Genomic DNA, 131,604 nt, shown 5'->3' on the forward strand with positions numbered 1-131,604 from the left:
GACTCCAGTTTTGCAGCATTTGCTGTGTCCACTACATGACTTTTGCAGCCACAGTGGAGGAGGATGGCGCAAGATTTACTGACATCTGCAAGATGGGTCCAGTAAGGTTCCCAGGTTCTGATATGCTCAATCAGTGCAGCTTGGGTGGGAGGAAGGTTCTCAAGGGACCTGATACTATTTGACCAACATCAGCCTTCCCTGACTATGGGAAAAGGAGTGCAGGTATCTCAAAGAAACTCTGGTCACCCTTACTTTGGAGCCTGAAAAGATGGATTTTCCAAAGATTGGAGTACTGTATATGGTTATCATCATCATATATTGTACGCCGGCAAGAGCCGTGGTTTCCACAGCAGAGTAGATGAATCCTGACAGTGGCTAGTGACTAGTACTGTATGATATCATACTAGTCAATGGTGTATAGAATAGTATACTATATAGTATTACACTTTATGCTGAGCATTGTTGAACATACTGTATTAGCTGTAGCTGTATGCCTATCATCATAGGAATTAGTTCTACTGTTAAATCATTCTTGTTTCAATAAAATTACATCGTAAGATACATTGGTTGTTTCATAACATAGTAGCCATATTTGTGATAATCAAATTAGTGTCCTCTAGATAGATTAAATCATAAAAATAAGCATTCAAACATGTTTCTAATTGTCAAAAAACAGGATTTAGACACCAAGTTTGCATTCATAGCTCAAAATGTGGTTCAAACGTATAGTGCACCGGTTATGGTCATTTAAAAAGAGGGCGAGGTCATTTTCGGGTATTTCATCCCGGATAGAGAATTAGTCACAGTTCCTAAGTTGTTCCCAGGGGTCATATTAGCCAAGAACAGTTGAGATATTCTCTCCTAAATGAAGTGCATACAATTAAGAATACATCACATGGATGCACCTGGGATGTATCATCAGTGTTGTAGCCTGGGGTCATAGGGTGTTTCGGGTCTCGCAACATACACCCTCGCCCAGGTGACCCAGCCGGGGTTGATCAAGCCCCATCTTACATCCCAGGTAGCTACCCACGGTCAGTCCTATAGGTAAAGACAGGGCCACTCAGTCCGCTTCTCCGGAACTACTCTGCCTGAACACGGGGAGGCTCTGGCACGTGGAGGGACTAGGCTCTGTGGGTGGCCTCCTGGCCGGGCTCCTCCTTCATCTCACCAGGTCCATGACCTGAGAGTCATAGGGGCTGAAACCTGGTCCAGTCGGGCAAATGACCATCACCAAGTCATCGAAGACAAGAACTTTAGAAGGATGAATTAGGTATGTAAATATGTACTACTGTTTTAGTACTACTGTACTCTAAAATGATAAACACTAACAAATATTATTATTGTGATATTGAAATTATAATGTCCCAATGTTATTACATGTTGAGTTATTAAGTATAAAACATGTGGAGTATACCAACTAGTGTCACTCATCTGTGTTACAGAATGACACTCTACAGTACAAGGCTCTTGCTGGACCTCTCCATGACCTTTCGGTGCTCAAGGTTGAAGAGGCATACAAGAACTTTGACCCCCCTGTCCAGGCCATTAGTCTGCACCATGGGAATGTCTGCATAAACCCTTGGTTGACTCCCGCTTTGGACCTGTCCAGGCTGGAAGTGTTCTGTCCTACCAAAAGCCCCCAGTGAAAGCACTGCACATACAGTACTGCATCACAAAGATGCTCCACCGTTCCCTCCACTCCCCCTGGATGATTACAGACTTGACTAGACCAGACCATACTTTGCCCTAAGTGAACAGGGCAAACTTCACATTAAGTCTCTTCAGGTCACATTTTCTACAGCTCAGAACATTTAAGAAGATACAACAGAGTGTCAGTTATGGTTGGAAATCGAATGTTTATTCAACATTTCAAACACCTAGCACTTTCTATTTAGCCCTCCGGATTCGAATCCTGCTGTGGAGAATTTATTTTTCTCTGATGAAACGCACATTTTTGTGAGGTTAGCTGAACACAGGGTTAGGCAACCTTAGGCACGGGTGCCAACATTGGCACAGGGGAGGCCAGGGTGATCACCGCTGGCACACTGGCATAAGTGTGACAGAGAGGTTTTTCTTTTAAAATAAAAAAGATGTTTAGTCTGTTAAATTAAGTTCCCTCACATATACAAATGACATCCTGACATCAGTCCCGACTTTAGTGACCTATTCGATCATAGCCTTCCCAAATGGAGATACCCATAGATGGAGACAACAAAAAGTCTGACATCTGATGGCAAACGATATCCTTTTAAAGCTTTAGTTATTACTAGTTTGTATTATAATAAGAATATGCGATTGCTTGAATTACTATTGTTTAATTGCTGTCCTAATGAAAAAATCAAAACTGTCAGATGGGCCGGCAGTTGGAGTGATGAGAGGTCATCTGTCTGTAAATGTGTTTGCATTTGTGGTTTCTGTTCATTATGTCCTTCCCTAATCTTAGAAAGATGCAGGTTGTAGAGAAATGCCCCCCCCCACATTGTTTGAAGAGAAATGCTGAGTCAGGTGGCGAAGGGCAGACGAAGGAGGTGTCTCTACCAACCTGAAGACCATCACACATTTCAGTATATAGGGGCTCTAGTGACAGATAGGAGGGCTCAGACTTTGTGAGGTGACCTCGATGCAATTTGTTGATGATAAGGAAAGCTAGTGTGAGCCCAGAGATCTCTGTTAAGTACATTTCTCTAACTTTTAACTTAATGCTTGATTAATAAATACATTTAATTTGAACTTGTCTTGTCTTGTCTGCTCTTAATTTCACCGACACACGACAAATTATTTCATTGCACAATTTGTCTGTTGTTTAAATAACTTAGATGTCAGGGCCGCTTTGCGGCCCTCACATCTAGTGTTTTTTTTAAGTCCATACTGCTATTCATAGGGCTGCACATGCGTCATGTGTTTCGCTATCCAATCACAGTCCTGAATTTGCAAAGTCAGCCAAACACATTACAGCTAGTGGTGATGACACAAGATGTAATGTGATTGGCTAACTTTGCAAAAGTATTGATTTGCATTGACTGTGGAAGGGTTAGGGTTGTAGACTGCGTTGTAGACTATTGGCCAATCACGGTGCAGGATTGGTCAGTGTCCAAACCTCACTTATAGGGGGCGGTTACACCGCCCCAAAAACACATCATTACGAAACAAAAAAATAATAATAATAACTAGAAAAAGTGCTCCTCGGAGCACAAGTCTCCGCCAGCAGACTTGTGTTGGGAATGTTGGGAATGTTCTAATTCTTATGTTCTAATTCTTTCAAAAAAAATAGAAAATGTTACTGTGTCAAAGTAACATGACACAAGTGTCCTATCCGTCTGTATAACTGTCCTATCCGTCCTGTCTGTATAAGTGTCGTGTCTGTATAAGTGTCCTATCCGTCCTGTCTGTATAAGTGTCCTATCCGTCCTGTCTATGTAAGTGTTCTATCCGTCCTGTCTGTGTAAGTGTCCTGTCTGTATAAGTGTCTTATCCGTCCTGTCTGTATAAGTGTCCTATCTGTCCTGTCTGTGTAAGTGTCCTATCCAATTGTTACAGTATCCGCCATTTCGTGATTATTCCTGTCTTACCTCACTTTGAAAGAGGCTAAGACTCTTTCAAAGTGACACATGTATTTATAGGCCGCTATACGTCACTAGCCAATCAGATCACACTATTTCACCGTATTGTCACGTGTCACGTGAGGCTTGACCAATGTTAGCTTGACATGTGGAAATTGAAAACAATGTCTCCTGGCGGAGACAATAATGACATGTGACGTGGCTCTGTAAGATGCTCTGTAAGAGATATTTATGAACCATGACGGCTAATTATAGCTCTGCACACACGTCATGCGAAGTCCGTCTCCCCTCGGCTCCCCGCTTTGCTTTGCTTTGCGGCCCTAACCTCTAGCCATGTCTGCACACACGTCAGACCTGGCCTATATGGCCTATGACCCCCTAGATCCGAGGTCCAAAACTCATCAGATGTCAGGGCCGCTTCAAACTCTCCAAACATTTCCTCTGTCATCCCTTCTAAATAGTCAATTTCCTCCTCATCCTTCAATGGTGTGGCTAACAGTCTGATACAATCATCATAGGCCTAATATATAGGCCAGGTCTGCACACACGTCATGCGAAGTCCGGCTTCTCTGGCCTCCCCTCTCCTCCCGGCTCCTCTCCTCCCCTCTCCTCCCTCCCCGATTTGCTTTGCGGCCATAGCCTCTAGTCACATCCTCCCAACCTCCCAACCTCGGTCATGTTATAAAGAGGTCAGACTTCCTGTATCTGGTTGCTATGGCAACCTGCCAGATCAGGCTGAGGGTCTGATAGGCAAATCAGATAATCAATCAAACCGAGAGTCCAATCATAGATCGAGGTAGGGTAAGTTGCCTAAAACATAGCCATAGCTCTGATCAACAGTCTGTGGCAAATCTCGGGGCAAATGGAGTGATCCTGTGCTTGCTTACCCCGCACGAACTTTCGGAGCTTTTGTCAATTATATAGTAATAAAATAAAGATGAAGACAGGTTGAAAATGGGTGAACTCGTCAATCCTGATGTGAAAGAAAAATATTAGTATAGAAGAACAAAAAGATTGTTTGGTTGACAGCACCTCAGTAAAACTATGAAGGTGCTGTGAAGTTGGGAGGCACAAGGGGAAAATGAATGACCCCTGCTGGTGGAGCTTCCTCACCACAAGTATATAATTCTAAGGGGTTTACGGTTTTATGTCCCACAAAGGTTTGATAGTCTTGCAACATACTTTTGTGAGCCGTAGCTTTGATCTAAAAAAAAGAAAAAGAAAAGGCATTAAAAACAACATCGTACAGTCATTACATGTGGTGTTAATGACTGTCTGTAGATCCTATTGCTTACATGTTAGACTACAACTTTTACTTTGAAGGACAAAGACCATGTGATTTAACACATAGTCACGTGACTTCTTTGTTTTGATGAAAAATGTAGATTTAAAGATGACTGACATTTTGAAAAACATGTTTTCCTTTGTCAGTCCCAAATCAAAATACGCCAAAATACTAATCAGAATATTAGAAAAATGGAGCATTTTCCTGATTTTTGGGTAGGCGACAAATTTGGAAAAATGAAGCCATTCTTTGATTTTTGTTCTGGGATAAAAAAATGTCAAAACCCGTTTTTAAGAGCTTTTTTTCAGTGTCAGTCCCAAATCAAAAGATGCCAAAAGACTAATCAGAATATCAGAAAAATGGAGCATTTTCCTGATTTTTGGGTAGGCTAGAAATTTGGAAAATTGAAGCCATTCTTTGATTTTTGTTCTGGGATGAAAAAATGGCAAAAGCCGTTTTTAAGAGATTTTTTCAGTGTCAGTCCCAAATCAAAAGAAGCCAAAATACTAAGCAGAATATCAGAAAAATGGAGCATTTTCCTGATTTTTGGGTAGGCTAGAAAATTGAAAAAATGAAGACATTCTTTGATTTTTATTCTGGGATGAAAGATTTGAAAAAAAAACTATTTTGAGCTTTTCTCAGTGTCAGTCCCAAATCAAAACAAGACAAAATACTAAGCAGAATATCAGAAAAATGGAGCATTTTCCTGATTTTTTGGTGGGATAGAAAATTGAAAAAATGAAGCAATGTTTTATCTAGGTTCTGAAACGAAAATCAGTAAAATAGACTTGAGAAGTGAATTCGAATTGAATCTCAGATTATACTAAGATTCCTTCACAGGCTTATGGGATTTTAGTATAATCTGAGCTTCAAATTGGAAGTGAATATTTGAAAAATTGAGCAATATCTAATTTGGGGTCTGAAAGGAAAATCAGTAAAATATTTTTTTAAAAAGTGAATTGGACTGAAATGTGAGATTATACTAAGATCCCCTGACCCTACTAGTCCTACGTACTTACACCTAGAACCCCCATTCAAACTTTAAAATGTTCATCTTAATGTGGACAAGTTTGTCTGAAAAGGAATCTTTGAAATGTTTCATAGTTTTAGAATTGTACTCCTTTAAAAGTTCAGAGATTTATAATGGAGGTCGATGGATGATTTTGGGACCTCAAAAAAACACTTTCACCTAGAAACTCCATTCACAGTTCACAAATTCCACCTTACTGTGGACATGGGTCAGGGGATCTTAGTATAATCTTACATTTCAGTCCAATTCACTTTTTAAACAATTATTTTACTGATTTTCCTTTCAGACCCCAAATTAGATATTACTCAATTTTTCAAATATTCACTTCCAATTTGAAGCTCAGATTATACTAAAATCCCATAGGCCTGTGGAGGTGTCTTAGTATAATCTGAGATTCAATTCGAATTCACTTCTCAAGTCTATTTTACTGATTTTCGTTTCAGAACCTAAATAAAACATTGCTTCATTTTTCCAATTTTCTAGCCCACCAAAAAATCTGGAAAATGGTCCATTTTTCTGATATTCTGCTTAGTATTTTGGCTTGTTTTGATTTGGGACTGACACTGAGAAAAGCTCAAAATAGGGTATTTTTCAAATTTTTCATCCCAGAATAAAAATCAAAGAATGTCTTCATTTTTCCAATTTTCTAGCCCACCAAAAAAATCAGGAAAGTGCTCAATTTTTCTGTTATTCTGATTAGTATTTTGGCATCTTTTGATTTGGGACTGACACTGAAAAACGCTCTTAAAAACGGCTTTTGCCATTTTTTCATCCCAGAACAAAAATCAAAGAATGGCTTCAATTTTCCAAATATCTAGCCTACCCAAAAATCAGGAAAATGTTCAATTTTTCTGATATTCTGATTAGTATTTTGGCATCTTTTGATTTGAGACTGACACTGAAAAAAGCTCTTAAAAACGGGGTTTGCCATTTTTTTATCCCAGAACAAAAATCAAAGAATGGCTTAATTTTTCCAAATTTCTCGCCTACCCAAAAATCAGGAAAATGCTCAATTTTTCTGATATTCTGATTAGTATTTTGGCGTATTTTGATTTGGGACTGACATAGGAAAACATTTTTTTTTGTCTTTGTTTTTCAAAATGTCAGTCATCTTTAAATCTACCTTTTTCATCAAAACAAAGAAGTCACGTGACTATGTGTTAAATCACATGGTCTTTGTCCTTCAAAGTAAAAGTTGTAGTCTAACATGTAAGCAATAGGATCTACAGACAGTCATTAACACCACATGTAATGACTGTACGATGTTGTTTTTAATGCCTTTTCTGTCTATTTTTTTTTAGATCAAAGCTACGGCTCACAAAAGTATGTTGCAAGACTATCAAACCTTTGTGGGACATAAAACCGTAAACCCCTTAGAATTATATACTTGTGGTGTGGAAGCTCCACCAGCAGGGGTCATTCATTTTCCCCTTGTGCCTCCCAACTTCACAGCACCTTCATAGTTTTACTGAGGTGCTGTCAACCAAACAATCTTTTTGTTCTTCTATACAAATATTTTCTTTCACATCAGGATTGACGAGTTCACCCATTTTCAACCTGTCTTCATCTTACTACTATATAATTGACAAAAGCTCCGAAAGTTCGTGTGGGGTAAGCAAGGATCACTCCATTTGCCCCGAGATTTGCCACAGACTGTTGATCAGAGCTATGGCTATGTTTTAGGCATCTTACCCTACCTCGATCTATGATTGGACTCTCGGTTTGATTGATTCTCTGATTTGCCTATCAGACCCTCAGCCTGATCTGGCAGGTTGCCATAGCAACCAGATACAGGAAGTCTGACCTCTTTATCACATGACCGAGGTTGGGAGGTTGGGAGGATGTGACTAGAGGCTATGGCCGCAAAGCAAATCGGGGAGGGAGGAGAGGGGAGGAGAGGAGCCGAGAGGAGAGGGGAGGCCAGAGAGGCCGGACTTCGCATGACGTGTGTGCAGACCTGGCCTATATATTAGGCCTATGATGATTGTATCAGACTGTTAGCCACACCATTGAAGGATGAGGAGGAAATTGACTATTTAGAAGGGATGACAGAGGAAATGTTTGGAGAGTTTGAAGCGGCCCTGACATCTGATGAGTTTTGGACCTCGGATCTAGGGGGTCATAGGCCATATAGGCCAGGTCTGACTTGTATGCAGACCTGGCTAGAGGTTTCTCTCCAACCTGCATCTTTCTAAGATTAGGGAAGGACATAAATGAACAGAAACCACAAATGCAAACACATTTACAGACAGATGACCTCTCATCACTCCAACTGCCGGTCCATCTGACAGTTTTGAGTTCTTCATTAGGACAGCAATTAAACAATAGTAATTCAAGCAATCGCATATTCTTATTATAATACAAACTAGTAATAACTAAAGCTTTAAAAGGATATGGGTACAATGTGGCTGTTATACTTAGTTTGTTTCAGCCAATCAGAAGAAGGTATGTGCGGTCCTTGGTACGACAATGTTCAGAACTCGACCTGCATGCCAGTCTTTAAATGAAACTCAGTTTACACTATTACCACCGATTTGTGTTTAAGAATCCAATGTACTGTTAATGTAAAGATTCTTGCCTTCATAGTTTTTCTGTGAGATTAATTTGATATACAGCCTGTTTGTGATGTGTGTCCTCCCCAAATGTCCCCATAACCATGGACATAGGTTGGCACATCAATGCAAAATACTGTACTTTTTGCATTTTTCATTCAACAGTTCAACGGTGTCATTGGCCCACATCAACAATTATGTCATGGCTCCCACAACATGTTTGCTGGCTTGCAGCTCCTGGTCTCTTCATTCCACTGCAAGTCATCTTGTCACTCACTTTTTGTTGCCCCCATGGACTGGAACTGTGCCCAAGGGGCCTTGATAACCAGGGTCCCTGGGCAATGAGCCGTATGTTCCCCACCCAAAAAATGTATGTAGTTAAAACACTCACATTTAGGGCCCCTGAGACTGAGCAAAAAACAAGTGAATCAATGTTGAACCCTGGACCTTGAAATTAAATAGAAAGTGCTAGGTGTTTGAAATGTTGAATAAACATTCAATTTCCACTCAGAACTGACACTCTGTTGTATCTTCTTAAATGTTCTGAGCTGTAGAAAATGTGACCTGAAGAGACTTAATGTGAAGTTTGCCCTGTTTACGTAGGGTAAAGTCTGGTCTAGGCAAGTCTGTAATCATCCAGGGGGAGTGGATGGAACGGTGGAGCATCTTTGTGATGCAGTACTGTATGTGCAGTGCTTTCACTGGGGGCTGTTGGTAGGACAGAACACTTCCAGCCTGGACAGGTCCAAAGCGGGAGTCAAGGGTTTATGCAGACATTCCCATGGTGCAGACTAATGGCCTGGACAGGGGGGTCAAAGTTCTTGTACAGTGTGTATATATATATATATATATATATATATATATATATATATATATATATATATATATATATATATATATATATATATATATATATATATATATATATATATATATATGTATTATATATATATATATATATATATATATATATATATATATATATATATATATATATATATATATATATATATATATATATATACACAAATCTGGTACTTTCAGATGGGGGTTAGGGACAAATACATATTAATTTGAGGGTCCATGACATAAACATAATTAAGAACCACTGGTTAAAATAATTTTAAAATTGTGAAGCCCAAGTCCAAATAATCAACTACACTTTAGAAAAAAGCCCATAAAACCGCAACCCGCAATTACCAATATTTACAAGCAACTTCACAGAAAAATAAGCCCAAAGTCGCTTATAATAAGTGGACATGGCAACACTGGTTTCTGTCCCGGCAGTATCGCCTACTTTGTGCTCTTTAGACAGCTCAATACACTTATACAGTGGACACATCGAAAAGCAACACAGCAGAAAACAATGTGTGATATGTCTTCTTTTATTTTCCAGAAGCAATTACTTTACAAAGGTCTCAGTCATTCATAAATATATTTTGTTCATGAGCTGATCCACCGGGCTCTCATTAACTCCAATGCATTCCACTGAACTCACGGCTGCAGTCTGGCTCCCATGGTGCGACGAATCTGCTGGCAGGAATTGCATGATAGCGAAAATGACGTAGATGACCCTACCTTCTTTAAATATATCTTGACACTCCCTAGGAAGCAGGGGGGGAGGGGAGGGGAGGGGCGGGGCTATTTGAACCACAAATTATCGGGCCCGCCCCCTCTCTCACAAATACACCGACCGACAAACACACTCACAGCTCTGCAATGTTTCGAAGTAAAAAGAGTGAACTAAACAACTCATAATGTTTACCAGGGTGGTAAAAAAAAAAGCTGCTAAAACCAGACCGTGGTAACACAATGAATTATCTCCAACCGACAAAAACTAAGGTGAGTTTCTACAGTAGCCCTGAAACATGACTCGAGTCATACCATGACAGTCATGGAACCACTTGTTCCTGGTTTGCGATTTTTTTTTTACATTTACAACAATCACATCTACATTAACGTTCCGATTTCAAATATAAAGTGCTGACCCTCAAGCTACTGATGTAACAAGTTGGGGCGCACTGTACTCGTATCTTCCGTATTGTTCAATAAAACGCATTCTTAATCCGATCGGCGGCCATTTTATTTTTTATTTGTAATATATCAGAGTGCAATACACCTCCCAACCGATAGGGGCGCGTAGTTGAAAGCATTGGAGAAAATGGCTGGTGATCGGATTAAAAAGCTTTTTATTGAACAATACGGACGATACGGATACTTAAACCAGTGCACTTTAACTGGTTACATCCATGGCTTGGGGGTCAGCACTTTATATTTGAAATGTGAACGTTTATGTAGATGTACGGCTTGTAAATGTCAAAAATTCGCAAACCAGGAACAAGTTGTTCCATGACGCTTGTGACAGACGAGCGTCATGTGAAACATGGCCATTTCTACAGGTGTGATAGCTTAGCTAATTAGCTGTTCAGCATTAAGGAATTGATGGAATTGTGTGTAATTTCACTTTGATGTTCCTTTGGAAAAGCAACAACTAGTAAGGATGAAGAGCTATGTTGTGTGATGTTTGTGAAGGGAATATGTTGTATTATTGAGCTGTGTTTGTTTGTGATGCTGAGACACTGAGTGCCGCGCTATGAGCTTGTAGATCTGCTATTTTTGAAAATTTGTGAAAACCTCTGAATATATGTATTTTTTTTAAAACAAACATTTTTTACTCATATCTTTGCTTCTGGAGGTACAAAACATTTTCAGATCGGGGTCCGTGGCCAAATATATATCAAATTTGGGGTCCTTGACATGAAAAAGTTTGAGAACTACTGGTGTAGTTTGTAATGTTTAGAGGTAGTATGTTTGTAGGTTAGTGGTGTAGTTTGTGGTGTTTAGAGGTAGTGAGGAAGACGTGTGCTGGCAGTGATGATGAGATACATTATGGATGTTTCAATGGGCTCTATGAACAGAAGCCATACTGGAAATAAATCCTTACTTCCTTTTGGTGTTACCAATGATAATAATTAAGGCTCTTTTCCATTCTGGTCAAACAGAGTCAGGGTGCTGATAGTGTGTTTGATGGCTCACTGGAGACACTCTGCTACACCATTGGGTCTCAAAGTGTTCTTGAGGGGGGTTCCAGATGGCCCCGATATCTGTAACTCTGAGAGTGTACACATACAACCAAATGGACCCTCACTGGTTCATTTGAACACTCAGAGTTATGGGAGTCCTTGAAATTAAAAGAACCACTGTGCTACACTGAATGAAACAGAGCCTTCATTAGAATCATTGGTAACACCTGTCAAGAAAGTAAGTCAGGGGCCCAATTAATATGGATACTATGCCGTGGTGGAAAAAGTACTCCATGTGTTTACTTAAGTAAAAGTCTCTATACTGAAATGTAGAACTACTCTTGTTACAAGTAAAAGTCTGGAATTCAAAATGTACTTGAGTAAATGCACTTAGTTACTTTACACCACTGCTACTGTGCATAGAGCCTATTTGTATCCAGGTGGACTGTTCAGCGTTGTTTTGTTGATGCCGCCAGTATGTCATGTTTCTAATGTAATGTAGTTGTGTATTTGGTAGTGCAAGACCGCCAAGGTTCTTTGATCTCTAAGAATGCTTTACATCATTGGTTCTCAAAGTGGGGTCCGGGGACCCCCAGGGGTACTTGAGGGGATACCAGGGGGTCCCCAGCTAAATAATTTATAGGAACCAAATGGACCCTTATGGGTCTGTAACTCTGAGACCCTAACGGGTCCATTTGGTTCCATTTGTACACTCTCAGAGTTACATTAACATTGATTTTACAATATAAATTGGGGTCCCAGAGATAGAAATAGCATTAATTGGGGGTCTGTAGCCTAATGCATGTCAAACGGGGGGCTTCTTAAATTACACTGATTGAGAATCACTGCTAGAGCCGTAAAAATCTTCTCTTATGGGGGTCCCTGGCTTATCTTTTCAAATGGGGGTCCGTGGGCTAATGAGTGTCAATTTGGGGGTCCTTGACAGGAAAAAGTTTGAGAACCACTGCTTTACATAACCGTGGGGACTTTTATTTTGTTCCAAATAAAATAAGTAATAAATTGATCTAGCATATTGAAATAGGATTTTGGTATGCAAACTGGAATAGACTGGAATAAGTGAATGCATTTTGCATATATATATATACTTAAACCGTCAACACTTTGTAAACTTGACCTTTGGCTCTGTACTTGATTTACTCCTTTTTCCCAAAACCACTTTGCCATCTGCTATTTTCGACTAATGTTCCCCTCAGCATAGGGATGCTATATAAGTTTGATTAGATAAGATAAACTATGCTGTGTACAGGATACAGTATACGTATATATCTGGTATTTATCTGGCTCTCGGTCACTTGAATTAATGTTTGTTTGTTTGTTTGTTTGTTTCTCAGAGTGGAGACGGACTGTGCCGAGGTTGCGCCATAAATGCCCAGAAGACTGAGGTTCTCACCTGCAGTATAACACCGTCCCAGAACATCCACCTCTAATGACGACGCAGAGGTGATCTGGTGAAGCTAGCCAGATGTACGTAGGCCTGTCACAATTCTTACATAATCGTCTGATTGCAATTATTTGAGATAATCGCAATTATTTTGCATAATCGTTGAAGTATTATTATTTGTATGACAATTAATCGTCAACTTAAATTTGTAATCATGACAGCCCTGGACGGACGGACGGAGGATGGAGATGACGGGATATGCCGCTGGAAGGCTGAACCCGAGGATGCCCTAGAGATCGAGAGCTTGGAGATCTCTCTCTATCCACGGATTTGTCTGCATGGGGCGGGGGGGATTCCTCTGCGGCGCTGGCCCTGGTCTGCCTGCGGTGGTCTCCATCCGGTGTATCGATCGCTGATTTATCACATAATTCCACTTCAGTGTGTTTTGTGCACACGACAGTGTGTCACGACAGTGTGTATGTGTCTTCGTTGATGCATAAATCCACGACAGTGCGTTCTGTGCTTTTGTATCCACCTCGATGTTAAACACCGGTTGGTTTCCGCCGCCGAAAGACCCAGGTCGGCCGGGGGTTTCCTCTGAAGACGGCTCAAAGTAAGGAACCTCTTTAGGGCTGTCACCATTATGACGTTGAACTTGGCGATAAATTGTCGCTCAAATAATTGCGATTTAACTATTTAATTGCGTCTTACTGACATTTTGAATAAAACTTTGTCTGGCTTTTTTTAGGCTTCGTAAACAAAAGGCGAGCTACACGCTCAAAACGCATCACGTCGTGATGCGTTTTGAGCGTGTAGTTCGGCTATTTCCACAATTTTTTGAAAATGTTTAAAAAATATATGAACATTTTTCAACATGGAAACGATTATGACTATGATCCCCAAAAAAGTATTGCGGTTATCTCAAATACTTGCGATTATGTAATAATAATTGTGACGGTCCTACCTGGTCATTTTTCCTTTTCCTTTGCTGGATGCTGCAGTTGCTTTATGCTGCAGTTTGTTGGATGATGCTTGTGGTGAATACAGCTATGCTGTTCGTGTTGGATGCCGTTTGGGTCGTACGTGTGATGATGTGGTTAAAGATTTTTGCTCTTTTTTTCAGGTTTGAAGGCCGACGTTGAATCTATGACTATGTTGGTAGTGTAGTTTTTGTTTTCATCTGCCTCTGCAAATCCAGGCTGTACCTGGTCATTTTGAAAAGGTCCATAAGACCTTGTTCATTTGTAAGGTCACTGTTTGGTAGGTACCAAAAGGACACTGTTTGGTAGGTCCCAAAAGTCACTTTTTGGTAGGTACCAAAGGTCACTTTTTTTTGGCTGGGTTGGGGGGGAACTGTGTAAATCCAGGCCTGGGCCTGGTCATCTTAAAGGTGTGTGTGTGGGGGGGGGGGGGTCACACGATCATCAATTTCAAACCAATGGAGCAACTATTTTTTGTTTCTCGCCCACCTGAGTTACATCACGGCAAGGTAACTATACAATGCAAACATCTAGCAAAGTTATTTCATGATATTTTATGAACAATCTAATAATGAGCATTTTTCTTTTTTTTGTTTGGTAGCTTTATTTTTTTCAGAAGGAGAAGCCATTCCGGTACACTTCGGTGAAAAAGAGAAGGCACGTCCCCCGATGTATTCGCTATGGGGTCGGGTGAAGGCCAACGGGAAGCCCGACCCCAGATGACCCCGATCTTCAACGCGGAGCAGCTCTGTTGTGCACAGCGGCCACTCGATCCTGTAGGTTTACACTCTATAACACTCGAAGGATCAGACCCTTCCTCACCCAGGAGTCAGCCCAGCTCCTTATCCAGCCATCAGTCATATCAAAACTTGACTATTGTAACTCTCTCCTTGCTGGCCTCCTGGCATGTGCACTTAAGCCTCTCCAAATGATCCAGAATGGAACTTTTGGTCTTCAACCAGCCAAAAAGGGTCACATGTCTTCATCTTCTCCGCTCCCTCTATTGGCTCCCAGTTACTGCCTCGCACAGAGTACAAAACACTGACATTGGCCTACAAAGCAACCAAAGGTATGGCACCCCATATCTTCAAAGCCTGATCCAACCCTACAACCCCCCCCCCCCCCGCTCTCTCAGATCAGCTAACACAGGGAAGCGGTCAGAACCTTCGCTAAAACATCCAGGACAACGCTCCACACGTCCCATACTCTTCTCCCTTCTGGCTCCCAAACTATGGAATGAACTCCCCATTGCAATTAGAACTGCAGACTCACTCTCAACCTTCTGCCATAATCTGAAGACTCACCTCTTCAGACTCCACCTAAGCCTGTAGCACTTGCCCTAGCCTTGACGACCTTGCAGGCTTATGCAAAGGCTAAAATGTAACTTCGATAGGATGTTATGTAATCAGATGGTAATTGTTGACCTGGCATCCTATAGAGTGTATACTGTAGTTTCAATGTACATGCTGATGATAGGTCCTTGGTTTACGTATGTATTAATTACGTTTATGTATTAATCGCTCTGGATTAAGCATCTGCAAAATGCCTACATTTTAAAGCTCCTTCCTCCACCACCTCCTTCCACCACCACCACCTTTTACCACCCTCCTTCCACCACCTCCTTCCACCACCTTCTACCACAATTTACAATCTAGACATTTAGCAGACGCTCTTAATCCAGAGTGATTTACAGTAAGCAAGGACAACACAAGATAATGCATCAAATGCATCGAAATGGTAATCTAATAATAAAGTAATAAATAAGTAAACTAATAATCTAATAATAAAGTAATACATAAGTAAACCAATAAACTAATACATAAGTAAACCAAGAACCTATCATCAGCCTGTACATTGAACCTATACACACTATAGGATGCCAGTCTACATAACATGCTATCTAACATTTTAAGCTTTGCATAATCCTGCAAGGTTGTCAAGGCTAGGGCAAGTGCTACGGGCTGAGGTGGAGTCTGAAGATGTGAGTCTTCAGATTAGGGCAGAAGATTGGGAGTGAGTCTGCAGTTCTAACTGCAATGGGGAGTTCATTCCGTAGGTTGGGAGCCAGAAGGGAGAAGAGTCTGGGACGTGTGGAGTGTTGTCCTGGATGTTTTAGAGAAGGTTCTGACAGCTTCCCTGTGTTAGCTGATCTGACAGAGTGGGAGGGGTTGTAGGGTTGGATCAGGCTTTGAAGATATGGGGGTGCCATACCTTTGGTTGCTTTGTAGGCCAATGTCAGTGTTTTGTACTCTGTGCGGGCAGTAACTGGGAGCCAATGCAGGGAGCAGAGAAGGGGGAGACATGTGCTAAGTTTGGCTGGTTGAAGACCAAGCGTGCTGTGGCATTCTGGATCATTTGGAGAGACTAAAGTGCACATGCCGGGAGGCCGGTAAGGACAGAGTTACCATAGTCCAGTTTTGATATGACTGATGTCCGGATAAGGAGCTGGGCTGACTCCTGGGTGAGGAAGGGTCTGATCCTTCGAATGTTATAGAGTGTAAACCTACAGGATTGAGTGGCCGCTGTGATAGTGGCTCTTGAATGAGAGCTGACTGTCCAGGACAACACCAAGGTTCTTGGCTGTTGGAACCAAAGTTACCAGGGCGTTGTCTATAGAAATGGTTAGATCTTGCATGGGGCAGGACTTAGCTAGGAAGAAGTGAAGTTCAGTCTTGTCTGGGTTCAGCTTGAGGTGGTGTGAAGACATCCACTGTGAGAAGTCAGCCAGACATGCAGTGATGCACTCTTCCACCTGTTTGGCAGACGTGGGGGAAGGATGGAAACATTTGAGTGTTATCGGCATAGCAGTGATAAGATAGATTGTGCACAGAGATAACAGCGCCAAGAGATTTAGTGTACAAGGAGAAAATGAGGGGGGCCAAGTACAGATAGCTGGGGGACCCCGGTTCGGAGGGCGCGGGGAGAGGAGAGCAAATCTTTCCAAGAAACCTGGTAGGTCCGGCCAGTTAGGTAGGAGGAGAACCCAGCTGGTGGTTCACTGTGTCAAATGCTGCTGATGGGTCTAGAAGAATCAGGACTGCAGAGTGGGAGGCAGCCTGGGCAAGCATGTAGTGCTTCTGTGACTACAAGGAGTGCAGTTTCCGTAGAGTGGGCCGGTTTGAATCCTGACTGGTTGGGATCAACAGGTTGTTCTCTGAGAGATGGAGAGAAAGCTGGTTGGAAACGACACGTTGAGAGAGAATGGAGGGGTTTAGGGACCTCAGGTTACGTCAAGTGGTGACGGTCTGCGGGTGAGTAGGTTTAGAAAGAGAGAGGGAGAAGATTATGAAGTGATGGTCAGAGTTATTTAGGGAGGTAACAGAGAGGTTAGAGGGAGAGCAAGCTCTGGAGAACACAAGGTCCTACACACCCTCCTTCCACCACCACCTACCACCCTCCTTCCACCACCACCTCCTTCTACCAATCTCCTTCTACCACCCTCCTTCCACCACCCTCCTTCTACCACCACCTACCTCTATCACCCTCCTTCTACCACCTACCTCTATCACCCTCCTTCTACCACCTACCTCTATCACCCTCCTACCACCTACCTCTATCACCCTCCTTCTACCACCACCACCACCACCTCCTTCATCCACCTCCTTCCAGGTCTCACTTCTGTTTGTAATACATGTTTCCTGTTTGTTTGTAATTCATGTTTGTTTGTAATACATGTTTCCTGTTTGTTTGTAATTCATGTTTGTTTGTAATACATGTTTCATGTTCGTTGTTTGTAATGCATGTTTCATGTTTGTTTGTAATGCATGTTTCATGTTTGTTTGTAATACATGTTTCATATCTGTTTGTAAGTCATGTTTGTTTGTAATACATGTTTCATGTTGTTTGTAATGCATGTTTCATGTTTTTTTGTAATGCATGTTTCATGTTTGTTTGTAATACATGTTTCATATCTGTTTGTAATTCATGTTTGTTTGTAATATATGTTTCATGTTTGTTTGTTTGTAATGTATGTTTCATGTTGTCTCGTCAAGAGTTAGTCTTGTCCTGTCCCCACTCTCGGCCTGCACCTTGTCGTGGTGAGTGGGCTTTGAACCAAGACAGGCCATTTAACCCATTAAAACCTAGTGGTGTAAAGTAAGTACAAATCTGAGGAATTCTTACTTTACCGGAGTATTTCCAATTTTCAATACTTCTACTCCACTACATCTCAGAGGCAAATATTATACTTTTACTCCATTACATTTATTTGAAGACTTGAGTTACTAGTTGTAGCCCTATGTATACATTTCGGCCATTTGAAAATCGATCTACGAGCTACGAGCTTGTAGATTTGCTATTTTAAAGTTATTTTTTTACATTTGAAAAATTGTGAAATGGAACATTCTACATGAGTACTTTCTACTTGGTACTTTAGGTAAATTTGTATACCAATACTTTTGTACTTTTACTCAAGTAAATTCTGAATTTCTGACTTTTACTTGTAACAGAGTATATCTACATTGCAGTATTGGTACTTTTACTAAAAGGGATATTTCACTTTCAAAAAAACTTTTGGTCATTTTATCGTCTACTCAGGCCTTTGTGAGTCCCCCAGACAGTTTTTAAGTTGCTCGATTCAGTATTTAGATATTTGATATTCATTTTATCAGACATGCCCCCCTTCCTATACAAACCCATTGTAACTTCAAACTCCATTTTAACCATGTTAGATTCATCGAAAACACCCGTCCTTGGTTCTGGGGTCTCACCCTGCCCTCCTAATGCATGAGGGGGCCGTGTTTTTCCGATTAATTTTTTCATTTATTTTATAATTTTTTTATTTTATTTTTTTTCATTTTCCAATTTTAAATAAATGAAAAAAGTAATTGTAAAAACACGGCCCTCTCATTAGGAGGGCAGGATGAGTCACCAAAACCAAGGACGGGTGTTTTTGATGAATCTAACATGATTAAAATAGAGTTTGAAGTTACAATGGTTTGTATAGGAAGGGGGCATGTCTGATAACATTTATATCAAATATCTAAATACTGAATCGAGCAACTTAAAAACTGTCTGGGGGGTTCACAAAGGCCTGAGTAGACGATAAAATGACCAAAGGTTTTTTTGAAAGTGAAATATCCCTTTAAGTAAAAAAGAGTACTTTGTCCACATTTTAGATTTTAGCTATATACTGTATGTATATAAAGGCCCAAGTTTTTCAGAAACTATTAGGATTTAGAACAGTGGTTTAGAATCATACATGTATGCATGCATGCATACACACACACTAGGGCTTTCACCAACTAGTCGACTAGTATAACCACTAGTCGACCTTGTTGGTACTAGTCGAATAGTTGATCAAATAAATTGCCATTGTTTTAATGCCATTACTACTATTATTATTATTATTATCCTCCTGCCTTTATTTTTATCAAAAGGGGGTCAAAAGTATGCCCAATAATAGGCTATTATTGGGCAATAACCCCCTTTTGAGGATCCTTGGAGACACTGCTGTGCTGCTCTGCCAGAAGGAGGATAATAACAATAGTAATGGCATTAAAACAATGGCAAAAAAAACTACCACTGGGTCAAATTAGTCGACCAGTAAAAATCTCTAGTCGTGAAAGCCCTATTTGTGGATAGCCTAAGGTTTGGTCTTGATGAGCTGGACCCACCTGTGACCTTCAAGCTAAAGTTCAAATGAAACAAACAGCGACCGCTCATCACAACGTGTACTCAAATAGTTTAGACTAATTTCCAGACGTCACACTGATAAGAACCAGTATGCGCGCTTACACGCAGGCCCGAGCACTCATTAGACGTAATGTAAAAGTGGTCACAGCACTCATGCAAATCGTGCCCATCTTAACTACATTTTAGAGGATACCTAGTATGGGTGTATTTATTTATTCTCTATTTTGCGTTTACAGGAATTAATTAAAAATCTAATTTTAGGGACCTTGATATAAAAAAAATACACAAAAGTAGATCTCATTATGACCACAGGTATACTCTAACATTCACACTCTCAGAGAGAGTGAACGTTAATATGTGGTTTCTTCAACCTGTAAATGAGTCAAAGAGGTAAAAGACACTGGTATGGCACTTCTGGTTCACTAGGATGGGGTTCAACTCCCTGCGGTGTCCTGCTGATTGCATTTACAGGTTAAAGGTGTATTTATATAAACCAGTATAATCATCACACAAGTCAAGCCATAAACCTCGTGTCAGGCTTTCCACCACGTAATGAAATGCACAGCCATTAATGTCGCTGCTAGCTAACCTGATCCTAGGTCAGCCTAAAACATCGCACAAGTTAAAGGGCAAGACCGCTTTGGTAGAGGTTTGGGTTGTGTAGTTTTTGGTCATGTACTATGGTCGGAGTTGTTCATGTACTATCTGATTTTTTACTTGGTTACTTGGTTATGCAGGACTGAAGTTACTGTACTGTATTCATTTGCTGTGATGTGTTTCACTGTGAAGCCCATGTTCTTGTGAGATCAGACAGCCTGTGCATTAGCATAACCTGTTTTGGCTTGGTACATTAGATCAATTCACTTCAAGATCCCCTCCCCCTTACCTCCCCCCTTACCTCAAATGTCTGGAAGTGTGGGGCAACACATATGAGAGTAAAACCATTCCTTTAGTTATTTACAAAGAGGATTTCAGAGCACATACTAACAGACTTTTTATTTTATCAGGTTTGTTGAAAATAATGGATTTAATTGAGCTACGAACATTATTAGTCGTGTAGAAAGCGAAATACAGAGGGTTGCCAAAACAGTTACAGAAGTTATTTAATTTGAACTCGCAGGAAGAGGCCAACAGAAGAGATGATTTTAAACATCTGTTTGCTCGAACAACATTAAAACAAATGTGTATCTCTGTTACAGGCATACAATTATGGAATTCGCAAAGCAAGGAGTTGAAGAGTTGTACAACAGTGTTTCAGTTTAAGAGAGTGTTCAAAAGGGGGAAAATGATCAAGTATGAATTGGATGGTTAATCTTCATTTTTTTGGTCATTGTTGTTGTTGTTGTTTTTAAGTTTTTTTTGTTTGTTTTTTAGTTCTGGTTAAATTTTGTGTGATTTTCTCATGCTCTTGTTCTTTGTTCTCTCATTTCTTTTCCGTTTAGTTTTCTCCTTTTAGTTTTAGTTTTTGATGAATCATGATGTACTGGTTGGTAGGATATTTGATGATTTTAATGGTAGAAAGGGGCAGGTATAAATAAGATTTATCTTCTAACTGCTCCTTTTCAGTTATGGAATATGTAAAAAAAAATATCAATGTGATCATGTAAACCATAATTGAAATAAATAAAATGAAATGAAAATCTCCCTCTCTCTCTTACCATCTACATTAGCTTTTGGTACTTTAAGTATATTTTGATGCCAATACCTTTGTACTTTTACTCAAGTAACATAGCACTGGTTCAGCTGGAAGTGAGATGCCCCATTCTGTGTGTAGTGTCTAGTGATCACATACAGCCATCTTGTCAACTGAACTGGTAGTCTAGTGGTTATTGAGATGTTTCTCAAAGGTGAGAGGACTGGGTACGAATCCCGCTTGGGTTCCATAGAACCTTGGGGAAAATGATGAAGTGTTTTCTTTTTACTGTACTGGAGTATAAGTGCACTTTTACTTCTACTCCATTACACCTGCAAAGGCAAATAGTGTATGCTCTGAGGAAGGCTCATAGCCGAAAAGCGTAAGCGTTCACTTTATTGGTGTGCCAATAAAAAAGTGGAAATGTGAGTAATTTGTCCTCCATTTAATTGACATTTTTGGATGTGCTACCTTTTTGGAATTTTTTAAAATTCCTTTTTTGATATACTGACTTTGGATCTAGCACTCCACTGAGAAAACCCATTGTTGATGTGCAACCTCTTTTTCTTATTTAGTGTACTTGTACTCCACTACTACAATTATTTGAAAACTTTAGTTACTTTGCAGATATAAATTGTTATATAATAAAACATACATATTAACCACTTTAGCCCTATTTTATACCACAGCCATTTGAAAATAGCCGATCTACAAGCTAGATCGGCTACTTTCAAACATTGTAGTACTTTAGCTTTTGGTACTTTACGTATATTTTGATGCCAATACCTTTGTACTTTTACTCAAGTAACATAGCACTGGTTCAGCTGGAAGTGAGATGCCCCATTCTGTGTGTAGTGTCTTGTCATCACATACAGCCATCATGTCAACTGAACTGGTAGTCTAGTGGTTAGTGAGATGTTTCTCAAAGGTGAGAGGACCGGGTACGAATCCCGCTTGGGTTCCATAGAACCTTGGGGAAAATGATGAAGTGTTTTCTTTTTACTGTACTGGAGTATTAGTGCACTTTTATTTCTACTCCACTACACCTGCAAAGGCAAATAGTGTACTTTTACTCCACAACTACAATTATTTGAAAACTTTAGTTACTTTGCAGATATAAATTGTTATATAATAAAACATACATATTAACCACTTTAGCCCTATTTTATACCACAGCCATTTGAAAATAGCCGATCTACAAGCTAGATCGGCTACTTTCAAACATTGTAGAACTTTAGCTTTTGGTAAGTATATTTAAAAATAAGTAAATATAAAAATAGAGTATTTTTATATTGTGGTATTGCTACTTTTACTTAAGTAAAATGTCTGTGCACTTCTTCCACCATGAAACACAGTTGTGTTTAAAGAAATAATTGCTTTTCAATTCATCCAAGGACTCATTCCCTTATTTTCTATGTTTACAAAAAATAAAAATAACATTCACTTTTAAATGCATTCACCCTTCCCCTTAGGCCGTGTGGTGACCCACCAAAAAGTGCCTAGAAAATGAATTTCGTTCCCACGTCTTGGATCTACTTTTTCAATGCATTTTTGCATAGACAATACCCTTGTGGACTTTGGGTTAAAATGTCTCCGCACAAAATCCTGCAGTATTTTTTTACAAGCCAGAAATGTATATAACAGTGAATAACCAAAAAACGAAAATGTTATGCTGCTGTTTTTGCTTGTAAAATGTGTTATATTGTTTTTGGCAACACAAAATCTTTCTCAAATGTCATAAATACATGTACCTAACACCTGAAACAAGTATTGGTGCCTTAGTATACTCATATTTGAAATGTAGAAAGAAAACGCTTCTACTGAAGTGATTGGCGCCCAGCACAATGAAACATACACATAGTACATTTAGCTAAAAGCTTATATTTCATACATAGAAAATGTCACAACTTACTGTGTACTGAAAGGTAGGAAAAAAAGCAGCACTCCTTGGCCCAAAATGGCTGAGAATCAGCCCCCTAGATTGGAATAATGCCAAAAATGGACTAGACTAAAATAAATACACTAAAGCTCCAAATTATTACAACACATGGTATAAAATATTTATTAAAATACCACAGTGTGTCACAGCATGTGTCATTTGTACATCAACCCTCCCACCCACCCACAAGATCAGGCCTTCTGTGTCACTCACAGAGAAATGTTGGTTGACAGTGCAACGGCAGCAAAATAGTATACAAATATGACAAAATATCAAAGTGCAGACTGCATCTCCTCTGGATGACCACTGATCACACCATTCATGGATTTGGGGCACCAACTTGACTCATTGAGTATGTCTTGCAGCCTTGCATCACCAAACCTTTTTCCTAAAATACCTAGGAAGGACATGTATGTATGTTCAGAGATGTTGCACTTGGTAGGGCAGTGAAAAACCAGCTGGGGGAAATCAGGGGTCAACCTCCGCTTCAATTTATCCTGCCTGCAACATAAAATGTTAGGGAAAGATGAGCACAAGTGTATAGATAAAGATGTATTCACAATGATAGCCAATTTAGTTTAAATATACTCTCATAGACTTGTTTGTGATGGAATACATCTATAATATACTTTTCAGCATAAATGTTTTTGTTTTGTTTCCCAGAACTGTCAAAGACACACATGGTATTTGAGTTACCTGTAGTTTGAAGCATCAAGGTCCTCATGCTTCTCCACTGTGTTTACGAACATCCTTCGTAGATGGTTTATTTTCAGCACCTCTTGGTCAACTATAAGCCATGGCGGATGACTCTCTCACAGAAGATCTTGTAGCGGTCAGCGAAGGGTGGTTCATTTCCCCACACACACACACACACACACACACACACACACACACACACACACACACACACACACACACACACACACACACACACAGATTTTAACCATTTATTTGTCCACATAAAGGAGAAACATACAGGGACACAAATATTATACTGTAGGTGCAGTAAGGTTACATTCACATAATCCTGGCATATGTCTTCACAATACAATAAACATGTCACTCAGTACTCTATATGGGTATAAGTAACACCGTCTCCGCCATATATGGCGGCTGCCAATTACAGACAATACTTTGCCAACCTTTTTGCCTCCTTTTTGGGTATCCCAAGTTGTTGAAACCCTCTAACAGCCAGTATGTGGGTATGTCCTATAGGCTGCCAAATATAAAAACAAAGGTCTGCACCTAATAGCCCAGCTCTGAGATGGTGTGTAGGAGTGGTTGGTATTTAATGATCTTGGTCATAAAGGCTTCCTCTAGGCTAGAGTCAAAGGTGCAGGCTATCTAATACAGACACTTCCCTGGACTCTTTATCAATCACAACATCTGGTGTATTAGCTGTTAACGATGTAAAGATGTCTGAGTTAAAACAGAGATGGAACATGGATGAAATGACACGGGAATGTTTAAAATACAGTAATAGCACCCATACAATCATAAAATGACAAATCAATATTTGACAGTCCAATATTGACACGCATGTTTTGTTTACAATCTCTTACTTGGCCATATTGCCAATTAGCTTATGGGCTTTATCAGCACTGGTGAGATGCAGTGGTGGACATTCACTTGAGTACTGTACGTTTTTTTTAGTACCTGTACTTTCAGTGGTGTAAAGTAACTAAGTACATTTACTCAAGTAGGCTACTGTACTCAAGTAGAATTTTGAGTTAGTTTTACTTTCACAACGTGACGTGTTGTGAGCTTGTAGATATGCTTTTTTCAATAGATTTTTTTCATGTGATAACATAAAAAATGATTTCAGTCTCATGTTAAAATGTGTCTCCCCCCAAATAAATCTATTGAAAATAGCAGATCTACAAGCTCACAACGCGTTGTGATGCGTTGTGAGCTTGTAGATCTGCTATTTTCAATAGATGTTTTTATCTGCACAATAAATTATTTCAGTCTCATGTTAAAATGCTTACCCATGGCCATGGATGTTACAATTATGTACGGGCCCAGAGAAGTACCTGTATCTTCCGTATTGTTCAATAAAAAGCCTGTTAATCCGATCGGTGGCCATTTTCACCATATCCTTTAACCACGCGACCCTATCGGATGGGAGGTGTATTGCACTCTGATATATTATAAATCTATGAGAAAATGGCCACCGATCGGTTAAGAATACTCTTTATTGAACAATACAGAATATACGGGTACTTCTGCGGGACCATACAGAATTGTAACATCAATGGCCATGCGGTAAGCACTTTATATTTGAAATCTGAACGTTTATGTAGATGTACGGGCTGTAAATGGAAAAGTGCAAACACCTGGTTGAAGTTCGGTCGGGACAGACGACCGTCGTGTATCCATGGCTTGTTGTACATGTATCCCATCTTGTCCGTGTAAATTCCTGAACCTCTTCTTTCTGGACAGACATGAGATTCATATAGCATCGTTTCGAGTCCTTTTGACGTGCTTTTGAAGGATATTTTCTTTGTTTTGATTTATTTTCTTCGGATGTTACCGTTGCTATGGCAGATTGGCAGTTGTTGCAGGAAATGGTGAGGCGGAAGAGGCGACCCCATTGGTTGTAACGGGAATCACGTGCCAAAAACCGCACCACCCCTTTGAAAGTATTACTGCGCTGCTAAGAAAATAGTACCGACTTTTAAACTCTGATTATAAAAATACTGCGCCAAATCAGATGTCGGTAATTTTTTTTCTTACTTACTACCAATAGATCTTTTTTAAGAAGCAGAGATTATTTAGATCCACTTGATGGGAACGAAACTGAAGGAAAAGGGGCTAGACAATACGGCCTATGTTTGAATGCTTATTTTTATGATTTAATCTATCTAGAGGACACTAATTTGATTATCACAAATATGGCTACTATGTTATGAAACAACCAATGTATCTTACGATGTAATTTTATTGAAACAAGAATGATTTAACAGTAGAACTAATTCCTATGATGATAGGCCTACAGCTACAGCTAATACAGTATGTTCAACAATGCTCAGCATAAAGTGTAATACTATATAGTATACAATTCTATACACCATTGACTAGTATGATATCATACAGTACTAGTCACTAGCCACTGTCAGGATTCATCTACTCTGCTGTGGAAACCACGGCTCTTGCCGGCGTACAATATATGATGATAATTTATAACCATATACTCCAATCTTTGGACATGGAAAATCCATCTTTTCAGGCTCCAAAGTAAGGGTGACCAGAGTTTCTTTGAGATACCTGCACTCCTTTTCCCATGCATAGTCAGGGAAGGCTGATGTTGGTCAACTAGTACCAGGTCCCTTGAGAACCTTCCTCCCCCCCAAGCTGCACTGATTGAGCATATCAGAACCTGGGAACCTTACTGGACCCATCTTGCAGATGCCAGTAAATCTTGCGCCATCCTCCTCCACTGTGGCTGCAAAGGTCATGTAGTGGACACAGCAAATGCTGCAAAACTGGAGTCTGCTGCATCTCTATATGTAGATGTTGTGTGATTAGGACATTAAAAACAGTCATCACCCGAGGAATCAAAAGGACCAAACACATGTGTGTGTGTGTGTGTGTGTGTGCGTGCGTGCGTGCGTGCGTGCGTGCGTGCGTGCGTGCGTGCGTGCGTGCGTGCGTGCGTGCGTGCGTGCGTGCGTGTGTGTGCGTGTGTGTGTGTGTGTGTGTGTGTGTGTGTGTGTGATAAAGTATGTACAGTATCAGTTATCGCAGAGCTTTTCTGTTGTAGTAACACCAAGACACATTCCTAGCAACGATTTGTTGTTTAGCAATTCACTTTTCTGATTATAATTTGAACATATTGTTCAAGTTGCATACACCTTCTTTGACTATTATGATAGTATTCACTTTATGCTGAGCATTGATGTGCATACTGTACTGGTTGTTTCTGTATCCTTTGGATTCTATAGTCATATTTTGTTGTTTTGATAAAATTACATTGTTTTCTCCGGTTTGATCTTAACTCATTCCTACAACTACTGTATACACTCAGTCTGGATGAAACTTTATGTTACATAACATGTTTGGTATAGTGGCCATATTTGTAATAAGCAAGTTAGTGTGCTCTACATGGATTCAATCATAAATTACCGCTCGGTCCTGGGTTGTACTGGATTTGAACCAGCACACTCCTACAAGTTATTCTACGGATATCAGTCAATTTATCCGTTGCCCCAAGTTACCGGGGACACTTGACTCGAGTGGGAATCGAACCCACTCAAGTCAAGTCAAGTCATCTTATTGGACAGACGCTCTACCAGTTGAGCTATGCTGTTGGCTGAGAGTTACAGGTTTCCTGGTGGTTTTAACTTGTTTTTCTAGAAGTTATTCTGCAAAGGGAAGCATCACGAAGGATATCAGTCAATTTATCCGTTGCCCCAAGTTACCGGGGACACTTGACTCGAGTGGGAATCGAACCCACTCAAGTCAAGTCAAGTCATGTTATTGGACAGACGCTCTACCAGTTGAGCTATGCTGTTGGCTGAGAGTTACAGGTTTCCTGGTGGTTTTAACTTGTTTTTCTAGAAGTTATTCTGCAAAGGGAAGCATCACGAAGGATATCAGTCAATTTATCCGTTGCCCCAAGTTACCGGGGACACTTGACTCGAGTGGGAATCGAACCCACTCAAGTCAAGTCAAGTCATGTTATTGGACAGACGCTCTACCAGTTGAGCTATGCTGTTGGCTGAGAGTTACAGGTTTCCTGGTGGTTTTAACTTGTTTTTCTAGAAGTTATTCTGCAAAGGGAAGCATCACGAAGGATATCAGTCAATTTATCCGTTGCCCCAAGTTACCGGGGACACTTGACTCGAGTGGGAATCGAACCCACTCAAGTCAAGTCAAGTCAAGTCAAGTCATGTTATTGGACAGACGCTCTACCAGTTGAGCTATGCTGTTGGCTGAGAGTTACAGGTTTCCTGGTGGTTTTAACTTGTTTTTCTAGAAGTTATTCTGCAAAGGGAAGCATCACGAAGGATATCAGTCAATTTATCCATTGCCCCAAGTTACCGGGGACACATGACTCGGAGTGGGAATCTAACCCACTCAAGTCAGGTCAAGTCATGTTATTGGACAGACGCTCTACCAGTTGAGCTAAGCTGTTGGCTGAGAGTTACAGGTTTCCTGGTGGTTTTAACTTGTTTTTCTAGAAGTTAGTCTGCAAAGGGAAGCATCACTAAGGATATCAGTCAATTTATCCGTTGCCTCAAGTTACCGGGGACACTTGACTCGAGTGGGAATCGAACCCACTCAAGTCAAGTCATGTTATTGGACAGACGCTCTACCAGTTGAGCTAAGCTGTTGGCTGAGAGTTACAGGTTTCCTGGTGGTTTTAACTTGTTTTTCTAGAAGTTAGTCTGCAAAGGAAAGCATCACAGAAAAGACACCAGTGGGATTTGAACTCATGGCCTCTGGATCATGTATACTGCGTCTCAACCCATTGAGCTAACAGATGGCTGACAAGTAAAGCCTTCCTGGTAGTTTTCAGTTGATCTTCTGGAAGCCAGTCTGCAAAGGAAAGAATCATAGGAAAGACATCAATGGGATTTGAACTCATGGCCTCTGGATCATGAATACTGCGTCTCAACCCATTGAGCTAACAGATGGCTGACAAGTACAGCCTTCCTGGTAGAGTATAATAATGCATAGTCTTAGATATTTTAGGAATGTTTTACAAAGCATGTTAAACATGAACAAACACATTAACAGACAGTTGTAAATGATGAACTGTCTTCACTTTACTATAGGGCACATAATAACATGTATTAAGGATTTATAGATACTTTAGGAATGTTTAACAAAGCATATGTTAAACATGAACAAGCTACCAATAGCTTGTATATATTATGTAACATCAGTTACAAATGATTTAATAATCATTTACAGATGTATTATACATGTCTTATTCATGAATAGTCATAAAATACCTTTATAGATGATTTGTAACCGTAGTTATAAAGGTTTTAGTAATAATTTACGAATGTCAATAAATAGGTTGTTAATGATTTGTTAAGTCTACAAACTGCTTATAAACGTTTGTAGATGCTTTAGAATGGGTCATTACAAATGATTTAATAATCTTTTACAGATGTATATAAATGGCTTATTCATGAATAGTTCACTACTTACTAATACTTTATAAATGATTTGTAACTACAATTTAAAGTTGATTGGTAGTGACTTTTTTTTGGTCCCTAACATTCATCGAGCTCTGGACTTAGTCATTTTCTTTCCGTTTCGGTAGTGACACAATGGTGTCACTACCGAAACGGAGAAAAAATTGTTCCTCCAAAAACCTGTTAGGAGTACGTTTCAGGCAATTTAAAGTTGATTGGTAGTGACTTTTTTTTTGGTTCCTAACATTCATCGAGCTCTGGACTTAGTAATTTTTTTCCGTTTCGGTAGTGACACAATGGTGTCACTACCGAAACGGAAAAAAATTATTTCCCCAAAAAACCTGTTAAGAGTACGTTTCAGGCAATTTAAAGTTGATTGGTAGTGACTTTTTTTTTGGTCCCTAACATTCATCGAGCTCTGGACTTTGTAAATTTATTTTTTCACCATTGGGTCACTACCGAAACGAAACTGAAACGAAAGTTAAATCCGAAAAAATCACTAAGTGTGGAGGCCAAAATCGTCCCCCCGAAAACCTGTTAAGAGTACGTTCCAGGCAATTTAGAGTTGATTGGTAGTACTTTGTAGTGACACTTTCTTTGGTCCCTAACATTCATCGAGCTCTGGACTTAGTAAATTTATTTTTTCACCATTGGGTCACTACCGAAACGAAAGTTGGTCACTACCGAAACGAAAGTTAAATCCGAAAAAATCACTAAGTGTGGAGGCCAAAATCGTCCCCCCAAAAACCTGTTAGGAGTACGTTTCAGGCAATTTCGAGTTGATTGGTAGTACCATTTGTAGTGACTTTTTTTGGTCCCTAACATTCATCGAGCTCTGGCCAAAATCGTCCCCCCAAAAACTGGACATTTAAAGGTAGGCTTACAACTACATACTTACGCCTAGTAACCTCATTCATACTTTAAAATGTTCATCTTACTGTGGACATGTTTGCCTGAAAAGGAATCTTTGAAATGTTGCATAGTTTTAGAATTGTACTCCTTTAAAAGTTCAGAGATTTATAATGGAGGCGGATGGAAGGTTTTGGGACCTCAAAAAAACACTTTCACCTAGAAACTCCATTCACAGTTTAAAAAATCCACCTTACTGTGGACATGCATCCTTGAGATGTTTTACTTTGAAATGATTTGTAGTTTTTGAAATATTTGACTTTAAGCACCCAATAGTTTTAGAATTGTACTCCTTTAAAAGTTCAGAGATTTATAATGGAGGCGGATGGAAGGTTAGGGTTAGGGTTAAAGGGATATTTCACTTTCAGAAAAAACTTTTGGTGATTTTATCATCTACTGAAGCCTTTGTGAGCCCCCCAGGCAGTTTCTAAGTTGCTCAATTCAGTATTTAGGTATTTGATTTTCATTTTATCAGACACGCCCCCTTCCTATACAAACCCATTGTAACTTCAAACTCAATTTTAACCATGTAAGATTCATCAAAAACACCCGTCCTTGGTTCTGGTGACTCACCCTGCCCTCCTATTACGTGAGGGGGCCGTGTTTTTCCGAGATTTTTATTTCATTTATTTTATTTTATTTTTTTATTGTATTTTATTTTTTTCATTTTCCCCCAAAAATATTAAAAATAAATGAAAAAGGTAATTGAAAAAACACGGCCCCCTCACGTATTGGGGGGGGGGGGGCGGTAGGAGACGGGTGAACCAAGGATACTTACGCCTAGTAACCTCATTCATACTTTCAAATGTTCATCTTACTGTGGACATGTTTGCCTGAAAAGGAATCTTTGAAATGTTTAATAGTTTTAGAATTGTACTCCTTTAAAAGTTCAAAGATTTATAATGGAGGTCGATGGACGATTTTGGGACCTCAAAAAAACACTTTCACCTAGAAACTCCATTCACAGTAAAAATCCTTAGCAAAAAAATCCTTAGTGTTAACATGGACTCTTATAGGTATTATGTTTACACTCTCAAGAGTAAAACCACCACTCAGGAATTTGACTGGACCAGGACATGTTGTTGCTGTAATCATTCAATGTTCACATTTATATTTATATAAAAAACACAATGTACATATATGCAAGTCATTCAATAATACAAATGAAAACTGTCTTTGGTTAAAAGAAAACGAGGTTAATATCCTCACACTGCGTATTACACAGTAAAATCCTCTCATGTATGCATGTGTAAATCTAAGAGTGAATAAAGTGTAACCAAATGGATGGTTACATTTGTACACAGAGTTAACCACTTAAACCCCATATTTGGTTTACCAGAGTCCCTCAGGGCTCTATGATGTTTCTGTTTGTGTTGTGAGCTTGTAGATCTGCTATTTTCTGCAAATGTTTTCCCCAGAATACGGTGCTGGGGTTAAATGAACAGGATAATTATCCGGATCTTACAGGTAAATACAGTCTGGTACCATTTCCCCATCCCTAGGAGAGGAGACTACTGCTGGCATTTATTTTCCAGTAAAACGTTAAGATACAATCCAGGCAATGTATGTACAGTGTAGTGAAATTTTGTGTGTGTGAGAGAGAGAGAGAGAGAGAGAGAGAGAGAAAGAGAAAGAGAAAGAGAAAGAGAGAGAGAGAGAGAGAGAGAGAGAGAGAGAGAGAGAGAGAGAGAGAGAGAATCAGCGCCTCCATTGGTTGAGGAGATCTGATGCTCAGATCAGGTCAATATTCCCTGAAAAATTGTTGTAAAACCTCCTGATTGCGTGTGTGTGTGTGTGTGTGTGTGTGTGTGTGTGTGTGTGTGTGTGTGTGTGTGTGTACAGTATATATACTGTATATTGGGTGGTATTGTGTTAATGTCCAGCAGGGGCACTGTGAAGCATGAAAGAGTCTATGTCACTGGTTCTCAACATGGGGTTCGAGGACTCCCAGGGGTCCTTGAAGGGCTTCCAGGGTCCCCAGCTGAATGATTGATAGTTAGGAACCAAATGGACCCTTACAGGTACAGAACTCTGAGAACGTACAAATGGAAACAAATGGACCCTTACCAGGAATCGTGAGGTACAGTATAGGTACAGGCAAATCTTAGTCAAAACAAGGTATGAGTCGTATGACATAACTTAGATTTAGCTTGAGATCTTAATATGTAACAAATCCGTTTCTTTTGATGAGCTTTAGTTCAGAGTGTGTACATGAATGGTAAAATGTGAACAAAACCTTTTTAACAAAAGTTCTCTTTGTGTGCAAAAATGTTGCAATCTCAGATATCATTTGAAATGAAACTCTTCTTTTATGCGTGGAGCTTGATTTGTAAAAGCCTGAGACTTTGTGATGCCAAATTACTTAGGAACTTTTTTCTCTTTTTTCATTTCAGTACGTTGCTGTTGGGCAGAAACCTCTTTTCTTCATATTTTCACTTTTTTTGTAAATGAATGCCTCATACTACAGTGTCACAAACAAGTAGCAAAAATTGCTGATCTACAAGCTCAAAGCTGAGCTTGTAGATCTGGCATTTCTTTTATTTGGATCCTGAAAAGTAACAGTTTTGGTTTCCACCCGACAGCAACTATATATGTTTTTAATGAATTGTGCAACCCTACAAAATGGTCCAGAACATGACCACGCTGTTGTGACGTTCTCAAATATAAGGGACACTGCCCACTAAACTTAACGTGTTCCATTTATGCAGGACTGTTCAGGGACTGGCAATCATGATGGTCAGCCTTAAGAGTGAATTTAACTTCAACAGGCAGTAAAATTACACCGATATAACATAATAATTTGTCCAACCTTAAGACAATAAAAGGCATATCAAAGCTAAATTAGTGACACTGTAGCGTAAACTGTGTTAGACTCTGGTAAAATAGCCCGTAGAAGAGGATACCAAATCGTATAATAGTGCTCTTAAAAAATATAAAAATTACACAATTTGTATTTGTGGTTCAGTATTGTATAGTATAGTCTGTTGAAATGCCATCCTTCTCTCGTCTTCACTTCAGCTTGCGTCGTTGTACACAGTGAATGCACACTGTGTCCATCATCCACACAGTAGGACCACAGGAAGGAGGGAAAGACCTTGTATTCAATCACACAGACAGATAAGACAGCCTCACTGTGGGATTCCTACGTACTGCACACGGAGAGGTGTGATCTCTCACAGTTCATGGCATTCTCCATGTGTCACGGGGTCTAAAGTAGTCCCTGGATGTTCTACTAGGCCAGGGGTCTTCAACGTTTTTCAGGCCAAGGACCCCTTAACTGAGAGAGACCCCCCCCCCCCCACTACATTGTTTACAATTGTGTTGCAGATTTAACTTTTTCATAGATTTCATAGATAGCTTCATTGACTATCATCAGAGTTGTGTAAATTTAGTTTTTTTGTTCATTTCAGACATTTAACCACTTAAACCTTCAATTACTAGTACTTGATTCGCTCCTCTTCCCCCCCTCCACCAAACCTCTACAAGCCCACCGATCTACAAGCTCACAACGCCTCGCAAGCTTGTAGATCTGCTATTTTTGGCTAATGATCCCCTCAGAATAGGGATTCTAGGGTTCAAGTGGTTAATGTAAAAAATAAATCCTATCACACAAAGATTTGCCTTATAGTAGCTCTGAGGATCCCCTAGGGGTCCCCGGACCCCTGTTGAAGACCGCTGTACTAGACAGAAAACCATGACACACTGGCACCCCTCTGTCTGCCAGTCTGTGCACACAAGGGAACATCGCTATCTTTACTCAAGAGTATGACCATGGGAATGGCTCTGGAGTCGCAAAACCCAACCAGAGGTAAGAACATGAGGACAGAAATGAAGGGGACAGTTTTGTTTCTTTCGTGCTTTCTGCAAGACTTGTCGGCACAAAGAGGCTCGGTGAACCCACTGGGGGAGCGAATGCACTTGGAAAAGCCTCTCTTTGTGTTCCTCGCCCCATCTAAAGAGCTGGGATATTATTCATAAACGTGTTAACAAACAGTCTTGGCCCAGCACCATCCCGACATCAACAACCTCTCAACACCTCGAGGATGTCAAACAACCGCAGGTCCATCACAAGTTCCATTTTGCTGTTCTTGCGGACAGACTCTGTTTTCGTCCTCTCCACGGGGCCTCGACGACGTGTGTCTGTCTACCCCTGTGTGTCCTCATAGCGACGTCTCGTTGGTGTGAGGTCGTGTGTTCTCCTCCTCCAACAGGGCGATGCGCTGTTTGAGCATTCGCACCTGGGTGTCATGGCGCTCCACCATGCCCATCATCTGGCCCTCCATCTTCTTTAGCTTGCTCTGGTGTTTCTTCTTGGCCTTCTCATAGGCTGCTACCAGGTTGCTGCAGAACCATCAAACCCAGACAGGAAAAAAAGAAAACATTGTTCAACATTTGCTCTGTCTCATTTGCAAGGAAGCTTCCTAGCTAGGTAGCAGTTTTGGAAATATGATTACAGTAGGATGGGAATCATCCTCGTTTGGCTTCTTGATTTGGTGAAATGACAAGGAAACGTCAAGTGGTTCTTTAGTTACTATCCTATAATTCTGTGTGGTGAGGCCAGCGAATCTTACATCAGGTTATTTCAAAATAAATTACATCTGTATAAGAGGCTTATTAGCATGAAATACACCGTGCTAAGTCACCTAGGTTATGCTATCTAATAAATTACAAACTAAGTTAAAATGTGTGACAGACTGATCATTTCAATCAACAGAAACAAATGCAGAATGGATGCAGAATAAACTTTTCCATGGTTACCTGTTGGCCCGCTTGAGGTCGTTGACAAACTCTGCGCTCTGCTGATGTCGGACTTCACTGCTTTTGGTCAGCCTCTCCAGCGCTGCCACCAGTTCCTGCACACGACACTTTAGTTTCTTCTCCCTGACAAACGCAAACACACATTACAACAACATAAAGCAATCATTTCATACCTAATATATTACTAATGAATACCAATGATACAAATGAAACCCTGATGCCTGAAATGTTTTCCTTGAAAGCCAATCATTTTAGGCAACTAGTAAATGAGCCTTACCGCTTGAGTGCATTGGTCAATTCTGCAGCCAGGTCGCTGTCATTCATGGTTCTGAAGTCTGACAAGCTGATGGCTGGAGAATCTCCTCCATCCTAGAAGACACAAAAACATCAAAATATGGCTGTGAGGTGAAAAATGTATGTTACTTGTTGATTCCTACATTGCCACATGGACCTTCTATCGTCTTACGGAGCAAATGTGTTGACAGACACTAACAGGTGACTGGTGTTGCCTGAGCAGCAGCTATGTAATGGCCAAAATCACATTCAGTCGTTTCCACCATCTGAAGAAACGTGCACAAACCCACTTTGTCCACAAGAGGGCAGCAGTGTATGTGAAAATGTTACTGCTAGCAGGCATACCCATAAACTTAACACTTAGTCACACAGCAACATACTGTAAATAACATGTGATTGGTTTTCACTATTCATATAGCTAAGTGTGATTGACTCGCCCTGTTTTCTTGTCCTTCTAAAGATGATTTCTGAGGCCTATCTACTAGGTAGAGAGACAGAAGGACAAGGAGCAATTTGAAGCCATTCCATGGATGGTGACTAGGTCACATTAATGTGACTGAGACTAAAGGATGTCCCATCTGTGGGATGTTGATGGATGGCTTGGTATATGCCAAATGGGGGATATGAGGGGAAAAGGAGAATGGATGGAATGAGGTAAAGGGGGTGGGTTGCTGATGATGGTTGATTTTATAGTGACAGTGACACTTTGGCTAAGTGCCTTTGCAGGGCGTGGACGATGGCATTAAGGTTATGTGTCTAATATGTGTTTGCGTCTGTGCGTATATGTGTGCATGGCTCCTGTGATGAATTGCTCTGATCATAGGATGTGACAGAATGGAATGATGTCACATGTACCGTTGCGTGGCCTGTGTGCGCCTGTGTGTTGTCACACGTATGTCCTTAAGAGGACCGAATGTCCCCACAAGGATAGGAAGATAAGCCAAACCCTGCAAAATGTATACTAAAAATATTTTTGTATAAATTGACTGGTGCATTATACAAAATGAAGCCATTTGCAGGGGTGGAGGTGTTACACACTTTATATACTACCATTATGATAGTAGTCGAATTTTACTTTCTTGATCAAATCAATACCTGTTAGAATGTTCTACATTCCTCCTGTCAATATGTTGTGTTGAAGTGAATAGATTTTTGGTTCACTGTGCACTGTGTATAAGATAGACTACACATTTTAATTTAATTTGGAATTGAGCTCTGACGACCAGCTAGACCATTTACTGGAATATCTCATCAAATTGCAATAACATAATATAGCCTCACTGAAGCAATGCGATAAGAATTCAATTAATCAAATAATTGAATGACGGCAGATTAAAAAGACATTTTTAGTAGTCAAATAATTGAATGACAGAAGATTAATCAGACATTTTTAGTTGTCAAATAATTGGTTTAGTGACGTATCATCTGCAACATTCTAATATGGGCTATTAGAACCTCACCAACATCAACAACGTGAATGCGTGTCTTTGTTCCAGAAGGCAGCTCTCCAATGCGGCAGACCGCAACGTTAAATCCTCAGGCAGGGCCCATCTGGCAGTCTAGACTTAAGAGTAAACGTGACCTCACCTTTGCCATTAGGGTCTCAGGGGTTTGGATCAACCTGCCTGAGGAGATTATATGCTAGCCGGATCACTGTCTTCTGTTCTTTTATATGTCTTCAAAAAACACACTTTTATAAACTTCAGTGGTGTAAAGTTACTAGGTACATATACCCAAGTACTGTACTTAAGAACAATTTTGAGGTATTTTTCCTTTACTGGAGTATTTCCAATTTTCCGTACTTTTACTTAGACTCCACTACATCTCAGAGGCAAATATAAGCTCACAACGCGTCGCATCGCGACGCGTTGTAAGCTTGTAGATTGGCTATTTTCAAATGTCTTTGTACTTTTAGTACTTTAAGTACATTTTGATACCAATACTTTTGTACTTTTACTCAAGTACATTTTTGAATTCTGGACTTTTACTTGTAACAGAGTACTTCTACAGTACATTGCAGTATTGATACTTTTACTTAAGTAAAACATTTGAGTACTTTTTCCACCACTGGTCTCAAGGGTTTGGAACAACCTGCCTGAGGAGATTGTATGCTAGACAGATCACTGTCTTCTGTTCTTTTATATGTCTTTTGAAAAAAACACACTTTTGTAAACTTCCTTCAGGCTTTTTTACTCCCCTGTTGTTTTATTGTTCTTTAGTGTGTTGATCATCTGTTGTGAGATGTTCTGTACCATTGTTCTGGCAACCGTGAAGCAATGTGTACGTTTGTTCTTGAAAGCTGCTCTAAATAAAGACTGTATTTATTTCAAAATGTAAAGTTATGACATCTGTATGCCCCAGGCTCCTATTAGATGGTGAGGTTACATAAAGGGCTGGGGCCCGGGGGCGATATGACCTCAAAACAATATTACGATTATTTAAAACGTTTGCCTTGATTACGATTAATGAACTATTATTTAAATATGTATGTGGTGAAAATAGCCGATCTACAGGCTTGTAGATCGGCTATTTTCACTATTTTTGTACACCACCATTGTACAACAAAGTATAACGCAGGGCTAAGTGGTTAATCACACTAATCGATTTAGTTATTTAGTTAAATCGACTATTTAGTTAGTCGATTTAATTATAAAATAAAATATTTTTAATATATCTTTCTTCTTAACACATCGGGTGCCGAACACGGTCTGAACCGTGTGTTTACATAGTAGCGCTTCCGCCGCTTCGGTGCCGAACACGGTCTGAACCGTGAGTTTAGTCTTTTTGTTTTTTTCGTTTTTCTCCGCGCGGGCGGGGCTAGAGCAGCTCTGGGAGCACCCATTGTAATCCTGCGAAGGAAGTGCCAGATCGCTCACCGGAAACAAAATTTGTTTTCCCATCCGCTTCCTGTCTATTTCCTACTTTGAAACGCCTATATCTCCGAATCTGTTTCCTGTGGGGAAAACCGGTCATGCGCGATGCGCGTTCCCCCCCCCGTTGTAACCCCTGAGGGAAATGTTATGGTTCCAGGCTGTAGTCAGGCTCATGGCACAACATGAATCGATGCCTTTTTTTGCGTGGATTTGCTTGTAACGCACGCGGAAGCTTTAAACAGCAAAGCGCAGTCATTGGGGAGAATGCTGGCACCCACGGTAAGTTGTTATGAAAAAATGCTGGCACCCGATGTGTTAAAACAAAAACGCATTGACTATTGATCGGTTATAACTCGGTTATTGGTTCTTAACTCATTGACTGCGATGGACGAGTTAACATGTCGAATTCTGCCAGGGCTCAAAAAAATAAATATCTCGGCTCCTGTGTAGTTATTTTTTTTTGTGATGTATTTTTGCCAAAACATGCTATTTTTAACGGCGTATAACAGGCGAACGGGAGGTCTCGATGATTTTTTTTTGATTTTTTTCGGAAGCACACTGCGTGATTAGCAACCATCAGGGGATTGATCATACTGGATATAAATATTCTGTGATTACTTGAAAAGGTAAGAAAATCGAAAAATCGCTGGCAGTCTGGGCCTTATTTAGTTGTATATGCTCTGGCAGTTTAAGAGTTAACATCGGTTTTGATATTTTCGGTTAATTACCCAGACTGTTTTGAGTGCAGAAAGAACGCTCACCTTGGCTCCAGAGGACTTGTCCTTGCTGCTGCTCCCCGTGGAGCCCAGCGAACGCCTCCGCTGCTCCTGCTGCTCCTCCACCTCTGCCTTCAGGTGCTCAATGTGCACCAGGTAGGCCTGCTCCTGCGCCTCCCTCGTGCTCAGACGCAACTCCACTGCCTTCTTCTCCTTCTCCAGGAGGTACAGTTGAGCCTTCAGCTCCGCCATCTCCTCCTGGAGAAGGAGAGGAGAATGAGAGGAGAGGAGAGGAGAGGAGAGGAGAGGAGAGGAGAGGAGAGGAGAGGAGAGGAGAGGGTGAGGCAGGGTATGAATAGCTATTTTTGCAATGTTGGTGCAGGTGGTCCTTTCAGCGTAATCACGTGGCATTCGTTGTTACACTTGCCATCTAACCTGGGCCCTTGCATCAGTCCTCAGCAGTGGTGTAAAGTAACTAAGTACATGTACTCAAGTACTGTTCTTTAGTAAAAGTTTGAGGTATTTTTTACTTTACTGGAGTATTTCCAATGTTCTTTTTCTGAGACAAATATTGTACTTTTTACTCCACTAGAATTATTTGAAAAGTTGAGTTACTAGTTACATTGAAGATTTTTTATAGGGTTTGCGACGCGTTGTGAGCTTGTTGATCTGCTATTTTCAAAAGGTTTTTTATACACAACGAACTTGTGAAATGGAACATACTGCATAAGGACTACTTTAACTTTTGGTACTTTAATATATATTTTTATGCCAATACTTTTGTACTCTTACTCAAGTACATTTTGAAAACCGGACTTTTACTTTTAACAGAGTATTTCTACAGTGTGGTATTGTGTTCAGTACTTCTTCCACCACTGGTCCTCAGTATCAGGCCCCTGACACACCACTGGTCCTCAGTATCAGGCCCCTGACACACCACTGGTCCTCAGTATCAGGCCCCTGACACACCACTGGTCCTCAGTATCAGGCCCCTGACACACCACTGGTCCTCAGTATCAGGCCCCTGACACACCACTGGTCCTCAGTATCAGGCCCCTGACACACCACTGGTCCTCAGTATCAGGCCCCTGACACACTGCTGGCCCTCAGTTGGATAACCTCACACAACAACCAATGGTGATCATCTTTCGGTATCATGATATGAATAAGTACAGTACCCATGTTTCTGTATGTACAGTGTATGAATTAGTACCAATTTGTTTTATCCCTATGTTCCTCCTACCTTCATAAAAGAACAAAATCCGCACACAGTCTTAAGAGCTCCCTAAATACTAATATTAATGGGAGTAGTACAACGTTTTGACCGTTCAAGGTCGTCAGAAGGACGTTGCGATTAATTAAGTATTTAGGGCAAGATTTTAATGGTAAAAAAAAAACATTATGTTTTTTTCCCCTATATTCCTCCAACAGTACCTTCATGGCCATCAGCTCCTGCATGAGGACGGCGTTCTCCAGGTCCAGGCGGTGTGTCTCTCCGCGGGGCTTGACCTCCAGGCTGAGCGGGTCCACGTGCACGCTCTCCAGGTCCAGCATGGTGAGCTTCACGGCCGCGCGGTCGTTCTTCAGCTGCTGGACGTAGTCCTTCAGCCGCTGCTCGTCCTCCTTGGAGAAGTCCGTGTCACACGAGCTGGCTGTGGAGCTGGTGGTGCTGGAGAAGGAAGAGAAGAACCATGTTGTCAAATATAGATCAGTGCTTCTCAACCTCCCCCCCCCCCCCCCCCCCCAAATTATCATATTTGAAATGGGGAGCCCCCCACCCTGACAAGCACTTGGAATTGTAGGCATTCACTTTTGTTTGACTCGGTTCCACAGATAAATATGGTGAAAATATCCAATCAGCGCCTCGTGTGAGTTTGTAGATCGGCTATTTTAAAATGTTTTGCCTCTTTCTTATTTTATTTACACAGATGATGGCACTGAACAACAATAATATTCATATAGCACTCATTAAAACAGAGTTACAAAGTGCTTCACGCAGCATTAAATATAAAGACAACCCTACGAGAAGAGAAGACAAGTTGGTTTACAAAGTCATTGTGGTGTTTAGCAGAGCTGTGTGTGTGTGTGTGTGTGCGTGTGTGTGTGTGTGTGTGTGTGTGTGTGTGTGTGTGTGTGTGTGTGTGTGTGTGTGTGCGCGCGCACGCGCGCATGCGTGTGTGTATGCCACTCAGGCCTCAATGACTAAATACACTGTACTTATTATCAAATCACAACACAAGGCCATGAAACATCAAATATTGGATCTCAAACTCAATATCTGACATGCATCGTCGTGGGGACCATTGCTGCACCACTTAGGATTATATCTGATCAAATAATTGAGGAAGGATGTGCTGTTTGCATTGCCGAAAATCAACTACATAATGTTCAGCGAAGAGCGAGGATACCAACGTGAAAAATACAACCTGCACAATGAGCTGCATAAGGGAAATAGAAAAAGTCCAAAAAGATGTTCATGGTGGAAAGTAATAATAAAGTAAAGAGTAAAAATAAAGAAATAAATACATAAAAAGTACACAAGTTTAATTTTAGCATTGGTGTAAAGTACAGTACTCAAGTACTGTACTTCAGTACAATTTTGAGGTACTTTTACTTTACTTGAGTATTTTCAATTTTCTTTGTACATTTTTTATTCCGGACTTTTAATTGTAACAGTACTTCTACATCGCAGTATAGATACTTTTACTTAAGTAAAACATTTGAGTACTTGTTCTACCACTGAATTTTAGTGATGAATTATTTGGATTATTGTACATGTCTCTTTTTCCTGGTATTTTGCCCATCATACAGTGAGTCAAACTGAGCTCATCAGGAGGTGTTGCTGAGCACATGAAAGAAGAGATGCCGATATCGATCCATGCACACTGAGGTACAGTATGCCTTGGGCTGTTATGCACGTCCGTGTGATAAAAAAAATATATAAAAAGGGCCAGTTCTGCACTCTGCACATTTCCAACCATATGGGAGATAGTGAAACCTCAGAGAACTGTTTTCCATAATATCACATATTTTCAGTGGTGTAAAAAGTACTTAACTAAAAGTATCAATACCACAATGTAGAAATACTCCATTACAAGTGAAAGTCCGGAATTCAAAATTTACTTGAGTAAAAGTACAAAATAATTGGCATCAAAATATACTTAAAGTACCAAAGGTAAAAGTACTCATTATGCAGAATGTCCCATTTCACAAGCCCAGAATGTAACCCTACAGAGGTCTATTCCATCTGTGAATCCCCTTCTCTCTCTCTCACCTGGTGTGGCTGTTGGAGGACAGACTCTCCCAGGGCTGGACAGTGCAGCCGCTGACAGTGAAGGCCGCTCCTCCACAGCTCCCGTCTAGACGCGTCAGCAGGTCCTTGGCTGCGTTCTCTGCCGTCTTCCTGCTGTCCTGGGCCCTCTTGAGTATCTGGCTGGTGCTCTCCTCACCACACTGATCTCCTGTGCACACGCGCGTACACACACACACACACACACACACACACACACACACACACACACACACACACACACACACACACACACACACTTAACTACTTTCAATCTGGAGTCCCTAATTTGGGCTCGTCATTTTCAATGGTGCAGAGCAGCGTTGAAGTTACAAGCAAGGGGCTAGCATCGGCTTGTAAATTTAGGCTATATAGGAAGTGTGACAGTTCGGACCGGATATCAACCGGATATAGAAAGACGACGGATTTGAAATCACTGCAAAATAGGCTTCATTCACGGTCTGTAGAAACCAATGGCGTGACGCTGTCCATATTCTTTTACGGTCTATGGTTAGAAGCCATGAGAAAGACATCCTGGCCTCTATGGAAGCCAAATGACTGAAATAAGTCATAACGATCGAGAACTTTAATCCTCGAACCCACAGACATACTTTCGCTTTCACTTATCAATTTTTTCTTCCAAAAATAGCAGACCTGTAAGCTCTCAATGTGTCGCATCGCAATGCATTGTGTGCTTGTAGATCGGCTATTTCCGGAAACTTTTGTGACGCTGCAGGATGATGAAGTAGGGCATTGATTTGATAAATAGTAAGAAATATGGAGATACAAGGATTGTGCCTGACAGCAACGATATCATTATTTGCACCTATCTGCAGAGAACAGGGCCAGTGGCAACGTGACTCAGTCAGTTCTCATTACCAGAAAAGATTTGTGCTCAGTGGAATGCAGTTGCCATTGTGTTTTATGAATAACCCCCACAGCCTCTAGTAGTCTAAAGAATAGCTGCTTCCCCAGCCACACAATCACCTAGCTGACAGCTGTGTTCAGAATTGTTCTCATTAGCTGTAGTATTGAGCTTATCCATTCATGCCTAGCTCAAGCAAAGAATGTTGTTGTGAACACACTCCATTCACTTACAAGGAGGTCTATAGCACCATTTGTAAATTTCTGTCCTTTTTTCACCATTATTGAAACATCTCACAGAGACTCATTTCATTGATTCAATTAACGACAAAAAACATATTGTGGTTAGCCAACAAACAGTGAACAGCCAATTTAGAAAGATCCCATGATAAAAGCATGGCCAAGCGAGTGTCTCTGAAGAGAAATAGATCATCAAAGATAAACCTCTGGATCAGTGGAAGCTGTGACCTTGTCCCAGAGACAAGGAAAGCCATCTTACTGCATATTTGTATCACTTTTCCACCAGCTCTCCTACTGTATGTTTCTTAGCATTTTCCTTTCTCTGTAGTGTCTCTGTCGATGTGCTTATCCACCTCGTCGGTGCCACTGTATAGAACTGTATTTATCCACCTGAGTCTACACACAACCAACATAACGCTGGTAATTATTATATGAATTTAACTTTTTGTTTTTATTATATTATCGTCACAATGTTATAGTCCCAATAAATATCGATACTGAGGTATTTGCCCGAAAATATTGTGATATTTGATTTTGTCCATATATCTCAGCCCTAGTTAGCACTGTTGCCTCACAGAAGGCGGCCCTGGGTTTGTAGTCTGGCATGGCCAGACCAATATCAATGCGTAGATATTAGTCTGGAATCTCTGTGTGGAACCTGCATTTCCAAGGGGCGGATAAGAAAAATGCCTCTGGTGATAAACCTGCCCCATATTTGCATACTGGGCCCTGATTGGGCTCCCGAAATCCAATCACAACCGAGTCTAGACTAATCTGCCATGGGCTTTTTTTTTTTGCACAGGCAGATTCGTCTGGTTTCCAGGCTACTGGGTTTGCACCCAATTAGGGTATTTCTGTGTGGTCTTTACATGTTCCCTGTTAATGTGGGTTTCCTACCACACAAAGATAAATTAAGGACATACTCCTGCCTCAGGGCTAGAGCTGCGTGGTCCCCGGGCACTGCTCCATGGCTGCCCACTGCACCTACTGCACTAGTTAGGATGGGGCAAATGCAGAGGACAAACATTTCCACTGGAATCAATGAAGTATAACTTAACTAAAAGCGTTAACTGAAATGGAGTGGTATATGTACTAGATTTTCAGGCGGCCTTCAAATCTAGTCCTATATTGTGCTGATCAGAGCAATGGTCACCGAGTTATGGCCATTTGAAGTGTTAAACACTGCTGTAACACTGCTGCAGTGCCCCATACTGGATGTTTGCAATTTGTTTCGTTTTTTTTGGTATGACTATTCTCATGCCAGACCCCTGAACAGTGTTTGGTGCCAAGTTTGGTGCGGATCGGGGCAACAGTGCGCCTGTTATGGCCCCCTGTGGGGCCCTGGCAGAGCCGGTGTGCCTATTCGCATGGCAGACCCCTGGACATCGTTTGTGCCAAGTTTGGTGCAGATCGGAGCAACGGGGCGCCTCGCAAGTCCAGATGTTACGTTTGTGGCGTCCACCATCGGTCCACCAACCCTCCCTCTAGGCAATGTTAATATAGGATACGTAAGAACAAAGTGTTTCTTTACCTACGGAGCCTACTCCAGCTGCTCTGAACTGTCCCAGGACCAGATTCTGCTCACTCTCTGCCAAAGCCAACAGCAGTTCATAAGCCTCGATGCACTGCTCACTGGAAGACACACACACACACACACACACACGTCAGATAAAAAAACACATATACACAGGAAATAGGGTTGCAGAACAGAAATGGTTCAGACAGCATCCTTCAGACAGTATTTGCAGTGCTTTGCAGATTCTCATGCCTACAAGTAAAGCTGCATGCACTCTCCCATGGCAGCACTAAACTCATCCATACCAATTTCTGAAAGGGATAATAAATGTATATACGCGGCCCGAACTTCTAGTATACCGTAAATTTCGGACTATAAGCCGCGACTTTTTTCCAATTTTTCGACCCTGCGGCTTATCTAACGGTGCGGCTTATCTATGGATTTTTATAGCTAACGGCCACTAGGGGACCTCCTAAATCTAGGGATTTTACACCCGCGGCTTATAGTCCAGTGCGGCTTATATATGTACAAATCATTCAATTTAGCTGCTGCGGCTTATATTCAGGTGCGGCTTATAGTGCGAAAATTACGGTACATACATACGCGGATATACATTTACGTATATATGTATACCATGTACACACACACAGTAAAGATAAAATAATAACCCACACAAACATGTATTTTAAATGCGCCTAAATGTTAGACAGACAGGCAGAGTCCTACACTTTATGCAGACTGGATCTGTTCATCTAATTAAAATCCTGACTGTAGGCTTGGTTAGGGACATACCTCATCAGGTACCACCATCACATAAAAAAGCAGAGGCCCGTGGCAAGCACACTGCTTAGATGAAATGCTAATGATATGCTAATAAGGGTTCATCTATACAAGCTAAGAGAAAGAATTTGAAGAGGGGTTTAACTGCATATGCGCTGTATATGCGCTTTAAAGATATTTCTGCCCATTAGCCAACTCAGTTGAAAAAATATATAGTAGGTGACACATCCATGATTTATGGGTTGGAACGTAGAATATTTTAAATCGAGTCAGAATCCTGTATTGTTGTGGGAATGTTGGCAAGTGAACGTATCATTTATCTTTTCATTGTTCAAACACTCAATGGTTCTGGCCAGACATTTCCATCATTATAATTGGACAAAGCACCTCACTTAACACATTGCCTGCCAGAGTTTTTTCAGATTTTTAGCTGTTGCCTGCCAGGGTTTTGCCATGTTTTTGGTACCTGTTCGCGTAGCCACAGATTTTTTTCCTCCAGTATGATTGATCCCCAGATGGTTTCTAATCACAGATGAGATTCAGGTGTGGTTTCACAAATGTCAACGAGGTCATTTTGACCTCGTTGACATGTTTGGTTGATGTTTCAATATAGCTCAAAAGCAGTAGTTTTAAACCAAAAAACAAAGTGAATTGTTTGTCCGTTTGAATTTTAACATTGAAGTGAATGGAGCAGCAAATCTTCGAACATTTTTAGCTCCTAATCTGTTCATAATTCGACAAGGGTTGAAATTATAAAAAAATGCAAAAAAAAAAAAAAAATTTTTTTTTTGAAAAAAAATTTTTTTTTTTCCCTTTTTTCCAAAGACGTATATATACGTCTTTGGCAGACAACAGCTGATAATTAAAAGACGTATATATACGTCTTTGGCAGCTAATGTGTTAACCACGTTGGCTTAAACCTACAGTATAACAATGAATGTTATACTGTAGGTTTATGCCCAACTTTGATGTAACTAACTCCAACATAAATAACCTCATTAATATTCTGGCAAAAACATCATGTCCATGCTTGCAAATTGAAAGGACACACTGTAGAGTATAATTTTCATATGACCAGATGTTGTATTTGTAATCAGCTAAACGCATGACAAGACTGAAAACACAAAAACTAATTCGCTGTCCCAATCTCTAGCGGTCACCTCCTTCAACTGCACAGTATCTTTTTTCCCTTTCTTGCTGCTCCTTGCAGAATGTATCCCCCTGCTGCTGTCAGGGAGAAACCCTGTATGTCCCAAAGAAACAGGGTTCCAATTGATCCAATGGAATTATGAGATTTAGTCACAAGCTCGTAATACTTTTCATTGGTTCATTGGTTAAACATTTGTAAAACCTGCAGACTGGAATAAAGGGTGACCAATAGCACTGATATATGATAAAAAAAAAAGAAAAAGATATGGACATATAGTACAAGGTTTCTGCCTGACAGCAACGTTATGCAATTCATGTACTGTAACTTCTTCCCTGACATCCTTTGTGTGTGTGTGTGTGTGTGTGTGTGTGTGTAGTACTATACTGTACCTGTACTGCAGTGCCAGTCTGAGAGCAGTAGCGTTAGACTCATATTTTCCCACCAGCATGCTCATCCTCTCAGCGTTGCCCTTACACTCCTCCAGAGTGATGGTCAGCAGGTCATTCTGAGACTTCAGATGTTCAATTCGGCTAGAGGACACACAAACACACACACACACACATTTCACAAAATATTACATATCGTTGTTGTCGGGCAGAAACCTTGTAAATTAATGATCTACTTCGTCATACTAACAGTGTCCCACAAAAGTAGCGAAAATAGCGAATCTACAAGCTCACAACACGCTGCATTGCAACACGTTGTGAGCTTGTAGATCCTCTAATTTTGGAAATATATATATAAATAAATGAAAGTGAAAGTGGTCAGGTGTGTGGGTTTTATGAATATTGAACCAATGAAGTACCGTTTTTGGACATTCGAGGTTTCCACTCAACAGCAATGATGTATAGTTCATTTAACCCATTAAGACCGGGAACGCATCTGTGTAACCAGTTAAACCATTATTTTTCAAAAATAGCAGATCTACAAGCTCATAGTGCGCCACTCTGCAATTTTTTAATATTCAAAGAAATCAAAAATGACAGAGATGAGTTCCCCGGTTTTAATGGGTTAAAACCAAAGGCTTTCCAATGTCTCTCACCGTTATCATTTAGAGACCTCAGACCTCCCCATGCTCGCTGCACTCAGCCAGAATAACTCTTCTCCTCTCATGAATATAAGAACCTAATTCAGTTTCTTTGCACTGATAAAAAACATTGAGAAGCATTTGTGTAGACTCATCAGGTTTTCTGCTTTAGCACTGATGATAGCGCTGATAACCTTAAACCTGTGCATTACTAACGCAAACACTGTCCTAACTGAATGAAGGTATTCATGGTGCTCGGCAGAGACTGCGCCCTCAAAAAAAGACCCATTCATGGAGTTGAGTGGTGGAAAGCTGGCACTTGTCAGTGGTGGTAACCACCAGTGGTGGAAAGTAACTAAGTACATGTACTCAAGTACTGTACTTGATTTAATTGTAGATGGAAAATATGATATCTGATATTTAGAACTGTTGTACTGCAAAACATATGTCTGTTTTATTCCAATGTTTACAGTACATTACCAACAGAAATAAACCTCCTTAAATAAAAGACAGAACATCTAGAGCAGAGGCAATCACCTAGAATCTAAGGGATTTGTTTATCATCTAGGTCCCAGATGATAAAAACATGGCTTCAATGCCCTTGTATTTACATCACTGATTGGGACTTTAAACAAGCTAATGCCAGTATATCAGTTGCTGCTTGCAAGCTGCATTTGTCATTGTAGCTACCCTGTAACACACTTTAAAACATGATAGAAGCTTATAGTAAAATATAGTAATGCCTTCGCAGCCGGTGAGACACTAACCACTAATCAAAGCCACCTGAGTAGTCATCATCTGGATCAAGCTGTAGAAAACATTTCCCCTCCCCTGGGGACCAGACAAATACTACCCCCCAATTGATCATTTAGAAACATGATATTGTGTTAACATGCACTTTTATCGAGTAGCGTGAATAACAGGATTTTGAAGTGCCTGTAAACATGGACAACATTTCATGGGTCATGCAAAATAAATAGAAATATTAAAAAAGTTTGTGTCTGAGCAAAAACTTGGTATAGTTGGTCACCTGTTGAGCCTCTCCGTCTCCACCTCAAACTCGCGGATTTTGCTCTCGGAGATGGCCGAGCCATGGGAGTACAGGGTCTGGAAGATCTCCTGGATGTTGGAGCAGTCCTGCAGTGAATGGGCCAGGTGCTCCGCTACGTTGCTGGACACCTGCACACAGCCACAGCACAACAATTACATCTGGTTTCACTTATTTATTGATTTTCATAGGAAAACATTTTAATCCATTTTAAAAACCCATTAACACCGGGAGAGCATCTGTAGATTTAGATTTTTGCGTTGGCTATTCAAAAATAGCAGATATACAAGCTCACATTGCGTCACTTTGTGCCGCGCTGAGAGCACATCATCTGCTTTTTTTGAACATTTTTGAAAAATCTTGAAAGTGTGAGAACTACTGATTTAGAAGGCATTCGTAGAATCGGCCTCAGGTCTTAATGGGTTAACATTGTACCTTGAACTAGCCCCATGTTTTTAAATATAATCCTCTTTTCGTTAATAAACAGGGGAAAAAAACATAAGAGACCATCTGGTCCATGCTGATCATACATGTCATATGCCAACGCCAACCTAATGGTAACTACCATAGTGGCAGCTGCACACAATGCAACACTACTACTATCTTTGCTGTCCTCGCCCAAAGTATTCCCCATAGAAAGTGCCATTACTCGTGTACATGTTACGTTTCCCATGAGGTTTAGCTTACGAGTTAGACTTTACTTAGCTTGTACGTTGGCAAAACCACGAGAAAACTTAAGCAATGTATAAGCAAACAAAAAAGTATTTTTTCTAGGATTCTAGGAGCCAGCTGTGAACCAGATATGTTAACCCATTTAGACCTGAGGCCAATTCTAAAAACCTAAACATTTTTAGAAACACTTATGATGCTATGTGTAATGTATATAGCAACACAGATGACACAGATTTTTTCCCCGGATTGAATGGGTAAAATAGTTATTTTGGTATGGCAGTTTATCCTGATTATTATTATTACTATTACTAGACCATACCCGTAGGGGAATATGAGCACCCAACACACACACACACACACACACACACACACACACACACACACACACACACACACACACACACACACACACACACACACACACACACACACACACACACACACACACACACACACACACACACACACACACACACACACACACACACACACACACAGAGATCGTCCAGCGCGTTTGTTTAGATCCAAGTGATTATCAATGATAGCGGCTACACCAGGCGCGCGGATCTCTCTCTATCTCCCCCTCTCTCTCTCTTTCTTCCCCCCCTCTCTCTCTTTCCCCTCTCCTCTCTCTCTCTCTCTCTGTGTCTCTCTCCCCCTCCCTCCCACGCTCTCTCTCTCTCTCCCTCCCTCGAGCCGTGTATGCGTTGACACGCATATAGGCCGCGGACCCCCCCACCCCCCCCCACCACACACACACACACACACACACACACACACACACACACACACACACACACACACACACACACACACACACACACACACACACACACACACACACACACACACACACACACACACACACACACAGAGAGAGACATCTGTAAGAATGTTTTCTGTGTGAACGTGCGTAAATGATGTCACCGTGTTTCTGTTGAGCAGTTGATGTGCTGCGGTGAACGGAACGCACTCGCGGTCTCGCAGTCTGAATGGAATCATGTGTCTCGGTGTTGCGGTGTTGCCATGTTCGCTTATTGTAAGCGCTTTAGTGACAATATTGGTGGTGTTGTGTTTTGGCGTTGGTTGTGAAAGTGCAGGTGGGTGTGGGGACGCGTTGTGAGCTTGTAGATCGGCTGTTTTCCAATAGGCAAGGTATATGTGTGAAGGCGCTTCGTTTGGCCTTCTTTTGATAGACCTCGTTGCTTGTAGGGTTCGTTTGGTTTGGCCTTGTTTACTGCTTGTTTCTCTCGCGAAACCTGGCAACGACGCATGCGCAGTTTGATCAAGAGTCCCCCCAACCAACGACCAACGAAGACCCCGCCGTGAGGTTACTAGAATTATAGTAGGATGAGCTACTGTGCACATCTGTATTTGAAATGTGCTGCCTAATTTATATATGACTACCATTATGAGATTATACTTGATATTTTACTTAATGAGTGAGGTTATTTTGTAGTGTGACCTGATTGTTCCACATAGGTTGGACAGCCTATTTAAGATGGCCTCTCTCGGTGGACCAAAATGTTGTAATTTCCATTAAACGTTGTATTTGCATTTGAAGACAGTATGCAGGAGTTTTTTATAACACAAACTGATGCAGCAGGCTAACAAATACATCAGTTTTACAGTAGCCTACATGCTTCGTGTTGAACAGCATTAACTGGACAATTGTGTGGATGTATGCAAGCGGATTATCCTGGCTGGGGTAAGGGGGGGCAATGGGTGAGCATGTGTGTATGTAGTTATGTGAGTGAGTATGTAAGTGGGGGAAGGGTTAGGGTGGGATACGGTACAGCGCAGAGACAGAAAAGAGAGGGTTGAGAGAGAGAGAGAGAGAGAGAGAGAGAGAGAGAGAGAGAGAGATAGAGAGAGAGAGAGAGAGAGAAGAGAGAAGGCTGCTATGCATGCAACAGTGGTCACCCGTCCAAACATTGTGTGTGTGTGTGTGTGTGTGTGTGTGTGTGTGTGTGTGTGTGTGTGTGTGTGTGTGTTTATGTATTTTTTAACCACTTAAGCCCAATTTAATACTTATTAAATAGACATACAACAGAGTTATGCGAAAATAGCCGATCTACAAGCTCTCAGTCTCTTAATTATTGCCTATAATAACACACCCCAAAATAGGGATGGCTTTTTAAAGTGGTTGAAGTTATTTCATATCGACTTTTACTTTGTGTTAATCCTTGTGCTGTGCATCTTATATCTACGTAATATTATCATAACGTACAATTATTCTGATGCTGTCTGAGATTTCCCTCGGGGATAATAAATCAGGTTTGGTCTTATCTTGATGTGTAGGATGTCATTGGCTGGGGCTCTGTCCTGACTGTCTTCATTGTACTGTGCCATAAAGCAGCAGTGCACTGCTTTACAACACAGTGGTGGAAATAGTACTCAGATATTTTACTTAAGTAAAAGTATCAATACTGCAATGTAGAATACATTGCAGTATTTACTGTTATAAGTAAAAGTCCGGAATTCAAAATGCACTAAAGTTTACTTAAAGTACAAAAGTATTGGTATCAAAATGTACGTAAAAGTACCAAAAGTAAAAGTACTAAAATGTTTGAAAATAGCAGATCCACAAGCTCACAACGTGTCGCATTATGAGCATGTAGATCGGCTATTTTCAGTTAGCCTATGTATACGATGGGGCTAAAGTGGTTAATGGATGTTCTATAATATAACAATTGATAATGGCAAAGTAACTAGTAACTTAAGTTTCAAATAATGGTAGTGAAGTAAAAGTACAATATTTGCCTCCGAGATGTAGTGGAGTAGAAGTAAAAGTACAGAAAATTGGAAACACTCCAGTAAAGAAAAAATACCTCAAAATTGTACTTAAGTACAGTACTTGAGTAAATGTACTTAGTGACTTTACACCACTGCTTCACAACACAGTGACTTAGCAAGGACTTCATCTAGAGAGGGAAGTGGAACGGTGCTCGGCGAGACGAGAAGCTTATCTGCTGCTGCTGCATTCCATCAGATAACGCGCCTGAAGCGCCATTCATACTTCGTCGAGCGGCCGTGTCGCGCTGCCGAGAATAGCCGACCTACAAGCTCACACAAGGCGACGCCGTGTGAGCTTGTAGGTCTGTTATTCTCTGACATTCTTGCCGTCGAGCGACGGCTCATAAGTTAGGCTTCAGCCTCCTCTGTCCTCTCACAGGAATCCTCCTTTCTCCTTCATTCGCTCCTCTTTCCTTCTCTGGCACCTCCTCTGTCACTGTCCTCTGGCCTCCTCACATAGCTCTCCTCTTTACCTTTCCTCCTCTTGCCTTCCTTCTTCTCCTCTCCTATCCTCTGCTCTCACTCTCTCTCTCTCTCTCTCTCTCTCTCCCTTCTCGTTTCTGTAATCTATTTTAGGAACCGTGGTTTCTACTGAAGGACTGACACGTAGTTTTGTTGGATGGAGCTTCCCGGAACAGGCAAGAAATAAGAGCCTCCGGAAAACATTAGGATTGATTTTCCATCACAAACACACATGTGCACACGGACGGTCGCGCACGCACGCATGCATGCACGCACGCACGCACGCACACACATCAAAAAGTTCTTCAAAGAAAAGCTATTTCAGGGTATTTCAACAGAATATGCTGTCTATCAGTGGCTGGCTCTCAAACATTTTCATGGCATGTGTGTGGCCGCGGACCCCTGTTTGAAAATATGAATAAGATTTGTGTTGCCTTCTCAAATGTATTCATATTCTTTCACAATTGTGTCAACTTCTCCAGCGTGATGGTCAGCAAGTCATTCTGAGACTTCCAAGTGTTCAATGTGGCTAACACACACACACACACACACACACACACACACACACACACTGCATTGGATAACCTACACACAGTGTTTGTCAGCTGAGTCACCGAGAGTTTCGAGGAATGGCTTGTGAACAGTGATATTACAACTTTGACGCTCATGTAGCTCCTCGGCTTACAGGGGACATGTGAAGGGCAACCATACAGGAAGGAGGCAACCAAACACTGATGATGTGGCTGTGTCTGTGTGCTTACACTACGCGTCCGTGTGGAGTAGACTGTGCTACCGTTTGGCTGCCTGATGCAATAAATGTGGCTTACCTATGGTATCTGCGAATGCTGCTTTCTGTCAGTGCGATTGCATTTACTGTAGACCCTGCACTCTGTGAGAGTTATACTCCCACCTGCATTGTTCCACATGTTAACCCATTAAGACCAGAAACACATCGAACGTGTCGTTTTAAGATTTCTTCGGCTATAAAAAAATAGCAGATATACAAGCTCATAGCGTGGCACAGAGTGCCACGCTATGAGCTTGTAGATCTTCGAATCTAGCAAATCTTTGAATACATATTTTTTCAAGCGAACATTTGTAACTCAAATCTTTGCTTCTGGGAGGTCCCTGGAACGAACACGATTTTTCAAAAATAGCAGATCTTCAAGCTCATAGCGCGGCACTATGAGCTTGTAGATCTGCTATTTTTGAATAGCCAAAGACATCTAAAATGACAGAGATGCGTTCCCGGATTGAATGGGTTAAGGGAGCCCTCTCAGTACAGTACAGTATGTGTGACTGGATGAGTGATTCTCTGCAGGAGAGCTGCAGCAACTGTCAGCACCACCAACTGTCACAGGAAGTCTCAATCACTCTGGCTTCCACGACTAATGCAAACACATGCATTTACCTGCACGCTAATTCTCCAGTCTTATCCCAATGAACCCATTAACTCATTCACTGCCTGAATTATTTCTGGCCGCGTTTGCCCACTGCACAAAAAAAATCCTCCAATATCCCAAAAAAATCCTCAAATATACAAGTCGTCAAGGCTGGACCTGGAGGACGCAACGCCTGCAGAGGTACACACTATTCCACACCTCGCTGAATTGGCGCCCTGACCAGCCTGTAGGAGTCACTAGTGCAGCGACAGAGATCAGCCTCCCTGCCCAGCATCCCACCTGCGAACACAGCTAAATGTGTTGGTATGGAAGCCCAGCCAAGCTGGATGCACCATGGAGGATTTAAACCCCTAGTCTCTGTGGTGGTGGGCAGCCAGGAACCACTACGCCATCCCAACGCCCCGAGAGACACATTAACTTAATGAGTAAGATCCTTTTTGCACACATGGTCAGTGCAGGTTATTTGCCGACATACACTGATTGATCACGACACTTGATTGTTCAAATGGCCTTTCCGGAGTATGTCATGCAAGGTCGCACGCACCGTGCGCGCGCACACGCACACACACACACACACACACACACACACACACACACACACACACACACGTCTTACTCTTACCCCTATACTGCTGATCTCCGAGCCCAGCACAGGCCTCTCAGTGGATGAAGACTCGCTACGTGTCTTAGACAGCTTAACTCTCTCTGCCACCTGGTGAGCACAACACAACCAATCACATAACACATCTCTTCAAAACAACACATCTCTCCAAAACAACACTGACAAATATAGCGAGGGACATGGAGAGGGCAGAGAGAGAGAGAGAAAGAAAGAGCAGGGTGAAGACAGCAAACAGCGAGAACACGACATTTTTATCCCAATGTTACATTCATCAATCTTAAATGTCTTGATATCATCAGCTTCTCTCTACTTTTCTTTTCTTACGTAATATTTGACAATTTGGCCAATTTGGTATTAAAAGGTCTTAAAAGTCATCAGTCACCCGTTTACTGTTGAGTGAGTAAACAATGTTGCACATTAAGCTAATCATCTGGGGAGCGCCCCAAAATAATTTGGGGACCCCCAGTTTGGGAACCACTGGCGTATACATACACTTAATGTAAAATGTCAGTGGTGCATAATGTGCTAGTCTTTACCTTGGCTACAGGGACGTCATTGCTGCTACTGCTGGTACTTAGTTCTCCAGTGCTTGGGTTGATGGGGCGGGAGACACCTGTCAAACGACCCGGGCTGGACGGTCCTCCAGATGTCTGGAGGCGAGTCTGCAGCTCCCGCACCTAGCCAACAAGACACACACACACTGAATTTCTGGTTTGACGTTTACATGCAGACAGTACTAGGAATACTGACTCTTAAGTCTTCTGGTGTAAAAAGTTCTGCTGTGACTGGCAGAACTTCGGCTATGCGTCCGGCGTACATACAGCCTGAGACGGGCTGTATGTACACACTGTACAATGTACACTTTACATGGGCTGAGACAGTTCTATACGACCCACCTGTCAACTACTCAGATACTCATAAATCATTACATGTAAAAAAAAAAAAAGCTCACTTTTTAAAATCTGCTCTGAGGAAGGCTGAGGCCGAAACACGTCAAGCTTTTTCCACCTCGGTGGTATTTAAACCTAGTTGTATTTATAGCTGAGCACCCACTGCCTAAACAAAAGGCAACCAGAGGAAGCGCATCTGCTTTTTTTCTTACGTGTAGGACTTTGTTGTTTGTTGAAGCACAGGACTGTGGTGGCTTATTCAAAACAAAAGACCCACAAAGACTGCAAAGACAAACAAAAACCTACACGTAGTCAATTAACTGTCATTTTGTATGACTGTCTCTGTAAAATGAAACCTAGTACCATAATTGAAATGATTGCTGTCAGTAAACATTTGTGCTTCCTTGGCATAGGTCTGTTCTCCACTGATATTAACCTTCAACCACTTGAACCCTAGCATCCCTATTCTGGGCATGTCGTAATAGGTGAACATTCGGCGAAAATAGACACTCTATAAGCTCACAAGCCTGGTTAATATAGATGGTTTAATGGGTTAATAATTCACTTTAAAAACTCTCTTCAAGTGATACTGCACGAAACAACTTTTCTTGAATAAAAATAAATGCATTTAACCTTTGAAGTAAACTAAATACATCTCTAGCTAATAGGAGTGCAAACAGCAAAGCTATTTGCCTTCATAGAGGTCTGTGCTCTACTGAGTGCTTTCCGTATATGCTTCTATTTATATGCACCTAAATAACCCACTTTCCAATATCTTCATTTCTATGTGCCCACAAATAAATAGATTTCCTGTGTTTTCTCTCCAGCTATATAGGGATATAAAGTAGTTGGTTTACTTCAGGGGTAAACTGAAGAGAAAAGAGTACACTGGAGTGAGAGGAGGCCTGGAGGAGGAAGATGAGATAAAGGGAGGAGTATTAACATACTGATCGAGTCTTAACATAGTGATCGTGTCTTAAACTAATCATCCGTAACTTCTGAATGTGAATGCTATATGCTAATGATTTGCTAGAGGAGAAGGAGAACATTTTTCCAGCACCGCTGTAGGCAGCATGTGCTAATGCTCTTGTAAATATACATGTTTTTCTTAACTTTAGCAAAGCCAGTCTGGGCATCACCGAGTGAAGACCACATACCTTCTCAGTGGGGAAAAAAATAAAACATATGCATAGACTGGGTACACATGAGTGGTTCAAACTAAGAGCTCCTCCATAGATGTATGGGGGGGGACTGCATAATGCCAATACATTTCAACATAACTCATACGGACTCATACACAGTAAAATCCTCAGTGTTAATTTATCCATTTGTAACTAGCGGGTTCCTTTTGGTTCCTTTTGTACATTTTCAGAGTTTAAGCAGTAATCCAAATCTCATTTTAACCAATCTGTATGGTAGCGTATGTTAATACAATATAACTAAAACAATTTGGTGTTTGGAGGTGGTCTCTCCCTGCACTTCTATTGAGACATTTAGATCCTGTGGTCCCGTTTTACTGTGTGTTAAATCCTGTCCTTAGATGGAGCCAAGACTGTGTCTACCATTGGCAGCCTGACAGAGGACAGTCTGTGCATGCACCTCCCTACTCCTAACTGCATTTAGTTTCAAGAGTGGAAAGAAGAGAAGGAGTGCGTTATTGGGAAAAGGAAGGAGAGGAGATGAGAGGTAACGGCGATGAGAGGACATGGGCACAGGGGCAAACGATTTAGTCTGACGGACAGTAGAAATGGAGGGAGACCGATCCAAAAATGTAAAAGCAGTGGTGGAAAAAGTACTCACATTTTTTACTTAGGTAAAAGTATCACAACTGCAATATAGAAATACTCTGTTACAAGTAAAAGTCAGGAATTCAAAATGTACTTGAGTAAAAGTACAGAAGTACTGGCATCAAAATGTACTTGAAGTACCAAAAGTAAAAGCAGTCATTATGCAGAATGTCCCATTTCAAGTTTTCAAATGTATTAAAATCTTTTGAAAATAGTAGATTGGCTATTTTCAAATGGCCGAAATGTATATAGGGCCGAAGTAGTTAATGTATGTTTTAGAATAATAATGAAAATCTACAGTAACTAGTAACTGGAGTAGAAGTAAAAGTATTGGAAATTGAAAATACTCCAGTAAAGTTACTTTCCACCACTGTGTAAAAGAGAGGGAGCGAATGCGGCCATAAAGAGGTCCTTTGAAGGAGGCACTGATTTCCCTGTGCTCTCCTGCCAAATGTATGCAGAGCCCAACCTCTGAAAAAAAAGACTGCTGCTGGCCTGTGTACTGGCCTGTCCTGTGCCCAAAGCTCACCAAATGCCTTCGGAAAAAACAGCCGGAGAAATGAAAATGATAGGTTTGTGCTTAGGCGTGGGATATATAGGCTCAGTAATTATGTAACCTGGGACTTCCTTGTAATTTCCCCCGATTTCAAAGACAAAAACTGGGACTGTGCCAGTGTTACTGAAAATATGGATGAGGTGTGTTTTGACTTGCTTGTGCACCTGCTTTATGGAGGGAGATTAACACTCTTTGCCAAGCGCATAGATCCACTCTCGCTTTTCATGACAGCGTCTTCGCTCTTAGCGTGGCGTTTATGTTGACAGTCCTGGACATTCACCAACCCACAGGGTTGTGGTGTGACTGTCTCTGGTGCCATATAAGATATAAAGCCCATACAATATCATAGACAAAAAATAGATAGAAATAATAGAGCCAAAGGTGGGATTCTTTTATGCCAATATGTCAATGTGAAGAAAAAAAAAATTATGACCCAGCCTCAGACCTTTTTTTGGGGGAGAGAGATGGGGAGTGACATGCAGCAAAGGCTGTCGGGATCGGGACTCGAACCCGCGACATGCTGTCAGGCTACATTGAGCCTAGGTGTCAGGACCGCTACGCCAGCGGTCCAGGCCAGCCTCAGCCTACTGTAGGTGTTGTTAACACATGCACTATACTGTACATGTATCGGTAGCCCTAAGGATGATTGGACAATATGAAGGCAGTTTGTGTCAGGATATAAGAATTGTAGCCTTTAATCACCCTACGGTTGGTCCCGTTTGTGCTGTTAACAAACTGCTGATTGTGCAGGAGAAACCACCCAACTGTGCAACTACAGGAAAATAGACCAAATCTTTATTTTTAACAGAGAATCTCTGCATTTCCAGGGATTAAGAAGATTAACGAGGTGTCGAGTCACAAATCAAAGCAAATCCTCCCATCGAGGAGCCTTGAGATGGGATTGTATGCGTTGTCTCAATTAAGAGAATGGTTTCATTAAAGGATTTTGTCTGTCCCCAAAGTGTTCTAGGAAGCCTCAACATTTACACTGTTGACTAAAAATCTATTTAAGTTAATAAGTCTACAGTAAAATTGTGTAATTGAACTCTGAATGTACAGAGTTGCAAGGGTCCATTTCTATACTGTCAAGAGTTCTAGAGTGAAACGCCAAGACTAGTTTTTAATGAAATCATATGAAACTCTAAAATAGCCCAAATTAAATTGTCTCATAAAACCCACATTTCTCAGATCAGATCACATTTTCCGTCGCCCCTTGACATTTTATGTTAACCTCTCATTCAGAGCTAGGCTGGCTTCAGGGACACTCCCAACTATTTGACCCAATGCATCTAGGGACATAATCACATTAGAGCCCTAACAGGCTTCCGTGGACCCTGGGAGATGGGAAGATTTGATTATGTGCCTAACAGCGCTCTCAACGTATTGATTTAGCCGGGCCCACTTGTCCGGGTTCCAACAATAGAAACTGATTACCAATGTTCAAATTCAATGGCTTCATTCTTAGCTGTGTAGATATATGGATTTGTCTGTTGCAAACTGTGGAAGAGTACGTGAATAGAATCAGAAATGCTGTGTTTGTCTGTCAGAATGCTTGCAGTGGAGAGCCTTGCTCCTGACGATATTGGGATCAGAGTTGGAACAGAGTGACACAGGTGGAACCTCTCAACCCTGTCAAATGAGGTCATGGTCCCTGAAAACTGGGATTGTATCGACAGTCTGGAGATGCACAGAAACAACACAAAATGCAAGCTGTGCAACCGATATACCACTGTATAGGGTGGAAACATGATCTGTGTTTCCCCGAAGTATGCCATACTATATGCCATATACTGTAGGCGAAGCAGAGTGCCTTCTGAGCCCCTCCCTTAATCAGAAAGGAACACATTTTTGATTGCCTGAGAAGGTAATTTACCACTTAAACCCTACTCTATATACTGATCTGTACTTTTCCCCCTCTACACCAAACCTTCTCATCAAAGTAGAAGATCTTCAAGCTCACATCTTGTAGATTTCACAGAATGTTTGCCTATGATGACATGCCCAGAAAAAGGATGCTGGCGTTCATGTGTTAAAATAGGAACAAGGTACAAAATCTGTCTAGTGAAACTCATGATTCAGTTAAAGCTGTGGCAACATCTATTCCAATCCAATCACGGACATTAATGGGCATATGGCACAAACACACCCTTGAGTTCACGCACCCGTCGTCGTAGTCGATCCCGTTCCTCCCTGACGGCGTTCATCGAGGCTTTGGTGCGGTTCAGGTCCTCCTCCTTGTTGCACAGCATGGCCGTCAGACTCTCGTTCTCCTCCTTGAGGCTGGCCAACTCCTTCTCCCATCGGAACCTTTCCTCTGACAGGCTGGGGTAGAAGTCCCGACCCAGAGCCCCCTCGATCTCCTCCACGGTCTGGACAAACAAAATGGAAATAAGGGAATGGCCATCACTATACACCCCACTAATAATGCCTTATCTTGGGCCACAAAGGCCTTGTTCAGACTGTGGCAGCCCAAATCTGGTTTCCTATCCAGATTGGAGTTGGATTGGTTTTATGCACTCGGAACAAGGCTAAGGAATGTGATTAAAATCTGATTGCAAAAATCATTTTCCATGTTTTTTTCTTTTTTCTTTTTTTTTGTCCTGATAAAAAACAATCTGATTCCAGTCTGGATTGGCCAAAAATCCGATTTGGGCCACCAATATGAACCAAAATCGTGACATACTATAGTAGTGATGTGTTGTCTGAGAGGCTTGGGCCTACCTTGATGGCCAGGTCACAGTGCTCGCTGGCCGTGGTCAACTGCTCGATGTGGCGGTCCACCTCGGCCACAGACAGGCTGCACGCGCTCTTCTTCCTTCCACACAACACGCTCTCCAGGCCCGTCAGCACCCGCTGGAGCTCCGAGTTCAGATCACTGCAGGTGTCTGTATGTGTGGGAAGATCAGGGGATGAGTGAGAACCTTCTAGGACTGTTGTCCCAACTGAATCTTCCAACTCATACCAAGGATGAGCCTGCATATGATGAAAATTGCAATGTGAATTGTGTGAAGTGAACTGATTGGTAGTTACTGTACGTCTAAACTTTTTAAAATATTAGTTTTTATCCCACTTTTTTTAGATCAGATAAACCATCCTTTATTACTAACCTTAACCAAGTACAATGTAGCAACAGTGAATATATAAATGAATATACAGTATGTACTGTCGATCAGTATGTACAGTCTCCACAATGAATACATGAGGGACAGTCTACAAAGGTTTTTTTCTTTATCACCTCTCTCTATATTTTAGGACAGGGATGAGTGATTATTAAGCCCACTGACTCCACACAAATGATTCGCCATGCAACAAAACTGTTTTAAGGCCATGTCACACCAATGCAACTCCTTGCAACTGCAATTGCGGATCATTGTTGCAAGTAGTTGCATGTTGCAAGTAGTTGCATGTTGCAAGGAGTTGCATGTTGCAAGTAGTTGCATGGCGAATCATTGGTGTGGAGTGGGTTTTAGCCGTAGTCATCCAATGATATGGTACTTATTAATATACCAGTACCCACCTTATTATTCACAAAGAGGTTTATTCTAATCCAAAAATGCATAGCACAGAGAATGAAACAGACTGGAATATTTCATTTGTGATATGTAAATATCAATCAGTTTACTAGTACTGTAGCTAAACAAGCTGCTTGCCCGTATCAAACTGCTCAAGCCGATCAAGAAAAAAGTATCCAAACATTGAACTAAATCATTCAAAATGAACCTGTGTCGCCACTTGTCATGCAGCTACATTTCCATGTCATAGTTTCAGCAAAAATCTAAATTGGTGCAAAACAAGTCTCCCACAAGTCTGCCTCTTTGCCACAACGGAGCTGGGGGGAAAAGTGGCAGCTTTTGCCAACAATGCAGAAGTACATAATTACTGCAGAGGAAGTACATGTGACAACTGACAGAAGATCAATCTCTCCTTTTGAAAGGCTGTGGTTGAGAATGTGTGCGTGCGGCTGTGTGCGCGTGTGCGTGCGTGCGTGCGTGTGTGTGTGTGTGTGTGTGTGTGTGTGTGTGTGTGTGTGTGTGTGTGTGTGTGTGTGTGTGTGTGTGTGTGTGTGTGTGTGTGTGTGTGTGCATTTGTGTACGGAGCAGCAGGGTTTGGAGTGACACATAGTGACCGTAGGGCAAGCTCACAGGGGTGGCAGGCAGCCCTGCAGGGTAATAGAGGGTTTATAAACCATGCTGGAAGTGGGGGAACAAGCAGCTGGCATACTGCTCTGAATCAGTGTCGTCCAGTGTAAGCATAACCATGTGTGCACTGTGCACACTCACTGTGCACACGCACACTGGTATGACTGCAGTGGGAGTGCTAGTCTCACACTGCCACTTCAGCTGAGTCATGAGCAAAAAAAAGAGAGAGCCAACTTGAGGAGTGCTTGAAGTCATTACTTTGCACAAGTCATTTCGCTGTGCAATAACTGAACTCCATATTCCTTCAGTACTCTGGCCATTTAGAATGACTTATGTGCAGCCATTGTTTTTTATTTTATTTTATGATTATCATCCTGCAGAGCAAGATAACCCTCCTCCGTGCTGCAGGCTGTGTGGCCGCCTTCAGAACAGAGCAGGGTAACCATAAACTCAGTGTTCATTGTCTGTGTTCAATGGCCCTGTGTCATTTACAGCAACCGTTACATAACATGTAATGCTCAGGAAAAGCCTGCAAACTGAAGTCAGCTATGACTAAAGACATTTTAATGTGCAATCATTCATCAGCAATCAAATAACATGTTTCATGATGTCCTTTTGCACGATAACACTGCACTGGACAGTGAAACTAAGTCTTACAACACACCACATCGACACTCACAAGCACTACAGTGTGTGTGATGTGATGTGTTCTGTATTTATTTCACATTTTTGCATTATGAATGATCTTATTTGTCTATTTCTATAGAACATTGTACAGAAAAATGCGAATGTACCCATGTCGGCAGTGACCACTATGGAGGTGTTTTCATGCAGAGAGAGTGATGCCCTGTCTTGGTCCAGGCTACGTCCGTCTTCAGTGGCCTCCTGCTGGCTTTGGCTGAGCTCTGAGTGCAGCTCTGAAAACTCATCCTCCTCCCTGATGTGCCACAGCCAAGAAGGGGGAAAGGATCATACATTAAAGCTGTAATCTGGGACTCATTTTGACAAATAAAAGTATGTTAGTGCAATATAACTAGTCCATCTGCAGTGATCTCCCTACTCTTAACCCATTAAGACCTGGGGCTGATAAAAAAAAAATCTTGTTGGTACAGTCAGTCAGTGGTGTGTTCAAAACCTTTTCTTGTCAAGGACCCCCATAATTATATATATTTGGCCACGGACCCCCATTTCAAAATATGTATACACACCCCATGAAGCCTTGAATTCATGGAGATTTTTTGTATTTTGTCGCATTCCTAAGCCAATAATTCGAAGATAATAATAAAGATGCTTATGTATCCGGTAGGAGACACAAAGGAGAATCTTTGTGTCTCCTACCGGAGAGACCGCCGGTAATCAAATTATTGGCTTAGGAATGCGACAAAATACAAAAAATCTCCATTAATTCAATGCTTCATGGGGTGTGTAATGGTGTGTAAAGTCATGTTTTGGGTGAACTACTCCTTTAATGGGTTAAATTGAGAACTTCAGATCTTCGTGTCAGGTAGGACACCTACTTGCTGACAATTAGCACTGGCTGAAGCTCATAAGCGCAATACCCCCCCTGGAAAAGTGGAGTTGACTCTTGGCAGCATACACCTTATAGTGCACTGTGATGTAAGCAACGCACCTGCAGCTAATCAAATTAATAATGGGTGTATTAGATTGAGGTGTGCCAGGTGTGCTTGTAAGGTGGCACACCCATGGCTCTGGGCACATCTAAATCTAGCACACCCATTAATACTTTGATTAGCTTAGTTGCAGCTGTGGAGCTCAAAACTTGAAAATCAGTTCTTTTCGGCGAGTGACACCATCGTTACAATGGACTATGAATTACCGGTAGGCTTAACGGTTGACAGCAGTAGGCATTCATAGTATACAATAGATTTCACCAAAACAAATACATAACTAGCTGCTTTATGTCATGTTCAAGTCGAGTCAAGTCACTTTTTTCGATCCTTGTGGGTAAATGTGTCCTGACTGTCCTCTGAATAGCAGCCGCTGAACAGTGGGGACCATACAGCTCCAGCTAAGGCCAGTGTCTTGGTCAAGGGCAGTAACATGTATGTCTTTTCAGCATCTGACCCAGCCAGTGCACAATGATAAATGAGTAGCCTATCGGATGCCTAATAGGCTAGTACACCATCACAAAAAGTGATTCCACCATAACCAACCAACATCATCTGCTTTGAAAATGTTTGCCTCACTGTCTTTTTATTATGGTTAATTATGAAACGTTTACTAGTAGTATCATGTTATTGCTATTGTTTTTAACAACTTAAACGCTATATCTAATCATTTCTTTCCCTCAGTCTACACCAAATGTCTTCGCCGAAAACGGCTACAAGCATGTCTATCTGCAATGATTTTGTGAAATATTCATATGACATGCCCAGAATAGGAACGACAGGATTGAAGTGGTTAACAGTGTTTTTGAGCAGGAGTATTCAGAAACTGGTTCAGAAACAGAGTATTGGAAGCCCATAAGAATTTATGGTATGCGTGCCAGCCCTAATCTCAACACATTGAAGCCGTGACATCGTTGAGTAGAACTGCACATAGTTTGTGTATCAACATGTATTCATTATGGATTTAGTGGTGGTTAATAACATGACTAATGTGAGTAAGTGTGTCTATACCTGATGGAGTTGTTCTGCAGCAGTTCTATCTTCTTGTTGAGCTCGGCGATGACTCCATGGAGCTCCGTGATGCGTTCCTCATAGCGTAGAGTGGTCCGCTCCTGTACATCCTCGTGCTCGCGCATGAGGTGGGACTGCTCACACTGCGTGTACAAGCAAAAGCACAAACACACATCCGTGAAGAACACGCAAGTATTGCGTGATTGTGGATGTTGAGCAATGAGCCGTGGTCCCCCCCCCCTTCACCATTATTACATGTAGAAGTTAATACAACTAAAGAATGCACAGGAAAGGCTATATTGATCAGTTTTATAAATAAAGTAATTTTGATTGTACCTGCTGCTACTTGCAAAACTGACAATACCAATATCATTTTTTTTTTTAAAGGAAAAAATGGTTGATATCTGTCAGGCTCTAGTCAACTTATTCCTCCCTCATCTAAACAATCCATTTCTGTATGGGGGATCATGGTGAGGATTGTAATTCTGAAACCAGAAACTGCCTTCCGCACGCTGTTGCCACATAATTGGAAGCACACAATTGTCTAGAATGTCATTGTAGCTGTAGCATTAAGATTTCCATTCACTGGAACAAAGAGCACTAATTAGAAACACTGATGGAGCCCTTTTCACAGATGTGTCAGGGTAAAGACAGCTTCAGCTAATTAAATTAATCTAGAGTCAATAGTACTGACAATGCTTGCTAACTGGTACACCTTTTTTACTATTAGCTACAGCTTATCCTGTTATGTTATGACACATCTAAAAGGTTCCATTGAACAACGCTATATACACACTATATACAGTATTTACTTCATTGTACGGACTCATATTGATATGTTATTCTTTTCAATTTCAATGTATGAAATTATAGAACGTTTCACTGTATATTACATTGTTTAACATTCATTGTTTTTTACTTTTCATTTGAGTGATGTGGGGGGGGGGGGGGGGGGGAGTAATTACAGTACAATGACACATCATACAACATAATTTGCTGAAATATTTAATATTATATTAAAAAAAAAACGTAAATATTCTAATGTTATGATATGGCATTATTTTAATATTACTACCGATATATATATATGTTCCATCCAATGCTAACTGGAAGAAGTGGAACATATTCTGTACCATGCTTTTGATGAATGTCCTTGGCAATAAACACATATCACTATAGGACATCAACCCTGCTGGTGAATTTAGTAATTAACCTCTATTGTCCCTCTGTGTGCATGTGCGTGTGCGTGTGCGTGTGTGTGTGTGTGTGTGTGTGCGTACGTGCGTGCAGTGCACTCTAGCCACATTGAACACCAGAAGTTTCATAATTACTTGCTTGATGTGTGTGTACATGATATATAACAGTATAATGCATTTTTTTGTATGATAACCAGTTGCATGGTGCAATAGTGCATAGAAACACGCACACACACTTGCACATGCGTGCGCACATACACACACACACTCGCACACACATACACTAGGGCATTAACAGAATAATCGAATATTCGAATATTCGACTATCAAACCGACTATTCGACTATCAAACCACTATTCGATTATTCGATAAAAAAAAAAAAAAAAAAAAAAGTTTTTTATTTTATTTATTTTTTTAAGTTTTTTTTTTTTAGCGGCTTTTCTGCAGCAGACACGCAGCTGTGAGCTCTGGTGTGACGTCAACTCGCATTCCTTGAGTCCAGTCATCAATGTCATTGAAAAAAAAAAAAAAAAAAAAAAATATATATTTTTTTTATTTTTTATTTTTTTATTATTTTATTTTTTATAATCAAATCGATTAATCGAATATTCGAATACTTATAGGTCGAATAATTCGAATACTAAAAATCACTATTCGTGAATGCCCTAACATACACACGTATTATCTTTTTGTGGCTGGGCTAGGCTTAGGTTTTAAATAGCACAGAATGCCAAATGCTATACTGGATATGTTTTATAGTTCAGGTTACCTCTTAGAGTGGTTACCTGGGCCATAGTTTATAATACATTGGTTCAACTGTACTCAGATTGTAGATTGTAGATTGTAGATGCAGTGTAAAAAGGTGATTTCAATATTGACTTCCAGCGATGTTGCTGTATTTGGAACATATGGAGGGGAGCATATGGGTGGTCTGGATATATCCCGTTAGCTGATCTGTGAAATTCTGTGCCTGCGTCAGCCATTCTGGTAACGTCCTTGGAAGAATTCCATCTAAGGAAGCTCAATTCACCGTAAAGTAATTTAACGGTAGGTTTATCAGTCACAAATGACTCGCTACACTTTTGAGAACACACAACAATTGTTTGTTTATCCGACATTGCTTAAAGGCATTCTCAAGAGGCATTTCCTAGACGGAGCAAGTAAACAGAAATTATCTTTCAAAAATAATATATACTGTTGTATTTGATAGTTTGTCACTATAGTCACAGCAGTACTACAAAACATCATTATCAAACCTGCTCTGCCACCTGACAGTGATTTACTGAATGTATGAAAATGTGAGGCATCCAACAACAAACTGTTCTCACAGGAGAGTCTTCTACTCTGCTTCTGGACCCAATGTAAAATATGTAAGTAGTGTCCAACCAGACATCTATCATCTGATGTAATATAAATGTATTTAGTGTAATTATTATTGTGTGACAGTACACACAACACAGTAATATACAACAAAATAAGCCTTCCTTATGTGTTTTAGTTCCTTTTACGAATAAGTCCCTTTTGTATGTCATACTTTCAGAGTTAAATTAACGCTCCAGAATGCGAATGAGATTGATTTGTTATCACAGCTTTACAGGTGTGAACCAGTAGGTGAAATTCTCCAGATTTTACTGTGTATGTTGTCTAATTTTGTTGCAAGTGGACACAGTGCAGTAAACATTTGGATTGCACTGCATACTTGGCAGTAAGGCATGCCTACCTGTGCTTTGGCCAATCTCTTTTCCAGTTGTTCTCTGTCTTTCTCTGTTTGCACCAGCCGCTTGTTGAGCTCCACCGCATCCCCATTTAATGAGACCAGGTTGGCAAGGTGAAGCTACGTGGAGAGAGAAGATGAATTGATCTTTGGTGAGTATGCATTTTATTTCCTTCATGCACACAAATACCCATGGACAGACCTTCCTTATATACTTCCTTTTTTATCACTTGTATAAAGTATTCATTTCAATACAGAAAAAATAGAAACAAACATAACTTTCTTATGTACAATAAATAAGTTACAATTCAATTATTCCAAGGAGAAGGTATCTTAAATGCTATCATTTAAGAATTTCCCTAATTGTAAAGCAAAAAACCTAAGCCTAACAAAGAATGACAAAACCTGGTGCTCTTGTGGATAACAGGAAATAATAAATTCCTGTAGAACCTACTGTAATTAGTGCTTATGATGAGATGCTCTAAGACAAAAACATCCAGTGAGGGTACAACTGGAATTCTTATTCTAGTTATGCACAATGACCAAGACAAAGGAGGTCAAACAGTGTGTTAAAATACTTCATTTCATTGAAAAGTAATACTGAATGACAAACATGAGCCAACACATTTCAACCAAAGGTCTTCATCAGGACATAACATGATCCCATGAAAAGTGAGGACACGCAAAATTACATCACTCACTTTTCACTTACACTCCCCGACCCAGTGAGAGGGTTTATCTCAAAATGAAAGCTGATATGACGCGTGCATGATGCAGCATGTCTATATTATCTATTTTAGTAAAGTGCACTGGGCTGGATGGGGGGGAAGGGGGGGGGGGGCGTGGCACACACAATGTCTCAACAGACATTCCTTACACATCCTGTAAAAAAACTTGGACTCTCCTTCAGTGACGTACCGCTGCCGCTGTTAACCATTCCTTTGTTCAGTTTTTTTACTTTATTGGCACTGGTCCCAGTGTTGTCCAAGCACACAGTACAATGCATGTAACCATTTTTTGTTACATTTGTACACAAAGTTACGAATGGATAAATGAACACTGAGGATTTTACTATGCAGGGTCATTCGTACAAGTCAGTCCCATTGGGGCTTGTTAGGGAGTCAGTGCTTGCTCAAGGACACTTCTACAACGCACTGCACTTCAACCTGGGAACTCTTTAGGGCCCTATTTGGGGATTTGGGGGAAAGAGGTGTGACAGTGTGAAGTGCAGTCAAGGGCATGGTGTGGGAATGGACCTTTGGTACTGGTAGTACCCATGGGTGTAGTGAGGCTGAAAATGTCAGTGGGCATGTTGAAGGTGGTGTTTTCCACTGCCAACTGGCGGGCTGGCAATTTCCACAGTGCAGGGCGCAAAATTACGACTGCTTTGGTCGCATATGCGCCTGAAATTGTATCTATGCAACCTCAAAATATAATTGGGGCAATTTGTGTGAGTGCAAATAATTGCTTTGGTGCGACCAAAACTGGACATTGCATCCGAGCTGCCAGTAGCTCTTGATGCTAAATAGCGTGGAGTTTGTTCATAATTGATACAAAGGAGCGGGGGTGTCGCTGAGCGATGTTGCACCAACATTCCAGTGCTTTTCGTGAGATTCAGGTAAATATTGACTCAAGTTTGGTTTTGTTGTCAACATCATCTTAGAAAGCACACACACAAAAAAAAATGTCAAAGTCAAGGCCGACAGTACTGTCTTTTGCATTAAATCAGAATCAGGATATTTATTTAGGTAGGTTTTTTGGGGGATTTGTATTAGTAACTGAAATCAACCACTACATTTACAGGCAAACAAACTCTCCATTTAAACTATGATAAAAAAAAATGCAATTTGATTGTATGTCTTAATCTCCCTAGGTTAAATCTGAGTCCATGTTCCTAGTTACTTAAATGTTTGCACATTCCAAAAAAAAAAAATGAAAGCACGTTTAAAGCACATATAATTGATATTTGGATTCGACTTGGAATGGACTTCAATGGCGTATCTGCAAAGCAACTCACAATGATGGTCATATGTCTGCAGACTCCTTAACCATGATTACCCTCATGTGGAGCTGCCAGCACGAACAAACTCCCCTTTCATCAGGAGGCAACGCACGCACACACACACACACACACACACACACACACACACAAACACACACACACCGAGTGAGAGACTCCCCAACCGTCATTTCACTCGTGTTTTCAAAATCAGTTCTCTCGTCTCTTATCCCCCCATCCTGGCCTCTGCAACGCTGACTCTGGCACATTTGTTCACTCCCTCACTTTTTCTGACACTTAACATCGTCTCTATTATTCCTGTCCTGTTTCACCAGTCAGCCCCTTTCACCCATTCAATCCAGGAATGCATCTGTAATTTTAGATTTCTTTGGCTATTCAAAAATAGCAGATCTACAAGCTCGTAGAGTGCCGCGCTACGAGCTTGTAGAACCGCCTTTTTTTTTCTTTTTTTTTTGGGAAAATTTGTGCAAATCTTTTAATTAAAGCGAACATTTGTAACTCAAATATTTGCTTCTGGGGGTCCCTGGAGCAAAATATTTTACAAATGTTCCTTTAAAAAATATATATATTGAAAGATTTGCACAAAGTTTCAAGATTTTTCAAAAATAGCCAAAGAAATCTAAAATGACAGAGATGCGTTCCCGGATTGAATGGGTTAAAACCTCATTCTTCCCCTCCTGTAGCAGCGGACCTAACCTGCCTTCTTACCTTGGCTCCCTCAGTCCTGTCAGGTCAGGGCTAATCTGTGTCCATTCCTTTCCATGTGTCTTCATTCAAGCCTCACAGACTGCACATGCTCCAACCAGCTGGCCATTATGTTTGTACAAATGGAGCCAAATGCCTTCTCCACAAGGGACACAACTGTTATACACTAAATAATACAGCTAAATTGTTGAACAAAAACAAAACCTGACTCTTTTTGTTTGTAGACTTTTAGCCCATATCCTCTGTGAGTTGTGATGGCGTGACTGTTGAGTGTGGTTCTGTGTTAGCCTTTTCTTTTGTTGGGAGCATCGCCCTTTTCCTTCCTGTCGCAACAGTGGGGGTTGTTGACTGAGGTTTTTCCCTGTTTGTGTCAGGACTCCGGCTCAGCTATGTGGGCTGGGCCTGGTCAGAGTGAGATAACGGTCCCCTGGTCCACTAAGAGTAGTGTGTGGGACTAATAATAATCAATAATCTACTTATTACTTATTGTTACTATATTTAACCCATTCAATGCGGGAACGCGTCTACAAATGTCTTCTAAATCCTAACAGTTTTCTGAAAACCGTATGTTGCGAGAACTTGCGACATCAGTGGTGCTCAAACTTTTTCATGTCAAGGACCCCCAAAATTATATGTATTTGGTCGTGGACCCTACTCTCAAAATATTTAGTTCCAGAGACCCCCCAGAAGCAAAGATTTGAGTTAAAAATGTTTGCTTTAAAAATATATATATTCATGGATTTGCACACATTTTCAAGATTTTTCAAAAATAGCAGATCTACAAGCTCATAGCTTGTATATATGAGCTTGTATATATGCTATTTCTGAATAGTCAAATGCCATAATGGTTATACAGATGTGCCACTTCAAAACTTTACACGTTACTGTTCTTTCCCTGAAAGTGCCCTGAAAATGCATTTTTTCCTCCCTTTTCTGCCCTTAAAAATGCACTGTTTTGCCCCTGAAAAGAAGTTGTCACTACACACCCCCGTTTTTCCCTTCAACAGACATCCATATAAATGAGAACAAAAGAATGTGTGTTGAAGAAGGTGTCAGACTCATTATGAGGCGAAAGGTGATTTGAAGAGGTCCTTGACCAGTTGCTCAAATTAATTAGCATCATAAAAGCAGTGATCATCAAAATAATTCAGCATTTTAAATGCCCTTCTTTGTCCCTCTTATTGCCCTGGGAATCCCCTGAAAATTGACGATGGCAGGACATTTGAAGTTTTGAAATGGCACATCTGTAGCTAAAATCTGAAATGACACAGATGCTTCCCGGATTGAATGGGTGAAAGGAAAATTCCGGACTACCTTTTTCTTACCTTTATATGATGTTATTATATCCTAGGGTTATATCCTAGGCACGAGTGGTACAGTAGAACATTTTCATAACTCCATCCCGAGAAATCTTGCGAGACTTCCAGAGGGGCGCATCTAACGCAAACACTGTGGACAGTTTTGTCAATATGAACGTCAGGTATCAAAAAATAATAATCTCCGAGCGATATAAATATGCGATTTAGCCATAGACTGTAAAAAGAAATGGACAGAATGACGCCATTGGTTTCTACCGACCGTAAATGAAGCCTATTTGTCAACTATTTCAAATCCGCCACCTTTCTATATCGCGTCATAACGAGTCATATCTAAGCAACCGTAAATGAATGCTTTTGGTTGTTTAGCTTGTCAATCAAGTCATCCCGCTTTTTTTTAAAGTAAGAAAAAGGTAGTCAGGAATTCTCCTTTAACCAATTGAACCCCTGCATGGCTATTCTGGGGGGAACCTTTGCCAAAAAATAGCAGATCACAATGCATCACGACGCGTTGTGAGCTTATAGATCAGCTATTTTTTGGCAAAGAGATTTGGTGTAGATGGGAAAAAGCACACTAAGAATAGAGGGTTTAAGTGGTTAAAGAACAGTTGCATTGATATACCTTTCACTCCTTTCAAAGATTACCTTGATAAGAATTGGCATAAAACATGTACAATCTATCCATTCACAGTGATTATGTGAATGGATCCTTTTGTTTTATGTGAAATGCCTCTTGAGGATTTGTTTTGCCACGTAATTGGGTCATTTGTCATTATTCAAGTCACTTTGAGACCTTTGTGCATACTACCATGGTACAAATAAACTAAACTAATAAAATAAGCATGAATTGTGTAAGAAAGGAAAAGCCCGTTTCTCCCCCACTGAGGAAAAGACAACTAACACTGAAACTTGACTCGTCCAGTGCCGGGGTCTGGAATGTGGAACTGGTGGTGGTGACGGTGGGGGGCGCGTGTGTGTGTGTGTGTGTGTGTGTGTGTGTGTGTGTGTGTGTGTGTGTGTGTGTGTGTGTGTGTCAGTTGTAGCAGCAGAGATACATTAGCTCAGCGGTCCAGGTCAAGCAGTTCAAGGTGAAAGGATGGCCCTTGACACAGACCGTCTGCTAGACCAGGGGTTCCCAAATGTTTCCGTGCCAAGGACCCCCTAATGGCCATAGCCTCTAGTTACGGCTCCTCGATTACGAAATGGGTAAAGACAAAAAAATTATCTAAAGTGGTTAAAGTTACGCAATCGTTTAATGAATTGAATATGAATTGAACTTAATTTGATATGTACTTGTTTTATATTTATTTTGTTTTTTATTTGACAATTGGATGTCATCTGGTTCTTAACCCACTCAATCCGGGAAAGCATCTCTGTCATTGACAGATTGTCATTGACAGATTGTCATTGACAGATTGTTATTTGACAATTACATACTGTATAGGCCCCCTGGCCCCTCTTGGCAATACCCCCTCTGGGAAAACCTGTGTGCTAGACACAAGACACACAGTCTAGGCAGGCCATACCCCTTATGAACACATTACTGCCACAATCACACATTACATCAGTAAAACAAAGCAATTAACTCCATGTTACCACTGATACACAGGTATGACATCTTTCCTCAACAAGAAAACCATCACATGTCCCACAGCTAAAGTATAGCCTAGCCCAGGGGTAGGCAACTGAGATAAGCCTAGGGCCAATATCACTCCCAGACATTCCATCGCGGGCCGGGCCTCCCCGCGAACATGCACGCGCGCAAAATTTTTCGGGTCTAATTCGGGTCTAACTCGGTCTAATTCGGGTCTAATTTGGGTCTAATTCGGTTCTGTTTGACCAATATAAATCAACATTTTTTCCGGTTTAAATATCAGCACAGGCGATTTTTCTGGTGATTTTTTTTTCTTCTCCATTTTCCTCTAATCTAGCTATAAAATGTTATAAATCCTTTAAAATGCATCGTGTTTATGAGTGCATGATTTCAAAAGTGGGTTCAAAATCAAAAAATATTTTTCTTCCTATTTGAAGACATCTCTCAGTAACACAAACATTCGTCATGATTTTAAAATTGATTCGCATGCTGTTCTGAAAGGGTTTGCAAATTGAATTGCAAATACGGTACAGCATGCTTGTAAATGTTGCATTCATGCTTTAGTTGGGATGATAATATGTATCCGTCAATCTGTCCATGCTCTAATGTCTTTTCTGTGTGTGCGTGCATATGCGTGTACATGTCATGTGCACGTGCGTGCGCGTGTGTGTGTAAGGGAAGGGTAGGGCTGGGCAATATGACTTCAAATCAATACATCACGATTATTTCAGACCTCGATCATGATTAAAGCACGGTTGTAAAAAACAAAAGTGAAAAACACAGATCTACAAGAGTTTGGACATTTGATATTTTCCCCATTTAGTAGATCAGCCATTTTAATTTCCTTGTACAAAAAGTATAATACAGATTAATCAATTTAGTCGATTATAAAAAATATATATTTGAATGTTTTCATGTTGATTGGTTGATATATAAGATATAAGGAAAAAACGGCTTCATGATTATTCGATTAACCTACATGAGCAAGATTAGGTTGGTTGGTTTTAAATATGGGTTTTGATATATTTTGGGTTAATTGCCCAGCCCTAGGTCAGGATGAAGAGTGGGTGGTCATGGGACTGTTCTTAATGCATACTATGTGATAAGATCCTGCTGCCAGCCCTGCCGGAAGCGTTTGCACAGGAAGTAAACACTTGGAAGGAGATGACAGCACTAGCTTTTTCCACCGGGACTGTGGGAAGGTGACCCCTTACTCAGCCCTTGGGTGGGACAAAAATGCATCACAAATAGGTAGCTGCTGGCTGGTCCTCTCTCTCAGATTAGGAAAAGAACACCATGGATGTGGACTGAATAGACAGATGAGCAACTGGATCCTTAACTCGTTGTCTCCGCCAGGCCGAAAGGCATGGCGAGAGAGTATGTTTTGCACCCTGTCTGTCTGTCCGTCCGTGTGTGTGTGTGTGTGTCCGTCCGTCTATGACCAGCTAATCTCCGGCACCATTGGCTTGATCGCAGCGAAACTATGCACACACACTCCCTGGATGCCAATTCAGAACCTCTGCCCTAAATGTTTTACATGGGCCTGTTATAGCGCCACCAGGAGGCCACTTTTTGCAAAACACATTTCTTGACAGTACTCCTACAGAGTTTGTCCAAACGTCACGCAAATCGGTACACAGTATCTCTAGTCATTAAACGAGTCTTTCAGATTTTTCATATTCCATCCTAATTGGCTAAAAATGGCTTCCAAAGTTTGCAGGAGTGCTCAATATTCAAAGATTTGAATGCGCTCATAGCGCGTCAATTCGTGCTGCGCTATGAGCTTGTAGATCTGCTATTTTTGAATAGCCAAAGGTTAGAGTGGTTAAAATGATTGTGATGCTATGTTAACTACTTTTTAACTACAATGACACGGATGCTTTCCCTGATTGAATGGATTAACCACTTAAAACCTATACTTAGTTGACCAGGGTCCCCCAGGTGTCTATACTATGATATATATAGTCTAATATTAATATTACTATAGTATAAGCCATTTAGCAACACAAGAAGGTTCCAAGTACTGGCACTGTAGTGTAAGCTATAATAACTGTCATTTGTGATAAGCTGTGACCCGCTCTCGATTACATACACAACATTACATTAAAAAACGAAGTTAGTTAAATATAAATGATCAGTAACAGTTGTCTTTTAATGGCCTCCCAGTCCAATCTTCAGCTATCGATAGTAGGTCATGTGTGCGGTTTGTAAACAAAGCCACACAAACGATTGAATCTTAGCTGTATCTCTCTACTCTTTGTCTGCATCTGTCCTGTGTTTCATGCTTACTGCAGTGCTGCTATGACACCTGCATTTCCCCCATGGGATCAATACATGTCGATCTGTCTGTCTGTCTGTCTGTCAGTCAGTCACGATGCAGTGTTCAGTAGTGGATCTCCGGCAGAAACCTTGTCTGCATATATCAGCTTTGTAGATATACGCACACGCATACAGTAAATACATACAGACAGACCCTGCTCTAGATGGGCTGGCCTTCAGCCTCGCTGTAAAAATAGAAGCAAACTGCGTTAGCCTTTAAGTGGGTGATTGATAGCAATCCATTTTGCAGGTAATGTAAATGTAAAATCCATATGAGCGGGTCAGCAGTATCAAGTTCCTCTGTGTCCACACATCATAGAGGACCTAACATGGTTACTTACGCCACACGGACACTGCGATCAGGACAAGCATGCCAGGAATTTGGCCTGCCCCCCAAACTCTCACCAACGTCTCCAGGTGATGTCTGATGACATCAGGGACACGAGTAAAACCCCAGAGAAAAACTCTTCACTCTGCTCACCACTGGCAAACAGTATTGAAAACTGAGAAAATTGAGAGTTACAGACCCGTAAGGGTTGAGTACCAGAGCTCTAGAACAGTGGTTCTCAACCTTTTCAGGCCGTGAGCCCCCAAAATAATCATATTTGAACTGGGTACCCCCCACTCTGATAAGCACTTGGAATGTAGGAGTTGAGGCATGACATTTAGTTTGACTCGGTTCCACAGATAAATATTGTGAAAATAGCAGATCTACAAGATCGCAAAAAAATTTGCCTCTTTCTTATATTAATTGACAACTTGGTCAATGTCTGTCCAGTTTTTATAGTATAGTTTGTTGATTACTTTTGATGCCGTAATCTTGGTCTTATTTTTTAGGCATTAAAAGGGTCTTAAAGGTTCCTTAAATTGTAATAAACAATAATAAACATGGTCAGAAAATGCAGGATCCCCACCAATCTGACCACAAAACACGGCAGCCGTGTTAAGTGGACAGATGGGCAGGCTGTGAACACTTTCAAGATTTTCAATTAGGCCCTGGTCCAAAAAAGGTTGAGAACCACTGCTCTAGAATTCACCAGTTATTCATCATCGTGGCATTTCTGTTGAGCATGTCAGTTGAGCACATGTAACAGGTACGTTAAGTAAATTAATTCATGCAGCGTTTGCAATGTTGACAGTGAGATTGTTATCTCCTTAGCAATCTCGCATAGGCAGACCTTCGTCTGCTATCTCCACAGAAGCTAGTATTTTCATAGATAACCTAGCAGTTATTCTATGAGCACTGCATGGTAAATGCATTAGCAACACGAGGCAAAGGTTGTAAAGCGCAAATGTGGAAAATATTCATAAGCTAATTATTAATCATAACAGTATTTATTATTTATTTTACAAACTATATTCTAAGGGTATCGTCTACACTGGTGGTCATGGCTGCCTGGTACCCATTGAAGCTCCATTAGAGTTCAGTATAGGAGTTACCAGCTTCGTGGCCTTGTGGTTAGAGTGTCCGCCCTGAGATTGGGACTATAAAAATGGGACCTAATGCCTCCCTGCCTGGCACTCAGCATCAAAGGGTTGGATTGGGTGCAAGTCCCTGCAACATACTCTACTAGCAGCACTCTCAGTGTACTTGTGTTGGATGTTCATGTACATCAAGCCGCCGCACACTACAGAAACAGGAGATAGGCTTCTGCCCTATGGGAAGGCTACTTACTTATTTACACAATAGGACTTGTAGGATATGTAGGCTTTAGGGTGGAATATCCTCAGAATACTCAAGCTGTACTATATGGATGGCACTTCAGAACGATCCATTAGGTTTGAGTAAACAATTTCCTATAAATATATCCAAAGTACATAGAGAAGAGAATTACATTTTATTTTACAGTTCTCATTGACATCCATAGTGAAATTGTACATAAGACTCACATGTAATACTTGTGTACATATTAAAAACTGAGCACTGAGAAATATTCTGGATCCATTCTGCACACTGCACACATATTATTCCATACCGTACATATTGAATATGCTGCACCAAGGGACATGCTGTAGTTCTGTACAACTGCATACCGCAAACAATATTATCTTCTGCCTATTCTAAAGGACATCACATTAACCGTGACTTGAGTATTATATGATATTTCTGCATACTTCTTTCTAGAGTTCCATTTCACTCTCAGTTTACTAATGCTTACATGACAGGCGGATGTGAAAGAGTCATAACTCTGTAGATACAGGTACAAACTAGACCTTTCAACCACATGAAATCTAGACTGAAAGAACCAGCCCAATCGATGGTCTTGAAGGGCGGATCAAAACCCAGCCGCCCGGATTCGTGCAGGCTTCCTATTGCTTCACCAATCTTTGTCCCTTCCTCCCCCCCCCCCCCCCCCCCACGGCCTGTGCACGGAGCACGCTGACGTCACCACATTTATAGCGACGCCCCTCTGCACTCTGATTGGTTAGGAGATAACAAGGTCCTAAGACCATCGTTCCTGCATCGTTCGCCCAGGCTTTTTTTCTTTTGTAACAAAAAAAAAGCATGGGTTTCCGAGGCTACATGAAATCTAGAGTCCCTCCCTATTCTCTGGCAAACATTAGTCGAAAATTTGCTGTTTTCAGTTAAGATTTGGTGTAGAGGGAAGAATGAGCGGACCAAATATAGAGTCCTGGGGGACTAGGACTAAGTTATAGGGTTTAAGTGGTTAATATGGTGTTTGTCTAACGGAGGGTCAGGAACTAAATGTGTGTCAAAAAAAACATGTTCTGACAGGGTCATGAATAAAGAACTCTAATAGAAGAATGTGTGTCCTGACTTTATGTTCAAAGCAAAATCTGGTTGGGATCCAGTGGCTTTTATAAACGGTGGTATAAATAAATAGCTGTTTTGGGGAGGAGAATAAAAATAAAAGGGGATTGTCAAGAGGCAAAGGTTAAATGAAAGCTGAACTCTCACTTCTCCAGCTTAATGGACTGTGAAAGATTAATTATGTCCTCCTCTCCATCCAACCTCATTCTGAAAGGCTAAACACTAAACATCCACTGCTTACACTCTGTACCTGCACGCCTTCAACCACAATCATTGTCAAGAGAACACATGAGAGAAAAACAGCAACAGGAAGGGATGAAATTTAAATGCTTGTCACAATTCCTTTTGTTATTGTGTGTTCCTGCGCGTGCGCGCGTGCACGTGTGTGTCAGAAAGACATTTGTGTGGTACACTTCCAGAGGAGGTCATACTTCTTAAGCACGTCTTTGGCATTTACAGTTGAATGAATTACACAGCCTCTTTAGTGGTCATTAATCCTGATTGCTGATGCATGTTAGTTGGAGTATGGCAGTCCCAGATCACTGTGTGTGAGTGTGCGTGTGCGTGTGTGTGTGTGTGTGTGGATGGGGTCAAATACAAAATAAAAATGGAAGGATGCGGACAATTGAGCAAAATGATACACTTAACTGGTCCTCGCTTTTACAAGGAGCTTTTTTAAGTTTTTCCAATTTGCATTAAGGGCAGTTACAATTAAGACATGTTAAGGTTAGGTATGTAGTATAACATATAACATATGGGCTTTGGAAATGGAAGTCAATGGAAGGTCCCAATGAGTATAGCAATACGTGTGTGTGTGTGTGTGTGTGTGTGTGTGTGTGTGTGTGTGTGTGTGTGTGTGTGTGTGTGTGTGTGTGTGTGTGTGTGTGTGTGTGTGTGTGTGTGTGTGTGTGTGTGTGTGTGTGTGTGTGTGTGTGTGTGTGTGTGTGTGTGTGTGTGTAGCATTGATTGAACAGCAGCCAATGTCCTTTACATTTCTAGGGGCTCTGGGGGGTGTATATCACCAGCGTAAATGATGAGTGAGCGCTACGTTACATGGCCCACACATTTAAAACTGTCTCTATGACCTAACCTACTTTCTGTCTCCATAAATCTGAGGTAAAAGCCACCAGAACATTTTCTCAGACATAAAAACATTAGCAAGAAAACTACTCTGACATTATTAGAAGAGAGAGCAGCTACGAGGCTCTAAATGTGATCCATTTGATAAAGAAGCACACTCCTTGTGGTGTATGAGTCTTACACAGAGCAATGAAGCAAACAGGAATATAGTTTGCTTGAGGTCACCTCTTAGACCAGTGGTTCTCAACAGACTTCTGCATTGACAATGTAGTTTAAACTCTGTAAACACTCTTTACTCTCTGAAAAAGCCATGCAGTCAGAACATCACAGGAACCACTTTTGGGGCTCCCAGTCCTGACCTACTGAGGAACACTGGTCGAGAACACTGTGGGGCCTAGGGACCCCCACGGGGAGTTCCAGTGGGTCCCCAGCTAAATGATTGATAGTTAGGAAACAAATGGACCCTTACGGTTATGTAACTCAGATGGAGCTAAATTAACGATTAAATGAATACAGACAATTTTACTGTACTTTACTTTATTGTAGATTGGGGCCCCAGAAATAAATAAAACATCTTGTCAAATGGGGGTCCATGGCCTAATACATTTCAAACCGGGGGTCCTTGAAAAGGTTGAGAATGACTGGTCTGGAAGATGCCAAGAGTTGTGTTTGAGGTGTTTGGGGGTTGTGGGAGGAAGCTGCTAAGCACCCAGTGCGGCACATCGCTTAAACAGAGCTGCAGGCTAACGATACAAAGCATAAACGTGTCAACACTCTTATGCATGGTTTTCCTCTTTACTCACAAGCCTCCCATAAGTGCTTTAACATATACTAGTCCATACCGGCATTTCCACCCACCATCCGAACGGGCTATGGGACTGCGACTACAGATCCCATAGCCTGCGTGACCATATCCATAGCAGAAATACTAAGAAACAGATGAAAATTGGGACTCCCTGCCAACGGTCAATACACATTACGCAATTTCAGATCGAATGGACAACCCACTGAGGAGAAATTTGGATGAAGACCGAACAGACAGACACATTTAGTAGTAGGTTAAACAATACTCCCTTTACCTTCTTGCATGCTTATATTACTTTCTTTCCATCCTTCTTTGTATTTTAGATGTATTACCTTCTGCCAGATGTGCGTGGCAGGGTATTGTAATCTTCCAGTTTGTTCGCTTGTTTGTTTGCTTGTTAGAAAGATACTTAACAGATGTTCAGGAAACCTGGAAGGAATGATCAGTAGATTAAGACACCAATAAAATGTGCTGCTCTTACAGTGTTGTTTCCTCCCACCGTTTATTGCAAGTAACGGCTCAACATGCAAGTAACTTGATAAATTACATAATTATGGTTATCAAGATATAACATTTAAATGGCAGTCCAGTTCTGTTTATAACCGTGAACAATATGTGTCTGCTAATGGTTGTTTTTCATCCGAAGTTAAGATGTCATGTGGAGCTCCTCAGGAGTCTATACTTGGACCCCTATTATTTCTTATTTATATCAATGACCTGGCTGCTGTATCCTCATCCTTTATTCTGTTTGCTGACAATACTAATTTGATTTTAACTATAAAAGGAAAAACTAAAAATAATGTCATCATAGAGCTAAGTTTTCTATTGGTGGGATCAAAATTAGTCAAGTATCATCCACCAGATTTCTAGGTATCCTAGTCGATGAAAATTTGTCTTGGAAAGAACACATACATACAGTAACCAACAAAGTTTCAAGATCACTTGGTATCATCAGAAGAATCAGGGGCTTGGTTCATCAGGCTTGCCTCTTAACCCTTTATTACAGTTTAATGTATCCATAGCTCATTTATTGCAATATTGTCACCCACACATTCAACTGCACACAAGGTACTTGTTGTTTGTCATGTCTTATGTTTGATTACTATGTTTGACTTACTACTTGTTTATTATTTTGGGTGAGAACCTTGTATCCTTAATACTGTATGTCTGTGTCTTTTAATAATGTTACCTTATAATACATAATGTTACCTTATAATACATAATAATGTTACAACATTTCGATCACGTCCGGATAATCATGTACATGTATCCGGACGTGATCGAAATGTTGATCCATCTTGTAATAAACAGCGGGAGAAAACAGCACACTTTATTGTTTTATTTATGCAGATGTTGTGTCTGTCCTCAACTAACTAGAATGCTCTACATCTCTTAACCACTTAAGTTAAGTGCTATATATTTCATCTACAACAAATAGGGGAAATGTCCCATTTTCCCCTCAGGTATCAGTACATTTTCTTATAATTCTCTTCTTCCCTGTCCTGAACCATCTCTGCTGGGGATTTCAGCTGCAGAGCACAGCTAAATGTCATTTCAATTTTACTAGAGCAACCCCCAATGAGTGATTAGGTGGGGCTCAGTGTCTTACTCAAGGTTATTTGGACTGAATAAATTGGCTGTTGGCAAGGGATGAAAGCTGTGACTTTCCAGTACCAGGGCGGTCACTTTATCCACTCAGTTGTCAGTGGGAATCAAGGGTGGCACCAGCTGCTTTTTACATCCCTCTTTACCACTTTAAAGCAGGTAAGGCCAACACAAGTCAAACTTTATCTGTAACCCATAGGGACACTGTATATCGTCGCTGTCAAGTCCAAAACCCTTCCTTTTACATTTGTTTTGTATTGTTTAAAACAGTGAAGATAGCCGATCAACAAGCTCATAGAGCGTAACGTTGTGATGCGTTGTGAGCTTGTAGATCGGCTATTTTCACTACTTTTGTGCGACACCCTTGTATGATGAAGTAGGGCATTCATTTACGAAAAGACAAACAGTTGAAATATGGAGATATGAGGTTTCTGCCTGACAGCAACGACATCCATTATATTTTGTGTGTCTCAGATCTGACCGAGGTTAAGTTATCAACCTTTTTGGCATTCAGCCATAAATGGTTTCCTGAATAATAATTACCATGCAACAAATATCATCGACAAACATATTATCATTCCACTGATTCTAGCATCGCAAGCTAGACAAATCTCACAGGTTTTCACATGAAAACCAGCAAGATTCACCTGCTTTTGAGCCTAGTATTATTCCAGCATAGCATCTATAATATGCTCACTGGAATACATCAATATCAGTGCCTGCTGGCCAGTCTACAGAACAATGTTGGATTGAACTGAAATCTGGACCAAGACCTGGGGTGCCGTTTCGCTCCACTAATCAACATTGCCATAAAGCATAAATGTCTGAAAAAGAATACGCATTAGCATTTGGATTCTCTGTCTGAATAAAGACGTTTCTGTCCAACTGAGTAGTTTGACGTGCTGCTGGTCACGAGGGTTAGGAAGAAAAGTTCCTTCTTTGTTAATCGACAGCAATCTTTTTTTTGCCTCTCTCTGTGTGTGCAGCAGCAGGACTACACCCCCAAGCATTTTACCTTAACCTCACCTCCCCCTTCCCTCTGTGTTTCCCTGTTGAGTGGGAGATATCTGGCTTCAACCTAACTTCCCCTCCACCTGGTTTTAATATGCAGCAGTCCGGGGGAATGGAAGGGGGGGAGGCTGGAGAGACAACTTGCCCAGATGACTAAGATATTCTGACAACAGGCTGCCTTCAAACTTGTGTGTTACATGAGCTTTGACGCGCGCGCACACACCCAAACCCACACACACACACACACACACCGCAGTGGTGTCTACAACAAAAAGACAATCCATTTGCACAATTTACCTGACTGTTACAAGCAAGAATGACAACAGCAGTTATTTAGAGCAGCCTTAAGCAAATGGCTTTCCAAGCAAGATGCAAGATTCACCCATTTTTAATGAATGGGATTCTGAAACCGTAGAAGTCAAACAAACTGAAATCAGAAGGCAACACTCAGAAACCCAAGAACTAACAGCCTTTCCCAGGAATCCTTCAAAAAGGTGAATGACACTTCTGTGGTCATACAGTATGTGTAGAATATGTTGCCATCTTACCTCACCCGCCCCGTTCTGTGCGTCACTCCCCAATTTCACAGGCGCCCCAGAAGAGTTCATAATTCCTCAAACTCTCAAAATAGATTAAGATTCCAGAGCCCTCACCGGGCAGCGGAGCGGAAGACGACAAAGGAGGAATGGAAAAGGACAAGGTGAAACGAAGTAAAAAAAAAAAAAGCCTCCCTCCTCTTCAGCTGCCTGATGCCTCCAGTGTCCTCCGACTGCGCTGGCCAGCCATTTCCATTCAGAGAAATCCCCCCCTTATAGTGCTACGTACGGTGAGAACACACCACACACATGTTCACACAGTTCCGTCTCCCTGAAGCAGACACACATGCTGGTGCGGGCTCCACGGCGTGTGGAAAGGCATCAGCGATCCTGCAGCCTGCTGCCCCTCAGGCAACACATTCCCGAGTCGGTCTGAGGCTTTGCTCTCCCTGCTGGCTCCGCCGCCTGCCTGCCGTTCCCCTTGTCATGTTCACATGCTGGAGTGTTTGGACAAGGCTCAAAGTGTGTGTGCGTGCGCACGACCCATGTGTGCGTGCGCGCGCGCGCGCGTGTGCGTAGCAGAGAGAGAGAGAGAGAGAGAGAAAAGGTGGTCCCTTGTGTCTCTGTGTCTTGGCCGTTCTGCTGCCTTTGCCTGTCGGATTCCAGCCTGCCACAGTTCATTTCTGTCCCTCCCTCAATCCCTCTCTCTCTCTCTCCTCTGTCCCTTCTCCACCCCCCCCCCTCTCTCTCTTGAATGCAGATGTTGAGTTTCAACAATATTTCTTTCCACTTCTGGCTTCAGGACAACCTTTCTCTTCAATGAAACAGAAAATCAGAGTGTACCCACTTTCACAAGAGACTAGGGTGATTTTTTTGACACCAAAACTTCTGAGAGAATATGATTTGCATAATATAACTCAATGAGAAAGGCATCATGTCAGAAGCAATTGTTATCCAGACAGGCAATATGCTGTCAAGGTTCCCAGCAACGTTTTACTTTGTACGAGTTTGGACACCATCTTCCATGAAAATGCAAATGAAGGACAGCAATATTCAGATGAGTTCATTCTGGCTCTCCAAGGATTTTACACTTTGATCACTTCTATTTGACACGTCTTTTATTTAACATGGTCCCTTTATCCCTGGGTAAACAAGGAACTTGTTTACAGAATAATCCCAGACTTACTGTATTTTGAGCCACTTTTCTGTATTATGCTCTATTATATTAATTATTCAACCATTTAATAGGGCTTTAGTGGTCTAACACAAACTACTTAACCTTGTTCTTAACTTAAACTCATTCTTAACTGTTAACTTAATACACTTCCATTATTGTGATCTTTCAAACATCAAAGGAACATTGGAATATAGTGTTTTTGCTATGGCTCTGACCCTTTAAACTAGTTATATGTTTTAATGTTGGTGAACTAGGAACTGACGTTGATTCAATGATTGCACTTAATTTAATTAAATCCCTTCCCTCTGAATAAGGTTGAATGTAAAAAACAAAAAAAAAGGGAAAAAGAAAACTCCGGGTACATCTAGTAGAGTGGCACTAAATCAAGTGCCATCATCTCCCTCACTAGATGCATAAATGGCAATCAATCAATAACCAACATTAAAATGGTGCAGCTTTCAATTTCACATAATTAAAGTACTGTAAGTTGAACTGAGTCAAGACTGCCTCCCTCTGGCTGCATTCTGCACAACAGCCAATAACTAGCCACTACCATTGAATAAATATAATAATCTTCTATAAATAATATGATATATATGAATATAATTAAGCAAATTAGAATACTTCTTTTATAGTAGCTAAGCTCATACAAGGCTAAAGAATTTGTCAATTCTCAAACTCGGAAGAAACAGAGAGCTCCCTGCTGTTACTAATTAATTATAACCGTATGTGGTCTTTTCTTAGAAAAGAGGACATTATATTCAGTAAATAAACTTGAAAGCAAAGGCTGGTTCATGCTCCCTTTGGCTCAGTGCACAGCTAGCAGATGTGACCTGACCTCCATGTATCTGAACAACACCCATGGCCTTACATTATGACAGTGGTTCTAAACCTATGAGCCGGGCCCACTGGTGAGCCGTGAAGAATCTGTGGTTACTGCAAGTGGTCCTCAAATAAAGGCCAAAAAATGCAGATTTGAAAGAAATTAGTTTTCATTGTGATACCGATAAATAGGAACTTAAAGAATCCATTGATCCAAGCCGGAACACAATCGATTGATTGATCATATGCTCTGAAAATGCACCGCAAATGCTTTCATTCTTATCCAGAAAAGGTTGAGAACCACTGCATTATGACAAGCACACACACCCTAGCCAAACTAAAATAACACCACCAATGCTGACATCACTTTGTTTAGCCAATCACTGACAGAGGGACGTTACTGTGGTACCGTATGGCTGTAACGGCTGTACACAACCTTGCTCATCACCCTGAACATGCCCGGCTGCAAGGGCCACCAGCACATTCTGACCATGCACACAGTCACATCTGTTTCCATAGGATATACTAACCAGGAGTAATAGTTGGTGTTTTATACCCTATTTGCCGCTATAGAAAACACACAACAGTCTCCTACAAATGTATTGCTTGTTATCTCAGATGTGTGTGTGTGTGTGTGTGTGTGTGTGTGTGTGTGTGTGTGTGTGTGTGTGCGTGTGTATATATATATATATATACATATATATATATATATTCACATTATGATGTAGTACTACTGATAAAAACAGTGAAAGGGGTCTTTATATCATGAACACAGGAGCTGACTAGATAATACTGAACCGAATGTTTTCCAAATTGCAAACGCCAATGCCGATTGTTAAACATTGCTGCTCTGTCGGGAAGCACTAAAAATAGCAAACAAACACTTTTCTATAAAGCCACGGGTCTAATATTGAGAACAATGACCAACAAGTGATATGGTCTTACCCCGTTTGACTGTACATTTATTATGGTGACAGACAGACAGACAAAACACATCATATTACGAGCTGGATGAATTACATGTATCTATTAACTCAAATGGCAATTATGGGAGGCTGGCAAGGAGCCAGGCAGGCATGCGACATCCACTATACAGTATTTGCAAACAAAGAAACTTATAACCAATGGAAGGTGGCTGACAGTATAGTGGGAGATGGATGCAAATGAAACCCTGTTGCAGCTGCTCATAATCTCCAGAGGCTGTTAGCACATGTTCTATCAGGAGGCTGTAACCTAAAGCTTGGACGCTGAAATCAGAATTAGCAGCTAAGGGGAAGCAGCTCTTAATTGTGTATGTGGTGTTGTGGTGGTGGTAAAAAGTACTCAAATTGTTTAAGTAAAAGTATCAATACTGCAATGTAGAAATACTTTGTTACAAGTAAAAGTCCAGAATTCCAAATTTACTTGAGTAAAAGGGTCAAAAGTATTGGCATCAAAATATACTTAAAGTACCAAAATAAAAGTACTCATTATACAGAATGTTCAAGTTTTCAAAATGTATAACAATGTTTTGAAAATACCGATCTACAAGCTCACAACACGTCACGATGTGCCGTGTTTCGAGCTTGTAGATCTGCTATTTTCAAAAGAAACATGTATAGGGTTTAAGTGGGCAATGTATATTTTGTAATAATAATCAAAATCTACAAAGTAACTAGTAACTAAAGTTTTCAAATAATTGTAGTGGAGTAAAAGTACAATATTTGCCTCTAAGATGTAGTGGAGTAGAAGTAAAAGTATTGGAAATTGGAAATACTCAAGTAAAGTACAAATACCTCAAAACTCAAGTAAATGTTACTTTCCACCACTGGGTGTTGTGCATGTGTGCGTAGTACTGCGTACATATTTCACTGAAACATACTGCACTGTTAATGGCCAGTGTCAGGAGAAATGGAGCTTATCCCTACTGGCACCACTCTCTGTTACTCACACCCAATAGCACTTAACCTCTCTACTCCCAGGGGCGTGCAGTGATCTACAGAGGAACTCTGTCATGACAGAGTAGCACAACAGCAAAACCACTTAATGATTTATATAAATCTATAGAGTATGTACCCATGAAACCTGATATGGGTGCGTATGACAGCTCCAATGAAGTTTGCGGGAGCCTGGGAGATGCCCACTGATGAATAATAAATAGACACGCGTTAATGAGAGTGACAGTTCAGTGGAGATGCAACAACACGCGCTTTATAAATTCTCTTTTATAAAAAAAAAAGGTTACCTACGGTAAGAATCCAGCCAGTAAAAATAAATAAATAAAAAAGGATACAGAGGAATGCTTAACATACCTAATGACATCTACCTGGAACTCCAGAACATAATTAAGGGGGTGGATCTAATTACCAAGATGTGTTTTTGGCTTAGAACAGAAGTCTTGTGAAGTATCTTATAATCATGACAGGTCCACACATCTGGTTACACTTGGAGGACCCGTTCATAAGGAAAACAGTTCCAAACATGCTGTTATGTTTTGGTATCAACACTTTTTTTCAGTTGAAAATACATTATTTTAGTTGAGCCACAAGCTGCATGACACCGAAGCATAAATCAGGCTTTAGCTTACAGCTGGTGCCAGTCATACAGACAACCATTGTCAGTTGTCATTCACTGTCCATTAGTCTACTCCACTTAAAAAAAATCTACCATGACAGCCAGTCCCTAATGTGAGGTACCACCTACTAAGGTAAAAAACAAAAAGAATATCTGCACAAAACTAAACTTAGAAAACAAAATTAAATTGTTTATGAGTTAAAATAGAACGAGTGCATAGGCCTTTGATGCCCTGACAGAGTGTCCCAGGTTAGATTCCCGAGCCCGGCGGCGGATTTGTTGCATGTCATTTCCTGACTCTCTCCCCGGTTCCTGTCTCTCCCCACTGTACTATTGAAATAAGGCAGACAAGCCCCAAAATATATACACCTGTATATAAAAAAAACATGTGCATGAAATGCTAATTTTTGCACAAAATAACAAGAGCCAGTGAAACCTGTCAACACTGAAATGTGCTGTGGAAAACACTTTGTCAACCCTCAAACTAGATGGTTTTCACTGACAAATCAACTTGGCATGTAATATTAATTCATATGTAATCCAAAATGCAAATGCAAATGCAAAATGCTACACCTTGGATTGGCTCCCACAGAGTCAGTTTCCTTGCTACCAGTTCCAGGTGCCTGACACAATGCCCTGCCAGCCTCATCCTTCTCTCCCTGACCTTGCCTGTGACCTGCGGGAGGCCTCTGTATAGGTTCACGTTTCTGATGTAGTCAAGTGCTATTTGTAGCATTCTCGTGCAGACGCCATCCAGGGCCTTTTCCTGCTGCACTGTGGGCATCCATGTCTCTGCCCCATACAGCAGTACTGACTCAACTGTAGCCACGAACAGCCACCTCTTGAGGTCATCTGCCAACCATGTTAGATTTCCACACTCTCCTCATCCCATAGTAAGGTCAAACAGCTTCTTACTAATGATACATAATAAAGTACTACTTAGCATTGTCATTATAGTCTTGATAAGTAAATCATCCTCAAAAGGAGGTAAAACATCTATCACAATTCTCCATCCATTTTACCCCATGAAAAAGGTAATTCATCTATAAACATACAGTATAAATTATGCAGTAAGTACAGTATAATATACTGTGAGTCATCAAAATTCCCAAATAAACAGGACTAAGCATCAGTTGCGTTGGGGTGGGTTCCAGTACCAATTGTGTTAGTTAAACAGCACAATTCCTTGGCTCAAAGCCAAGTTCTATTTAATTTCTTAGTCCTGGGTGTGTTTTGGGCATAACATAAATTGGACCAATCAGTGTGAAGTTTAACATTCCCTTTCCAGTTCAAATATGATTATTTTGGGGGGTCACATCCTAAAAAGGTTTCCCTAAAAAGGAAAACCACTGGCCTTCATGTGTACGGTACGCATCAGGTGTGAAAAACAAGCGTACAAAACACAGAAGCTCACAGCTATTTGACAACTCTCTCTCTCTCTCTCCCCCTCCCTCCCTCTCTCTCCCCGTCTCCCCTTCAAGTGTACTCATATTACTAATGTGAAAGCTGACAGGTGGGGGAGGGGCAATTGTACTCGTGCACGGTTCAAAGCAATCGTATCAAATGTGAAACCAGCTTAAATAGTGAGGAAATATCTGTGCTGCTGTCACTCCGCTGGAAAGACCAGCTCGGGGCTGGTCAAGTGCAATCGCTTTTTGACTTTCCTCACTGTACATAGCAATGTGCCAAACCACACCTCATTCTAAGACCAACAGCAGCCTTCAGCAAACAGATGAGCCACCTACATTTGGTCATTATACAACGTGGGCACTGTTGTGAAAACGACAACTGTGTCGTTTGTAAATTAGCAATGATAATTACTCTGCCCTTAGTGACATTTAGTGCCAGGTGTAAAATAGGGCCCTAACAATCAAGTCCAGCTAGCAGCCCCTAGAGATCATGATGTAAAGGCCATAGGGTCATTAGAATATTCATCTTCAAGGGATGCACTCAGCAACTTTTGTAGCAATCTACCTATTTGATTTTTGTTAACTTGTAAGCAATTACTCAGTTTGACTTAATGGTGGCACTAATTAAAAGGCCATTTGGCTACCAAAACCAGTAAGTATGGGGTTCTCCTTTGGGGACTATGAAGGTCCACAGCAAATTCCATGACAATATAGTAGTCACTAGTTGTCAAATGTGTTGTTTGGGACCAAAGTGTTAGACCGACTGACCGATATCGCTATCATTACTAAGAACAAAATGATTTTAAAGTAAGACTGGGGAGGTATTGCAGATACGCATGTAGAGTGAACAATCAATGTTATTTATTTCTAATGTAATACTATGGCTCATACAATAACGGTAGAATATTTCACCATCATAATTTCTCAGAAACCATTTTAGCCATTGGCAATAAATCACAATATCCAGGGCCTGAATTGAGGGGATCCCCCTTAACAGCTTCACAAAGGTGGGATTTATACTCTTTGGGGGGGGGCGGGATACTATTTGTGAGCTTAACTAAAGGTCTTACACATTGTCCCACCACTCAGTGTCTTTCTTCTAGTGGCTCCCTCTTATCTCTTGTCTCCATGCTCTAGTCTTGTACTCTCTCATGTCTTTCCACTTAACAACTTAAATAATGAGTTGTTTCCTATTTCTTGTGTCTGTGGATTCATTCAGTATTAAGGAAAACACAGGACTTTTTAGCACACAGGTGTGTGCGGGCATTCGTGCGCTCATGCGTAGAGCAGGGGACGAGAGACGGACAGAAACTGTTTATTATGGACAGTTTATTATGAATTTCCTGAAAGATCAGCAGAATGTATTCAAATGTACATTGTATGTACAAATATAGGTTCAGTAGGTAGGAGGTCTATGCAATGCATTTTACTGTACATCCTACATTTCCTTACATTTCAAAGAAACAAAGATGGAGAGGAACTAAAGAACCAGACAGACATGCGCAAGGGGAAAGAAAATTTGAGACGGAACAGAGAGAGATGGAGTCTTAAGAGGGAGAGAGGTTTGTGCCAGTATTTGTGTCGCGTGCCAAAATAGCAGATCTACATGCTCACAATGTGTCCCAAGCTTATTACTTTTTCGGAGCAACAACACCATCGTACAACGGATTATAAATAAGCATAGCCAGTGGACTTGGAGGGGGGCTGGTGCCTGTAGCCTTGCAGAGAAAGCAAAGAGGATAAGAGAGCGTACGGAAGACAGAGGGTCTGTCTAAAGCGCTTCCAGGCCAATCCTCCCGCATTCCTGTAGGCTGATTATGTTATTAACATTGCTGTAAATGTGTGGGGGATTCAATTAAATTATTTCCAATCCCTGCAACCCCGTGCTGAAATTCAGGCCCTGGTGTCTCTCTCCTGAGTGTTCTTTTAATAAAAAAAAATATTATAAACAAATGTACACTTTATTAAATTGTGTATGTTACCAACTTTTTTTTACCCAAAATGCATTAAACATTTAGCACAAGGGCATGACAGCAACATTGTTAGCACAAGACTGCATCTTTTGTTCTCAATGTAATAACTGAACTGAAACAAGTTATTTATTTCCTACAGTCATTTAGTCTCCAGGGCTCAATACTAATATTAAAGTCGCCTCCCCTTCCCTTTGTCCCGTTAAAACCGAGAAAGCATCTGTGTTATTTTAGATTTTAGCGTTGGCTATTCCAAAATAGCAGATATACAAGCTCACAGCGCACCTTGTACATCTGCTATTTCTTTACATTTTTGAAACATCTCGAAAAGTACTGATTTAGACGGCATTTCAATCAGAAACACTCACGTCAAAGTAGATTAAGAACCATTTATTGCCACAAATGGAATACAGATAAGCTTGGTGTTAAAGCTCCGCTCTTGGGAGAATATTCACTGAATTTTGTCGAAGCAGCCTGCTAAGCATATATTCAGGAAATGCTTAAGCAAATCCCCCATAGGGATACAATGTCAACAATAAGCAGCACATTGACATATTAGTTAGAATTAGCAGATAACATGATAAACACAAGTATTTGAGCCTATGCCAGACTCTAAACAAAGCAGATATACATGATAATCACAAGTATTTGAGCCTATGCCAGACTCTAATCAAAAGGTGGAGGCTGGGGTGGAGGAGGAGCTAGCAAAATGCACTGATTGGTTCAGCAACCAAGAAAGACTTAGAGAATATGAAGCCGTATTTAAAGGAACATCTTTGCTCATGCGTGAGCTGTGATTGGATAATGATCGTGTGACGTAATGACCAGCAGTGCTGTGAATGGGGAATAGAAAGCTGATGTTCACATCAGCTGACTGACAGCTGGTTACAACTTTGGCGTGCAAGACTTCCGTGTCCTGCATAACTAACGCTATGCTTCATTTGTAGAATCGGCCTCAAGTCTTAATGGGTTAAACTGTATTAGGTGAAAAGACACATTGGACAGTCGGCGTGAGACCTACTCACCGTGTTGGACAGCTCCATGTAGTTCTTATCGTTGGGTGTGACACAAGCACTGGTCTGGGCCAGGAGTTTGTGGAGAGCAGCCTTCTGCTCCAGGACAGAGTCGGGCTGATCTAGAAACTTGTGGAGCAGTATAGACTTCTGAGGCTGCTGGCTATGAACCCGGACCCCAGGACTCTGCAGGTCTCGTGCTCCCGAGTCAAACTCCCAACTCTCTCTGGCTCCTGACAAGGTGCCTGAAAACACGGTGTGGTAAAATAATGAATAGAGGATAAAATAATGGAATCTTCTTTATTATCACCAACATTATTTACTATTGTACACATATTCATTTATTAAAATAGCATTTAGTGCAGGGGTCTTCAACATTTTTCAGGCCAAGGACCCCCTTGCTGAGAGAGATGAAGCAGGGACCCCCACTAAATATTGTATTTCAGATTAAACTTTTTTTACTCGGTCTGCCCTTCTTTTCTCTCTACAGTCTACACCTATACCTCTTTGCCAAAAATAGCAGATCTACAAGCTCACAACGCCTCGCGCTGCGCCTATTTTTGGCTAAAGTTCTCCTCACAAAGGGGATGCTAGGGTTCAAGTGGTTAATGTAAAACAAACAAAAAAAATCATATCACTCAAAGATTTGGCGGCCCCCCTGTAGTAAGTCAGAGGACCCCCTAGGGGTCCCAGACCCCCTGTTGAAGACCCCTGATTTAGTACACTGACACCAATGACCAATCCCTACAATGCAGTCGAGTTAGGATGATTGAGTTAGCTTCTATAAATGGAAAATGTTCGTGACAGTGATAGAGTCGCAGATGAGGACAAGCAGAATAGAATTATTTCTGAATAGGATCTTTGTCCTCACTGAACTCTCACACTCACATACCTTGAGACTAAACCTTGGAAAAAAAGACTGTTGGATATGGAGGGAGGTCTTCTACACAGGAGTTAATGGCTGCATTCTATGGCCATGTTCATTTGGAAACCTTTCCAGATCTTGTATTATTTCTAGGGGTGTCAAAATATATTAGTCCACAAAACATCATGATATAAAACATGACGATATGTATCTTCAAGACAAAATGATGTACTGAGCTGGTGAATTCTCAAGTTTGTGATGTTTGTTTTTTGTTTTTGAGTGGTGCCAACCACTCCTACATTTGACTTTGTCCGTGTGTCCGTATGTCCGTATGTCCGTCCGTCCGTATGTCCATCCGTCCGTATGTCCGTCCGTATGTTTGAGCACGGCTGATTGGTCAAGCTTCACGAGACACGTGACAATATGTTGTCACGTGTCACGTGACAACATATTGTTGCTGATTGTTGCGGATGCAACCAGTTACACTTTCAAAGGCACCACTCTCTTCACACTGGGTGTGATTTTTCACATTACACTGGGCTGAGCACTAAAAGGTAATTGGGCCACATAACTGTGTACAATCAGATTTGATAATAATGTGTACCGCTAAAGTGGCACGAAGTGGCATGAAGTTGTTTTGTCTATTGCAAAGTTGTGAATTGCAACGTTGAACTGTGAATTACTGTGCAATTGAAATGGCAGAAGGAATGGAGAAAGCATAAGAACAGGGTGACCCATTTCCACATTAGTTCATCTCTCCTCGTCCATGTTGGAATGATCATAATTGCTGTACTCAACGTAGCATGTGGATCTGATCTCAAATGTGTTTAGGTTTGGATTTGGGACACGACCACAACTCGACCAACTAGAGACACAGCCAAATTATGTTGTCTCTGTTGGGTGGAAACCTCATACAGTATGTCCAAAACTGTTCCTTTTCAGGATTCTACTTTTGCTGCAAAAGTAACAGATCTACAAGCTCAAAACGCTTTTAGAACGCTCAAGCTTCAAATACTTTTGAAGCCTCAAGCTTGTGTGAGACGCTGTAGTATGATCAAGTAGGGCGTTAATTTACACCAATTTCTTATTTTAAAATATGGAGATAAGAGGTTTTTGCCCGACAGCAAAATGATATACGAGGGGTGAAAGACATCTCTGCTCAGTTCACTGCTGTTGCTGTCTAACCAAATCACTTTTCCTCACTCACTTAGTCACTTGCGTCACTGTAATGGGTGTAAACAACCAACTGAGCTGTCACCAATAAATGTGTGGGTTCTAAGCAACATTAATAACTTTCTTATCTTAAGTCAAATCATTTCATTTTGACTTCATCAATCATGTGTCCTTCACAGCGTTGACATCATTAGTCATTTCTTTCCATGCTTTCTTTGGTTTAATCTGTTCCTGTCACTCAACTATTTACACTTTTAGAAGTTATGGCTTATCTCCGTGTCTTTTCATGTTGACAGGGCGTCTAATGATGCAAATCAACATGAAAAAGGAATGCATCAGCTGGTACACTTGGTGCACACACAACATTTGGGCCAGGACTGGATTTCATGAGTACCTTGTTGGTTTTCCTGAGGCTCTTCCCAGGTTTGGTGAATGACGCCCAATGCCCGAGTCTACCACATTTAGACCTAAATATGCCTTTAGTCACGTCCCTTAACTCATGTACTGTAGTACTTGGGGGGGTTCCAGGGGGTCCCCAGCCAAATGTGTTAATATAGCATCACAAGCATAACTTCTATACTTTGGCTTTTCAAAAATATCAGATCTACAAGCTCATAGCGCTTGAGCACCGTGCCGTGCTATGAGCTTGTAGATCTGCTATTTTTGAAAAAATCTGGAACATTTGTGCAAACCTTTCAATATATATATTTTTAAGCAAACATTTGTAACTCAAATCTTTGCTTCTGGGGGTCCCTGGAACAAGATATTTGTGATGGGGGTCCCCGGCCAAATACATATAATTTTGGGGGTCCTTGACATGAAAAGGTTTGAGAACCACTGCTGTAGCTGCGGACTACTGGAGATGTATTGAGGAGTTATGATGATGAAATACATTAGGCCGACGGTAGTTCAGTATCAGGGGTCCAGAGTGTGGGGGTTGTCTGCTAGGAGTGTAGTTTCAGCTGTAGTCGGACTTGGACCACAGCTGACAGGTAATAAATGTTCATTAGGTCAAAAGCTGTTAAGAGTGTTCTGTCATTTTAATGTCACGTATACATGTTAACACTTTACCTACATGCATTTAGAACCTGGTTGTTAGGGATGCTGTTTGCCAAGATCACAGTGACACCAATGTGACAATTATCCATCAGCAAGCATTCATTGACTTAACAACGTGCTCTAATTGTTAGTGGTACAGTTAGCCACAAGAAGTCAGCAAAGTAGGTATTACACCTCAAAATCTTTTTTTTTTTTTAACACTACACCAGTAGCTGACCTGACAGTGTCAACCACATAACTGCAATGTCCCTGGTTCAACTCCGGCCAGAGACCTGTGTTGCATGTCATGTCATTCCCTCTTCTACGGTCACTTTCCAGTCTCTCTGTCTTCTCAGATTTCTACTTTCTACTGTCTCCCTCTTAGCTTTCCTCCTGTCTGCCCCAAACCTCTCAGTTTTCCTACTGCCCGTCTCCTCCTACATTGTCCCCCTCTCAGCTTTCCTGCTGTCCCTCTCCTCCTACACCGTCCATAAACTTCACAATTCTTCCATATACTTTCTTCTCCATGGTATAATGCACTCTACCTTGCTCTGCACTACTATATGTGCGTTTTGCACATCTGGTGTGAAAACCCCATTGTTATTTCTATTGTTTACAGCCTGATACTGACCCAGGCTGTTGTCACCGCTGGTTGGCAGGGAGATGATATGTTCTAGGAGCTTCTGGTTACTGTTCGGATCTTGGGTATGTCGGTAGAGCTTGCCCTCCTCCTTGTGGATCTCCTGTACCAGCCGCATGCGGCAGCGACTGAAGTCTTCATAGGATATCTTCCCACGCTCATCGCCTCCTAGCTGGCTCATGATATCTGCCACCGATTCCTCCATGTTGAGCTGACGACACACCATAAGGAGGTCATTCCTGATACCAAGACAAATGAAAAAACAAAAAAAAGGTTGAGAGTACAGTACACCCAAGTTCACAACATACTGTAAGGATCATGTTTTCATCCATAACAACAACTTTGTAGTAGGATATGACTTTGGAATGACATGTGTACTCATGTGTTTATGCTTGGGGAGTTGGGGCAATGATATACATGCCACAGACAGGGAAATCAGCATTGCATGAGAGGATACTCCACATTGAGTAGTGGCAAAATTAATGAATCTGCATATGCCTTTGTCAGATGGGGAGCGTTTATCTTTTATTTGAAGAGGAATTGAGAAACAAAATCTAATGATCATAAAAAAGCAATAGGATAATCTTAACTGGATGTAAAGGGTTATGAAAATAATTAGCCTAACTTTCCCTATGTTCACATACATGTAATTCTGTTGCAATAATGTACTTTTTAATTTCTGGGTTGACTGATCATCAGTGTGCGTTTTTTGACAGTGTGCTGCAATAATAGCAGAGATGCAGGGGAAAAGAAGACAATGGCCTTCAGTGTAGTCTAGCCTAAAAATTGCATTGCATGGTGATAAATATTTGGGCAGTGTCTTCCTTGCTCTGCTGGCAGTATGCACAAAACATGTGGCACCAATTGGTCCAGAGGTTTGCGAGATTAGCAGCACACAGAAAGAAAACACACACACACACACACACACACACACGCACACGCACACACACACACACACACACACACACACACACACACACACACACACACACACACACACACACACACACACACGGCTCACTAGTGATGACAAAGCAGTGTATTACAAGCCAGAATCTTTTAACTGATGCCCAACAACAACAGTTGTTACGCAACAATAATGAAAAGGAAAGTTGAACTGGCTTCAACTTTTTTCAGCACTCCAATGACACAGTGAAGCATCAAACAATCATGTTTTTGTTTAGCTATTTCCAATCCTATTCTCTCTCTCCCCACAATTCCTGGTTTGTTCCCTGAATTGAAGAAAAACGAATTCTTGCCATTAACCAGTTCCCTATGCTATTTAACCTACCCTTTTCATTTAGCAGTGAGGCTTGAGCAACAGACATGGACATGGACATGGGTGAAAAAACGTAACTTTAACTATGGATCTATGAGACCAAACGAAGACAGAGTGAGGTCAGATCATCATATACATATATATATATATATATATAAAAAATAGAATTCCAGTTTTTGATATGTATTTTCTGGTGTTTTCACAGTTTGTTTAGGAAGACAGGGATGTTCATGTTTTGGGGCTACCAAAACAAACCGTGAAAACACCAAAACACAGCGAGAGGGCAACGTGTTTCTGCAGGTAAACACCATCACACTACTCCAGTGGCTGGTAACTGCTGGTATAGAGGGAATTGATAGGTAAAACAATGAATATATTATTTTCCATCCACAGGTTATACAAATAATGGCCAGCTATACTAATACACACAAAAAAAGGCAATTATGATCACAATACGACGACTATGTAAACCAGTTACAGTATGTTGTCAAACATTTGCTGTTAGGTTACTGTTGTTTAAGGTGTTTGCCTGTTGCAGTGCTGCAAGTCAAAGGTGTAACTATAACTCCCCCAAACGAAGGGGGAATAATACAGGAACACAGTAGTCGTGTTATCATGCAGATGCAGATATTTGGCAACTTGGGTTCGGGTTGTTCATTGTTGTCCAGGTCAGCTGACATTGGAATGTCTAAAGAGCCGAGAGCGTCTGATCATAAAGTCTACCTACCTACAGTGTAGTGTGCTCTGCCTCTCGGATCTTACACGTTTTGTATCAGCTACAAAAGTTTCCCCAACGACTTTCTCTCCATATCGAGTATGTTTACCACACATATGGCACCGTGTTTACCTGTTGATGAAGCCGTCTCCGTCTCCGTCGCAGGTCTGGAACAGCCGCCTCATCCTCTCCTCCTCCCCGGTGCTGGAGGCATCGCTGCTGCCGCTGCTCACACTAACATCGGCCGCTGTGGTCGCCATGATCCTCCTCCCACTCCACCATGGATCCCACCGGAGTCACTGCAAGAACTTCACGAAAGTTCCCCCTCTCGGTGGTTAAATACAATGGTTATTATCATGCCTGTGTCCACTACTCCCCATCGTAACGCTTTAGCTTCGTTACGAACTTGAGTGTAACGTGGCTGTATCGTACATTTGAGTAGCTAAAAGAACCAAGACAGTGAAAAAGCTACAGCACAGATCCCAGAGTGGCTGTGCTGGGTGGGTGGGTGGCCTGTGATGAGGCTCAGAGGGCGGAGTGACTCCCCGGCTGCTCCACAGCCAGACAGTCTCCTTGATTAGAACAAACCACAGGCTTCAAATAGACTATGGATCTAAAAATAATGACTTACTATTACAGTATCTCCAAATAATTACTTAATGACTTACTTACTATGGTACAGTAGGCTATTCAGTTGTGGGAAAAGTACTCACATTGTTTTACTTAAGTAAAAGTATCAATACTGCAATGTAGAAATACTCAAAATTTGAGTAAAAGTACAACATTAATTATTTGGTATAACAATTTACTTAATTGTACCAAAAGTAGAAAGTACTCATTATGCATAATGTCCCATTTCACATGTATAAAATGTATACAAATCTTTTGAAAATAGCAGATCTACAAGCTCACAATGCCGCATTGTGAGCTTGTAGATCGGCTATTTTCAAATGGCCAAAATATATAGGGATGAAGTAGGCTAGGTAATGTATGTTTTGTAATAATAATCAAAATCTACAAAGTATACTAGTAACCAGACAATTGGACTCGAGTCATAGTGACTCGACTCGAGTCTGACTCGAGTCACATATTTGACGACTTGCGACTCGACTCGGACTTTGAATGTAAAACTTGCGACTTTGACTCGGACTTGGAAGGTAATAAGACCAACGAGACTTGAGACTCGACTCGACTTGCTTAGCCAATGACTCCTGACTCGACTCGACTTGCTAGCCAATGACTCCTGACTCGACTCGACTTGAGACAAGATGACTCGTGACTTGTTTTGTCATCGGAGTTCCCCCCGCATAATAAACAGAGCAGTTGAGATTTCATTCGGCCAGATATTTCTCAATTTTACTTGAATTCTTATAATTTTAATGTTTATATGATCCGTAAAGTTTATATTTTCATTTGGTATCAGTCATGAATTTATTATAATTTATTATAATTTATTATCTTATTTTCTGTCATTTATTTCCACGCGCAATGGCGCTTAATAAACAGAGCAGTTGAGATTTCATTCGGCCAGAACTTTCTGAATTTTACTTGAATTCTTATCATTTTAATGTTTATATGATCTGTAAAGTTTATATTCTCATTTGGTAGCAGTCATGAATTTATTATAATTTATTATAATTTATTATCTTATTTTCTGTCATTTATTTCCACACGCAACTTCAAGCCATGGTGCGTAGATACATAACCGGAAAACTCGCCCCAAAACACCATTGCCCCCATTTCTTTTCGCGGACCAGCGGTTCTTGTATTCCTGTATTTGTTTTACTGAGGATAAGGTTCGAAATACGTTTATGGTTAGCCATGTTATTAGTTTTACTGATGTTACGTTTAGGAATAAGGTTAGGGTTAGGCATAGTTTAATGAGGTTACGTTTAGGAATACCAGGTGAATATCACTGGATTTCCCCCGGGGTGACTGTTTTGGGGCGAGAGTTTTGGTGTTCGTCTGTAGTGGGCAACAGCGCATGCGTCCGCCATAATGCTATCAGGATCAGATTATTAGATATTATTATCAGATATTAGAAGTATATTGGGTACCAAATATACTTATACAAAGACGTTTTACTCTTGGAAAGGTTTACTCATCCATTCATTGCACTGACCCAAGTTTATATATTTGTAGGCCAGATGACTGTAGGCCAGATGAGGGTTGTGTGTGTGTATGTGTGTGTATATATATATACACACACACACACACACACACACACACACACACACACACACACACACACACACACACACACACACACACACACACACACACACACACACACACACACACACACACAGTTATGTTTCCTTTTTATACGTATATCTAGGTGTGCCCTGGGATCTTTTGGCTATGCCAGGTGTGCCAAAAAGGTTGAGAAACACTGCTTTAGCGTAATTTAGCCTTTCCCTTTCTAACTAAATGATCAGATATGTAATGTTGTAATGGATAAATGAACAGCTTTATGCTGGTTTAATTCTTGACTTTAAGATACGGTTTCTCTCTTCAAGATATAAACCTGAGTGCTTTGTGGGTGGGCTGGGGAACAATAGTAGTGAGGGACTTGACACAACCTTGTGACTCGACTTGTGACTCGGCTTGACTTGCCAACAACAGAAAGACTTGGGACTCGACTTGGACTTGGGACCAAATGACTTGGGACTCGACTTGGACTCGGACCGGAGGGTATAGGATTGACTTGGGACTCGACTTGGACTTGGGACCAAATGACTTGCGACTCGACTTGGACTTGGGACCAAATGACTTGGGACTCGACTTGGACTCGGACCGAAGGGTATAGGATTCACTTGGGACTCGACTTGGACTTGGGACCAAACGACTTGGGACTCGACTTTGACTCGGACCGGAGCGACTTGAACAATACTCTGCTAGTAACTAAAGCTTTCAAATAGGGCAGGCTAATTGTAGTGGAGTAAAAGTATAATATTTGCCTGTAGTGGAGATGTAGTGGAGTAGAAGTACTGAAATTTGAAAATACTCCAGTAAAGTAAAAAATACCTCAAAAGTACTTAAATACAGTACTTGAGTAAATATTCTTAGTTACTTTACACCACTGACAGTAAAAAATAATGACAGTCTCAAAATAATGACTTACTACAGCAGTGGTTCTTAAACTTTTTCAGTGTTAAGAATAAGAACCCTCAATTTGCCCCAGCATTACTGTCACGTACCCGCATAACTGTCAGAGTGTACATATGGAACCAAATGGACCCGTAAGGTTCCATTTGTACACTCTCAGAGTTAGACTTGTAAGTGTCCATTTGGTTCCTACTTACTATCAATCATTTAGCTGGGGACCCCCTGGAACCCCCTCAAGGACCCCTGGGAGTCCCGGACCCCACTTTGAGAACCACTGTTAAATCTCAAAATTACTTACCATCTCAAAATAATGTCTTAGTAGCCTAACTCACAATAATTACATAATAGACATAGTGTGAAACTTCATGAAAATTACAGTAGTTCAAAAATAAATTGATAAAGTTGCTCATTTTGAGAAGTCATTACTTTGAGATAAAGTCGTTATGAGAAAGCTTCATTATTTAGAGATTCACTATTTTCAGAACGCTTCTCAATATTTTGAGAAAGTTAATCATTATTTGAGATGGTTGCTCATTATCTTGTGAAAAAGCTAAATCAATATTTTAAGGCCTTAAAGGGCAAGAACAGCAGGTTTATGAACAGCTTCCACCCCTATGCTTCCACCCAGCTACTAGACTGTTGAACAATGCATAGCCTAACCACCACCTGTCACCTAGCCTGGGCATCATTCCTTTTCGGGTATATGATCCGGTCGGGAAAAAAAGAGAAAAGCGACCGGATCGCGACAAACCGGAAAGACGTCTCACCCCAAAATAGGTCCGTCCTATAAAATCCTTGATACGGCGTAGTTTAGCTTATTTTTTAAATATAAATGTGAGTGTACTTTCCGGAGACTATTTAGCGTCTGTATTATCCATATTATCACACGGGGAAATTCTATTCCATTTAAATAGGGATTGGGGAACCAAAACAAAGCGGCACTGCAAAACCGGATCGCGACAATCCGGAAAGAGGATTCTTTTTTCTTTTTTCTTTTTCAGTAGGCGTGGCCTAGACCGGATCATATGGGCCTTCAGTAACGAATACCAGGCTTTCCTCCGAGGTGGAAAGACTGGTGATGCGAGGTTACCTGTCACCAGGTTGGCCTTGGACTTTTGCTCTACCTTCTCTTCTCCTTCATTTTGCTGCTGGGGTTTTCTGAAAACAGCTATGACAGTTGAAAATGATAATGTGTTGTCAGACAGTGTTTATTTTAAATAATCGTCTCTACTTTCATAAATAAAAACGTTTGTGTCAAATACACTTTGGATGCCATCTTCACCCACCATCATAAAGTTAAATAAACAGCTACATCTAGTGGCTAGAGGTGGATTTGCAGTAGCCACACAAACAACATTCTTTGCTGAATGTAGGCTTATAAAGGTGAACCACAAATAAGAACCTTGTGGACTTTGGGTTAGAAGTTATTCGCAAAATATCCTGCATTTTTTTGTCATGGGCCATAAATGACATAATCTCTCTTAAAAGTATTGGTGCACATTGAGCTACTCACATGTGAAAAAAAGTTAAACCATGAAACAAATCTTTCAAAACAAATGCTTCAACATAAGTTATTGGCACTCAGCACAATAAAACATTACATGTGGTAAATGTTGCTCAACGCATATGTTTCACACATTCGTTTGCAACCTATAGCCCAGGTTATGACAAAAATGTTAGAACCTATAGGCTACTGCATGAGAGGAAGAAAAATTTAAACGCACATTTTCAAATGTGGCCCCAAATGGCAGAAAGCAATAAAGATTCCCCCCAAATTTCAAAGAATGGCATAAATTTACTTACAACATTTAAATACAATAGCTTATGTATTACAATACAACAATGTGTTAATGTCAAACCATGTCTCATGAGTAGATCAGACACCCCCCCCTCACCCCCCCACACACACACACACACACACACACACACACACACACACACACACACACACACACACACACACACACACACACACACACACACACACACACACACACACACAAATGCTAAATTCTACTGTACAACTCAGAATCAGCCCAAAATATGGTGTACAAATATGTGTTAGTGTTACAGCATGTCTCACCAGTAGATCAGAAACCACCCATCACCACCCCATCTCACCCCAAATCCGCCTCATCCCATTTCAACCCATCTCACCGAGGCCTGGAAAACCAGACGAATCTGCCAGTGCACAAAAGCCTTCTGCTGAGTTCTTTTGTGCCAGACTAATCTCACCGACCGCACCCTAGCTCATTCCATCTCAAAGCAATCTTAAAGCAATCACTGCCACTTCAGTATCAGGGCTTTTGGTGACTAGACTACAGTTTCATATTCATGTGCAGCAAGTTGAACATGTAAACACATTGGTGGGGTCCACCCCGCCAGGGCGAGGTGAACTGCGATGGGGTGGGGTGAGGTCAGGTCAGGTCAGGTGAGGTGAGGTGTGATCAACTGATGATACATGCTGTGACATTAACATTGTTGTATTGTTATAAATATTGTACAGTATACTATATTGTGTACTGATGCTGTAATGCATTTATTCTAGCGTTCACATACAAATTTTAAATGTTGGGGTGGGGTAGTATTTTGATTTGGGACTTGATGTGGAAAGATTCACCTTTATACTACAGGTTATTAGCCTATATGGTTTTGTATTTTTCCTTAGTTTGTTTTACCATTTTGTTTTTAATGTTGTTTTCAATACATTTTTGTGGGTTAGCAAATAGTTTCAGCTATATGTTTTGTATTAGTTTCATTATTAGTTTTAGTATTTGTCAGGGGAAAGATTTGAGCCATTCAGAATAGGTAGGCTATTGTGTAAAACCCATCCTTTTAAAAAGGCAATGTGAAGACATTATAGAGTAGACCAATGGTTCTCAAACCTTTTCATGTCAAGGACCCCCAAATTGATATGTAATTGGCCGCGGTCCCCCATCTGAAAATATTTTGTGCCAGGGACCCATAGAAGAGAAGATCTGTGTTAAACGTGTCTTAATACTTTCAAGATTTTCATAAGCTCGCAGTGCGGCACAAAGGCCCATTTTCCGCCAAAAGAACTTTGGTTCTAGAACGAGTTCCGTTCTAGAGCTACAGTATATCACCCTTCCTATGGCCTGTTTGCCCTCCTACCCTCTGGGAAGAGGTACAGGAGCATTAAGGCCGGAATGAGCAGGATGTGAAACAGCTTCTTCACGAGTGCAGTGAGGACTGTCAATGAACTGCCCTCCCCCCAGGCCAACTGACCTAAACTGATTGGACTGTGCTGGACTGGACAGGATGTAATTGCACTTTTGAAATGCACAACAGCACTTTACTAAGGCTGTGCTGGTAACTTTTTTTTAAGGATTGCACCATGGCACTTCACCTATATGTGCTGTGTTGATAACTTTTTTAGATGAATTGCACGTCGTACAATTTAAAGTATATATATATATATGTTAGTTTATACTTTTTTTAGTTTGGGTCTTTTTATGTTCCTTAGATAGGCTTGATGTTTTATGTTACACTGCAAGTGGGGGGAACGTTATTTCATTTTCTGTATGTATATAAGTACATAAATAACACAAATTACATGTGTTATTTATGATAATCTGATTCTGATTCTGGAACCAGCGAACCAGCGCAAACCGGCTTGCGTTTCCACCAGTTTAAAGTACCATTGTAATTAGGGGCAGGAGTCCCCAGTTGCCCCAGGTTCGATTCCATGCAGGCCTGGCCAGCAATGTGTCGAATTTGACCGGTCAAAGTGTCCATTTAACGGGGGAAATTCAATCGTCAAAGGCAGTTACTGGGGAAATGCATTGATATTAAAAAGAAAATGCACTTTGTATTTTGTACTTTGTGTAATTTGTACTGTTGACTACTTACAGTGAGTATTTTTAAAAGCATGTACTGTTGACTACTTACAGTGAGTAATTTTAAAAGCATGTACTTTTGAATACTTGTCCACCACTGCCTTATTTGGTTCATCCGGATGAGTAGTGGCCCAACTGGGAGAACTGGTTTTGTCAGTCAGTGTGTACGAATGAATTGTTCACAGAAACGTCAATATGGGCCTTCTTGCAAGTTCTTGGGATTGAGACTGTGTTGTTCACTGTTGTTTTGTCATTATGTAATTGTAAGAGTCAAACACAAATGCTTGTGGGGACATCATGTACCCTGTCTTCAAATTGACTGGGTGTTGAAATTGTATTTGTTTGTGTTTTACCCTGTGAGGCATTTTTGTGTGGATTTTAAAAAATCACAAAATGTACAAAAATAAATAAATACACATGACACCAGAAAAAGGACCCACAAATTGATATGTATGTGGCAGCAGACCCCCATATGATTTTTTGTTTATTAGTGTTCTAAATATATTCTACATTTTGCTATTTGTTTTGGAATTTCTTATTTTAAGTAGCAGATCTACAGTACAAGCTCACAATGCACCGCAATGCGACATGTGAGCTTGCAGATTGGATTTCAGATTTCCAAATAGCCAATGTATATAGGGTTCAAGTGCTAAACGGTTTTGATACTATAGTTACTAATTTGGCTGGGGACCCCCTGGGACCCCCTCAAGAACCCCTGGGGGGTGCCCGGATCCCACGTTGAGAACCACTGGCCTAGGGCCTAAATGACCACCTATACTAGTACCTATGCCTAGGGCCGTCTTAGTATTCAAGGCCTACCATTAATCTGTGTCAATAGATCATAAAAAAGGTTAAAACCTGAGGACAGAAGTTTATTTTACTTTAACTACACTACACTTAACTTGCACTAAATCAGGGTTTTCCTCAGTAATCTCCCACTTTATATCAAAATACTGTGTTTTTGTTTAGTTTTTTTACTTAGTTTTTTCTTTTCTTGTTTTCACAATGAGGGGGCCTGCCAGTTTCAGAAGTCATGATGCAATTGATTGGAATGTTTACTGTGATATTGTCATGGAAAAACTATGGCATTGACACCTTGTCCGACCTGTCAAGCTGAAGGGTGTGTCTCTCCTGCTTCTGTTTTGTTTTTGTGACAGAGACAGTGTGTAGAATATGTGTTATGTCTTGGCCATGAAATGTTTCTGTAATTATATGTAAGGCGTCCGACATCGAAATCTAATTTTACTATCTGCAAAATATTTGAATTGAATGTCTTTTATCTTCCAAGAAGACAAACTATGTTTTTCATGTCATTTCGTAATGGTATTTCTTTTTACTACTACTACAAGCAAAGGCATCCCTGGAATGATACTGTCATCTGACAAGAATGAGGATGGATGTTATTGAGCATCTGATGTCCCCGTTTCTGTGTAGAAATAAAAAATAAATGATTAAACATTACATCATGAATTCTCTGTCCATTTCCCATTGTTTTCAACTTAATATATTAACTAAATATGTATTTCATCATTATACAATTTATTCATTAAATGATTGTGCTGCTTATCTGGCATTCATTTGGTTGTGGCTTGTGGTTTCATCCGGTTCCACCCCCATATGGTAACCGGACTACCGTGTGGGAGTGGTCACCTGTAGGTTAATGTATAAAGACAGAGCATCACAATGGTAATAATCACTTTCAGCACTGGATCAGGACTGCATAGCCACGTAAAGAGGAGAAATTGCCTATTTCGCTACAGGTAGGTTGATCTAATTGTCCCTGAGCTATGCCTCAGGGCTGGAGTTTGTTTGTTTTTAATTGCATGCATGTCAGAGTGCCTGTAGGTATAGAAACTGTTAATTTGACTGAAGAACTCATGGTGAACAACATTTCTATGGGGGTTTCCTCTTGCAAAATAGTCCTTTTAATTTTTCAAAATACAAATAATACGGTATGCGTATTTGTATGCGAGTAGTAGGGGAGAAATTGATCTAATCTTTTCACATTTTAGGTAAAAAATGTACAACGACTCATTCGAGCCCGCAGGGCTGCTTTATGATGGCTGGCTTAAGAACGCTGGTAAGTTGCAATTATGATATTATTTACAAATCACTGTCAAATGTTGCCTAACTTTAATAACAGCAGGTTCCAATTACTATTATAAGAGTTTAATTTACAAATAAAAAGTGCAGGTATACCTGTGATACCTGCACAGAAATTATAATTATGGATAGAGTGTTTTAGAGAGAGAGAGAGAGAGAGAGAGAGAGAGAGAGAGAGAGAGAGAGAGAGAGAGAGAGAGAGTGTGTGTGTGTATGTGTGTGTGTGCGTGTGTTGGGGTAGATTATATTATTACATCTTATTACATTTTTTCAAAATGTCAGTCAACAAGTGTGTGGTGAGCTGATAAACATTAAAGATACAATATGTACAGTAAATGGCAACAGGCTACCTTATTATATTGAGGTGATCGGGAACATGGAATTCGAACAGTATAAAGTTGGATAAAATGTGCTTTTTGTTTTTCTCTTCTCATTGATGGCATAGACCCCAGGGTGGAGGACTGGTTTCTCATGTCTTCTGTCTGGCCTCAGACCATCATCATCACATCATACATATACTTTGTCACAACACTGGGGCCACGTTTGATGGAAAACTATAAGGCCTTTGACCTCAAGAACGCCATGATCTTCTACAACTTCAGCATTGTGGGCTTGTCTTTATACATGATATACGAGGTAGGTTCTCTCATCATGATGACTATACCTGTAGACATAAGTAGGCATCTGGACATAGCTGTGTCTATACTTTTATATAACTCTGCTGTCCGGCAGAAACCAGCTAACTCCAAAATGTTCATTGTTCAGGAAATGAAAAGAAATGGAGTTAGGAGGTTTTGTTCATCATTGATAAGAACAGCTGAATGGACCTCCAAGCTCACAATGAGGTTGGGGGTCAAAAGAGGGTGGAGTCTGGAGTCAGCAAAACCAGCTAACTCCACCCCCCTTTGGTGGTTTAGCAGAAAGCTTGAGGATCCAATGGAGTTAGCTGGTTTTGTCAGAAGCGCCTTTTAATACTTTTCTTTGGTTCAATATTTGTTTTACCAACACACAGACGTAAAGGGTGTTCAATAGCACTGATTTATGAAAAAAAAATGCAAAAGCATCAAAATGGAGTTAGCTGGTTCCTGCCGGACAGCAACGAAAGTAAAATGGTTCTGCACTGAACTCACCAATTATAAATCTGCTGTATTTAAGCCAATATACAGTAATCAACCACTTAACCCCTATAGGGTCCTCCAGGGGTCTACTTGGCCCCCTCCTTTTTTTCCTTGTGCATCACTTCTCTTTGACAAAAAATGCTGATCTAGAAACTCACAGCATGTGAGCTTGTAGATCTGCTATTTTCACAGAATGTTTGTCTAATATGACATCCCCAGAATAGGGACTCTAGGGTTCATGTGGCTAACTGCTTCCCCATTGTGTTTTCTAGTTTCTCATGTCAGGGTGGGCCAATGGCTACTCGTACCGTTGTGAGATTGTGGACTACTCCAACTCGCCTCTGGCACTCAGGGTAAGTAACAAATTAGAACCTGATATTTACAAATCTCCAATAATTGTTTTAGTTCCGTTAGCAGCAGAGCTCTAGTAGGGGTAGGGGTAGCACGCAGACAGATGGTCAGGCAAACAGGCAGGCCATTGGGTGAACTCAGATGAAGATAGTTATTTGGCAAACAGGTATAGTTTGATCTGTAACTAGTTAACTGCAATTCTTTGAATCAGAATGTAACTCAGGCTATGTAAGTAGTCAGAATAACTTGGATGGCGATGTCATGGCCTTTCCTCTAGCGTCACCCTTGAGCCAACATTTCTATTTGGGTGTAAGGTGCAGCATGGCCTCTAGTCTAGGGACTGCTAGCAGGGCTTTAGACTCATCTCTTAGTCAGTTTTTTTCTGATTTAAGTGTTTTGTTCCATTCTAGATGGCGTGGACCTGCTGGCTGTACTACTTCTCAAAGTTCATTGAAATGCTAGACACGGTAAGCACACTATATGAACTTCTCTACTAGTATGACTGCATTTACTTACTGGCTAATACTTGCAAAAAATATTTTATTCCGCATTAACCACGTCTTTCTCCCCCTCTCTTCATCAGATCTTCTTTGTTCTCCGAAAAAAGAACAAACAGGTGTCGTTCCTCCATGTCTATCACCATTCCATCATGCCATTCACCTGGTGGTTTGGGGTCAAGTTTTCCGCCGGTGGCCAGGGAACCTTCCATGCCCTGGTTAACTGTTGTGTTCATGTCATCATGTACTCATACTATGCCTTGGCTGCCCTGGGACCTGCCTACCAGAAGTACCTGTGGTGGAAGAAGTACATGACCTCTATCCAACTGGTAGGTGCCCTTATATATATTTTTTTAATTGATGCCTCCTGTTAGTATGTTTATTTTAAGTGAACCTCAATTTGTTTTACAGCAGACAAAATTCCTTGAACATGTATTTAAACAAAATGTTCTTCTAAAACATTTATGTTCTTCCTTAACCCAGGTCCAGTTTGTGATCGTGACCATCCACATTGGCCAGGTCTTCTTCACGAAGGACTGTCCCTACCAGTTCCCCATCTTCCTGTACATCGTTGGGCTCTATGCTTTGGTGTTCCTGGTCCTCTTCCTCAACTTCTATTTCCATGCATACATCAAAGGCAAGAGGCTTCCCAAGCATCTCCAGAATGACAAAGCTCTTCAAAGTGACAACAGCATTCACAGCAATGGGAGGAGCCACAGCCAACGTGTACTTAATAAGTTTGATTAAAAACTTCCATACAAGGACTCCTTATAACAGTGGTTCTCAAACCTTTTAATTTCAAAGACCCCAATAACTTTGAGAGTGTATGCATGGAACTAAATGAACCCTTAACGGGTCCATTTGGTCCATTACAGACCTGTAAGGGTCCATTTGGTCCATTACAGACCTGTAAGGGTCCATTTGGAACCCCTGGCCTCAAATAACCTGGACCCCACCTTGAGAACCACTGCTTTATAAGTCACTCAGCTATGATTAAAGATGTCATCTTAGGGTTTTACCTAAAATATTTCACTGGACCGGTGCCACCCCTGACTACCTCTGTCCTCCCATGTACAGTTGATGATTTTCTGCAGAACCTCCGTTTACTGGTTGTGTTTGTCAAGAGAAAGAAACAGTACAATGGACCACCTCCCAGTGGGCACAATGGTTCTTGCCTCTGTGACTGTGATTCCCAATGTCCTAATTCCTAATCAAAAAGGATCAGGAAAATCCTTTACTAGGCTACTATAGTATCTAAAGTGTCTTAATTTCAAACATTTCTCAGAATCTTTCACTTAGTTTTAACCTTGGTGTTTTATGTATTATGTTATAAAAAACACCCAATGGCTAATTGGCTACATGGTTCTTGGACTAAAAAATGTATAATGAAGGAAATATGAATTACTCCTGAAATGATTTTGGGCTATATGAAAGCTAGAAAGAGGCCCTGGCCTCTTTCTAGCGGAAATTCAAGTGGAAATTCAAGCTTCAGATTTCAAGCTTGTTCAAAGAATGACACTTGATGCCATAATATCACAAAGTAACAGTTTATTCTTTCTCTTCAGTTATGAATGTATTTATACTGTTTTATTTGTATTCAATTATATTTATTTACATTGTTCTTGTTTTCTTTCTTTTCTTTTTACAAATGTATTGCGTTTTATGGCCATAATGTTGAGGCTCTTTTAAATCCTGTTCCTGAAAGAGCTGGTGATGAAATGGCATACCATTGCTTTCTTGTACAAATGACTAATGATGTGTTATGGAATAGCCTAGGGCTAGGTTGTTTCATAACACTGTGCACACTGCTTACATAGCTTGTAGCGAACCCAAGCCAGAGAATGGTGAAGCGTACTGATGTTTCCAGAAGTTTTTATTTATGCTCAGCCTTAGACCTTGTTTGAACATAAAGTCGTTTTCCTTTCCTTCATTTGTAGAAACACCTTATTTTCTGGACAGACACCGTAAGAACTATAGGACAGATAAATGACATAAAATTAGCTCTTACAACATAAACCATAAAAATGAGGTCATATAAACACAACATACACAATGGGACGATACAACACACACAAACACATGCCTCAGTTAGCCTATCTACCATACATGTGCAAATGCATTACTATCAAATGTTTACTGACATAACAATATAACCTTTGGCATCCCAATATGAAACCCAGAAATCCATCATTACCATACCAGCCATTCATTCAAACCTTAATGTTTACATGACAGCAATAGTTTCAAACACCTTCTCTCTGTTAATATGAACACATCCAAAGTAACTACACAGAATCATGAGAACACAATAAACACATTACCTTGTTCCCGTTCTAGCTGGGTGCTAAATGAGCCGTAATTGAACCTTATGTCAGAGCAACATCATTGTTGTCTTTTCCTTCCGTCTGAATTCACGCCAGTCAAGTCACCCTTTATATGTCACATTCGCTTCCTTCCATGGCTTCAAAATAAAAGCATAACCATAAAGAAAACGGATCCTGATGAAAGGAAAGCTTACAGAGTCCTTCAAAATAAGATACCTTATCAATAGACCCTTTGGGGTCCTTTACATAGATATGTATGACTTTTATGTTAAAATAAATGATGTAGCCTTATGGACTTAAACATTATGTCCAGTGTGTATGATTATATGCATGCGTACTGATGAAAACTATTAACATTTAGTGATTTCATAAAGTCAGCACTTCAGAAATATTAGTATAACAGCCCACCCCCAAAATCTCTCTAGAGTTCTCCAAAACAAGTGCTTTCCTACGAATATTAATTTACTGTATGTACAGAAGCTTGAATGACAAAAACTCCATCCGCCAACATAATCTCCGCCCCCCAGAAGCATGTGTTATATCAAAAGTTGTCCTCTGTCAAACCCTGATCCCAGAGGCGGTTAGGCTATCAAAAATTACACATTAAACCATACAAATATTCTCACGTTCACTTTTGACTGTATTGCAGTTTACATAAGTTAATTATATGCTATGGAAAATCTACCGAAATTACAAAACTGCTGTCAGTGGCGTCCAAAAATAAATAGGTCACCAATTTCGGTGTAACACGCAAGAAGTGGGTGGTTTGAGTGACGCTCTGGTGACGCTAGACGCTGCTCACGTCGCCGGCGTGGGGATCAGTCCTCTGCTCTATCCAATCACGGCGCTCCTCCTTTGTACTGCTGGAATTTCAAAGTTTATTGTTACAGTGTTGCTGTGGAGACCTGGGGGGTTACGATTTTTACGACGCAAACTTCAATATGAATGGTCATGGATATTTGTGTTCTTGGCCTTGACCAGGTTTAGACATTTTGTTCACATTTTACATGTTTCCACAGTTCCATACTGTTTCTTTAGCTGAAAATGGACGGGAGAAAAGTTGGACCGGGTCCATACAGAGCAACCAAGCTGGTAAGATCCTCATGCGTCCGACCGAGCGGTGTGTTATTAGGATACATGATGTTTACGCGATATAAAGAAAAGGGCATTCAGTATTCGTTACAAGTTTTGCGGAGCATTTAGGCATAGTCTATACTAAAATAAATATGTTTCGCTATAAGAGTTATCTGCAGAATTGGGAAATGTTGATTACTATGATGAGAATCTACACCAACGTTATTACAGTGTAATTACACCCAGTTTCTCTCTCTCTCTCTCTCTCTCTCTCTCTCTCTCTCTCTCTCTCTCTCTCTCTCTCTCTCTCTCTCTCTCTCTCTCTCTCTCTCTCTCTCTCTCTCTTCAACTCAAAGGAGCTTTATTGGCATGATAAAACATATGTTTACATTGCCAAAGCAAAAGTGGAACAAAACAGTAGAAAATACAAATGGGAATAAATAGAAGTGTAAACAGAGCTGTGTTACATTGTAACTTAGAGGGAAGACTATCTTTCCCTTACTATCTGTTGACAGCAGTATTTCAATGTTTTGCATTCACTTGGTATAAAACCTTTGCACTAGCAGCAATTTATTAAAATGTAATTCAAGGTATTGCTCTCTCTCTCTCTCCCTCTCTCTCTCTCTCTCTCACACACACACACACACACACACACACACACACACACACACACACACACACACACACACACACACACGTGCACACACTCACGCACGCACGCACGCACGCACGCACGCACGCACGCACACACACACACACACACACACACACGCACACACGCACACAAACACGCACGCACGCACGCACGCACGCACACACACACACACACACACACACACACACACACACACACACACGCACGCACGCACGCACACACGCACACACGCACACACACACATGCACACACATGCACACACGTACTTAGAAGGCTGTTTTTTTCATACATTCAAAGTAACCTCGAGCAATTAGGCTGTTATTCCGGAATAACTTCCACCATAATTATACCTAATTGTCCTCTTTTGGAATATTGTTGGGGCGGAAAAAACAAGTTGGTTTGGGGAGCTGCTTTGATGACATCTGTTTTTCCCATCTCTATCTCCCTGTCCTATAGTGGAATGAATAGAACAATAAAGTCTGCACACTGACTGGATCCATGCTCAGAAGGTTATTTCATAACCACAAAGAAAGACCAAGGTTGACGTTTCGAGACAAAACATCAACCTGGGTGGTAATAAAATACCTTTGGAGCGATCCAGTGTGCACTGCATACTTTGTTGTTCTTACTTCTTAGTATTTCTCTCTGCCCAGCACCTGGCTTTTTAACTTTGGATGTGCGTGCTTTATTCACCGTCTACAGTCAGTGGAATGAACAACAAAGTCTATACACACTAGATCCATGCTCAGAAGGTTATCTTATTACCATCAAGACCAAGGTTGACGTTTCGAGACGAAACATCAACCTTGGTGGAATAAAATACCTTCGGAGCATGGAAGCACTGTGCTTGTGTGCAGACTTTGATGTTCTTACTTACTTAGTATTTCTCTCTGACCAGCACATGGATTTTTAACTTTGGATGTGCGTGCTCTTTATTCACTGTGTCTACAGTGGAATGAAACCATCAAACTGTTTCGGGGAAGCATGCCGGTCAGAAGGCACTGGTTGCACTTCCGCAGCTATGAGCACAGCTTCACCGGAGCAGAGGCAGTGGATTGTCTCCATCAGCTGCTGAGGCAGAACCAATACTTTGGACCTAATGTGACCCGCTACCAGACACTGCAGCTGCTCAGGAAGTTCCTGAAGAACCACGTCATCGAGGACATCAAGGGACGTTATGGGAAAGAGGACCTTGAAGACAATGGTCAGCTGTACAGGTAATGATAGATAGATAGATAGATAGATAGATAGATAGATAGATAGATAGATAGATAGATAGATAGGTATCTATCTATCTTATGTTAATGTACATGGCCATGGCTTCAATTGCTTGCCTATTGTTCTCACAGAACAAGTTTCGCTGCAGCCAGTGGGGGAGTGGGGGAGGGGGAGGGGGGAGCGTCCTCAGAGCCGCTTGAACGCACAGCAAGGCAATGCAAACTGCTAGATGTAGTATAAATTTACTATTCTTAAAAGTATTTCGCGGGCCGCCATGGACCTTTCCGCGGGCCACCACCTTGACAATCTGATAGATAGATAGATAGATAGATAGATAGATAGATAGATAGATAGCAAAAATAAAAACAAATAAACAAGTAAAACCTCTACAACTGTCATGCACTATGTAGGAAAACAACAGTGTCTTGCCGTGACCTTTCATATGCTGCACAGGTTTCAGTGTCTTACAGTGATTACTATGATTGATCAACAGGTTTGAACATGAGTGTCACCAACTGTTGTTCTGAGAGTTTCCAATTCCAACTCATTGGAAGTTCATTAATTCATTCAGCCTGTATTTATTGAGAGAGAGCACCCAATTGTTTTGAAAACAGGAACAGCGGTGGTGTTTTTTCACTAGTTTAACATAATCACAGTCAAACGATATAGTTTACACAGAATTATACTTACAATACTTTCAAGGGGAAAAAAAAATCATACTGCACTGACTGAAGTAGACATACTACTGTATTGTCAGAGTAGTGTCACTCTGCATATTTACCACGTTTTGACAATCATTTGTTATATCTGGATGGAACCAAAAGTGAAAAAAAAAAAAAAAAAAGCACTCCCAGTATCCTTTAAAGCTTAAAATCATTGGAAACATGTACACGCTCTGTTTACTTCTGTGTCCAGGTTCCCAGCCACTTCTCCTCTGAAGCCTGTTCCCCAGAGACCCCCACTGACAGAAGGGGATCTGCCCAGGCTGATCCGCTGGGATGACTATGAGGAGCTGCCACTGCACGAGAACACGAGAGCACTGGTATGACAGCGAGACGACCATGCTACCAATAACACTGCTTTGACAGAGATATGACAATAGCACTGGTTTGACTGATGACCATAGTAATAGCACTAGAGATGACAATGTTAACAGTAGCACTGGTATGACAATGCACACATTCGTCCTCACATTTTCCAGATATGGAGATCGAAAAAGCAATTCCTGTCACTTCATAATGTTCCAGGAAAAAAGTAGAATGGACTTGTTCATTACAATGAAGAGGGTTCCCATCATCATGAAATTCCTGGAAATATTTTGAAATTGAAAAAAAAAAATCCAGGCTTGGAAAAGGTTGGAATTACTGAAATGTTTTGGAAGATGTTAGGAAATACATTGTTTTTGTCTAACAAAGGTAACATGGTAACATGTAGTGCTATGCTGCACGAGCTGCGTGAGTGTATATAGGACGTCACATGACCAAAATAATAGATCTACAAGCTAACAACACATTGCAGTGTGATACGTTGTGAGCTTGTAGATCTGTTCTTTTTGTCACGTGATACTTTCGCTCGACTCTGTCTTTGTGAATCGATAGAACACTGGTGTAAGAGCCCTATTATTGCACCATATGGTTGCTATATGCCTGGAAATTAGGTAAAATACTTTGGAAAGGTTATATGGGAACCCTCAATAATTATGCTGACCTAGTAACAGTACGGCTCTGTCTGGCACTTGTTTTGATAGTCTGTTGGACAATGAGTTCTATGAGTTTGGGATATGAGGTATATCTGGTGTTGGCTAGATGGAACATGGCAAAATGCCATGGCAAAATACAAGAGGTGGACCAAGTGGACCAAAGATAGGTTCAAAAGCTGATTTCTATGACACCAGAAAGTAATTTCTATACACTTTCTTAACTATGTTTCAGAACCCTGAGTCATGGAATAAGAGGCACAGCATAGCTATTGGGGAGGTGCAGGAGTGCAAGCTTGTCCGCAGAAAGGAGATTACCCCCAAGGAAGTGGACCATATTTGGAAGACCATGACGATTGCACAGTAAGTACCTTCCTGGCACCTCTAATATACCCTTGATTTTTATAAAGGTAACCCAATTTGTTTTATTTTGTTTTTATTTACGGTATTTTCAATAATTGAAGGGCCTACTATAATGTAATTGTAATGTTGCTGATCTAAGAAGAACTGAAGCTTAGTTTATGGTAGCACTTGCACAAGAGCATCAACTAAATTGCTGATTTGCATTTTTGTTTTCGTTAGTTTACAGAGAGTCCTGGAACTGAAGACGATGAGCGGAGTACTGGACCCAAAACACGTGAATGCAAAGCACATTGTTCAAAATGTGTTCAGTGTTAACAAGAGTGGAATAGTCATATTAAAGAACAAAGCAGGTGCAGTATATTCTTGAGCCAATTTAAACTTTTTTCTTTTTTTAAAAAAAAGGAAAATCTTTCAAAAATGTTTAATTGTTTCCAATTTGTTCATACAGTATTTATGCTGGCAGTGTAAGCCAGGGTTCCCACACATGGAAAATGACAAAATAACGGTCCAATTTTGGTTCCATTTTTACACTGGTGTCTTTGAAATTAAAAAGTGTGAGAACCACTGGATTAAGTCATAGACACGTCTCGTTTTTTTGTCAATCCAAAAATACAGATGCAAATAATAGTTTTCATTAGTGAACAGATACAGATATTGACATTTCTGCTCAGCCCTCATTAGGATGTTATGTTTTTGTTTTTCCTCACCTGTCTCCCCCTTTTTCTTACTGCACAGAGGACATGCCCTATTGGGTGTTATCAGCCATGAAATGCCTCGCTAACTGTGAGTATATTATTATTATATTATTGTACTATTAAACCTGTGGAAAAAATAAGTTGCTTAGAGAGAAATGATTAGGCTACTAGCTGTGGTGTTATATACATAGGTAGTATGTATGTGTCTATGTGAGTGCTTGTACAGTACTATATTCACTGAATGGATTTGACCTCATCTAAAAAATAGATTTGTTTAATTTCAGTTTAACCACTTAAACCCTTTGACCGGGGGGCCCCCCAGGGGTCTATACTTGGATTTACACGCGGTGTGAGCTTGCAGATCCGCTATTTTCACCGAACGTTAGGCTATTTTCGCCGAAAGTTCACCTACTATGACATGCCCACAATAGGGACACTAGGTTCATGTGGTTAAGATCTGTATTTTCTACAGCATTGTGTGAGCACTGCAGTACAAATGTGTATTCGTCTTTATTGTCAGGGCCTAATGGCAGCGAAAGCAAGCAACCCATGTACCCAGGATTTGAGAGGGACGTCCTGAGGACGGTTGCAGATTACTTTCAGAGACTCAAGGAACCACTACTGACATTCCATCTGTACGATGTGTATGTCAACATTCTCAGTAAGTCAGTCCTGGTGTGGATCTTCCACAGCTTGTCAGCTGTCATTAGTTATAGGAGAAACCCTGGGTTGTCATTGTTTGTGTCTGTCTGTCTGTGAATTTACTACATTACTTAATATAGATTCTTTAGATGAAGAAAAATCAGGCAATTCAGTTTGATTTGATACAAGGTTCTTCACAAACAATAGAATTATGCACAGCTATACACAGTACAGTGCCTGTACCTGCCTCATAGGTGATACACAGGGCCCCAGGAAGATTAGAGGCTCATTGATATGTCTCTAATGGGGATCCACATAAACACAGTCTGGGAGTAAGTGCAGCTTGAGAGGGTAAATTCAAGAAAGTCCCTTAATCGAGAAGGCTGGTCACACCAAACAACTTGAGGTTCTAGCAGCACATATTGTGTATTGAATCGCCCATTGCCAGTGGGTGCAATTTGTTATGTACAAGCTCAAGAGCGTAATGAATATAATGTTTTTATCGTATGGTAATTTAGCTTTGTTTTTCTCTAGACATCAAGCGGCCCTAGTACGGTATGTACCTTCATCTTCCCTCTTCTCCTCCCCAGGCCTGCTCCCACAGCAGGATGTAGCAGTTGAAGCTCTCCAGGTCAGCTGCCTCCTTCTGCCACCAGCTAACAGAAGACGCTTACAGCTTCTACTGCGTCTCATGGCCCGCGTGTGCGAGAACCCGGCTCTGCCTCCACTTAATGACACTATTGCTACCCGTACACTGGTACATACACTTTTCTTCCATCAACTACATGTTGTCCATCAAATGTATCTTGGCCTTGAATAGATGTCAGGTAGTGTTCTTTATGGCCCGTCTCTTTGCAGATGGTGCAGACATTCTCTCGTTGCATCCTGGGCTCTGCTGAGGAGGTGGACCTGGATGACCTCCTGGCCACCCAGCTGGTCAGCTTCATGTTGGAACAGAGCCACATCGTTCTCCAGGTGCCGTCCAACCTCCACCGGCACGTAGAGGATCACCTCTCCCATCTCCGACGGGTACAGGTCAGCACACACCTGTCACTCCTTCCCCAACGATGTTTAGAAGTCTGGAAGTACTTTTTAATTCCAAGCCAACCATAGACCTTGTGAAAAGCACACCCATTGTTCCCACTATAGTGGATTTTCCATCACAGTTACTACTGACCAGTAGTAACTGTGTCAGGGTTGTCTAGCTTTGGCTACAGAAGTCGCAGGTGAGGGCAAAGAGGAAAGCTGGCTTAAGGAGTCAGCAGAGCCCTTGAGCTTTAAAGCATCAAACTATATTTCTCCATCAGATCAAGTACTCGGGTGCCGATGCAGACCCATCCACGCCGTCTACAGCATTCTGTGAGCAGATCAGCAGGGCAGAGTTTGAGAAGCAGAGGGGCCTGGCCACGCAGGGGCCTCTACAGGAGCTTCTGGAGGGTCTGATTGCTGACAAAGAGCTCTCTGCCAAGGACAAGAGGAAGAGGCTCAAACAGGTATGCCAAAAAAAAGGACAGAGGACAGTGAAATCACAAGGAAAACAATCACTCCTTGGCTTTGACAGATGTGTGAGTTTTGGTCAAGTTACTGTACAACTGTTGATTGAAAGTGAGAGCGCATTGGTTGAGACTATTTTGTGACACTTCCTTTTAGCTACTTTGTTCCTTCAGCTCACATGGTTTCGGAAAACCTGGAGGACAAAGGATTGAGAATATTGAAACCACAAGTTGATACAGAGAAAGGTGGAGGTTGCAGAGTCCGAATCTGAAGGAAGAGCATTTATGCAAAGTTACAATCTCTTTGGAATTGGAAAATGCATGATTTAATATTCTTTGTATTTAAATTAACTGTGAAGCCCTACTAGGAATCTATATAACTACTAACACTCCATTTTCTGTAGTTCCAGAGGTCCTATCCAGACATCTACCAGAAGCGATTTCCTACTGCTGAGAGTGAAGCCGCTGTCCTGCCCGACAAACCCCCACGACTCAAACCACAACTCATGTTCCTTACTCTCAAGAAACCCTTACAAACCTTCCAGAGGAGCTGGAGTTTCAGGGCTTGACCCTTCAGCTCCAAAACCTCAACCCCTCTGGCTACCTGGATCATATGCTGCATTTGGTATTGTCATGTGGGAATGATGGCAGATACAGCTTGTTTGCTTAGAGCAAACAACTGGGAAACATTTACCCTCATTTATCAAACTTGCGTAAGATCAAATATAATATCATTACAATGATCGTAAATGATCATATCACCGCCATTTCAGAGACAGTGTACACACATTTCAATAACCTGAAAAAGTCTAGCCTTGCAATTAAATCATCCACATTAGCAGTCTCATTATTAAGTCTCATTAATTAATTCAATTAGCTTGAATCTGCACTCCTTTCTAAGAGGGTTTAATAAATGAGGGTCATTGAATCCATCTGAACACCAAGATGTTTTTTCCCCAGAATAAGCGTCCTCATATTTTTTACACTTAAAACTTACCACATTCTTTTTACTGGGCAAAGTAAAATGTTTGTGTCCCCTCAGATAATCTCACATACCACTGGATCGATCTTGTAGTAGCAGGCCAGTATTTTTCAGGATTTATTAAAAAATGTTGTGAATATCTTTTCACATTTTGTGAATCCGTATTTGAGTAAGACTGACGGCATCAGCATGACGTCAGAGATCCATAGGGAAGCCATGCCGTTAGTCGGTACATTGGAACACTAAGTAGTGTTCAGGACATGAGAAGTGATGTGAATGCATCACTTTCTCTGGCGTCATACAACATGGTGGAATATGTGAGTCGTAATACTCTGGACACATCTTGATCACTAACTGTATAATAACAATTGTTTAATACCGTTAATCTTAATTGCTGTTGAACAAATGCTGTTTATATGAAACGAGTTTAAGAAATCCTAAAGGGCAACTTAACATTCTGATAGACTTGAATATTCTATAGCGAATCATTGATAAGTGCAGCTTTTGATAACAAATAACACTGTCCAATGATGTTCATTGAAATACACTATACGGGTAGATTTAATCATGTATTACTGAAAAGATTTATTCAAAGGAATTGTAATGTGCTTATTTCAAAGTAAAATTATTTTAACTGGATTAATTTTAGTGTGTACACTAAATATAAAATGCATTTCACATGATTTTCTACTGAAAAGATACATTGATTATCTTGCTAATTTCAATGCAAATGCATTTCAATTGGATTCATAGATTTCCTTATTTTATTTGAACATATGTTGTAAATCATTGGTCCATAAAGATCTACCCATCTTGGTACTACATGTCTGTTTGGGCATTATATTAATTTAGGTTTACATTGTAGCACCAAAGTTTTAATGGATTACTACATTTATTTTATTTTAAGAGGTACCATAGCGATAGCTTTGTCTTAATATGTGGCATTCCCTGCAGTTCATACTGTATATTTCTTTTAATGCAATAATGACATTTCATTATCAATGAATCACTTGATGTCAATGAACTGGATTGATGTTTTTACACTTGGCTTGTTTTATATGTATATATGAAATATTCTCATACATGGTCCATCTTTTCTTGTCACAAATCTTTGTTTTTCTTTTCTTTCTATTTCTGGGTAACGTTGTAATTGTTCTGTTTGTGTCTGTGTCTGTACTACATTTTAATTGTATTTGTCTGAATTTTGTTCCTGGTTTATGGTTATACAGATTCTAAAACTACATATATTTTAACAGTGAAAACTATATGGAATAATGCTGGAGTAACTGTTACTGACTGTTGAGAGGGTGCTCATATCTCTATGCTGGAATAAACTTCACAGATCTATAATGACATCCTGGTTATTTTGTGTGTGTTCCTGGAGTTATAATTCAGCACATCATAATGTAGGTATTTAAAAACAATGATTGCATCCAGGGTGACTTGAATGTGTGAGCAGGTACCAAGTGAGTGTACTATTGCTATGCAGATATTTGGTAGTGATGTTTTATGTTTTCCACTAGGGGGCAGTGTTTTTATATACATCGTGTCTCCCTGAGCTAGGTAGGTGGTGGTGGGGTAGAAGTAATATTTTAGAATGAGCCCCTATTGTGAAACACCAATGAAACATATATGTTTGCTTTTACATCTTTGTTTTTGATTTCATTACAGAAAACTAAATATTGCAACAAGGCGGCAATGAAGTGGGTCCAAGCACAAGATAAATACATCAGAAGAATAAGAAAGGGGGGTGGGGGCATACTTTGGTTGTTTCCATTGTGATTTGAACTATATACCCTACATGTAGTGAGGAAAGTTACCTAAATAATTCATAGTTGTGAAAACTGGAGCATTTTAGAGCTCTTTGGTGGTCTTAACATGCAAGTATGTCTTTTGCCTCTAAATTGTAATTGACAGAAGCCTTGCGAGAACAAATATTGGGTTAGATAAATACAGATGTTCATGCTTTCAAGGGCTTTAATGCATTGTCCAGCATAAACTGCAAGATAGGACTATTGGTTTAATGTAGTGCAAAAATGGAAGGAAAGTGACATGAATAAACATGGGAAATGTTTCACTCAAATCCATGCAGCTAATTATGCCACATCCATAGTGGCAGAATACCTTATTTTCTTTTAATGAGCATAAAATATGTAAAATGTAACTGTTCCATGCAGCTTGATTGTTTGGACCCCCAATTATACAGTGATATATCATTTAAGAATCGCAACGTTTTGTGATGGGAATAGAAAAAAGAAAGCAGCTTATCTACAACTTGTTTTAAGGGTTACCTCCTGTCCTGTCACAGAAACATCCTCAGTGTTCATTTAATGTCACCATTTTTACACTTACAATTAAATTAACCTTGGATCTCGCCCTCCCTCAAATTAACAGTGAGTATTTTGCTAATTGTACTACTTTTCCAAAGAGTGGAAATCAAAAGGCAAATCAGAGTACCTGGGGGCGCAGCCTAGTGAAGAGACCATTATGCTCTTTGTGAGTGCAGGGCCAGAGTTTGAATCTGACTCCTACCTTGTCTTCCTCCCTCCTACCCTCTGCCATAAAACTGACTTTAAAAATAGAATACAATTAAAAACCAAATCCTGGTTAGATTACCAAAACCCCCGGCACCTCAGGGCTATACGGAAGCCTGCAAATTCTCCAGGTTCATGTTTAAATAAATTTGCAACGACTAATTGGAAGTGGAATATGTGCTGAAGCAGGCAAAAAATATAAATAAAAAAAGAACACATGCCCAGAAAGAAATAGCTGTCCCAGTTTCAGCAACATAGGTGCTGACCTATTGCAAGAAGCCCTTTTACCAACCAGCTTCTGATTGATGGAAGCGACCCATGTAATCTATAGTTTCTGTAAAGGAGAGGCCTGGTTGGTGTGTGTGTGTGTGTGTGTGTGTGTGTGTGTGTGTGTGTGTGTGTGTGTGTGTGTGTGTGTGTGTGTGTGTGTGTGTGTGTGTGTGCGTGTGCGTGTGTGTGTGCGTGTGCGTGTGCGTGTGCGTGTGCGTGTGTGTGTGTGTGTGTGTTTAAGCCATATTACAGACTAGGACCATGGGTGCAGTTAGGCTAGACTGAACAGCAGCGATTCAGCACCGGGACAGCGCTCTCTCATGTGTGGAGATTACTTAGGAAAAGATGACCAAATAACTGTTTGTTGAAGCTTTATACAGTAAATGAATAAACTGACAAGGTACTTAATTAGATACCTGTTACACCTATAAAGGAATAATAATGGGGGGTATCATGAAGGAGATGCAATCTACTGAATAATCTTTTTCTATTCTAAACTGAATATGTAGAGTACTTCCACTTGCATGCAATGATTGCTGGACATATACCTTTTTAAGTTTGTATAATAACTTTTTGCTGTTTGTTGGTAGGCTATTACCAAAACCTTACCATATGAACATTATATCATATGAGTATGTTTTGTGAAGCCGGTTATCACAAAGATAGTCTATGTTGAATAGGCCTCATATCAATCAAAAACCACAACAAAATGTGTGTCTGTTTACAAAGCCCTTTTTAATGGGTTTCATAATCCACCTTCTGGTAGGCACTATTGACTGGCCACCACCATAAAAGGGGTATTCAGTATGTCTTTCATCCCATTCTGTTTGTTGGTTATTGATGTCTGAAAATTAAAGAAAGAAAGAAATAGCAGTTGGAGTTAGATTTTCGTGTTTTCATGAAATTTGTATTTGATTCTGTGTAATTGTAACTTTTTGTTATTGTGTACGTTTTACTTATTTATATTTAATTATCTTAAACTCGGGTATATAATTGAGAGGGGACACATGCTTTGTTCTCTCTCTCTCTCTCTCTCTCTCTCTCTCTCTCTCTCTCTCTCTCTCTCTCTCTCTCTCTCTCTCTCTCTCTCTCTCTCTCCCTCCCTAACACACACACACACACACACACACACACACACACACACACACACACACACACACACACACACACACACACACACACACACACACACACACACACACACACACACACACACACACACACACATTCTTTACACAGCCTTCTTCTCACCGACGCGGACCGTACCAAAACAAAGGGGTGCGGCTAGGCTAGACCGAGCAAGCAGCGATTCAGCACCTGGACAGCTCCCCCCACCCCTCTCTCTCTCTCTCTCTCTCTCTCTCTCTCTCTCTCTCTCTCTCTCTCTCTCTCTCTCTCTCTCTCTCTCTCTCTCTCTCTCTCCCCCCCCCCCTCTCTCTCTCTCTCTCTCTCTCCCCCCCCCCCCTCTCTCCCCCCCTCCCCTCTCTCTGCCCTACCTCCTCCTTGAGGAAAGCCGATCTCGGCTCCACTGTCCTCCTCCCTCCCGATAATAATCAGACTCGGGTGCATCTACCGATGCGGACGGTACGGTACGTGCTGCGGGTCCAGCGCCAGGAGATAGCCATGTTTTATTTCATAGGCGATCTTTACATTTCCGTGGATCTCTAGCCTAGTAGTGCTGATGTTTTACCGGAGGAAGGGAAGGTAACAGCACTGTCAGCCACAAAGAGGCTGAGAGGAGAGGAGAGCCATTGCTTCCTTGGGGGAAAACAGTGGAGGTTTAGAGGAGGCACTTTGTGTTGCTCATAATAAACCAAAGCAGCGTGTCTGCTGCTGCTCTCTGGATTGTCTTCATACCGGATCGGAAGGAAGGCGCACCGGCGGCCAGGCGGCAAATAATGACGCATTTTTGTTAACGGGGACATAGGGGTGTTTTTATGGGAGATTTGTGTTTCTGTTCTGAGATGTACCACCAGATGAAGATGCATCGTCTCGGGGCGGCGTGGTGGGTCTGGGTTCTCCTGGCATGGAGCATCCCTGGCGTAGCATCCTCCTCCTCCTCAGCATCATCCCGTAAGTAGGCTAAACACACACACACACACACACACACACACACACACACACACACACACACACACACACACACACACACACACACACACACACACACACACACACACACACACACACACACACACACACACACACACACACACACACACACACACACTAGGGTGCATTCCTGCATACTGTACTGGGTCGCTTGCTGCTCGGGTGCTGTATGTTGGTCCGTGGCCAACAGCAGAGGCTTGCTGTGCGTCAGCACCGGGATATCATATTGACCACTACCGGCTGCGCTAATGGATCATAACAACATTACTGGTGTTACACAGAAATTGGTGACCCATCGATTCTCTGATTCCAGACTGGCAGCTGCATGCCAGCTTCCCTTAATTACCTCTCTCTTGTTACTCTTGTTTATCATTTGTTTATTCTATTAAAAATGCATTTGTTCATCAATACAATTTGAAATAGATCCAGGTAAACTGCTGAACCTACTTAGGTTCAGATTAACATGGATGGGAAAAGAATTACAGCCTATTTCAACCAATGCAAAAACCTTTTCAATCTTTTTCAATCTACTCTGATCCATGTGGAAAACATGTCACCATGCTATTCGAATAAAAGTGACCAGACAATATGAACAACAAACATCAACCACATTTTCTCAGGTGAAGTTGTCCTCTCACCTTCTTGATGTGGAGTCACAGCATTTGATAGGTCGCCTACTGTGGTATAGCATTGGTGTTGTTGGATAACGACCTGATATAGCCTACCATACAAACCATAGTAGCAAATGAAAACAAACAAGCAACAAAAAAAACAGATAACAAATGACATGTATTCCTTTTTGTGCATGTTACTCCGGACCACATGGGAAATGAAGCCAGTGAATTATTTATGTGATTGCCTATTTGTGGATTAGGTCTGCTTTCGCCTATATCATGCCTGTATAGGTCTTATACCAGGCTACAAGCAAGAGTCATAAGAAGTTCAAACTGGTTTCCATCAGAAACATATATAGCACTTTGCATGGTCCCTAATGACTTAGTGATAACAGAAAAAATACATACAGTGACAAATGCTCTGTTAGTGCTGCTAATAAGGGCAGCTTTTTATGCCATTGATTACAATATGCTGATTGCTAAATTGAGGCATTAGTTGGCATCTGGGACAGTGGGACTGCTCTTAATTGGTTTACTTCATGGCTGATAAATAAAAGGTTTAGGATATCACCTCTCACCTATCTTCTGTCTGGTCAAGTAGGGGATAATGTGCCACAAGGCTCAATTGTAGGACTTTTCTAAATGCATGATCTTCCACTCAGCCATGTTATTTGCTGGCATGGCTTTTCTTTTCACTTTTATGCTGACTACACCATGTAGAGGCTACTGGTTGATGTGAAAGTTCTCCAGACAGATCATTTCTTGGTTCCCTTAAGACACCAAATCTGGCCATGGTTTCTTTTGTTTTTACTTAAAGAACGACTTCACCCATTTTCAATCTTCATATAATTGGTCTTCACTATTGCTCATGATAATATGGTGCAATTTTTTTCTACTCAGTCTGTGTCAATAGGAGGGTTGTGGACAGTTCAGAAACCCGCCTACCGTGTAGGTGGGATTCTGAACTGTCCACAGCCCTCCACTGAGACACAGAAGAAGACATTTTTAGCGGTGCTAGCCGCTCTATACCTTTAGGTATAGAGCGGATATTAGCCCTCTATACCTGGCTTTTGCGTCAACGTTCTGATTGGTCAGGCTCGCCAAGGTTCTGATTGGTCAGGTCCGTCAACGTTCTGATTGGTCAGGCCCGCCAAGGTTCTGATTGGTCAGGTCCGTCAACGTTCTGATTGGTCAGGCCCGTCAAGGTTCTGATTGGTCAGGTCCGTCAACGTTCTGATTGGTCAGGCCCGTCGAGGTTCTGATTGGTCAGGTCCGTCAACGTTCTGATTGGTCAGGGAAGGGAACTATTCATGACATCAATATTATATCATGAATACAAAATTAGATGGTTTATATAAACTGTAAAAGTCCGGAACATAAACACTCTGGGTACGGCTTATAAATTGTATAGATTATTTCATAACACATAGATATCTTTCTGGTACCACATGTATACACACGCACACACAAAGTTTATTTTTTAGGTACCCACTCTATCAGCTATGACAGATCAGTTTTTGCCACTTACTTACCTTGGAATGCATTTGGTGATTCGCTTCCAATGGCACTATTTAGTGCCACTGGAAGCCTTGAAATAAATTTACAGAGATTTAATATTGTTTCTCTAGTAGAAACACATATCTATGACAAAATATATCAAAGGCGCCGCTACCTTCACACAGGTGTGATTTTTACCATAATATCATGAGCATTAGAGAGAACCAATTATATGAAGATAGAAAAAAGGTAAAATCGTCCTTTAATAATTGCTGTATTGCGATCTGGTTTGAACTCGAAGGACACTTGAAGCCCATCATCATACATGCTTTTATATCCTCACGTCTAGACTACAGAACCTACTTAATCATTAATCTGGTTCCAGTCCAGAATGTCCAGAACTCAGCTACTATGCAGAGTTCAAGGCACTTGAGCCTGGCTCCTAGCTGTATTTTAGATCTTGGCACAAGCCAGTGCATAGCAGTGCATCCTGTCTGTTGCAGAATCCTGGCTAGAATTTTGGGGTTGGAGCCCCATGGGCTCTGGAAGCAACTTGCCTTAGGACATCAGGCTGTCAGCTTTTAAACCAATTCTTAGTTGCATCTGGGTGGTGCATGGGGTGAAGTTCCTGCCCATCATAGTGGAGCCTGGATTCCTCTTGTGGCGATGTTTGCAGGTGGGAGGCCGGCAAGGGAGGGTGATCTCTGTCAGTGGAGCGACTCGTACAGGATGGTCGGACTGTTCAGTGGGGAGCGGAACTGGGCGGGATAGCATATTCCTCTGCACACGTTACTCCCTCTGAAAAGAAGCTGCCGATGCCATGTGAATTAAACGAGACACAGTGAGCGTGGTGCGGTATAAACTCCTTGATTTACATTTCAAACACAACCTTTGATTGACAGGTGATTTATAAACATAATTGACACAAGGAATTAACAATCAGACTTGGCAGATTACAGAGAAATGTAAATGATTCTGTTATGTGCGGGGTCTTACTGAAATTGGAGCTGGGAGGGTCACAAACACATTTTGCAATGCACTAGACTAGAGTGTGTTTGTTTGTTTGTCCTAGTGTTGACAACAAGCCCCAGCACTTTTTGATGTGTCCAAAGTTTCGTCTCCATATCTACTCTGGTTGTATGGTGATAATGTAATCAGAATCAGAATTGATGAATTTATTAGGCTCCATTGTCCCTTCCCCCCATTGCCCTGTGCCTTTTCATACTTGCACACAACCCCAAAAAATTGTCATCACATGCCCCAGGCAGAGAAAGATGGAGAGAGGTAGACAATGAATGTGTATGAGAGAGCGAGAGAGGAAGTCACTACATATGCTGGCTGTAGGTAATACTTTAACTGCAAACATTGCTATTATTATTGCTATTATTAGGGCATGTCTCCTGGTGGAGACTTGCACTCTACTCGCTTTGTACTTTGCAGCCAAATTACAGAGATTTACTTTGATTTATTTTGTGTTTAATTTGTTGCATGTTGTTCTTTTACAGCTGTTGCTGTCATTTGCTGTATTTTGTTGTGAAGCACTTTGTAAAAGGAATGTTCAAAACTGCTTTTTATTTCTTATTTATGAATTATACTATTATTATTATTATCATTATTATTATTAACATCATTAGTCGTGTTTACTTCAAGAAAATGCTGGCTGTGCTTTTTTCTTCAAAGCCACATTCTTTATTTAGAAGATCATGAAGCTGTCGGAGTGAGAAGTAATCTGCTTAGTCTTTCCTTGTGAAAGTATGAATGAAAGATGCATATCCGTGTTTCATATTTCTCTACATAAGCACAGCCATCTCCACAAACTGAAGAGTTTTTACTTTTACTCTCCTTCAATCAAATATTTAATACCTGATGTGACAATCTTCTTAATACAGCCAAAGCCAAACCAGTTCACTTCACTTGAACATCACTGAGCATAAAACCTCTTTCAAACTTTCAGCTGAGATCAAACTGGAACGATCTGTTTAATCACTCCCAACCTTTCTGACAATCACACTCACTGGCATCAACACTAAATGCTTTGTATGACAGCAAACCTGACGAATCCATTTACCACACTCACACTCACACTCACACACACACACCCTCGCACGCACGCACGCACGCACGCACGCACACACACACACACACACACACACACACACACACACACACACACACACACACACGTTACCGTGTTATATATACATATACACATTTTTTTTTTGTTGTTGTTTTGAGCATTCCTGCATTGCACCTACTAGTTGAGGAGACAGGAAGCAGAGACAGTTGGTGGAGGATCGGGCAGAAAGATATGATTCCGAGCCAGCAGTGACTTGTGTGTGCTTCCTGAGATGAGCATTGCTGTCTACACCAGTGGTTCTCAAACTTTTTCGTGTGAAAGACCACCCAAATTAATGATGTATTTGGCGGTGAAAATATTTTGAGCGAGGGATATACAAGATTTGAGTTGATAAAACTATTCCAATTTTTTTCAAGATAGTTTGAAAATAGCCGATCTACAAGCTCACAACGCACCACATTGCTTGGTGAGCTTGTAGATCGATACATTTTCAAATAGCCGATGTATAGGGTTAAAATGGTTAAACAGATTTTGATGCTACATTATATCAGCTAATTTTGCTGGGGACTCACTGGAACCCCACGGGGTTCTTGAGAACCACTGGTCTACACACACTCAAGACAAACAAACAAAAACATTAATAAATAAGCGTATTGGCACTCTGTTATCTCTGTACAGATCGCTCAAACCGATATTCTACAATGTATACATTATCTGCACATATTTTTATTGCACATTGTTTTTTATTGTTGTTATGTTGACAGTACCTATTTCTGCTATAGTATACAGTATATACAAGGTATCTTTATGCATGTTTATGCCTTTTTATTGTTATGTTGATATTGCTATTGCTGCACTATAAATTCTTCTTATGTTATTATTACATTAGCTTTATTACTGTTATTGTTGTTATGTTTATGTTGCACAGTATCACAGACCTTATCACATTTGCATTTCACTGTACCTGTATGAGTAGTGGGGGAAAAAAACATTCAAGATGTCTTAAAATCTGCCTTATACACCCTTGTACACCAAACACTGCCCAATGGATACTCTACACCATGAAATCCTATGAGAGTGAACAAATCTAGTTACATTTGTACACTACGGTATATTAACTATATTAACCCTGAGGCTTTTGCCTATTGTCATGACACCTAATGGCTACCTTAACTGCCCCCTAGCTATTGACTCTATCTGAAAACATGTTCACATACAGTAATTAGGCCCTCATGGTGATACCCTCTGTGTTAATTAAACTCAGTGTAACACAGAGACAGACAGACAAACAACACCAGTGTAAATATTAGCTAGTCCATGTAATGCAGCTGACATAACATGGTATACGATAATGTGGTTCATCCTGTAACCGCTGGTTATTTGACCACTGGCCACTCCATTTTAGGTTGTTGTATGTTTTAAATTCAGAACATATGAGCATAGCATGGGTGGTTTGGTTTACTGAATAAAAGCAATAATTGTCAAATAATCTTCATGAAATACATAAAGTGCACCTTCAGCCTCAATAACACATTTTCATCCTAGAGGAGCATGTTCAGCTTCTTTTGTCTTGAGGTGTCAACCAGTGAAATGGCAATCAGGACTTTGACCTATGACCTCCCATACTGCCCCTGGCCTGAACCCTGGAGGCATGAATAGATATTCAATCCACCTCACAGGACACGTTCATGTGTGGCTGAAAAATCTCTCTCTCTCAGCTTAAAAAACATTTCCAACATTTTTGAACTTTTTGGTCAAAAGTAGCAGATTTACAAGCTCACAGTGTGTCACAATGTGATTTTTTGTGAGCCTTTAGATTGGTTATTTTCACGCCGCAACACCATCGTACAATTAAGTATATATCAGGCTTAAATGGTTAGAAGGTGAGTTTTACGTGAATCGAATTGAAACACTTGTAAACCTGACCTTTCAGCATGGTCAATTATGCGCTTTTAAGGCAAAACAAAAGAGTATAGAGACTGAGTCTGAGAGTGTTGGGGTGGATGAGCTAAGTTGATTGATATTCATGATATGGGCGGGCCTGAATATTTTACTTGCCCCTACACCACCCTGCCAGGTTGTTGTTATTGACGAGTGGTGAGTAGAGAGAAAGTAACTCCTTTCTACTCTTAAATGTTTTTTTATGTCAGGGATATCTGGCATAAGTGACTGTATTATCTATTGCAATATATTGTTGTGGTCAGCTCAATGCGTGTGTTCTTTATGTCCTCCTGATGAAGATCCTTAATAAATAAAGCAGAGAATAGGGTGTGTGGAAGTATGCTGTTTTTTGTATTTTTTTGGGAACCTTTTTATCTAGGTGGATTTAGTCCTAGCACCACCAGCATCAAGAGGGTTTGCGTGTGCGTGCACAT

General features: G+C 40.9%; 4 protein-coding genes across 7 annotated transcripts in view; 3 read left to right on the forward strand and 1 right to left on the reverse strand.

The window, feature by feature from the left end:
- Positions 1-31,670: 31,670 nt before the first annotated feature.
- On the reverse strand, positions 31,671-98,423 carry mcc (MCC regulator of WNT signaling pathway). Of its 4 annotated transcripts, XR_014600836.1 has the most exons (20): positions 98,082-98,423; positions 95,947-96,194; positions 92,252-92,484; positions 67,538-67,651; positions 64,621-64,763; positions 62,776-62,918; positions 60,564-60,727; positions 60,005-60,211; positions 55,146-55,286; positions 54,610-54,699; positions 48,637-48,785; positions 46,969-47,109; positions 44,665-44,765; positions 42,015-42,201; positions 40,175-40,409; positions 38,786-38,998; positions 35,135-35,226; positions 34,858-34,980; positions 32,113-34,440; positions 31,671-32,023 (listed from the first exon to the last, which is right to left on the reverse strand). XR_014600836.1 is itself a non-coding variant. In XM_084058246.1 (19 exons), the coding sequence occupies exons 1-19, from the start codon at positions 98,207-98,209 to the stop codon at positions 34,260-34,262; spliced, it is 3,033 nt and encodes a 1,010-aa protein (XP_083914372.1). In that variant the 5' UTR covers positions 98,210-98,423; the 3' UTR covers positions 31,671-34,259. The 4 variants fall into 4 exon arrangements, 3 of the variants coding, with proteins under 3 accessions (XP_083914372.1, XP_083914373.1, XP_083914374.1); XM_084058246.1 differs by having other exon boundaries at positions 31,671-34,440; XM_084058247.1 differs by lacking the exons at positions 92,252-92,484; positions 95,947-96,194; positions 98,082-98,423 and adding an exon at positions 83,308-83,874 and having other exon boundaries at positions 31,671-34,440.
- An 8,185-nt stretch (positions 98,424-106,608) lies between these two features.
- LOC311045504 (very long chain fatty acid elongase 7-like) lies at positions 106,609-109,898 on the forward strand. The gene is made up of 7 exons (XM_084057395.1): positions 106,609-106,674; positions 106,927-106,994; positions 107,463-107,653; positions 108,408-108,488; positions 108,897-108,953; positions 109,070-109,312; positions 109,467-109,898. The coding sequence occupies exons 2-7, from the start codon at positions 106,934-106,936 to the stop codon at positions 109,728-109,730; spliced, it is 897 nt and encodes a 298-aa protein (XP_083913521.1). The 5' UTR covers positions 106,609-106,674; positions 106,927-106,933; the 3' UTR covers positions 109,731-109,898.
- Positions 109,899-112,221: 2,323 nt separating this feature from the next.
- Positions 112,222-121,457, forward strand: LOC311046133 (DEP domain-containing protein 1B-like). Its single transcript, XM_084058283.1, has 11 exons — positions 112,222-112,399; positions 113,988-114,253; positions 115,170-115,296; positions 116,186-116,313; positions 116,533-116,663; positions 117,049-117,096; positions 117,529-117,669; positions 118,241-118,407; positions 118,509-118,685; positions 118,958-119,143; positions 119,548-121,457. Exons 1-11 carry the CDS (start codon positions 112,352-112,354, stop codon positions 119,710-119,712), a joined length of 1,584 nt encoding a protein of 527 aa, XP_083914409.1. The 5' UTR covers positions 112,222-112,351; the 3' UTR covers positions 119,713-121,457.
- Positions 121,458-124,893: 3,436 nt separating this feature from the next.
- The window catches only part of LOC311045030 (contactin-associated protein-like 2), a gene marked incomplete at both ends in the record, with an annotated part of 62,117 nt that continues 55,406 nt past the window's right edge, over positions 124,894-131,604 (forward strand). Inside the window, one exon of the mRNA XM_084056841.1 lies at positions 124,894-125,002. Within this exon, the coding sequence (XP_083912967.1) occupies positions 124,894-125,002 (109 nt within the window). The remainder of the gene's footprint in view (positions 125,003-131,604) is intronic.

This window comes from Gymnoscopelus microlampas, assembly GCF_963454915.1.
Source record: "Gymnoscopelus microlampas genome assembly, chromosome: 5".
Lineage (NCBI taxonomy): Eukaryota > Metazoa > Chordata > Actinopteri > Myctophiformes > Myctophidae > Gymnoscopelus > Gymnoscopelus microlampas.

Coding starts and splice junctions, on each gene's coding strand:
- LOC311046133 (XM_084058283.1), top strand. CDS start 112,352: ATGGACGGGAGAAAAGTTGGACCGGGTCCATACAGAGCAACCAAGCTG. Junction 112,400..113,987: donor CATACAGAGCAACCAAGCTG/GTAAGATCCTCA, acceptor CTGTGTCTACAG/TGGAATGAAACCATCAAACT. Junction 117,670..118,240: donor TGTGTATGTCAACATTCTCA/GTAAGTCAGTCC, acceptor TCTCCTCCCCAG/GCCTGCTCCCACAGCAGGAT.
- LOC311045504 (XM_084057395.1), top strand. CDS start 106,934: ATGTACAACGACTCATTCGAGCCCGCAGGGCTGCTTTATGATGGCTGG. Junction 108,489..108,896: donor ACTCGCCTCTGGCACTCAGG/GTAAGTAACAAA, acceptor GTTCCATTCTAG/ATGGCGTGGACCTGCTGGCT. Junction 108,954..109,069: donor TCATTGAAATGCTAGACACG/GTAAGCACACTA, acceptor TCTCTTCATCAG/ATCTTCTTTGTTCTCCGAAA.
- mcc (XM_084058246.1), bottom strand. CDS start 98,209: ATGGCGACCACAGCGGCCGATGTTAGTGTGAGCAGCGGCAGCAGCGAT. Junction 64,764..67,537: donor AGAGATTGGCCAAAGCACAG/GTAGGCATGCCT, acceptor TTGTACACGCAG/TGTGAGCAGTCCCACCTCAT. Junction 47,110..48,636: donor GAGACGGAGAGGCTCAACAG/GTGACCAACTAT, acceptor TGTGTCCTCTAG/CCGAATTGAACATCTGAAGT.